Here is a 137201-nt window from a genome sequence, read left to right as displayed (position 1 = left end):
TTTAAGTCACCGTGGATGGCTAGAGTTGTTTCCGCTTTTTGCAACGGTGCATGAGATTTGCATTGGTCATCTTCCACCATCAGCCATAGTCGAACATAGTGAGCGCAGAGCCAGATTGTCTCTACTAGATGGCTCTGCCACCCAATACTGCTGACTGTACGTTGTATTCAACAATATATTTCACAAACAGAATTTATAACAGAAGTTTTGTTCAGTTATACATCAAGCTCGAAAGGGGGTGAAACTTGAACAAGCTAAAAGATTATGCCGGGGCAACAAAAGGCTTCACTGTTTCAGTTTGGGATCAGAATGTCAAGGAGCTTCAGGCTGTTTCCATTGAAGAGTAGAATTAACCACTTCCAAATTTTCTATCATGTACTTTTCTTTTCTTTTTTGTTCCACTGTCTGGTACACGTGAATTGTACTGATTATATGTCATGCAGAATGTGTTGTCACGAAATGTCAAATTCCTCAATGGTATACCATACAAATCATACAATAACACAAGTGGGATTAATTTGCTTTCTTGATTAAGCTCCAACATTTTAGTGAATAGGTGAATCTTATTAACCAATTCAGGGTATTTTTTGACCAAGTTCACTGACCTGACAGGGAAATTGCGCCAAGTGAAGCACGAATGGAATAAATAGAGGTTTTGGAAGCGCCCGTTGAGGGGGAATTAAGGGAGGTTGGTGCGTTGGGACAAGGAAGCTGTGACCCCAAAAACTGATTTGATAAAGAGAAATTATATTTACAGTAGTGTGTAAGCACTGTTTAATTTTTTTGAAAAAAATGAATACAAGACCCATATGAAAAAAAAAAATTAATTTTTTAATAATAAACCCTACTATTTTTTAAAATGATTATGTGAAGCTTTCACACTTCATGACTTAGCCTTAATCAGAAGAAAGCTCTTGCTGGTTGTTCCGGCTTAGCCTTGAGAGCCACGATATGCAATTTCTTGGAGATCTTATAGAAAGTTGGAAATCCTGCTTTTAGGCATATTTTATGAGTCGTACTATTTTACAAGTCAATGTATAAACAAATCAGATCCAAGACAGGCTTCCATGTGTTTGGACTTTGGCGTATCAATAAGTAGGCTAGCAAATGGATATTCTTTTGACATTATGGGTACGATTGACTGAAGGAAAATCTATGCTAAAATGGTTGGTATAATGACTGAAAAAAATGAAGAGTAAGGAAAATAGAGGTACTGAACTACTCACTAGGTAATTAAAAAACAGAATTCCATTGTAACACCATACCCATTCTCATTTTCATACCATAGTTATATAGAACTGCCATAAGCCAAGCTACACAGCTGTAAAACCATGCTTTTAGAGAAAGAAAAACCCAAATAAATCCCCCACAATACCAAACCCGTGAATGAATTTTACAACTGGTTTATATGAAAAATCATCCAGTTCGTATTCTATCCAGCCGATCAACACTCTTTCGTGCTCTTTCCAGCTGGTGGTCGATGCTTTTTCGAGACTTCTCGTGGCAATCGACACTTCTCCTAGACCTTTCCACATGGTCAAATGAGATTCTTAATTTTTCTAGCTTATCAACATTGGTGGACAGATTTTTCATTTTTTCAGGCCTATCAGTGCTCTTCCTTGGTTTCTCTCTCCGATCAGTGCTCTTCCTTGAAACTTCATAAAAATCAGTACTCTTCCTAGGCTGCTCAAACTGGTCTGTGCTTCTCCTGGAACTGTATCTTTGGGAAGGAGACTTCTCAACAGTTGAGATAAATTTCTTGAGATGCCTAATATATTCAGGATAGAGCTCCAAATCGCAGTGGTTTCCTCCTTTAAGCCACAGTGGTTCATACTTCTCCTTGCACAGTTCCCAGAGTTGCTTACCATGGGAGCAATCAACAACTTCATCTGAAGTACCCTACAAAAGAATACAAAACAGTCAGATTATGAAGGAAGTAATCTGTACCAGCATGTGGTAAAATTCTCACTTATTTTTCTTAGGAGCATCTGGCAAACCAGACTTTTAACGACGAAAAATATATTACTACTTTCCCCTCTCACTGATGGTGACTTCTTACTTATTTGACCATCGCTAATAAACTATGTCCAACTTGCCAATCTTCCAAAACTGGCAATTTGTACTCACCAACATGACAACTATCTTCTTGTTTAACTTTGAATTGAACCTCTTTACTGGGGCTTCAAGACATGCAGCACCACTTTAATCAGACTTGATTGATAAAAAAAAAAAAAAAACAACCATAGGACGACACAAAAGTTGTAATTGGTGATAAACTAAGATTGTATATATTCACTCGGCAGTAAAAATTTTAAAAAGGAAATAATATCAAAATGCCTCAAGCACAAGCAAACAAGATTTCCCCAATTTATGTTAACTTCCACCGTATCAAATTATATTTTGATGTGACAATAGGCAGCATATTAAAGAAGAAATAAAATCCAGTCTCATACATCTAAAATTAATATGATGATGATATTTAGCATGTGCGATTATAAAACAGAAAAATTTAGATTAGCATACTTACATGAATGATAAGAACAGGACAATTGACCAGTGGGATTTTGTCAATATTCTGCACTCAAACAACAGAAAGCAGTATCCTATTAAATTAAACAATTCATTAATGTATTGATCAAGCCTAATAAATATGAAAGGAAATCCAAACATAATTATATTACCTTATAAATGTCAAACCAGTATGTGCGCTTTACAGGATACATGACCCTTAAGCCAGAGAGTATGGGACTATGCAGAACAACAGCTCTTAATTGGGGCAATCGAGCTGCAAGGTCCAAAGTGGGGCCACTACCAACAGATTGCCCATAAAGGATGATATCTTCCTGCTTAGTACCATAGCTTTCCTCAAGACACTTGTATGCAGCTTCAATATCAGCATATGTATTCTGCTCACTAGGCTGCAAGGCGGAAAGAGATGCTTTAAGATGATACTTTCAATATTGACCACTATTGCCACATTAGTTACAGAACAAGGTAGTTTTGTAAGAAAAATTTTCAAATTTCCAACAAACCTTTCCAGATGATTGCCCATATCCAGAATAGTCATACCTGCACAGAATTACCCATCTGTATGAGAAAGCTGCTATTTTTATGCTTTGTCAGACACTTCGTCTCCAGATAAGACATTCTTACAAAGTATAACTCATCAACAAGAATATCATAAATACATCTAATAAGAAACCCATACTTAGAAACTCGTGGACCAATCACACCATAATGTACTCAATATTGGGCATGGGGCTTGCCTATCCACACCAGACAACAAGCACGAGGTAGTATTTATGCAGTAACACATAATTATCTAGTTAACATGCGTGAGTCCAAAATGGGAGGTTTAGTGTGAGTTCACAAAAGGGGAGTGAGTTTACTGTTCATCACGGTCACAATTTACAAAGCTCTGCCTCCCATGCACCACCCACCATTCTGTTCCCCCCACCTTTTGTTCAACTTATCAAAAAGAGCCAGAACCCACTCCCCAATTCTGGCCGTGATCAATTGATCAGCCTACAATGCAAACCGCACGATCGCTACACAGAATTATTGCGGAATTCACAAAGAGATGGCACGTGTTCACTTTCGATGAGGGCAAAGGTAGATCAAACGAAGAAAATACAACACCAAAACTACTAATTGATTTATATATCAACAACGCAACTCAAGTTATACGAAATTTTAATTCCAATCAAATCTTGAAGCTAAATTTTTTTTTGATAGATTTGAAGCTAAATCAATCACTCTAGAACTCGAACTAACCAACTGAATCTCAATTTTTAGCTAATTGTCAACAATCCAAGCTTAACGTACAGAATTTGCACTTATGAAACCAAAGCAGGATACAACCAAAATCACCCACAAAGTTCCTAGCAAACCACATCTTAAACCTAGAACTAGCAAAAAAACCAATTAGCCAAACTCGAAAATCAGTAAGAACAAAGCAAGGAGAGCCCAAAATTTTACGGCACCCAGATGCCAAAACTAACCAAACAACGAGAAAAAATACTAAGAAGTTCAAATCTTGCTTGAATAGACAGAGGGAAAAAAAGACAGCAGCGAAATTCAGAGTACCCCATGAGATTGACGCGGAGGTGGATGCTCAATTCAATGAAGAGTTCGTACATCTGGCCCAGATCGGCAGCGTTGCCGTGAGAGTAAAGCAGAGTAGAGGTGGCCATGGGGTGCCGAATGTAGATGGCGACAATCTCGGTGCCCCGGCGAGTCGGCAATTTGAGAACCTCGACGTTTTCGCGGTGGGGAAACGGGCTGAGAAGCAGGAGACCCGTGAGGTCGTCCTTGACCAGCTTGTACGAAGGTGGGTTCGGAGGGAAGAAGGCAAACTTGGCCGCCATGGACGACGTCACCCCACCCATCTGTGTGTGTGTGTCTCTCTCTCTCTCTCTGTCTCTTGTCTCTCTCTCTGTCTCTCAGTTCTGTCTCTGCCTTGAAGTTTCTAATCTTCGTTTTTCTTTTGTTAATACACTAAGACTGAAGCGGTTCAGATCGACATTCTATTTTGCATCTCTTTTTGTTTTCTCCTCTTTTACAGAAGATGGAACTTTTTACAATAAGAAAAAGATAGAGAAGGAAGAAAAAGCTTCTTGTTTCTACGGTGGCTGTTTGAGAGGAAGATGAGAAAAGAGACTAAAAGAGTCCACACTCACAGTCAGAGAGAGAGAGAGAGAGAGAGATACCTCTTTGCTTGCTTGATAGCTTTTACTCTTTCTTGCCTTTCCTTTTTTTGTTTTTCTTTATTAATTTTTGTTGCACTTTGGGTCACACTAAGCATGGAATGATGATGGAAGTAGGGTCGGACTCAAAACTCGTAACATACATTACAATAATACACCAAGTTTGCTTCTTTCTTAATTCTTATTTTGGTACCGTTAAACCCGTCATGTGCATAAAGCAAGTTGTCTATTTTGGACTCTTACACGTGGACTTTTATACTTTGAGGATTAGTTCCCCCCCCCCCCCCCCCCCCCCCCCCCCCTCGCCCCTTTCTTCTTTGTTTTACAATTGATGTTGATAATTCGATCCGAATTCATTTGATTTTTGAAAAGACATTCAAATGTTATGGTGTAGGAAGTGTTGAGCTGAACAGGGAAGGGGCATGGGCATGTTAGCAAAAGGATTGAGAGGGATATAAGAGAGAGAACTTTTAGTGGAATGATATGATGGTAACAAGCCTTGTTCCTCCCAAGAACAGCATTCCAAGGAAGTTATTTATTTGGAGATGTACCATTGTAACACATCTCTTTATTTATTTTTAAAGTCCTAGTGAAGTGACTGTAAGCCAGCTGGAATGTATGCAAACGAGGACACATCCATCGACCTTTGAGATATGGTTTATAGCAATCCTTTGACGTTTCCTTTAATTTCTCACAATTAAACAAAAAATGTAATCGGGTTCTAAGTGGCGAGACTCTTCTTGACATTCCATCCAGCTTGGCTTCATTACCAATGCGACACGTAGTCATTAGGAAACAGAGATCCAGCTTGCAAGGTAGCACTACTGATGCTTCCAAGGGAACGCAAAAGGGATGATAGACAATAATAGGCCATTTCTGAGGTGCCAGAATATAAATCTAAAATCACAAGTTGAAAATGTAATACGACACTCTTTCCTTCACTTCAATCCTCCCGTACCCTTTACTTACGAATGATGGCAAAAACAAAAACATTCTTAAAATATGGACATAAACATGAACACATGCACACCAACATGATTGGGATCTTATTCGAAGAACTCCTAACCAGACATGCTGCAGATAACAAAAGATTGATCCAATGAAAATAGCACCACCGATCTTAACGAATACTTCGAATCCCAAGACAGTACCAGAGCAAAAAGTTTCGCAGAGAGATGTATAAAATAAGATTTGAACATACTGATATTATATTGTGGTTTAGTCAAAACTAATCACTTTGATTTTCTGGTCTACCAATATCAGGTAGGACCCCTATACATATGTATATGTGCACAGAGAGAGAGAGAGAGAGAAAGGCAACAAACCATTATAATAGCCACACCTCATGGACCCTATTTTAAGGACTGTGCTTAGAATCAAGGTCACAAGACAAGCACTAATCTTGTAGGTAAAATGACTTAATAACAGCTGATGCAGAATTAAAGGTGACTGAATAATGGGATGCCTGTGTCTTCATGTGGTCCATAAAATTTAATCAAATGAAAGAGAAAGTCAGAAAGATGCCGTGGGTCTCACTCACCTTAACTCTATCTTCTTGTTTTGGGATTGGAGGAGGATGAGACATGTCTGTTGGCCGCAGAACTGTTTGAAAATGACTCACATGATATATATATATATATATATATATGGGTGGTTCCTATGGTTCTACTTTCTGAAAACAAATGACAGAACTATGTCTAACCCACCTAAGGAAACCCGTGAGAAAGTTTTATTAGTTATCTGGGGTGATCAGCACCAGACTAACATTTCAGAAACCTGCACCGTCATTGTTCCCAATTACACGTATTGTGTGAATCTACTATGGTGCCCTATATGCCAAAGGACCCTCTTGCAAATATTTAATGTTTAGCACGGCAAATGGGGGTGCCCTATAACACAAGGGAAAAAAGGTCAAAACCTTTCTGGGCCCAGTTTAATATGGAAGCGCGCCCAATAATATTAGGCAGACGCACTTGGTGCTGCGGTACTTGTCGGCACTGAGCAGATCTAATTTGACTGGGTCCCGTCAGTAACGAGGAGGGGTTGTCCCTTCTATCAAAGATCGGTGGTGCCAAGATCGTGGGAAACGTGAGCAAACGAGCGCTCTGAAGAAAAGTTTTAATTTTTTTTTAATTTTTGGTGATGTTCACGTGAAACAAAGTTTCTAAAAAGAAAAACTCAAATGCAGCATACGGGAGAAGGCAGCGTGCTCGACATCATGCAGTCCATAGATTAACTCATTTCCCTTGCAACATGCAGTCCATAGATTAAGTAGTCTTCTATATCTGAAAAATAGAATTAAAACACAAAATTAGACTTCTGTTACTCAATAAACAAGTCATTTCCAAGATGAAAAGTCACAAACAAATACCAATCAAAGAAAAAATGGCACTACCAAGGCCACTTTTCTTCCCAGCAACATTGATCTTCATTTTCCCAACCTGAACTGACTAAATAGCCCTTAGAATCACAGCCATGAATCAACATATTTCACATAGAACAAAGAGCTATGTTCATACCCTGATATAAGTGACAGAAATTCCAAGAGTTCCAAATCAGAACAATTGTCCCAAAATCCTACTCAGTGACCTGCCTTCTCGCTAGATGCAAGGTATCATGGCCGTTTTCACCCTTCTTTTCCTAGACAGGCATCAAATAACTCTTCAAAGTATCTTACTGTTGACATTCTAAGATTCAACATCTTTTTCTCAGCCTTACTTTTTTTTTTTTTATTGGTTACATCTCTTTTCCAAACTTACTAAAGAAGCAATTGTATCTTTCTACACTTCCCACTGTAATCTTCAAATTGGTAAAATTATAACAAATCTTACAATTATGTTCACTTTTATGAAATTGGCTGCGTGGCCCAACTAGAGTAGGGGGCACGGCTGAATATAAAAATCCTACCTTTTTCTTTTCCTCTCTTGGCTGATCTACAATCTACCTTACTTACTATAATCTTCATTCTGAATAATCCTTCAGGACTACAATATTACAACTGTTTGGCTGATCTTAATTCACAACAAATCTTTTGAACTGTCACAACCTTGATTCAATGTCTTCTAAGTGTTTTATGCAAAAGACGTGTACATTTAGATATATAGATGCCTTATGACACACATATATGTTCCATCACTATCTCCATGGACAGACACACCCAATAAATGCATATGAAAACCCAGTTTTTGTCATCCCCTCTCAGTTAATTATAAATTACTCATTTGCAAAACAGAGAACCACAATTTCAATAATTAATAATGGGAGAGAGGTTAAAGACTAGAAAATAAGCGAAAATCTTTGATCTTAGAATGTCACAAAATAATCAACAGTCCACATCAAAAGGCAAACAGAAAAGTGTAACAAATAAAGGAGATGACTTTTTCATAGAAAACAAGGCTTCTCAAACATAAATACTCAGATTCCTGCCATTAGCGTTCAAAACTACACCTAAGCCAGCAGAAATAATTCCACGGTCACATTATGCAATACTCACATCCCAATATATTATCCTAGTCGTGCACTTGTTATTGACAAATAAATCACGTCCATGCTAAAAGCAGAAAAAATTAACAGTTCACCATAAGCAGACATGCTAAAGTGCAGCATACAGGACGAGAAATGCAAGGGTCTCTACCCCTAAAGGTCTAGTTCTAATCTACAACAAAATCAGCCTTTAGATCAACTGATCAGTAAAGCCAAGTTCATAATTTCCAAACAAACATATGCTACAATCCAAAAGCCCCATGCATATACATTCATACATACATCAATATAAACCCGGATAGATGTATCCTATTCCACAATAAAAAAAAATAGCAATATACTTCAAAACAGCTTAAAATTAGACAGGTTATATTACCAGAAAGCCTGCGCAAGGATGACACGCACATATCGAGAAATGGTCCAAATTTCTCATATTTTACCGATCAAAAAAAGAAAAATGTAAGAATACAAAATCAACCAATCTCTTCCAATATTTAGCCTAAAAGAAGGACAAAGTAGTCGTTTTCAGCATCAAAACACTAAATTTCAAATTAAACAAGTTAGCGAATCTGATACTGTCCGCAAAACATCATCAAGTCTCACCTAAAAATGGCACCTAAGTCTGCCTCCCGAGACGCTTCCTCAGTTTCTGGTACTTGTGCTTGTTCATCTTTCTCTTCCTCTTCTTCTTCACACTATCTGCCCAGACGGTCCCGCAATCACCAAGCGCCGCGTCCTCTGCCTCAGACGGGACCGACAAAGTTGAGCAAAACGGGTTTAAGTAAAACGCAAATGGGAAGCTTGGGTAAATCCTTGAAAACTCGGAATGGGTCAAGTTCTCTGCTTTGTGTGAACCCAGAAACGGAGTTGGATCGGTGGGTTCGATGAGACAGGTCTGGGAAAATATAAGAGATGCTGTAGGATTCGGGGCTTGTGGATTTTGCAAAGCGGCGATGAATCTTGCGGCTGGCGATTTTCTGAGGAGCTTGAGGAACCCTGAAGCCATTGAAGTCGAGGCAGGAATGCCGCCGAGGGGTCACCCCCAGTGGGGGTGGGGGGTTGAAGGTGAATTGAGATGTGATGTTCCGATCAGGGGATGCCGTCGCTTTAAGGAGATGTTTGTTAATAGGGATCTGATTATCCTTTTCTATGATCATAAAAAAATATTCGAGGAACTTGGCTTTTACCTAATTTTAAACAAACAAACAAACAAAAGGAAACTACAAACTAGACTGTAATTTGTCAAACACAGAATCGCCCGCCCCCCCCCCCCCCCCGCGCTGCAGGATCCAACTATAGACCAAAATCATAAGACCGACGATCCACCACTGAGGAAAAGCCGCTAGCTCCTAAGTTCCAATTTTACGAGAAAGATAAAAGGGTTTGGAATTGTGGTAGAAAAATATTGTTTTTTTTTTTTTTTTTTTTTTTTTTTTTTTTTTTTTAAGTAAAGTTTAAATCTCTATATTTTAAATGGGCTTTGTTACGTATAGTCGGTAAATGCAGTCGGCGTGCAGTCGGTTGTACGGAATGAATAAAAAAAAATTATAAAAAATTTTTCTATATTCAATGGGACCTACATGAATAAAAAAAAGTTATAAAAATAATTTTTTTTTCATATAGGTCCCGTATTAATTTATTTTTTTATAGCCGACTGCACGCCGACTACATCTGCCGACTGTAAAAAGTATTTCTCATTTTAAATATTTGTTTAGATAAACATGCACCGAAAATTCTTTTAAAGTTAGTTGCTGTTGTAAAATAACATTGTTGTAAAATAAATTGTATAACCACTTTGAACTAACCATCAAATGCATAGTGCATAGTGCTAGCATAGTGCTAACATAGTGAATTGGCCGACATATGCATAGTGCATAGTGCTAGCATAGTGAGTTGACCGACATATGCATAATGCATAGTGCTAGCATAGTTCCCTTTGTACGCCTATATATATCGTTGAATTCTTTAAGAAATTCATAAGTTTCATAACTTCTCTGAACTCTATCTCTCTCTCATTTCGATAGTTTTATAACACGTTATCAGCACGAAAGTTCTGACGATTTTGAAGCTAGTAGTCCTTTACTTCAAGTATGTCTTTCAATATATTTTTGTAGTTTTCAAAATGAATATGAAATATTAAACATACTTATGTTCCTGATTTATATATATAGAAAATGTCAAATCTTACAAAATTGAAATTCGTTGCTCTTGACATTTCTGGGAAAAATTATTTATCTTGGATCCTTGATGCTGAGATCCATCTGGATGCAATGAACCTGGGAGATACAATTAAAGAAGGAAATCAAGGGTCCCTGCAGGACCGTGCTAAGGCAATGATTTTCCTTCGACACCATCTTCATGAAGAATTAAAAACTGAGTATCTAACGATGAAAGATCCATTTATTTTGTGGAATGATTTAAGGGAGAAATATGAACACCAGAAAACTGTAATCCTCCCAAAAGCTCATCATGATTGAATGCACCTGAGGTTGCAAGACTTCAAGAGTGTTAGTGAGTATAACTCTGCACTCTTTAAAATTAACTCGCTATTGAAATTATGTGGTGAAAAAGTCACTGATGATGACTTGTTAGTGAAGACATATACTACTTTTCATGCCTCGAATGTGCTCCTGTAGCAGCAGTATCGAGAGCGAAAGTTCAAGAAATATTCTGAACTTATATCTTGTCTTCTATTAGCTGAGCAAAATAATGAGCTTTTATTAAGGAATCATCAATCACGTCCTACTAGTTCTATATCATTCCCTGAAGTGAATGGTACTAGATTTACATCATTCCCAGAAGTGAATGGTGCATCTTTTCAAAGAAAAAAGGGGCGTGGACGTGGTAAGAAAAACTATAGAAGTGGAGGTCCTAGAAGTGACCACACTAAAAGGGAAAATAATAGATATACACCGTACCACCAGAAGTGGTTCAACTCAGAGAATGGCAAAGGTCCTCAAAATAAATTTGTAAAGAAATTTGAAGATGGATGCCATAGATGTGGTATGACTGGACATTGGTCTCGTACCTGTCCTACAGCTAAGCACTTGGTTGACTTATACCAATCTTCTATAAAAGAAAAAATAAAGAAATTTGAAACAAATTTTGCTGAACCATCATATGCTTTAGATTCTATAGATGAAGAAGATATTACAAGCCTTGATGTTTCTGATTTCTTTGAGGATTCTAGTGGTAGAGTTAATCATGGAAGTGTTCCTTTTTAATTAATGTATTTCCTTCACATTATTGTAAAATATTTTTATTCTGCAATGTTTTGTAGTAATGAAAGTTTTATATATTTTGTAGAATCATGAGTCTTATTGATGAACTTTCTATTTCCGAGATGAATAATAAAGATGTATGTCTGGCTGACAGTGCTACAACTCACACAATTCTTAAGGATAAAAAATATTTTCAAAATCTAACATTGATTAAAGCCTATATTCATACCATTTCTGGTTCGTCGAATCTAATTGAAGGCTCCGGAAGAGCTTATATTGTGTTGCCTAATGGCACCAAATTTTGTATTGATGATGCTCTATTTTCTTCATAATCCAGAAGAAATTTATTGAGTTTTAAAGATATACATCGTAATGGTTGTCATATTGAAACCATTAACGAAGACAAGAAAGAGCATCTTCTCATTACTAAAATAATTTCGAGCCAGAAGCTCGTATTAGAAAAACTGTCTGCCCTCTCATCTGGATTGTATTATACAGAAATGAGAACAATTGAATCACATGTTGTAATGCACCAGAAGTGCATTGATCCCAAAATATTTATGACTTGGCATGATCACCTTGGACATCCGGGATCAATAATGATGAGGCGAATAATTGATAATTCGTATGGGCATCCCCTAAAGAATCAGAAGATTATCTTACCCAATGAATATCCATGCTCTGCATGTTCTCAAGGTAAATTGATTATTAAACCATCTATCTCAAAGATTGTTTTTGAATCTCCATCTTTTTTACAAAGGATTCACGGAAATATATGTGGGCCTATTCAACCATCAAGTGGACCGTTCAGATATTTTATGGTTTTAATTGATGCATCAAGTCGATGGTCACATGTTTGTCTACTTTCCACTAGAAATGCTGCATTTGCTAAACTTCTTGCACAAATAATTAAGCTACGAGCACAATTCCCTGACTATCCAATTAAAACTATTCGATTGGATAATGCAGGAGAATTTACATCTCAAACTTTTGATAATTATTGCATGTCAATAGGAATAGATGCTGAACATCCAGTTGCCCACACACACACTCAAAATGGTTTAGCTGAATCATTGATTAAAAGGCTTCAGCTAATCGCTAGACCTTTACTCATGAAATCAAATCTTCCTATTTCTACTTGGGGACATGCTATAATTCATGCAGCATCATTAATTCGAGTTAGACCATCAGCATATCACAAATATTCACCATTACAGCTTGCATTTGGTCAGCAACCAAATATTTCTCATCTTCGTATTTTTGGATGTACTGTATATGTTCCAATTGCACTCCCACAACGTACAAAGATGGGCCCTCAACGTAGACTTGGGATATATGTTGGGTTTGATTCTCCATCTATTATCAGATACCTTGAGCCTCTTACAGGGGATATGTTTAAGGCACATTTTGAGGATTGTCATTTTGACGAATCCATTTTTCCAACATTGGGTAATGAGAAGTCAGTGGCTGAAGCACGACAGGAAATTACTTGGAAAAATAAAGCTCTTTCCCAATTTGATCCTCGTACAAAAGAATGTAATCTAAAGGTTCAAAAGATTATTCATTTGCAAAGTGTTGCAAACCAATTACCGGATGTATTTACTGACACTAAAGGTGTGGTAAAATCATATATTCCTGCTGTTAATGTTCCAGCAAGGACTGCAGTCCCTGAAGGACAAGTTGCCAAAATAGTAATAGGCGAGTCTAAGATACGCCTGAAGCGTGGACGGCCTATTGGTGCTAAGGACAAAATTCCTCGGAGGAGGAAAATACAAAATGAATTTGGTACTCCTGAAGAGTCCATACCAACACAGGCCATAAGAGTAATTGATGCTCCTGAAGAGAGTAAATTTCATGAGAAAGAACCTCCTGAAAAGGTATTTCATGAAATGTCTTCCCTTGAAGAGGGACAGGTACCTAAAAATAACGAGACTTCGATACATTTCATGAGTACATGAGAAATTTTGAATAGAAATAAAACTGTTGTCGACAACATATTTTCATATAAAATGACTCTTGACATTACCAGAAGTAATGAAGAAATTGAGTCAAGAACTGTCGAAGAATGTCGACGTAAAGATGACTGGCCAAAATGGAAATCAGCTATTGAAGCTGAATTAAACTCGCTAGCAAAGCGAGAGGTCTTTGGACCAATTATACAAACACCAAAGGGTGTAATGCCCGTTGGATATAAATGGGTATTTATACGTAAGCGTAATGAAAGCAATGAAATTGTGCGATATAAAGCACGACTTATTGCACAAGGTTTCCTGCAGAAACCGGGGATTGATTATGAGGAAACATACTCTCCTGTTATGGATGCGATCACATTCAGATATTTGATTAGTTTGGCAGTTATAAAAAGATTGAATATGCAATTGATGGATGTGGTCACTGCATGTTTATATGGATCATTAGATCATGACATATATATGAAAATCCCTGAAGGATATAAAATGCCTGAAGCTTCTAATCTGAGTACATCCATAAGTATGTATTCTATTAAACTTCAAAAATCTTTATATGGGTTAAAGCAATCCGGACGCATGTGGTATAAACGCCTTAGCGAATATTTATTGAAAGAAGGATTTGAGAATAATCCAATATGCCCATGTGTTTTTATTAAGAAATCAGACTCCGAATTTGTTATTATTGCGGTTTATGTTGATGATCTAAATCTTGTTGGAACTCCTGAAGAGATCAGAAGAACCGCTACATATTTAAAGAATGAATTTGAAATGAAGGATCTTGGCAAAACGAAATTTTGTCTCGGCCTGCAGCTCGAGCATTTGCCAAATGGAATTCTCATTCATCAGTCAAATTATACAGAGAAAGTCTTGAAACACTTTTACATGGACAAATCACATCTCCTGAGTACTCCAATGGTTGTTCGATCACTTGATGTGCAGAAGGATCCATTTCGTCCTTGTGAAGACAATGAAGAAATTCTTGGTTCTGAAATACCTTATCTCAGTGTAATTGGAGCCCTGATGTATCTTGCAAATTGCACTCGGCCTGATATTGCATTTTCAGTTAATTTACTTGCAAGATATAGTTCCGCACCAACTTGAAGACATTGGAATGACATTAAACATATCCTTCGATACCTTCGAGGTACGGTTGATATGAGATTATTTTATCAACATGGTTCAAGTCCACAATTAGTTGGATATGCAGATGCAGATTATCTTTCAGATCCACATAGAGGTAGATCTCAAATTGGATATGTATTTACTTATGGAGATTCTGCTATATCATAGAGATCTGTCAAACAAACACTATCTGCTACCTCTTCAAATTACTCAGAGATCATTACAATTCATGAAGCAAGTCGAGAATGTATTTGGCTAAGATCAATGATCCAACATATTCAAGAAAAGTGTGGCCTTCCAGTGATTAATGATAGTCCAACAACTTTATACGAAGATAATGCTGTTTGTATTACTCAAATTAGAGGAGGATATATCAAAGGTGATAGAACCAAACATATTTCACCTAAATTCTTTTATACTCATGAACTTCAAGAGAAATGTGAAATTAAAATCAAGCAGATACGATCAAGTGATAATCTGGCAGATTTATTCACAAAAGCATTACCAACTGCAATATTTAAGAAGATTGTGCCTAATATTGGAATGCGGAGACTTGAAGACCTTTTATCATGCACTTTTCAGGGGGAGTAATGTCTTGAAGACTTATACTGATTGTACTCTTTTTCCTTCGCTAAGGTTTTTTCCCACTGGGTTTTCCTTTGCAAGGTTTTAATGAAGCAATCTTAAAGCATTTTACGGTACACATGAATATTGTACTCTTTTTCCTTCACCATTGGTTTTTTCCCACAGGGTTTTTCCTTGGCAAGGTTTTAACGAGGCATATTCATTATATGTGGTCATTCAAAGGGGGAGTGTTGTAAAATAACATTGTTGTAAAATAAATTATATGACCACCTTGAACTAGCCATCAAATGCATAGTGCATAGTGCTAGCATAGTGAGTTGGCCGACATATGCATAGTGCATAGTGCTAGCATAGTACTAGCATAATAAGCTAGCATAGTCTTCTTTGTACGCCTATATATATCGTTGAATTCTTTAAGAAATTCATAAATTTCATAACTTCTCTGAACTCTATCTCTCTCTCTCTCCTTTCGATAGTTTTATAACAGTTGCGATATTCTTTAAAAAAATTTAGTTTATTTGTTGAAACCTTTTTCGATTTTGCTTCTTGGCTTTACAACTGTCTAAAGTTAAATTAAATATTATTAAAATATAATTTTTAATTTAAATTTTAAAATATAAAATTATTTATTATATTTTATATAAAAATTTAAGAAGTCTATAATAGTTAGGAGTATAATCAATTCGATTTTAAATATATTTTAGAACTAAAATAATATACACTAGTTTTGAGATTTAAATAACTAATATCATATCGGTTACATCTTTAAATTAGTACTTTCGATTTTACCAATTCTAGTTTAATTTTTCTGATTTTAGTATTAGATTATATAGTTAGTATAACTATACAATATTGATATAATGATATACAATGGATTATATAGTGATATAGTATTAATATAACTAGTAACTACTAATACTATAATGATTTATATAGTTGTTTATATCTAATAGATTACTAATAATATTGGTGTTAGTATTAGTATATTTATAATAGTATCATATAGTGTATAGCATTTGATTATGTATGTTAGTGTCTAACTTATTTATATATTTGATTATATATGTTAGTGATAATATAAGGGTTTTTATATGAGTGTATATGATCAAATGTATTTATCAAAAAGAACATATATTATAACTTATTATGCTATAAAATGTATTTATCTTTAATATATATATATAGTTTATATTAATAATATATAATCAAATGTTCATGTTTAAGATTAAAATTTTATATTATTAGATTATTATTATTATTATACATGAATAATAAGATTTTAAAATTTAATGTTATATTAATTAACAATTTAGCATATAATATAAGTTATTTTACATATGATTATATAAATTATATATAAATATTTTATATAATATAAAAAATTATATATATATATATATATATATATGAACTAGTCCAGTCTAGTATTAGAAAAGGAAAATCAGAACAGACCAATTTCGACTAGTTTTGAGAAAAATCAAACAGGTACCGAATCAAACCGAATTAAATTCACTGATTTGGTTTGGTTTGCCAGTTTATCGATTTTGTTTTTTTTTTTATGCCCCTAATAATGATTATATGAGAAATCTCATCTCATTTTAGTAACTAAACGAGGCAATATTTTTTTAAAAAACAGACTTTCATTTTTTTATGTACTTAAAAGCATTATAAATAAATTTATCAAACATACCATTTTTTGAACAGAGCTTTTTAGACTTTCAAAATCAAACTTAAACAAGCACTTGACATCAAACAGTTAGGAATGGGAAAGGAACTTTGAAGTCAAGAAAAATAGGTAGGGATGGGAAAGGAAAATATAAAGCAACAGTGCATATATTTTATATAAATTTCAATTAAAGGCTGATTACATCACACAATATTACAAACTTTTATTCATACATAGCATCAAACCGAGAATATGAGTGGACAGAAAGTGGCCACTGAGATCACTCTGAAATCATATTACGTACATATAGCAGAAAGGATTAAAATAATATGGAAAAAAAGGTGTCATTCTTATTGTGAGCTAGCAGCAGCAGCAGCAGCAGCAGCAGCAGCATCTTGCATGCATGGTTGAGATGTAGCTGGAAGGAAATGCAGAGGCACTACTGCAGTCGGCTTAGAATGCCCTCATCATGGCAGCAGAGGAAAGTAGTGTGTTTCTCCATGTTGCGGTGACACTCGGGGCATTTCATGCTTTCCGGAATCCTTCCGGCAACATGCGAGAACTCAAAGCGAGAGCAGGGGTGAGAAATACTACGAAGCATGTCATGGTGGTTCTTGAAAGCCAAATCAAAGCCATGCAGGGAAACATTCTGCTTCCATGAATCATACTCCAACAAAGTGGGCAGCATTGTGTTCCCATGCCCATTTACCACCACGCTAGACCCTTTGCTGAGCACAGCCCAACCGCCTTCTCTGTCGTAGGTAAGCAGCTTCTTGATCTCTTGCATCATGGGATCGATGTCGTCAGCCTTGCCTAGTTGAATCTTGGAGAACAACATGCTTTCAAGGCGGGTCCAGAAGAACCATATCATGGTTAGGTCTTGCCAGCAGGTACTCAGCTTCTCTACTGTGATGGTAGCTATTGCTCGCCGGACTTTTTCCCTTTTGCTACCTTTTCCAACGTAGACCATCTCTATGGGTATGTGTGCTGCCACCGAAACAGCGCGTGCTGCGTTTGTAAATTTTCGAATCCATTCAATGTCATCCCCTCCATACAAGAAAATGTATTTTCCATCTTTAACCTATTAAATCAAAACAGAATTACACAAATTAACCTCAAGTATTAATTAAAATAACTAAGTAGGTATATGGATTTGATCAGCGTTTAGCTGTAATTTAGTGCATGCATATATACTTACCCAGTTCAGCGTTGTTTGGTCAATGCCATCCACTAACAGCTCAAGCCTCCAAGTCTCATCCCTCCAGAGAGCTTCTTCTCTCAAGCTAGTGAAAGGAAAGGCATTACTTCCCCAAATCCACATCATGTGGATTGCATTAGGAGACACCACTCTTCCTTGAGGGTCTAGCACCACAAGGATTGGCTTATTCCTGAAGTGCCACTTTTCCCTGATGAACCTCATCACCGCCTTCCCTATCAGGGAAGGGTGGTATACCGTGTACCATGGCATGCTAGACTGTAGCTCCTCAAACTTTTTTTGCAAGGGATCAGTCCACTGGACAGAACGATCCACAATCGGGATCCACACAACCTCATACTGAATGTCTAGCCTCGTTGGGTGGAGCCTGGACTCATTGTAAATTTGTTCGAGAACCGCGAGCTCATCTTGGGAGATGTCAAGGGTCGAAATGAGCAACAGCACATTCTTCCTCCTAAGAACCTCTATGTTAACCTGCTTTACAAAAAAAATTACTTCAAATAATATTTTAAATACATAATATAGTAGTAATAAATGATAGGGATCGATGTGTTTAGAAGAGCCCACCCTTTTCTTGGAGGAACCATCTACAAGAGGCTGCAGATCATCCTTAGGGTAAATCAACGCCTTCAAAGGCTTTATGTTGTCAATGTGCATCATCTCAAAAAGACTGACAAGCGTTTGAAAATCTTCAATATCCCTTTTCTCCTCTGCATTTAATTTTAAATGTTTCATATGCAGTTCTTTAATGGCATACTTTCATGATCCACATTTGGTACAAAAAGTTAAAAAAAGAAGGCTTACCTATGTATTGGTAGCATATTTCCAGCTGCTTCCTGAGATGGTCTCGTATGGTTTTGAGCTTGTGAGCTAGGGTGGATAGCTCCCATGATTCTGTGCCGGATGTCGCAAACCTGAAATCAATAGCGCCATTTAGCAGGGAGGATTGCAACGACTATTTTTTCACTAGTTTTTATGAAGTAATATTAACAATTTCTCAATTGTCAATATATTACTTACCAAGTCATGTCAGGAAATATACAATATCTAATTAATTTCAAGGATTAGAGGACGGTATATTGAGATGGATAGTAAAACATACTCGTAACCCAAGCTAGTGAAGCTACTAATTTGAGCTGCGCAAGCCACAACACTCCTTATGGTCCAGTAGACAGCTGTTGGAACATGTGCCCAGGCTGAGGATAATGCAGGTACATCTTGGGTGATATACATGGATGGTAGTTCTTTAAACTCAACCACACAACGGCTCACTTCCACTATCGCCTGAATTAGATCATTAAGTGCATCCAATCGGGGTTTTAGTATGCCTGCATGCTCAACGAGGCTAGGTACCTGCTTCAGGAGCGCCATTGATTTGGCAAGGTTGTTTGTTGAGTAAATCTGGGCAAGGAGCCAGAATTCTCCATAGTTCAAAGCAAAAGCCGCTACGGCCAGCACTAGCTTAGCATCCCATGCAAAGGGAGATACCATGTTAAAGATTGAGAGTGTCGTTTGGTGTGCTTCGCTGCCACTGAAAGCCTTATAAGCTATCTGAAAATTCATAGATTATTTGCAAATATTAAAGTAGATATATGCAAATTACTGATTTGTACGTGGAGAAGGAAGTATATGTCATGGTTCATGAATGATGCTGTATTTGCTAATTTGTGAGAAAATATGCTGATATATATATCATATGTGACTTGAAAGTGTCGTAATCATAAATTTGTATGACCTCGGAAGCAATTCGATCAATTGTATAAGACAGAGCATCAAGCATGACAAGGAAATTGGCTTGGTGGGTCTTGTCCTCCATGTTTTCAATTTGTGCTTGCGTACCCTGCAATAAAATACAAGCATCTAGGACTTAGATATGAAAATAACAAAGATAGAATGTTATAAACTGATTCATTCATTCAAATAAATTAGATATATATACATCTGTTGCATCAAGTTTTTTGGTGCTTCTTTCTTTTATTTTTCCTGAAACATTTGTGTGAAGGATTAGTATATTTACCGTAGTAGGCATAGTAGGCATAGTGGCACGATTAAGAATGTCCTCAACAATATAAAGAAGGGGTCTGACATCAATTTCTCGTCCATCGGGATTATGGGTTTCCAAAATTTGCTTCACCATGAAACTGTCATCGGACAATGTTATCATGCTTCGATCACCTTTGATCAGTTGCTGCATGGAACTAGGTGCGAACTTGCTGGCCAGGCCTTGTTGCAGCAAAGAACCCGGTTGTTGGGTGGGCTGGAAAGAACCCAGCTTGCTGGCGGGCAGGAAACTACTCAATTGGCTTGGTTGTTGCAATGAACCTTGTAAAACATTGCCGGTCAGCCGGGGTTGCTGTAAAGCACCAAGTTGTGTGGGTTGCTGCACAGAACCAAGCTGGGTGGGTTGCTGCAAAGAACCCAATTGTGGGTTGGGTTGCTGATATGAGCCCTGCTGCTGGGTGGGTTGCTGCAAAGAACCCAGTTGTGGGTTGGGTTGCGGATATGAACCCAGCTGCTGGGTGGGTTGCTGAAACGGAACCTGCAAGGGATTGCTAGCTCGAGTGGGTTGCTGTGCAGAACTAGCAACGTTGGATTGCTGCGAAGAACCAGTTGGCACCTTGCTCTCCATGTTGTGCAAGATACAAGAAGATTTAAAAACTGAAGGTTTAGAGGAAGAGGAAGAGGAAGAGGATATGGCTTGTGAGTTTGTTGCAATTTTGACGCTCTTTATATAACCATCCGAAAGGGAATAAAGTTCATTTGTATTAACTTCCTTGCTTCCATTGTAGTTTACCATTTGTATGTGAAGGGGAAGCCTAGCTTTGGATGGTGGTCCCCATGTCTCATGGCTAGCTTAGTATATGGGCAAAAGTTATTCGCTTAAAATTTGATAAAGAATAAACATGCATTGGATCGTAGAAACCTATTTATTTTTATCTGAAGATTAATGTCTAGACCATTGGCAACAACGGTCCCTAGAGCTAGAATATGCAGTATCATTGGGTTCAATGGATCATGGCCTTCAATTGTAACCAATGAGAAACATATTGAAGGCCAATCTTGTCGTTCGCTTCCTTACTAGATTCTTTTTTTTGCTTGTCCGTACAGTAAAGCTTTAAAGGGAAGGAGATTTGATTCCCTGCCTTTGTTCGTTTTGTTTTTGGTATATGTAAATTTGAAGATTTGGTTAGCCAATAAAGCAAGATCATGGAGGAGCAAATCAAACTTACATATACTCCCCAGCTTGCATTATGTACTTCCAAAAGAAACTATGGGGCCAAATTGATATCCTTTTTGGTCATAGGCAATCATGGTTTTAGAAACTCTAATAACATTCTTTTGGTGTCAAAACCTTCCTTAATAACTCCAAAAAATTGTGTGAAGGCTTCAAATTAGTCCCATGCCTTTTGTTTGGCTTGCATGCTTTTCTTCATTCTGCAAACAAAAATTGAACGTCACGTATTATATGCATGTCCTTTCTTTGTACTTTATAACACCTTAACAAATAGAGTCCATATTACAGTCAAATCCAGTTTGGGTTTGGATCTAATAAAACAACGCCAAAAGAATCCTTTGGAATGACTCCTTGATGTGGTATGAGCCGGTAGTCATTATGATTTGCCAATTGATTGGGTAGGCTTATTGGGGAAATATGGCATCTACTTTTTGTTCATTATTCTTTTTCACATTCTTGAAATCATTTCAACCTTCCTAAGAGTTTGCCACGAAAATTGCTTAAAAATCATCAAATATTCTCGAGCTTTTTCATAAGCCAAGTTGATTCTAAGCTTTGTAAGTAGGGATGTTGTGTTGATAATTGCAAGCAGTATGGTAATCAGGTTTGTTCTAAATAAAGATGTCTTAGCCTGTGTTAATATGTACTTTGTCCAAGGAGGCAGAGCATCCTTCTTCTCCCTCAGTGCTCTCACTCATGTGCTCAAGAGGAACATCCATTAGGTGATGATAGGCGAAAGTGAAAGCCGCGAAACAATACAAAGTAAATAAAGGGAGGGGAGTACATCTTTTAGACTAGAAAGCTTGCTATCTACATCATATAAGAAAATGTTTAAATAGTAATCCTAATAAGGATTGATCAAGATGAGAAAGACTTGGTCATCAAGTGTGTTGCTGCTTCTGTTGTTATCTGAATTATGAGATGAAAGGCTATGAGATTTGTTATATTCTTCTATACAAGCAACAAGAGGAACTGATTTGCCAAATTGTTAAATTAAACTTCTCTTCTTTGATTGCTTCATGCGATTATCCTTGGTAGGTAATTTGAATTTGTATTATAAACGATAAGCAAACACAGCAAGGAAAAATCTGTGAACACTTGCAGTTTTTAGTATAAAAACATGTTTTCTTGAATCTTTAACAAAATCTACAACATGTCTGCAATAAGAAGAATCATGCCATGTTAGTATAATGGTAAATGTGTAATACAAGTGTATGTGCCTGTTTATTCGTTGCAACATTGATACATGATAAACTTCTCCATCGTACGTCCACACTCTGAACATACCACTCTTTCCGGTGTCCTCCCAGCAGTACCTGGTAGCACGATGCGGTTGCAGCGATGTGGCGTTTGAAGCTTCGTAAGGTGGTCTCTAATTGCTGGCACAATACCCTTTAGTTGTGCTTGCTCTTTCCACACATCATACTGCATTAAGCAATTTAAAAATGTGCTCCCCTTTGCTCTAACAATCTCAGCCGATCCTCTGCTGAGCAAGGCCCATCCACCCTCACTGCCATCAAAGCTAAGCAATGTCATAATCTCTTGCATTATACTATCGTTCTCTACATTTATTCCTAGTTGCATCTTAGATTGCCACATGCTTTCTATCCTAACCCAGAAATACATAACAGAAGTCATGTCCTTCCAGTAGTGACCGAGTTCTTCTACACTGATGGTTTCAGTGTTTATTCTCACACGCTCTTTGGGGTTACTCTTTCCAACATAAACCATCCCCAATGAAATGCCAGTAGCTTGTGCCATGCCACGTGTGGTTGTCGTAAGCTTTCGGATCCATTCTATATCTTCTCCACCATAGATACATATGTATCTTCCTTCTGATATCTGATGGAGCAAGGAATTTAGCATTTTAACTTTGGGGGTAAAAAGCACAATGCACACTAAGATGTGAGTACCATAATTATTCAGCCAAAAAATAAAGATAGGAAATATCTCATACATGCATGTACATGTGAATCAGTCATGAATATGCAGACATGAATGATGATGGCATGCACGGTCGTATCTGTAACAGCATTTTGACTGCTAACGATTCATTGTTATAAAGTAAGTACCCAGTTCAAAATTGTTGGATCAATGTCATTCACCAATAATTCAAGTCTCCAAGTCTCTTTCTTCCATAGAGCATCCTCCCAAGTGCTAGTGAAAGGGAAGGCCATACTCCCCCAAATCCACAACATGTGGAGCGCATTTGTATTTGCAAGTCGTCCCTGTGGGTCTATCACCACAAGCATTGGCTTCTTCCTGAAATTCCAGACCACCTTTATGAACTTGATCACTGCTTGCTCGATCAAGGAAGGATGGTGCACGCTGTACCATGGCATTGTTGCTTGCAGATTCTCAAATTGCTTTTGCCTAGTCTCAGTCCAAGGGAAATCTGGGTCTAAAATCGGGAGCCACACAACTTCGTATTGACTCTCCTGCTTTATTGGAGTTTGTGAAACCTCCTTGTATATCCGTTCAAGAGTAGTAGGTTCTTCTTGCAACATGTCAAGGTCTGATATGAGCAGTAAAACATTTTTTCGCCTTAGAACATCAATGTTAACCTGATTTGGTCATACATATTGTTAGGAATTGTAAGCTGAGGATATATGATATACCTTCTTAATTTGTATCAGGGAGTATTTTATGTTCGAGCAATTCTAGATGCAGAACTAGGGTGTGCAAGCTCGTATGGACCCTTTGAATAAAAAGTGAGATCAAGTATGAAAAAGTATCCCGCTTTTTTTCAAATGGCCTACACAGGGCTTGCACACCCAAAACCTATGCAATTCATTTTCCTTTCTTTTCATTTCATATCCCTGATTCCTATGGATTCTTGCTTATGACTAATTCATAATTACAACATTATTGAGAAAAGAGCTGCATTTCATTACATACCTTGACATAGGACATATGAAATTATACGAACTATTGACTGCAAAATTATGAGTGCCATTTAAGAAGCTTCTTGGCTTTTGTATAATAAGAAAAAACTTTGAAAATATTATTTGCACCTCATAGGATTTACGATAGGTCATTACTTAACATATGTGTTTGTATCTGGCCAATAATATGATTGTTCTGGTATAACATATGAGATGAAAAGATGAGATACCCTTCTTTTGGTGGCTCCATGAACAAGTGGTTGTTGGTCATCCCTTGGATAAATCAATTCCCTGAGAATCCTCATGTTGTCATCATGGGTCATGTCGAACAAATTTTTTAGGTTCTGAAAAGCTTCAATTTGCTTTCTTTCATCTGCGCCAAATTGTGACATTGCAACATCCACCATTCAATTTATGAGGCTTATTTGCTTAGTTAAGTACGTGCATATGTAACATCACAATGGATCTAAACTCACCTATATGCTTGTTGCACATAGCCAATTGAGTTGCTAGGTTACTATGCATGTTGCCGATCTTATGAGTCAGGGTTGATAGGGTCGATAGCTCCAAAGCCTCTGTAGTTAAAACTGTGTGCCTGAAAAAATCTATTCTAAATAAGAACTAATAACAATTTCAAAATTGGATAAAAGTTTTAGTTTACTACAGCTGCAATGATATATTTACAAAATAATCACCAGGAAAGAGTATGAATAAAGTTTATTGACTAATATAATAGCCGTGACAAAAGGAAAAGCTTTTATATGCTCACTAACAGGGATGCTTTGAGAGCACTTACAGCATGCTGCCAAAAATCTCAATTGAGAGGAAATAAATCTATCTATACACCATATTGGACAAGTTCTAAAGGCTGCCTGTTAAAATTAACATAACCTATTAAGTTCAATACTTGGTAATGGACTAACAGGCTTATATCCTGTAAACCAGCATTTAAATGTAAGTGTATATTGCGGTTGGTTATTCTTTAAAAAAATGCATAGAAATGCAGGATTGCAATGACAACACTTGGAAGGATTTAGAATGTAATGGAAACAGAAAACATACGCATGTCCCAATCCCGTAAGGCCAACAATCTGGGATGCACAAGCCACGACACTTCTGGTGGTCCAGTAGACAGCAATTGGTATATGTTCCAAGGCCATGGACAGTGCAGCAATATCAGTTGTCTTGTACTTAGCTGTTAGCTCCCTAAACTCCACAATGCATCTTGTAATGTCCAGCATCACTTTGATAAGGTTATTTATTGCATCAAAGTTGGGTTTTAGGATGTTAGAATGCTCCAAGATCTCAAGTAGTTGTCTAAGGATTGCCATTGATTTGGCAAGTTGGTTTGAGGTGTAGTTCTGAGCAACTAGCCAGAATTCACCATAGTTCAATGCAAAAGCTGATAAGGCTAGCACCAACTTTGCATCCCATGAATAATTACCTAGCATATTCATTATTGAGATTGTATTTGCATGTGCACCCCCGCTACCCGAACATTTGCAGGTTAACTGTCCAATTGTCGATATTCACACAAGTTAACGATGAATGTAAAGTGTGTGTGTATGTGTGTGTGTGTGTGTGTGTGTGTGTGTGTGTGTGTGTATATATATATATAGAGAGAGAGAGAGAGAGAGAGAGAGATCTTTTTAATGGTTTATACTAACATGGCAGGAAATTTGATCCAGGGCCAAAGCTTCTGGAATGCTGATGAAGCTCGCTTGATAGGTCTTGTCCTCTAAAGCTTTTGTACGTGGTTGAATACCCTACAAAGTTAAATTGGGTTAGCAAAAGAGCCAAAGAGGGGTAAATACTAAGTACAGGGCTATATGCTATCTTGGACTGAGAGCATCTGCAAAAATCAACTGCTTCGATACAAAAAAAATATAGAATTCTGCATTAGATCATCACCAGGGCAGCAATGGTATTAATGCTTGGCGTGGTACGTTTGATTATGTCCTCAACAATACGAAGAAGAGATCTGACATCAACCTCACGCCCATCAGGAGAATGGGTTCCCTGAATCTGCTCCAACATCACATTGTCATCGGAGGATGACAACATGAGTCGGTCACCTCTCATCAGTTGCTGCACATTGGCTGGTGTTTGTGTCATGGTTTGTGTTGGCTACTCAAAGAAGGAGAGGACACGGTAAACATGAGTCGATAAACTTTAATGCTCGTCCCTTTATAGAACCTTCTCGGAATGGAATAAAGTTCATTTGAATAATCGTCTTTGCTTCCAGTGAGGTTCAAATTCCCGCAACGTTAAGACAATGACCTGATCATGATTGTGGCAATATGCATTCCCTTTTTTTTAAATAACTTTTTCGATTGGCCTCCAAATTAATCTATATCAGTAGTTTGTATGAACCTCTAGTTTCTAGATTACGACCCTAGAAAATCTTTAACGAGTTGGATTCTGAAAACGAAAAAAGAAAACCAAGATATGAATGGTTCAAGCAGATTACCATACAGCAACATAGCAGTAGAATCTCAAACACACGATTCGTGAAGTGGTCTATACTCCTGGTGAAATAAAGTAGAATCCCCTTGCTTCATAGATTTTTTTTCTACATGATAAAAGTTTGAATTGGTCAAAGTGTAAAATAAAAAAGAAAAAAGAAAAAAAAAATTGTTCTCTTCTTTCTCTTTTTGCCATGAAAAAGGGTCTTAAAAACCACAAATTTGACTTCAATTAAAAAAAAAAATACAGAGTTCTCCAGAAAACAAACTTGTCGATTAGGTTAGAAGAGGCCTATTCATTTGATAACGCTTAGAAGAGACCAATCCATTCCTTCTGCATATATGTCGAAGAAGATTCATATCACAATGTGGCATTTCAAAATATAATCGTTGAAGGCAGTCACGATCGTACAACCTGCCTCTTAAATTCACAAATTCCAATATACTTCACTTAAGCATAACTCAGCCCTGAGTCCCTGACTGGGTTAGGAAGAAAAAGTAAAGGCCAGATTCTTTTCCTTAGACATCAACAACAGCATGAGCAGACTGCACGAATCTATTTTTTCTCTTTTTCTTTTTCCTTTTTCCCAAGCAGCTGCCTTTATCTCATTTACGTCTTTTTCCCCGGATGGACGGGCCATGCCATTCTTCATGATGTGAAGAACGACTCTTCTATCTCGGACTCCGACTACCCACAACTTCCGCACAAAGCGGACGTCTCTCCGGTACCTGTGCCGTATTGGTTGTGCAGTAGGGTCCAGGGTCTAACTTTTTGAGATGATCAGTATTAGAACAACAATGACGGCCTTGTTTGTATTTTACTATTTGTTGTTTGGGACAATTATGATTTCTCCTATTGAACACGGCTTGGCTGACGAGCAAAACATAACTGTTTGAGTTCCTTTGCCATAGCCATTGATCCTCCAGCTCATCTTCTAATAAGTTTTTCTCAATTATTTCCAAATTTTGAGAAAGATATTCCTAGGCTTCTCCTTTATCAGATATATTATTAACCTTTGATAAATATTTAAGTCCTTACAAATAAGTCTTGAGGTAGATTTTTTATGGACATAAAACCAAAAAAAATCACATATACTTAAAATTGATTTGGCAAACTTTGTGGATAAAGTCTTATTAGATATAATGTAAATAATCTATTTTGTGATAAAAATATGCCTTACTACAAACACAAGATTTATCAATTTAACTTCACTCAGAACAGAGAAACTCCAAACTCCTAATATAGAACTTTCCTATCACTACTATATTTGAAAAAAGGGGAAGGGGAACGGGGAGGGGGATGGGGGAAGAGAACAAACCAAACTGGAAGAGTTAATGTGAAGTCTTTAATAACAATCTTCTTAAAAAGAAAATGATCCACGCCTTCGTCGTTCTTCAGCAACATTTACCCTTATAGCTCTGCCGTCCAAATTCTGCACCATCAATGCAAGACAGAACCAGGTTGTTTGTCAAAATAAAAGAAACTGTAGCAAAAATCTGAGTTTTGCCACAATAGAGACGTAGAAAAGCATGCTTTAGAGAAATAGTAATGATAACACAAGCTTGGTGATCATACAGTTTTAATTGCAAGAGGGTTTTGAAAACATAATTATGACGACTAAGGGAGCAATGCTACCTTATTTACACACACTAATAGTTTTCTTTGTCATATCCAATTTTGATGGGTAGCTAACCGCAATACCCATGAGTACTCAAAGAGGTTCACGCGAGGCATAAAAAGAAAAATTACAACGTTAGATGGATTGCCTGAATGATATCTTTAAGATAACCAGCATAGATTCTGATATAAGCACCTATTGACCTAAAATCCATTGCTTAACAGGATTTTCTCTTGCATGATTTGCAATTGAATTCAATATCAATAGAATATATTCTTACTTATAAAAAAAAATGAAACGCAATGAAAATGGAATCCAAACTTCTAAATGAAACAGGGTATAGAAGTAACCTGTCCATCAAGAGCAGCAATGGCATCATTCAATTCTGTCTCACTGGACATTGTAACAAAACCAAACCCTCGTGAACGGCCTGTTTCCTGGTCGCAAATAACCCTGGCATTAATTACCTTCCCATGTTCACTGAAAACCTGCTCCAGACGAGCATCATCCACTTGCCATGACAGGTTACCAACATATATTCTGAAAGAAGGTTCATTCACTCGGGGTCGTTCTGATCGTGACCCTCTAGGAGCAGCCTTGTTTACCGTTAAAAGCCTTCCATTTAAATCCTGTTTAGCAATACATAAAGATCTCAGGTACTTGGAGATTACAATTATAACCATTTTATATTCAACAAACATGGATATAACGAAAAGCTTTTCTATCCTACAGGCCTACTAATAAACCAATAATTATAAAAATCAAAAAATAAACCAATGATTGGGTGTCTCCAGTTTTTCACAAGCCAACACAATTGCAGCTTTGGTCACCTATTGGTTTCCGTACAGCTATTACATTGCTCTTACATGACTCAATAATGTTTGCTTGGTATTATTTCCATTGAGACAGATGCAAAGGGATGAGTGTGATGTATTAGATCACTAATATTTAGTTAAATCGCGTACTGATAAAAAAACAAATTTAGTGAAACGGTGTGGCGAGTAGCAGAGAAGGAAACCCATGAAATGTGATAAACGGCATCATATCAAACCAGGCTGCACAATGACCTAACGAATGCAGCATGCTTGCGTTTGCGATATTCTTGTTCTGAGTTATTGTCCAAAGATAACATAGTTCATACAAGAAATTAGATTTGAACACAAAAGAGAAGAGCAACTCACATAACGGTGTAACATGTCCACAGCCTTCTCGGCTTCTTCAACAGTACTCATAGTTACAAACCCGAACCCTCTACTCCGATCCGTTTCCCTATTGTAAATTACCTATAACAAAATCAACAAAATAACATTATCCATATCACAAAATTTACCATCTTCCAGTTTAGCTCTCTCTCTAAAAAAATGCAAACTTTACCTCAGAAATCTCAACAATCCCAGCTTGATTAAAGACCTCAGCCAGTTTCTCACTATCAATATCATAGGGCAAATTACCCACAAAGAGTTTCGCCTCTTCAGGTGGCTCAGGATAAAATTCTTCCCTCTCTTCCAAAACCCCTTCTCCAGAGCTCTCTTCTCCACCCCCAACCTCACCTTCCCAACCATCAGAAGCAGAAGTAGCCAAGGTTCCCTCCAACAGTTGGCTCTTCCAACTCGAGCTCTCTTCTCCTTCCTCTTCTTCCTCTTGTTGAGCCCAATCTGAGGTCTGAGCCACTAGCGGGACTACACGGAAGGTTGAAGACTTGTGCTTGAGGGAGACCCATGAATGGAAAGACGGACATGAAGATAAGAATGACAGGTGTGAGAGCTTGATGGGTTTTGAGGGAAGTGAGAGAAATGGGTATTGGTTTTTGGTGGTAAATAGTGTTGGTGTAGAAATTAAACAACTTTCAGCCATTGCGATACCTTTAAAGAGCGGGATGGATACAGGAGAGGGAGAGGAAGAGGGAGAGAGAGGATAAGGGGTCGGGAGAAAGGAGAGGGAAAGACTTGCTCGGGGGACGATGTCCCATTCACCTCAGGATAGTCCAAAGACTCCAAACTTTTGCCTCGGATTTGCAGAAGAAAATAAATATTTTTTAGATGACCTCATATCTGCTAAGTTCATTATTCTTGGGCCTAGGCATAGACTGTAGCTACTGAACTAGATTTGCCGATTGGTGGGCTTAATTCTATCTTCTAATGGATGATTCACCCAACTTATAGATAGGCTCAATCATAGCCACAGGCCCACGTTTCCATCTTCCTGCGATTGGAGTAACTCTATCCATCAATTGGGCCGGAAGTAAATTTATTTATTTATTATAATTTATTATATAATTATATTTTAAATGAAGAATATTTTTATAAAATAAAATCATTTTATATAAATATTCTCATTTTAAAATATAATATATAAAGAATGGTAGAAAAGTATTACTTATATAGTTATTATTTTGTTTTCTCAAGCGTCTCTCTACCTACAGTGTCGTCTCCTGCCCCTTTCTCGGCTTTTGGAAAACAAAAGCAATACATGCCTTGATTACTATGTAATAGGTTTTACTTTGTAACCAAAGGAAATCAGTCATTTTGTCCCTCTAGGGATTGATTTGTAGCTCAAACTTCGCCAGGCCAAACTAAAAGACAAGACTAATCATGATTTGTCTGCTCAAACGTGCAATTGGTTCTCATAAAAAAACTCAAGAAAGTCGATCTTTTCTAAGGGTTGTCTATAATTATATCAGAGAGAGAGAGAGAGAGAGAGAGAGAGAGAGAGAGAGAGAGAGTGTGTGTGAGAGAGAGAGAGGTACACAAAAAGGGTGTTTGCCAAATGCCAAGGATAAGACAGGACTCTGTTTTGTCACAAGTGAGAAACAAGACTATGACTTTTCTATACCGGATTTCAAAATTGTGGTTCGAATTTTACCAGGCAGGTGACAATAAGTACTGCAAACATTATTTTTAATTTAATAAAGATTATCTAAGACATGATAATATTTTACTAACTGGGGTTTTCTTTATGTTTAGAGGATGATCATAAACAACTTCTTTTTCTTTTTTAGCATTATGAATGTTTATACACTCTCTCTCTCCCTCTCTCTCTCTCTCTCTCATTAGTAAGAAAAAAATAAGTGTAGGGTCATGGTGGTCCAAGGTCTTGCATGCATCCATTCAATTAATACAAGATGGAATAAAGAGGTATGAAAATGTTTCCCACAGATGAGTTAGAGGTGATACATCTTCACCAGATTGTGCATGCCATCTACTGTGTGAACATTCATTATAAACATTTGACTGAATATTCGTTCAGTGGAAAGTGTATAGCATTAACCTGGACGTATATATATACTGAGAAATTCAAAATTTGGAAAAATCATGATTGCAGTATGAATTGATATCCAGCTAATTAGAAGTTCTAGATGAACTGAGGGGGGTCCCAAATCCATTGCACGTGCACCATGCACAGGGATAAAAGTACAGACAGAAGGACCCACTTTCCTTTTCCTTGCCTCCCTTACTTCTCATTGCCTCTGCAGATGTCTGCATCACCTTTTGTTCTCTTTAAAATCTCACAAGAAGCCCAAAGATGGGTTTCATCATGCAAAACTAAAGCAGTAAGAAAATTTGGGGTTGGGTTTGCATTACAAATTTAAACGTCCACATCAAAACCCACATAAAAGGAAAAGCAACTCATCACATCTGTTCTCTAAGTGGTAGAATTTCACCGAGTATGCCCCCTCTCTGCTCTCCTTTTTGGGAACATACTCGCATTTTTTATGTACGTGCTCAAGCCTCTCACTACAACGTCCGCTAGCGTTTGTAACAAGCGCACATAAACATTGAAAAATATTGTTGGAGATAGAGAGCAGCATGGAGAAGGCTTTTTTGGTGTGAGTAGGGTAAGCTAGAATTATGTTTGACATTGAAAGCAAATTAGTAAGGCTTTTTTGGTCTTTGCTAGGGTTAGGTGAGCCCCCTTGCTTTACTGTTTTCATATTTCGTATTCATATTTTGGCAGAGACTATGATGATCATTGCACCTTTCTGACTTTTTCTTCTTTTATCTCCATGTATATGAGAAAGCATTATCACTATAAAATTGAATTTCTTAAATTCGGTCAATGGTCATCCAAACTTAAAAAAACAAAAAAAAAAAAAAATCCCCAACTGCTAAAGATCCAGCTATCTTACCAAAAAAGACCATTATTTAATTACGTATGTATGACATATGTAAATTCCAGTTCATTTTTCCAGTCTGTCCCTCCCCTTTTCCTTGGAGCCAAACTCGCTCATCCAATATAACTTACCCTTATTATTTTTTCCTCTTTAGTAAAAAAATGTCAAGGCATAATCTACAATAAGTATTCCAGAGATGGTCTGAGAATGTGTGTGTGAGTATATATATATTTGCAAGCATAGGGAAACAAACCAGCTGAGAGCTTTGCAAGGGTTCGAGAGTCATCAAACAAGACAAGCTTCTTGAGTTTCTTCAGCAAGAGAGATGTTTTTGCCTATAATATTAGCTCTCTGGTTAGGACTAGCTTTGGCTTTTCTTCTCCTACACTTTTTTGGGAAACAAGAGCTTCCAAACTTACCTCCTGGTAACATGGGATGGCCCATTTTGGGGGAGACCATTGGCTTCCTCAAACCCCATAAATCAAACTCTATAGGGAGCTTCTTACAAGAACATTGCTCTAGGTGATTTACCAATTTTCTGTACTTTATGCTTCTTTTTTCCTTTTCCTTTTTATTTTTTTAATGAATTTAAACATCAACAATATTATTTGTATGTAGATGTTCGTATCTCGCCAACTTTAATTAATCAATGCATTGTCAGGGCTTAGTTATTACATTACATAATGGTTATTTTCTATTGTTTTCATGCAGGTATGGGAGGATTTTCAAGTCCCATCTATTTGGTTCACCAACCATAGTTTCCTGCGACCATGAACTAAACATGTTTATTCTTCAGAATGAAGAGAAGCTATTTCAAGCCAGCTACCCCAAGCCCATGCATGACATTCTTGGCAAGCATTCTTTGCTTATGGTGTCCGGAGACATTCACAAGAAGATTAGGAGCTTTGCTGTAAGCTTTGTCGGCATTTCCAAGTCATCACCAGAATTCCTTCATTCTGTAGAGACTCTGACAATCTCAATGATGGATTCATGGAGAAACTGTAAAGCAGTCTCATTTTACAAAGAAGCTAAAGTGGTATGGTATTTACTTTCACCATCTTTCAGAATATAATGGTATACTTGAATTCATCTTGGACTTCATTTTTTTTTATTCACAGTTTGCACTCAATACTATGATGAAGCATCTTTTGAGTATTAAACCAGAGGAGCCAATTGCCTCGACCATATTAGAAGACTTTGAAACTTTCATGACAGGTTTTGTGTCTTTGCCTCTAAAAATCCCTGGGAGCGCTTATGCCAAAGCTGTGAAGGTAATATATAACTAAATTATGATTATGCTAAGCTACTTCTCAAAGCTAACTTAATTTAGTTCTCCATTTTACTGGTTTTCTTTAGGCTAGAGCAAGACTTTCTTCCACCGTGAAAGGAATCATAACAGAGAGGGAGCAAAGGAATGTGGGGGTTACAGGAGGAGACTTCTTAGATGGGATTTTGTCAAATCCAAGCCTAAGCTATGACGAGAAAATAAGCATTGTATTGGACCTCTTGCTAGCTGGCTACGAGACAACGGCAACACTTATGGCCTTGATTGTCTACTTTCTGGGGCATGCACCAAATGCATTAGAAAAATTGAAGGTCTCTCTCTCTCTCTCTACATGCTGTAAAAATACTACATGTGCTATGCTAAAGAGGAGTTTACTCAACATTTATGCAGGAAGAACACCAAGGGATAAGGAAATGCAAGGAGGAAGGGGAAACCTTGAACTGGGCAGACTATAAGAAGATGGAGTTCACTTCCAATGTATAACATCATTTCAGAAATTAATTTTTCACACAATCTACTTTTCTTTGAGGGATAAACTTCTCCATACAGAACTAATTATATGCTCGAGTTTGTCGTAGGTTATATGTGAAGCTATGAGATGTGGGAATGTGGTCAAGTTTGTTCACAGGAAAGCTCTTCAAGACATTAGATTTAAAGGTTCTTACATCATGTACTGATGTTTTACAGTTGATGTTACATGTCTGTATTTCCTTGATGATGGCTGCTTCTTACTTAAACAGAGATCATGATTTCAACTTTTGCAGAGTTTGTCATACCCTCAGGATGGAAGGTTTTCCCCATATTGACTGCAGTGAATTTTGATGCAACTCTCCATGAAAATCCCTTAGAATTCAATCCTTGGAGATGGTTTGTAAGTATCAATGACTCCTCTAGCCCATTAACCAAGGCACCTCAGTTGCACGTATACGGTATACATTTTTTTTATATAAAAAATATCACATTTATCACAAAAAGTCCACCTTCCTTGAGTAATCTGTAAGTACATTAAAAGATACACTTTACACTCTTAATTTTCAAGGCTCCTGTATTTTGCATCCTAAACTATCAAAACTAATGCGTTACACCTTCTAACTATCAAAAACTTACATTTTGCACCCTCATCCAATTTTAACAATTAAGATGGATAAAAAAAAGTCAGTGACATAGCACAATCTTAACAGTCGGATTTTAATAATTAGCTTTGATATACTTGCGGGAAACTCCTTGCCGGGGGCCTGTGCACTCTGGGAATTAGTCGGAATGTTGTTCCTGGATACCCGGTGCCAATATTAAAAAAAAAAAAAAAACAATTACCTTTTGATATTTTGAGATATAAAGTTCAAAACTCTTAATAATTTGAGGATGCACATTGTATTTCCCCCCATAATTATGATAATAAACCTTCTAAGATCATTATAGATATTGAATAAAATCAGGAAGTATTACATTTTTTTAGCCACCTCCCTCCAAGTCCACTTTATCTCCCTACTTTTCGGCACTTGCTATAAATGTCTTCTTCTTTTTTTGTCTCTCTGTGTTGTCCATAGGTGACTAGGAATCTTTCTCCCCATGGTTTATGATAAAAATCAATAGTTATCTACATCTTTCTCACCAAATTAATAATTTGCAAGTGTATTTTATTTCATTAATAAATTCACATGCATCTCATGTGCACCTCAACTAACATATATGTTAGCTAGATATGCATATTAGTTGAGATACACATGAAATGCACGCTTATATATATATATATATATATATATATAAGTAAAACAAAGGAAACTTGTGCAGGGGATAAGATAATTAGGGTACATTTTGAAAAGGAAATGGCTTGGATGCTCACATAGATACAAACAGATCTTTCAATATCATGCATTTTTGCATGTATGTGACATTTTCCTGACCTTGTATAATCCAATTTCGATCTTTGCCCCCCGCATTGTCAGGATGAATCAACCAGCAAAAAAGTATCACCGTTTGGAGGTGGGCCAAGGCTCTGTCCAGGTGCTGAACTTGCAAAAGTAGAGATTGCATACTTCCTTCACCATCTTGTCCTTAATTATAGGTAAAGTGCCCCCACTAGATGACAGCATGCATGGATTAAGGATGGAAACGTGCTGGTTAATCTAGCAGTAACCTGCTGAATCCCATTCAGGAATCTATATAATTGGGTTTGCTGCATTTTCAGCAGCAACCATTTTAATATTGGCATTATTAATCATAGCAGTTCTCATCATAGCATTTTCTACAGAGACAAGCATTAATGTTAATGTTAGTCATGATTAAGGTGGAATTAGCACTCAAAATTCATGGGATCAATTGGTACTTTCATTTGAAGCTATCCTTTTTGTGCTTTTGCTTGCATCAGGTGGAAAACTAAAGCAGATGACTATCCACTTGCTCACCCTTATGTGCAGTTCCGGAGAGGATTGCTGCTGGAGATTGACCCAATAGAATGAATGATATTGGGAAGGGGATCTTCATTGTGTTTCCACCTCAATCATGTCCTTAAACTCCAAGACTCTGAGCTTATGAGCAATATTATAAGCACTAAACAAGTTGTGGGTCAATGGCATGAGAAGGGGCTTGAACTAAAGGAACCTCCTCTGACTGATTGAAATTGAAGCCAACCATGAATATTAAACAGTATTTAGGTAGGCTTATTGTAGATCTTGATGATTTGCTTACCAGGAAAGAGAGAGAAGAAAAATAGATGAAGCTGCAAATGTATTCAAATAATATTTTTTTTTTTTTGTTTAATGTAAAAACAGCATTTCCTGTAAAGAAAAAGAATGCCCTAAGTTTACAATGCTTATGACTTTTTGGAGCCATCCAGGATTTGAAAAATATATGGATGGAAAGAGTCAATTGCTATTTTTTTTTAGAGACAATGACACCCAATTGTCAGATCACAGATGTGAAATGCAATCCAGTGTGACATTTGAATAAAAAGGAAACAAACAGTAAAAAAAAAACCATTCCAATCCAAATTTTCAGAATAATCTTAGGAAATATAATTTTTATACTTTGGTACCCAATCAAAGAACAGGAATCTTCATTCTCATCCTCAATTAATGTAAAAAATGTGTTAGCTTTGTACCCAAGGTTCCTTCCACTCTCATTTATTTATTTAACAAAGGCAAGCAGATTTAATTATTTAAGGTCAAGCAAGTTGCTCTTGAATCAAAGTCCAACTCTTCAGCCTAAAGGAATTTGAAAACACATTCTTATTCTTTAAGAATTTTATTAGATTTTTATAAGATTACATTTTATCAATTAGTAAACAATAATCTAGATGAAGATCCAATATTTTTTTTTCTATATCTTTTTATTTAATGAAAAATTCTATAGCCACAAAAGGAATAATCTTACAAATTGATGTTGGTTGGTGGAGTTCATTAGATTATAAATTTATTTTTATTATAAAATAAATCTAACGAATCAAATAAAATCACATTAATTTATAAAATTATTTTGTACAATTCATTCATTTGTTGCTGGAGTCTTAAGATAATTAGAAAGATTCAAAGATCTAAAACTTAAAAACTTAAAAAATAAAAAAATCATATCAGCAGCAAGGTAGAACCGTAAATGGGTCGAACTTGACTTCCTCTCTCTTTTCTGCCCAGTTTGGATTGGTGGTGTTGACTGTTGCTTTTGCTCTACTATTGGTTTCCCGCGGAATTTCAAGCCCTGGTAATCTTATTCCTCTTCGTCCCCATACTTGATCTTCTTCTTCAGCATACATTTCGAGACTTCGATATTTTCGATTCTAGTGTGGTTTTTTTTTCCCTGGTTCACCTTCTAAAAATACCGATGAATCGCAAAATAGAGCTGTACGAATATCAGAATATCGCCCACTGAACTGGTTATTGGGAATTTGTTCCTTCCAGATGACTAACTTCTAATTGCTTAGTTTGCGTTTGAACTTCTAGCTGAGCGGGAGAAATTAAAAAATGTGGCTTTTGATCTGGGAAATTGGAGGGCTTGATTTTGATAGATAGTCCTTGATCTGGGCTTGTTAAAGCACATGGTTTCTGAAAATTAGAGTCTGATAAGACCCCATTGGTTGCTCAGGAGATTTAGGACGTAGATTTAAGGGTTCTCGTTATTTTGGGTGAAATGCTACAAAAAACTCATACTCAATTTAACTCATTACAATTATTTTGAATTGGTTGGGCGGATTTTTTTGTCGATGAGTAAAACATGCATATATATAAAAAAAACGGAGAGAAAAATTTTGATTCTGTTTTAGTTATTAGTTTTTTGCAGTGCAATGAGTGTTATCAGTATTTTTTGCTTTCCAAGTGCAGGTTGAGTTGAAGTTTTAACATGCCTAACTTGTAAGCTATAGAACGATGCATAATACGGAATAAACAATTAAAATCAATCGTAAAATCGAAATATACAATTAAAGCATATCTCCGGCCATTGATACTATTATCTATTTCTCACTGTTTTCTTCCTCGTTTGGCACTTTCAAACCCTACTCACTCTATTTAGATGGTGTAAGATTGAAAGGGATTGAGTTAAACGAGTTTGGGGACCAAATGGTTGTATTTATAGCCAAAGCTTCCATCAAGCTTTGGCTACACGTGTCTCATGTTCTCAGATTATCATGGAGGCGGTTCCAACGTTCTGAAACGTGGAGTAGACTATTTCAAAGCTCCTGAGGTGAAGGGGAGTTGGAGACCCATTCTCTTAACCACTTCCGAGAGAAACGGTCAACATTCTCCCACTTGGTACACATTTCACATCTTAAATCCATCAATAATCTGTATTAAGTAATAAGTACATGAATCATGGTGATAAGTCCTCTTATGATGAGTATTATCTTCCATGTATTACTATATATTTATTTCTTAAATATCATAATTTATGTGGCAAAAATTTCTTAAAGAATAAACCCTATGTTTATTCTTGGTCTAACACAGATGAATTTTCTCAAAATTAAATTAAGGTGCACATCAATATGAGAAAAACATCAGAATAATTAAGAATTTCATTAAAATAATATTGTTCATACAATGAAGAATTACATAATGGAACCAAGTCCCATATTCACTACATGATCCTTGAATTTCAACGGTGGCATGCCCTTAGTCAAAGGATCAGCTATCATTAACTCAGTGCTTACATGCTCAATGACAACTTTCTCTTTTTTAACACGTTCCCTTATGGCTAAATACTTAATGTCGATGTGTTTACTTCAACTCCCACTATTATTGTTCTCGGCCATAAAAACAGCAGCTGAATTGTCGCAATACATTCTCAATGGCTTAGAGATAGAATCCATAATACACCATGTGAAGTAGCCTCAAAACAGGAGACGAACTTGGCTTCCATAGTGGAAGTGACAATCAAACTTTGTTTGGCACTCCTTCATGATATAGCTCCATCGGCCATCGAAAAAATGTATCCTGATGTTGATTTTCGTAAATCAATACAACCAGCAAAGTCAAAATTTGAGTAGCCAATTACTTGCAGGTTATCGATGGGTTTAAGATGTGAAGTGTGGACCAAGTGGGAGAATGTTGATCGATTCTCTCGAAAGTGGTTAAGAGAATAGGTCTCCAGCTCCCTTTCATCTTAGGAGCTTTGAAGTGGTTCACTCCACGTTTCAGAACGTTGGAACTACCTCCATGATAATCTGAGAACGTGGGACACGTGTTGCAAAGCTTGATGGAAGCTTGGACCATAAATACCACTGTTTGATCCCCAAACTTACTTAACTCAATCCCCTTCAGTCTTACACCATCTAAATAGAGTGAGAAGAGTTTGGAAGTGCCAAACGAGGAAGAAAACAATGAGAAACAGAGAATAGCATCAATGACCGTATGTATGCTTTAATTGTATATTTCGGTTTTACGATTCATTTTAATTGTTTATTTCGTATTATAAACCGTTCTATAGCTTACATTTGATATCAGAGTCAGGTTTCATCTCTGCCTTGGTGTTTTATCACTCTCTCTGTTTATCTCTATTTTTTGCCGAAACTTTTTAAGAAATTGAGTTTTGTTTTTGGGTTTTATTCAAAACAACATTTCTGAGTTTTCTGAGATGAAAATAATAATTTTTGACGTAAAAAACGTGGTTTTTGGTTGGCCAACATTCATTCCATGTAGGAGAAAAATGACAGGTCGTTTTTCATTTTGGAAAAATGACATGTCCTTTAGATCAGTTTTGTTTTTGTTTTTTTTTTTTATTTGTTTTAAAAAAGGATGATGAAAAACGACTTTTAGTTTCCACTTTTGTAGATGGTCTAGAAAGTGGGTTGTTGGGCCGACGCCCTTTGTGCTAATAACTGTTGTGTCATATTATTGTATTTATAATATGTCTAACATGTTTATTTGGTTCGGTTTGGCCATGTTATAAGTTTTACTCAAGTTTTGCATATATTTGTGTGCAATTTAGATAATTATTGTGCAAATTTAATAATTATGCTCATATTTAGTTTGCATAAATTGATTATTTTCTGCTCTAAATTAATACGTGCAATTTTTGAATGAGTATATATATATAGTTAAAAGCATGAAATTAAATATTATGCATAATATTATAGTTTTAATTATGCAATGTTTATGCTTAAATTGTGAGAATATTCTGTGCATAATAATAACATGTTAATTTTAGTTAAAATTATGCAATTTATAATTATTCTCATATTTAGTTAATCCTTATGCATAAAAGGTATAATGTCTAGTGATCAATATAATTTTTAATTAATTAGAGAATAGCCACAGTATCTTTAATTAAATAAAAATTATATATTATGATTGATTGGGATCACATAAATAATATTTAGACATTAATTGTAATTAATCATACTTAATATAATAAATTTTATCCCACAAGAATTTTTATTATATTTATATGATTAGTTAGGGTAAAATATCAAATTATTCATAACCTACCCACAAGAATTATGAATTGATTTAATAATTTGATAGTTTTATCATAAAGTTTAATATTAGATAGAATATATATCAAATTATAATCATTAATGGATTATTTGCTGTGGCAGTATGAATGTGTACATCTAAGGAAGTTTTGTTTAGGAGACTAAATTTTAAGCGGGACCATTGTGACGCCTCCAATCTTTCTTGGGAATCTTGAAGTTCTATCTAGGAAAGAAAGATCTTTCCTGGGAACTTACTTAGTAGTACTATTTGTTTCTACGGTAAAATATGCCTTATACATGATTATTAAGTAAACAATTTGATAAATTCTATCATAAAGAATAATTAAATCTGCCTGAATTAAAAATTTAGCTCACAAGCAATTTTTATGTCATTAGATTCAATTTTTAAACATGATTTACATTGGTAAACAATGAAATTTTATTTAGGCTTCAGTTTTAACATAACTTGGCTTTAGATGTTCCTCCCAAGGGTGGATTTAGTTTTGATCTCTGCAGAAGAAATGATATGCTTGCTGAGAAGGGAGTTCAGGCACCGTCTTTTCTGAAGACAGGAACTAGTATTGTTGGTTTAATTTTCCAGGTACGACTGTTCGATGTACTATTACTATTGCTGGAAAAAGTAGGTAATGGTTTGCGGACTGAGTCATATTATTATTTTTTGATCGGTAAGCAGACTTAGTCATATTATTGACATAGAACTACTTCCAAACTAACCATACCAATGCTTGCTCCACAAAGTAAAAGTTCACGAATTGATATTTATTGATTGGCAACTTGGGGCATGTGATTAAAGAACTGGATCGGTGATAACAACTATATTGTTAAATATATTGATCACAAGCATATCCAGAACAAATTATTTAAAATTAATCTCTATTCTATAAGGGCCCTATAACTGCATGTTTCATCATTATCTAATTTGCATGTTAAAACAACTGTTGAGTTGCAAAGGTCTTGCTCCAATGGTACCTATCAAAATATCCTCCACCCTTTTTAGGCTATAGAGAACACATTAAACTGCATGCAGATGGCATATAAGAAGTTTGATACATTTGAACTCATTCATTTTCTAGAACCGCTGGAATAACAACTGTGCTTGTTTCTTGCTTTCAATCATTGAGAATTAGTTAGAGCGGGTACTGTAGAAAAACTATTAAAAACTATGAAGTGACTTGAACTTGAGAGACCTTTTAAAGTTTCTATGGTCTTGCAGGTATTGTGCTCCACCCGTAACCCCTTGGCAGGATTAGTGGACACCCATCAGCCATGTTCATTTATTCCAGCTTTGCTATATATGAGTTCCTTTCAAGATTCATTTACTGAATATTTTACTCCTTTTCAACTTCTATTCAGGATGGTGTCATTCTTGGAGCAGATACAAGAGCCACTGAAGGACCAATAGTTGCTGATAAGAACTGTGAAAAGATTCATTATATGGCACCAAACATATATTGTTGTGGAGCAGGAACTGCTGCCAATACAGAAGCAATAACAGGTATTTGTTAGGTCTGCGTTTAATATGATGATGTTGCGCCCTTTTGTTGGTATTTGTTAGGTCTGAGTTTAATGTGATGATGTTGTGTTGCACTCTTTTGTTCTTTATGACCTCATATGCCGATATAAAATTGTTTTATCATCTTCCTATGAGCATGACTAATGCACTGTTTTGATGTTTGCCTTCTTTAGACATGGTTAGCTGACAGCTACAACTGCATCGCTTCCATACTGGTCGAGAATCAAGGGTTGTCACGGCACTGACCCTCTGAAGAAACACCTTTTCAAGTTAAGTTTCATTTGTTACTTACCAATAAAATAAAAAGTTCACCATATAATTTTAACTGCTCAATATCTTCTCCAGCTACCAAGGTTATGTGCAAGCAGCTTTGGTTCTTGGTGAAGTTGATGTTACCGGACCTTATCTGCATACTGTGAGTTTGCTTTCGAGAATTAAATTGGAAAACAACTGTTTTTCATGGCTTGCATAATTAGTTTCTTTCTCACATTACAGTGACTGTTTTTTACAGATACATCCCCATGGATCAACTGACATACTGCCATTTGCAACAATGGGATCTGGTTCACTTGCTGCTATGGCCATTTTCGAGTCCAAGTACAGAGAAGGCCTGACTGTGAGTTAAGCATTTATTACTTTTAAAGTTGGTTATAAGTTGACTAACAGCCTAGCACTATGACTGCAGTATTAGTACATAAACAACTTCCATACATCTTACACATCTTAGACATCTATTAAGATGATTAGTGATTATCTTTTCATATTCAAATTGAAGTTATGTATTTAGAAGTTTGTATGTGACTGTCAATATGTTAACGTTGTATATCGAGCTACTAGTAAATTGTGCCGAGAGAGGGGAAAAAAAACCCAGTAACTTGTAGAGGACAGAAACGGTTTTATCAAGACCTGCTATCTGCTTCAACATTCCTAATTGAATCTGAATTTATTTTTCTCTTAGTTCGTTTTTTATTCTTCCTGTGGTGCAGAGGGAGGAAGGAGTAAATCTTGTTGTTGAAGCTATATTCTCTGGTATATTTAATGACTTGGGAAGTGGAAGCAATGTTGATGTTTGTGTAATAACCAAGGGTTGTTGTTCCGTGCAAGTTTACACCTCTTTTTTAGGAGGAAAATGTAATTCTTTGGCTAATTTTGATGCAAGTTTCACATCTGGCACAGGGGCACAAGGAGTACCTTAGAAATCATCTGTTGCCAAATCCCCGTACCTTTGTCAATCCAAAAGGCTTTTCTTTCCCTAAGAAGACGGGTCAGTGAAATACTCCACTAATCTTTTGCTCAATTTTATGGCTGGCTTGGTCTTGAAGTCTTGGCTAGGAAGCTTTATTTCTAATCTTTAATTATCTTTTTATTTGCATTCCCATGTTGCAACAAAGAAAGAAGTTGATGTTTTGTGTCTGTTCCAGATGCTTTCTCTTGGTGAAATTGTTTGTAGATTGTCTGACCATGTCGTGTTTATGTGGTTACAGAGGTTCTCATAACAAAGATTACTCCATATTAGGAGAAGGTTGAAGTGATTGAAGGAGGAGATGCAATGGAAGAGTGAAAATGTACGTAAAAATGACTACACATAGAATTATTATTAGAACAATGGACTTAAAAGTATGATCATGGTGCTTCTACCATCATAATTATCATTAATAATAATTAAGTTAATTGATAAAAAATAGAATTCTACAAGTTAATAAGGTATTGATAATATTGATACGCATTAAAAAAAAACAAAATTTTTCAACAAATAATGTGGAAATATTTTGTTTGAACTTATAATTGATGATAATATTATCCAATATATAAGATATCTTTGTGCAGGCAATGAATCTCTCAACTCAATCAATGGATACGAAGAAAAGGGTAAAGAATAAGATATGGAATTTGATCGTATTTAAATAGAATAATACTACATATTATTGTAGAGTGCATAAAAACAGAGTAATGCCACATACAATCGTGGAGTGAGTAAATATCGTATTATCGTTTTGAAAAAAAAAATAAAATTTATTTTTAAAAAATTATCGTTTTTATATAAATATTATATTTATTTATTTTTTAAAAATAATTATATATCATTTACGCACTCATTATTGTAACTATAATTTCTCATTTGTTCGTATCTAAAAATATGTACAGAGATATTTTATTTAATCATAATAATAATAATAATAATAATAATAATAATAATAATAGATTTCCTCGTCGCATCGATCCAAAGAGAAGCTGGCTGAAGGCTGAAGGCTGAAGAAAGCTTTAATGTGTCGACGTATGTAAACGAAACGTCACCGTGTCGGCTCCAGCTCTATCCTTAATTACAATTTATAAATAAAAGTTAAAACAGACATAAAATTTCCGTTGTTTTCCATTCCTTTTCTTCTCCTTCTTTCCTTATTCTTCAAGTGACTCTCAAACCATATACTCTTTTTCTTTCCCATACTTGGAAGAAACGCGCGCGCGCACAAGCAATCAAACAAAATCGAAGTTCTTAATCTCTCCACTACTTCGTATCCGCTATGTCTTACGACTACCTCTTCAAGTACATCATCATCGGCGACACAGGTTTTCTTTTTTTTTTTTCATTTTGTTTTTCTGTGGTTGGTGATAATTTGGGGGTGGGGGCATAATTAGATGTGTTATTTTAGGTGTAGGGAAGTCGTGCCTGCTCTTGCAATTCACGGACAAAAGATTCCAGCCCGTTCATGATCTCACCATCGGTGTTGAGTTCGGAGCTCGAATGGTCACCATCGACGGCCGTCCCATCAAGCTTCAGATTTGGGATACTGTAAGTCTGTTTTTGTTTCTTATGCAAAAAATGAATAATGATAATCCATAACCTTAAATTCATAATCTTAGAATGCCGAAACCCACGTTTGGCTGAGCCTAATACTAATACCACTAAGCGTTAATTTTATTTATTTATTTATTTATTTTCCATTTGTTTGTTTTTATGTATCGAAGAGAGGGTATCCTAATGTGTTTATTTCCGTCGCCGGCATAACTGAAACTTAGAATATTGTCAGAAATGAACTTAGCCGTAATTAGAAAGTCTTTCTCGGTACAATATGGGCAAATTGAAGTTGGAAAAATATAGGTTTTAAGATTGGAGATACTATTTTGAGAGGTTATTTCTTTTAATTAAGTATGCTAGGCTATTTTTCTCTCTATTTATTTTACAACTTGTAACTACCAACTAAATAATTTCCTATGCTATGCTGTCATGTGCTTCGCAAAATTTAGCTAAATAATGTAATTTTCCTATATGATTAGGTTATTTGCTCGGCCCTTGCACGTCTGGTTGCGGACGGGGATGAAACAGGCATTGATTGAACAAGCTGTGCTCCTTGAAAAATAAAACATTTGAAGGATGAAAAAATAGTGTAACGTAGAAATTTAACACATTCTCTTATCACAAAAAATTTAACTGATTTTAGATAGGCGTTATTAAGTTTTAGTTGTTATGTCTTTTTTTAAGTAATAAAAATTGCATTGAAAAGCACAAAAGGCCCACTCCAACTAACTATACAGGTTGTATGCAAGAGAGAGGCCTAACTAGAAGAGAAATAGATAGAAGAAAATCATGTCCATGGATCCCACCAAAGATTCAAGAGTAAACATCATATTATGTTATGTTGTCGGTTTGTAACATCTTCTTATCATAATTTTTTGTATGAGATCATCAAGTTGTAAGTCCATATGTTCAACCTAACCACCTAATCTTCTCCCACTGATCCCTTGACCTTAGTGGTGTACTGATTATGGTCATAAACCAAGGAACTTGTTTTCTTTCAGGCTGGGCAAGAATCTTTCCGGTCCATCACTAGATCTTACTACAGAGGAGCAGCTGGAGCACTTTTGGTATATGACATAACCAGGTGTGTGCGCATGTTCATGTGTGTGCGTGTCACAGAGAGAGAGAGAGAGAGAGAGAGAGAGAGAGAGAGAGAGATGCCTATATGGGCTCCAATAGTAGTACATGGTTGGGTAGACTCCTAAGTATTCCTTTATCTAGATATATAATCATTTGTGCGAGTACTCTGAGAGTTAGCTCACAAGTCATGTGGTTATGTTAGGTTTGGAGGTGTAGTACTTCTATATTTGTCCAATTTTCCTGCCTCCAATCCCCCGTTCTTGCACAAGTTTGATTACCTTACAACTAAACCATTAATTTGTTTTCTTGTCCAGGAGAGAGACATTTAATCATCTGGCAAGCTGGCTAGAGGATGCTCGGCAGCATGCAAATCCCAACATGACAATCATGCTCGTAGGGAATAAGAGCGATCTTGGACATCGGAGGGCTGTTAGCAAGGAGGAAGGAGAACAATTTGCAAAGGAAAATGGACTTTTATTCTTGGAGGCATCTGCAAGAACAGCTCAAAATGTTGAAGAGGTGATGTATAGCTCTACCAAATTCAAAAAAGGCCTTTCTTCTATACTCCTGTACTTTTATTTATATCCTTACAAGTCAAACCTTCCACTTTTTTTGTACAACTTAAATGAAATAATATAGGATGAATCTTACAGGCTTTCATAAGGACTGCTGCAAAAATCCTTCAGAATATTCAGGAAGGTGTATTTGATGTATCCAACGAGGTAACGCTTTAAGTCATTATGCTGGAGAGAAACTTTGGGATATTGGGAGTTGGGACATGATCTTGAGTTGTTTTTGTCAACTATAATTCTACATACTAGTATTGTGGTTTCTATCACTGCATGACAAATAATTGAAAAGATTACAGATGAATAACGGAGATCTGGTTGGCTAAAATCACTTTGTTAGACTAATCGGCTATTTAAGTTCGATCTCTTGTGGCTTTGTGTTGGTAGAGGCGTCAGGAATTCAAGAATTGTGAAGACATGATTAGATGGTTTGGACTCTCTGTTCAGGACTAGGAAAATTTAGAATCACCCAAAATCTAGTTATTATGGACTTCATTGACTCAAGTATAAAGTCAGCATTAAGGAGAATCTAGAAATTATCTTTTTATTTTTATTTTTATTTCTAAATTGCAATTAGATATTTTAATTTATTGACAACCACCCTTTTGTTAATAACTGCAGTCATCTGGCATCAAGGTTGGGTATGGGCGTTCCCAAGGTCCATCGGGGGCGAGAGATGGAACAGTGGCTGAGAGAGGTGGATGTTGCGCTAATTGAAACCCAAGCAGCGGCTTCTGTATTTGAGATCCCTCTGTGCAATTAATTTCTTCTTCTTTATCCTCTCTATAAGCGTGCCACGTGACTTGTTGAGAATATTAAGATGTATAGATTTGATTTCAGCTGTTCTTGGGACAGACTTGTTTGTTCTGTTAGTGAGTCAACTCTTTACGAAAATCAGTTGTACCATGAGTCCATGACAACATTGGTTAATGCGATGGGGTTAAGTCTTCTTTTTTTAGTAAATTTTTTTAAAGATTTTGCTATACGCACTAATCTGTATACCAATACTGATTTATTCATACTTAAAATTTAAATTAACATTATTTTCAATAAAATCTATTTTTTGATCAATCACATCATATTGGTGCACAGATTAATGCACAATTATGTTGACAACTATATTTTTCCTTATTTTAAAATGGTGTGATTGCTTGATGTTGATGTTCCCCTCTTCCCCCACAACCCCCCCCCCCCCTCCCTTTTTTTTACTGTTCAAATATGGAGGTCAGTCCCACAAATTCCTCCTAATCCTAAAATTAGGTTTTGATATAGGATGGTAAGGTTGGATCGGTATCAGAACATCAAAGCCTGACCCCATGTGTTGAAAATCAAAATCCTCAACTGACCACTTTCCTATCAAGTCATGTCCGGTGCAGCGTAAAATGCATTCCAACGAATGACATTATATGCTTTGGATTACATCTATTTTTTTACTACCCATGAGTGGGAAAGGTAGAGCCTTGTTCTAGAGTATTGTTGATCTTCTCTCTCCAAAAGGTCCAACGGTATTGATCAAAAGAGCACAACCAAGCCAACAATGGCCGTTGATTCATTACAATTTTCAGGAACTCAAAACTACAAACACAAGGTGCACTCAGAAAAGGTGCACAGTACCTTCGTATTCTAGTATTCGACTTGAGGAATGTGAAGTAGATTTTTTTAACTTTATCACGTGCGTGAGTATTCACAGCTAAGAGCCACCAAATACCTGCAAAGTCAATTGTCAATTATATGAGAAAACTTAAACGAGAAGATCATCATATTTATGAATTTGCTGTATATTAACAGACTGCACTCACCCCACCCAGGATGTCTTTAGAAAGTTGGGGTTTGGCTCGTCCACCATTATCTGCAACCGGTTGCTTTTGTGGGAAGTGGCGAATCACCTTTGCTACCCGCTGGCTAACAGGGAGCTCAGAGTTCATTCCCACCCCTTGTTTGAGCTTTTGCTTCTGTAAATGCCAGATAACAAAGATCATGTCAACTACATAATCTGGATGTCAACTTCAAACCAACTTTCTGTCTAATTTATTATGCAGAATAAGTGAAAAAAATTATATTTGCAAGCCAATTTAGAAGATAAACTGACCACTGTTGATATGCCAAGAATAGATTTGTAATAGAAATTACTTTTAAACTTCTCTCACAAATCAAGTTTTGCAACTTTAGTGGCATAGAGGGGATGTCCTTCACACCGGCTTACAAGTTAAGATAAAGCAAAAATGTACAAGTCGAAATCAATTGAGGAATCCCATACAAGAAAATATGTGCTGCCACAAAGTGCATTAAATACAAAATTCATAAACTCCCATTAGATTTTTAAAAAGTACCGCCCTTAAATGAAAATCACACTCATTTTTCATTTAAGGATGCAAGATGCTACGATGAGAAGTTATATAGCTTAATTGAAGTCAAATATTTCAATGGTACCAAAGCTTATTGAATAGTTCCAAAATAGATTACAATGTTGGATTTTTGCAAAGTTAGTGATAAATGTCATCCTTTTTTTTTTTTTTTTGAATAAGAAACACAACTCCATAACCGTTGACCTCCCATCCTTTGTTTTATTGGAGAGGATGCCATTTCGTTAGAAGACCACACCTTGGGGAAATTTCCCTTTAGAGTGACTCATTTAAAAAAAAAAAAAATAGCAATAATGCATAAATGTGTACAAGATTTAGATATCAAAAAATCTAAGGCATCCAAAGTTGAATGAACATTAACCATGTCAATCTACTCATAATTTGGAACAAAATATTTCAGTAACAAAATGATCAAATGATATTAACATTTTACAAAAGAAAATATCTACCTTCTCCAATCGTCGTTCTATAGAATTCAAAGCACGGGACTTATCAACTTTAGAAAGATAAAAATCCCGTTCCTTTTTGGCAGCAGAAATTTCTAGAGCTAGTTTCTGCTCCCGAACAGCACTCTTGTAAGCTGCAACAGAAACGGCTCAACTTAGGTAAATTGCTTAAGCACTGTGATAGATATATATATATATATATATATATCACAAGACAATTTATAGAGGTGAATACCGATCTCTGCAGTAAGATCGTCCCACTTGAATTTACTTAAATACTTGATATTCCAAAGATCATAATAGAATGACGACCTCTTTCTCCCACCTAAACAAGAACCAAAGAAGTAGACAATTGTTATCAATTCCAAGAGAAAGGGAATGCTACTAGGAAGTGCGTATATAACTATATGTGCGTGTGCGTGTGCGTGTGTGTGCCTGTGTATGTGTGTGGTGAAGCTAAACAAAGCCTCTGAAACCATACCAATTTGTTCACCATTTAACATATTGGCAACCCTCTTGGCAACCCTTTTATCCGTAAATTCTACCCATCTAAGCAGCGAAAAAAATGAGTATCAAATAATCGGACGCTGCCAATAACAATGCACTAGAGCTTTGTTATGCCAAAATGAGAGATATTGAGAAGTGTACCAATCACACGTACCCTTCTGAAAATACTTGCTGTTGAAACTTCCCAGCTCGCTTACGATGTGCTTGAGCAGTAGGATCTGTTATAAAATCAAAATTCAAACATGTATGGAAAACTTGGAAATTAAAAAAAAAAAAATAACAAGAAGAAGAAGCAAACAACAAAAACCATCCTAAAAATTTAAATGACTACGTACTTTCAGGCGTGAGATAAATCCGTTGCAACTCTCCAAACTGAGAGAGAATCTGACGAAGCGTAACGTGATCCATGTGCGGAGGAATCCGACTCAAATAGCAAACACCGCGCCTGTTAGCCGCCGCGATTTCCTTCAATAATCTCTTCTTCCTTTTATTTTTCCGGCTACTTGCCCTCTCAATGTCCGATTCCGAATTTTCCTCGACCGGCAAACCAATTCCATTAACCTCGTGTTCTTCCTCCTCCTTTGTAAGACTCTCTCCGTTAACCTCCTGTCCATCTTCAGCCTTCCCGGCTTCTACCAAAAAACGCTTTTTCTTCTTCTTCTTATTTGTTCTTGCGCTTACATCATTGCAAACCTCTTCTGCTTCATTGAATAACCGCTTCTTCTTTTTATTTTTCTGCACATTGGGACTTCCGTCTGAGTGTGGAGAATCAAAATCGCGTTCTTTGTCATCCATTAAAGCTACAGAAAAGAAAGCTAACAATCACACTTCACAAAGGTAACATATAAAGCAACCAAACAATACAAGCAGATATAAGAGAAATAGAGAAACGGATTTATAAGAATAAGGAATCACCAGAATCAGATGTCGGTCTTGGCTGCCGAGAATTGGTGGAGGCCGAGGAAACGGCGGCACGAGCCTCTTGGAGTGGCAGAAGAAGAGATGAGAGTCGAGGAGTTCTGAGACTAGTCGTTTTTGAGAGGCAACCTAATGGAACTCAACCTATACGCACCGTTTTGATTTCTGTTGCCCCCAAAAATAAAAGCCCGACTCAGTTCCACATATATTTTTACAATTAATATAAAAATATATTTATATTTTCAATTGTTTTTATTAATAGAATAAGACACTTCAATTCTGAATTAATATGCTCTAACATATGGAAATGATCGGTGAATAAAAGTAAATAATTTTGTTGGGAGTTCAGCAAGGTCCGGGTGGGAAGTGAATTTTTACAAGCCAGCCAATCAAAGGCTGTCACATAGGTGTCTCTACATATTTCTATTTGCACCCTCAAACAGGTGATAAAAAGAATTTATTTGGTTCCTCATCCTTGCACATGACCTACTCTCCTCACTCTCACTCTCACCTCATCTATCTCTCTCTGGACCAAAACCCACCTTCAAAACATAAACACAAAATCAATCTGATTATTCAGCAAAGTTATTTCGTAATATCCCAAAACTGACATTTATAATCGAATACCTATTTGAAAAAACTCATGGACAACTGAAAACTAGCCTAAGAATCCGAATGGAGGGGGAGAACTATTCAGAAAAGGGGCTGCAAATGGAATGGGAGAAGGACTCTAAAGAGTCAGATGTAGGTGTTTGGAGGCTGCAACTTCTACGTGTCTAATATCAGAAATGATTTGTACAGTCGGGAAATGCAGTCGGCGTGCAGTCGGCTGTAAAAAAAAAATTAATACGGGACTTACATGAAAAAAAAAAATTATTTTTATAACTTTTTATAATTCATGTAGGTCCCCCTGAATATAAAATAATTTTTTTATAATTTTTTTTTATTCATTCCGTACAGCCGACTGCACGCCGACTGCGTTTCCCGACTGTATGTAGCAAAGCCCGGCTAATATTATTGGTTGGTGTGAAAATGAATTTTATACCAACCGGTCTTGAGTTTTTTGAAAATAATAAATATTAACTTGTTTGGTTACACAGTTTAAATGAGATAAGATAAGATTTTTTTTAATTGAATAAAATATTATTATAATTTAATTTTTTATTATTGATTTTGTTTTAAGATTGAAAAATGTTAAATCATTTATTATATTTTGTAAAAAAATTTGAAAAAATTGTGATGATAGAATGAAATAATTTAATTTTGTATAACAAAACTATCAAGCCAGAGTATTGCTTTTGTGGCAATTTTTGTATTGGAATGAGCAAGCGCACACTTATTTTATGCATGCACCTATTTTCTTATAAATTTTACAAATCAAATCTTACTATTTAAGTTATGTGAATTATATACACCGACTTGATAATAGAATAACTCAAGAATCGAGCTCAGGCCGTCAAAACAAGTTCCTCTTTTAAATTTGCAGATCAGAGCATGAAGCTGAGAACACTTTCAGAGAGCATTATGAATCTCACATGCCTACCAATTCAACATGATCTTTATTACACACAAGATTAGGCCAGTACTAATCTTCGAAACCAAATATCCCGCTTCAATACCTAATAATGTAACGTACAAAAAAAAAGAAAAAATCCATGCAAAATCTTTCCTTATCATCCAACTAAGGTCTTCCGGGTCCCGTTCCAAATCTCGCCCGAAGGTTGTCATAAGTCCGAGAAACCAGTAACAGTCGTGGATCATCTTCTGGTATCTCGCGGTCCTGAAAACCAGGAACAGTTAATGATATGTACATAACACATATATGTTTAGAGATATTCAGCTATAAGAGGACCAGCAAAGTGAGGCTTAGAAACAATTCCCAGAATTTTCATGCATTCTTAAGACCAAGGGACGAATTTAGGCACCTCAAACGATATAAAGGTCAATTGGAAAGCCCACCAAAATACTCTATAATGAACAGTTTTGGCTTCTGATTATGCTGTTTTGAAAGCAATCGGCTGTTTGTTTTCACAACTCTTATTAACTCATCTCATCTAATCATTACAATTTTTTCAAATTCTCACACATAATAAAATAAACAATTCAACTTTTTCAAATCCTAAAACAAAAAATAATATTAGAAAAATATATTCTAATAATATTTTATTCAATTTTCATCTCAACTCTTCTCCTCTCATATGCGAAAACAAACGAGGCCTTAACTTCATTTTACTCATGTTGGATCTATGAAAAATGCCTCACAAAGAGCCAAGAAAGGATGCCCATGTCCTCTTCCAGCTTACTGCAGTGCCCAAGTGATACTTTATACTGAATATCCTAGGCGTGGCATAATTAATGTAACCCAATGTTCCCCTCCAACTCAAACAACAGTTTTTAACCCGTATGATTTAAAGATTTCAAATCCTTTCCAAACAATATTCAATTCTAATGATTTCCAAATTGACACATCCATAGTAATTTGCAGTCCACCAACCAAGTCTGATTTCTTTGAAACTTGGGAGTCATATATGCAGTTTAAATCGAAGAAACAAGAAAAAACACGGTTAAGAAATATGCTTTCTAGGCAAGAAACTCACTTTCAAGCCCTTGTAATACGCTTCCACAGCAGGAAGTGAGGGAGTCACTTTGCGAGCTTGCATCAGATCCCATATATAGTTGGCGGTAGTATATCCGCCAGTCTGCAAGGAAATATTTAATAGTTCAGTTGAAAAACAGCAAAAACCAATATATATTGACAGCATAAACGGTGAAGAAACCAAGAAATTAAATTACATATTTGCATACCTTTTCTCCAGATGCTAAAAGGAGGAGATCACTCCCAATTTTTGGGCTCAGGAAGAAGCCCCTGGAATTCATATTTACCTGCATTATAGCACGGACACCAGATCGATTAATGAAGATCACAACATCATAATCACGAACACAATCGAGAAGCTGTGCATTGAGTCAATCATACCAGAGTGTCTTGAGCAAGTTGCATTCCCTTGGGAGTATGCCCAACCATGGCTCCCTCCACAAGTGTCTACAACCACACAAATTACAGTAGTTTAACATCCATAGGTTAGTCCAATGCTTAGATGCAGTATCAACAGCAAAGTGATGTCTTCGTATATTTGTCAAAAACTGACCACATATAGTTCCACTGCCGGAGGCTTCCCTGAATTCATGTAGTCCTCAAACGTTTTAAGACCGCGATCAATGTCCCCTGAATGTAAATAGCACCTGCATATATATGGTAGATGAAGACAATATAAATACAATTGTAGTGAGAAGGCCAAAAGAAAGGACCAGTACGATATGACAGACAATAAGAGTAAAATAATATTACATCAAGAGCCCCCTCTGCTTCATGCGCACACAGACTACGGAAAAAAAACCGCCCACAAAGTAAAAACAAAATGTATCGAACATCACATGATATCAAGAGAAAAACCCAGCAATAGAAAAAGTATTCCAGAACACAGAGGCATGCACAAATATGAAGATAAGAAAGCTGTCAGAACATAACATAAGAAGTAAAGTCTAGCAGATAGAGATAACATTCCAGACAGATCGCACACACCTGAACCAAAGTATAGAACAAAAGAAAATGGAAAAGCTAGCTTACAAAGATAAAAACCAGTGGAAATGTTAAGGATAAACCCAAAGGAAGCTAAAGAGTGCTAAGAATTGAAACTTAAGCCATAATCTTAATATCTTTTTTTTTTTAAATAAGTAACAACAATGAAGATTTTGATATCTATTTACTCATACATGCATATAATCATTTCCTGCAACTAAGGAAGTCCACAGCTCATTTTGTAATATTACTTTGAAATTAGTGGTCGAAAACCACTTACCTCATAGTTTGTATAATGATGAAGACATCAGGAGTTTTTCCATTGTTCTTTAGCATTTCCAACAAAGTTTCCATCACCTATCACGATCATTAATAACTACCTTATAGAGCATTCAACAATAAATTTTCTAAAAGCTTAAGTATTAATAGACAAAATAGAAAAAATGAAAATCCATGGTTTCATGGTATCATAAATCACTATACTCTTTACTTATAAAAAAATAATAATAAATCACCATACTCCGAAATAACAAAGAAAATTTATGGTCAACATGTAAGGGTATCCATCTTAGGGTTTCAAACCTACAATGTTTGTTTTGGCTGGAAATGTTTTCTCATAGCTTTCTGTTGCATATTGCATTATTTGAACCATGAGGACAAAATCTTTCAAAAACATGTTAAGGTTTTCTTTTTTGTTTTATGATGAAAGATAAGATATGTATGAAAGGGAAAAATAAACAAAGCAACAAGAGCGTCAACTAAGCTGATGGTGGAAACAAGTTTTTGAACCATGTCTAGGTAAGAAACATGACAACTGTGAAGTTTCAGCCTAATTTCACGACTAGATTTTCCTGAGCAAAGATTCCAGTACCAGGGGTAAAGCAACAACTTCCACTAGAAATCAAGGACCAACCATTGTCTATTCATCAATACAACACCATCCACCTTGTCATATTTTAGATTACTATTGTTTTTGTAAGAACAGACGAACAAACAGAGACCCAACAGAGCTCAAAGCTTGGCTTAACATCTGAAATCAAGACATAATCAAAGATGTCAGCTAGTACCTCTACATTCCTGAGGTCTGCACAGCCATGAAGTGCAACATGATAAACAGTCAGTTGCCTATTTAAAAAAGCTCCACGCCTGTTAACATATTCGGCAGTGGGTAGATTATACAGCTCTTCTTCTGAAACACCCATCATCAAATTTTCAGCAGTTACACTTGTTGTATCAACTGGTAGAAACTCTTTGGACCTATCAACAAACTCAATGACCTTCCCATAAAAGCATAATATTAGAGATAACTATGCAAAATGAAAGAAAATAGAATGATTACGGCAGAGAAGCATATTTGATAATTACTTTGGTGGCAAAATCATCTGCTACAGGCATCTTGTTCTTGTGTGCAGCTATAAGTCCCGCATAGCAAAACTTGTTCAACCCAACACCAGCAGCAGTCATATCACGAACAATTGCATACCTGTCACATCAAAGTGTGGATCATTGTTCAGAACATTTTTATGCTGAAATGCACCTCAATCGGACAAGTTATGGCAAGAAATAACATACACTCGATCTAAACGGCCTGCTGCTGCACATGCATTGAGTAGACAGACAAAAGTTTGAGCATTAGGCTTCACTTCAGATTTCTTCATTTCTTCCAAAATCTTTTATTCAAGGAGCAAACATTATCAAGGAAAAAAATTGGCTGCAATAAGCTGATAGAGGCCTAAAAAGCCTAAAAATGAAATAAGGTGTTGAGTACCAATTAATCCTAAAATCTACCTGGATTGCCTGGTCAGAGTTTTTGCATTTCCCGCTTAATGAGATCAAAATGTTGAATAAATTAACCTGTGACATACACGAAAACATTCACCTCCGTTACAAATAACAAATTGATTAATAACTTACAGATAATAAATATTTTCTTTTGATAATTCGGATAAGAAATCTTCAGACAAAGACATAAAATACAAAGCACAAACACAAACTTTGGATAAACTTAATTACTGGAATAACGGATGTCACACAGTTGAAACAATTAAATTTTTTTTCTCACCGTTAATAGACCATAACAGCAATAAATTTCCGAACTAGCAGGAAAAACAAACTTACGGAATATAAAACATCAAATCACGTACACAACCTCAAGTACCCAATTAATCTAAAAGGCATATGTACCATACATGCATATACAGATTCATACTAAATCACCGGGATTATAGCAAAGAAGAAAGAAATGTAAACATACATCAGGAAGCAAACCCATGACTTTCATTTGGTCCTTGAAGTAAAAGCCATCCTGCAAGCGGGCGCCTTTCATGGTCCCCACTATCAGTGAATGGAACACGTCCCTAGTGGGCTGCACTCCATCCAGCATCATATCATCGTAAACATCCCTCAACAAGAAATGCCTATCACAAGATTAACAACACGCCCAGAGAGATACAAAACGAAGTCACATGCTATTGAAAAAAAAAAATCAGTTTTACAAGAATAAGATGTTTATGGAAATGGGAGGGTGCTTAAAAAAAGGTGACCTTCTTTGGGCAGTGAGGGAGCCGACGACGGTGTTGTACTCGGAAACATTATTTGCGTAGTTTCGCTTGGCGTATTCTTCTGTGGACGCCGCGAAGTACCGACGTCCCAGTTCTCGAGCCACTGACCTATGCTGCCCTGAAAAGAGAAGCCCCATTCTATGAAAATCTTAAAAAAATTAAAAAATTAAAAATTGGAGGTACTCAAGATAGGGAAACGCAGTTGAGTACCAGTGATAGATCGGAGGAGGAGCTTCATTTGGACTGAACCACTGAGGAAAATGGATCACAGTGTCTAACTTTCTCTCAATTTCTCAATCGGGGTTTCTGATTACCCCAGTAAAACCCTTCGCTCCGGGATTGTTTCCCACTACGCTGTTGGGTTTCAGCGCTCGATTTTCTAGGCTGGGCTACTCATTCAGGCCCAATAATTAGGTTCTGTTAGGCCTCAATGTCATTAGCGTAATTGTTTTGGATCAGTCATCCATTGGGCCCTCTTATCTCTATTTCTCTCTCGTCGACGTTAGATAATAGACGGAGATCTTGAGTCTTCACCCAATTTTAATTTCATCCCAAAGATCGATTCAGGGGAAGTTGATTTGATCTTATCATTTCTAATATACTTTTAGGTCAAAGATTTTGTATTGTGATCACTACATGTAAAAATAAATTTTGTAAGCTGTTAATAAGTGAGTTCATCGTGGTTGCACTTGTTGAGAAATTCTTTATCGATATTATGCAGTCTCGAGATTAGTCGGAATAAGAAAAAAATTATTAAAGACACTAATTTCACGTCCAAAAGTTATACTCCCCACAAAATAAAGAAACATTAGATTAGAGTGAGTGAGTCCCACGTCAATTCACCTATAAAAGGCGAGGCGTAGCTACATTGATGATCCACGTTCCTACATTGCAAGGATATATATTTGCCGGTGAAATATCATATGGTTATGAGAACACTCCTATAAAATAACATGGAAAAAAGGTGCCATTCTATTGTGAGCTAGCAGCAGCAACATCTTGCATATATATATATATATATATATATATATGCATGGCTACAATGTAGCTGGAAGGAAATGCAGAGGCGCTACTGCAATATGCTTAGAATGCCCTTATCATGGCAGCAGGGGAAAGTAGTGTATTTCTCCATGCTGCGTTGACACTCGGGGCATCTCATGCCTCCCGGGATATTTCCAGCAACATGCGAGAAGTCAAAGCGAGAAATACCACGAAGCATGTCATGGTGGTTCTTGAAAGCCAAATCAAAGCCATGCAAGGAAACATTTTGCTTCCATGAATCAAACTCCAACAAAGTGGGCAGTATTGTGTTCCCATGCCCATTTACCACCACGCTAGACCCTTTGCTGAGCACAGCCCAGCCGCCTTCTCTGTCGTAGGTAAGCAGCTTCTTGATCTCTTGCATCGTGGGAGAGATGTGATCGTCAACCTTGCCTACTTGAATCTTGGAGAACAACATGCTTTCAAGGCGGGTCCAGAAGAACCATATCATGGTTAGGTCTTGCCAGCAGGTACTCAGCTTCTCTATTGTGATGGTCGCTATGGCTCGCTGGACTTTTTCCCTTTTGCTACCTTTTCCAACGTAGACCATCTCTATGGGTATGTGTGCTGCCACCGAAACAGCGCGTGCCGCGTTTGTAAATTTTCGAATCCATTCAATGCCATCCCCTCCATACAGAAATTGTATTTTCCTTCTTTAACCTATTCAATCAAAAGAAAATTGCACAAACCTCAAGTATTAATTAAAATACCTAAGTAGGTACCTGGATTTTCTCAGCATTTAGCTGTAATTTAGTGCATGCATATATATTACTTACCCAGTTCAGCATTGTTTGGTCGATGCCATCCACTAACAGCTCAAGCCTCCAAGTCTCATCCCTCCAGGGAGCTTCTTCTCTCAACCTATTGAAAGGGAAGGCATTACTTCCCTAAATGCACATCATGTGGATTGCATTAGGAGACACCGCTCTTCCATGGGGTCTAGCACCACAAGGATTGGCTTATTCCTGAAGTGCCACCTTTCCCTGATGAACTTCATCACCACCTTCCTTATCAAGGAAGGGTGGTACATCGTGTACCATGGCATGCCAGACTGTAGCTCCTCAAACCGTTTTTGCATGGAATCAACCCACTGGACAGAACTATTCACAATCGGGATCCACACAACCTCATACTGAACGTATTGCTTCGTTGGGTGGAGCCTGGACTCATTGTAAATTTGTTCAAGAATCAAGAGCTCGTCTTGGGAGATGCCAAGGGTCGAAATGAGCAATAACACATTCTTCCTCCTAAGAACCTCTATGTCAACCTGTTTTATAAAAACAATTACTTCAACTAATATTTTAAATACATAATATAGTAGTAATAAATGATAGGGATCGATGTGTTTAGAAGAGCCCACCCTTTTCTTGGAGGAACCATCTACATGAGAGGCTGCAGATCATCCCTAGTGTAAATCAACTCCTTGGGAGGCTTTATGTTGTCAATGTGCATCATCTGAAAAAGATTGACAAGCGTCTGAAAATCTTCATTGTCTCTCCTCCTCTACATTTAATTTTAAAGTTTTCATATGCAGTTCTTTAATGACATACTTTCATGATCCACATTTGGTACAAAAAGTTCAAAAAAGAAGGCTTCCCTATGTATTGGTAGCATGTTTCCAGCTGCTTCTTGAGATGGTCTCGTATGGTTTTGAGCTTGTGAGCTAGGGTGGATAGCTCCCATGATTCTGTGCCGGATGTCACAAACCTGAAATCAATAGCGCCATTTAGCAGTGAGGATTGCAGAGACCATTTTTTCACTAGTTTTTATGAAGTAATATTAATAATTTCTCATTATATTACTTACCAAGTCATGTCAGGAAATGTAAAATATCTAATTAATTTCAAGGATTTGAGGACGGCATATTGAGATGGATGGTAAAACATACTCGTGACCCCAGCTAGTGAAGCTACTAATTTGAGCTGTGCAAGCCACAATACTCCTTATGGTCCAGTAGACAGCTGTGCAGGTACATCTTGGGTGATATACATGGATGGTAGTTCTTTAAGCTAAACCACACAACGGCTCACTTCTACTATCGCCTTAATTAGATCATTAAGTGCATCCAATTAATCGGGGTTTGTTGAGGAGCGCCATTGATTTGTCAAGGTAGTTTGTTGAGTTAATATGGGCAAGCAGCCAGGATTCTTTATTGTTCAAAGCAAAAGCCGCTACGGCCAGCACTGGCTTAGCATCCCATGCAAAGGAAGATATATACCAAGTCAAACATTGAGAGTGTCGTTTGGCGTGCATCCGTGCCACTGGAAGCCTTATGTTCTATCTGAAATTCATAGATTATTTGCAAATATTAAAGTTGATATATGCAAATTACTGATTTGTACGTGGAGAAGGAAGTATATGTCATGTTTCATGAATGATGCTGTATTTGCTTATAATTTGTGAGAAACATATGCTGATCTATATATCATATGTGACTTGAAAGTGTCGTGATAAAAAATTTGTATGACCTCGGAAGCAATTCGATCAATTGTATAAGACAGAGCATCAAGCATGACAAGGAAATTGGCTTGGTGGGTCTTGTCCTCCATGTTTTCAATTTGTGCTTGCGTACCCTACAATAAAATACAAGCAGCTAGTACTTAGATATGAAGATAACGAAGATACAAAGTTATAAACTGATTCGTTCATTCAAATAAATTATATGTATATACATATGTTGCATCAAATTTATTGATGCTTAGAGGAGCCAAAAAAACCCATCTCTCAACGGTTTTTTTTTTCCCCTTCAGTTTAGAGGAAGGCGAAAGGCTAATTTGTTGCTCTCCGGTGTCCAGTGACTACCATGTGCCCCACCACAAGATTCTCAAGGTGTCGATCCATCAAACAAGCGAAGAAGTTCACCCAAAAGAACGGTGCATGAGCCACATGTGCAATTCAAAGTTGGAGCATGAATCACACGCGCTTATGCCAAGGGTGTTTTTTTGCCGCCACATGTTGTTGTTTTGGGTCTAGGGTCACCAGCTACTTCATATCTGACTGATCGCCATGCTTCAAGGATGGCGTGTGTCTCTTAAGCGCTATGACAGTCATTTTTTTGTTTTCCTCCAAGGTTGAAAATGCGGATCTACAGCTTTTCAAGCTATAATTCATTATTTTCCCAATTTCTATGTATTCTGTCTTTTATTTCTGTCTATGTAAAGAAAAAAAATAATAAATAATAAAAATATTGTCTCTAGGACCAAGAGTCTGTAGAGTATGTCCTCCACTCTAGATGAGTGTGGGGTTTGTTATTGTCTTAGACAGTATTCTAAGACAAAATGCTGTCTCTCTGACAATTTGTCTGTAAAAATTAGAACAATGGATAAGACTATGCCAGTTACATATGTGACTGGAGAGCTTGAAAAGTACATATTTTGCAAACAAAAAATGAATATCACTTATTCCTTTTCACATTCTTGAAATCATTTCAACCTTCCTAAGAGTTTGACACGAAAATTGCTTAAAAATCATCAAATATTCTCTAGTTTTTTCGTAAGCAAAGATGATTCTAAGCTTTGTAAGCAGGGATGGTGCGTTGATGATTGCAAGCAGTATGGTAATCAGGTTTGTTCTAAATAAAGATGTCTTAGCCTGTGTTATTATGTACTTTGTCTAAGGAGGCAGAGCATCCTCCTCCTTCTCTTTCAATGCTCTCACTCATATGCTCAAAAGGACATCCATTAGGTGATGATAGGCAAAATAATAAAAAGTAAATAGAGGGAGGTGAGTACATCTTTTAGAGTCGTGCCTATGTATTTTTCAATGAGATCTAGGCTATGTTTGGGATGAGATTGATTTCAAAACTTTTCATAATTTCCTTCCTAAATATCATTCAAATATAAAACATTTTTTCAATTTCAAATTTTCAACTTTTTTATCTATTATTACCCAATCATTATAACTTTCTCAAACTTCTAAACAAAACATAAAAAATAATCATCATATTAAAAGATTATATTTAAATAATATTTTAACTTTATAATATTTTTCGCTAATTTTTTATCTCTCATTTTTTAAAATTCAATAAAATATTTTAATTCAAATCATTTCATTACTATTTATAAATTATTTTATTACTATTCGTAGAATTTTCATCTTTTATCGTTACCCCTCAAGTATGTTTTAAGCATAGTTTGGATATAATGAGTATTTCATTTCATTTCATCTTATCATTATAAATTTTTTTAATTTTCATATTAAATATAATAAATAATTCAATTTTTATAAATTTTAAAATAATAAAAATATTAAAATATAACATTCCACGTGTTATTGTCCCCCTCAGTCGGTTTGTACTGCAATAAATTGGTCCAGCTTTCAGCCCCACTTTCATGCCAAGACGGTATTGATTTAGATAGCTACCAGCCAGTTGCTGGAAACACTCAGAAGTCGGAAACACTTCCCACAAGTGTGATTTTTCACAACTTTTTTTTTTTTTAATGAAAACTTCAAATCATCTCCACGTTTTACATAATTTTTTATTTATTTTTCTTATTTAAATATGTGCCGTATAAATGATAAGTAAAAAAATTTAATTAATTCTAAAAAAAAAATTAAAAAGAAAAATTAAAAATTATATTAGTGCTTGATTCAGATCATTTTTCTTTCGTGTTCCACACCGATTGCATATGGCATTTCCAAAACCGCGTTCAAATACTGTAGTCTAGTGGTAGTTTCACCTCTCATTGAACTTTTTTTCAACAGATTAATGTCACCAACAGGAATTGTATTTATGGTATTGACAAATTTACCATAATATGTTGTGTTTCTCCCAAGTAACTTTCATTTTCCCCAACATTGAAGAAGTTCTTTCGAGTCTGCAGGTATTCCTATGTTGGAAAAGTGCAAAGACGGTGTGCAGATGCAATACCCAACACTTCTATCAACCCCTTTTTGTCTCAGGTATTATTTGGAAAGGAAGAGATATAATAAATAGCAAGAAACATAAACCCAGAAAGCAAGAGCATTCGAATCTTACGTACATAAGAGCCTAAAATACATTACAGGTGCTAATATGATCACCATGATCATGAAAATCCGTTAAGCAACTCTTGGAAGGGAGTACCTAGAGGACAAGCCATTAAGGTCGTTGTCCTTCTTGAGGCACTTCAATGAGGAAGGGTTGATTTGAATGAACAGGTAGTTTCCTGCAAAAAGATCACCAAAATGAGCCTGACTCTCCTTCAATCTCCTCGCCACCTTTGCCCAAGACCATGACACTCTGACTGCAGATAAAAGTCTGACTTTCCTCCTCAAGAACCTTCTCAAGTTTGGAACCCTGAGCCTGAATCTCCTCCTTATGGACATCCTTTTGAACCTGTACCACCCTCTCGGTCTCATAACCACTCTCTCTCTTTCTTCATCATGATCGTCAAACCCAACTCCGTGTCCAAGTCTTTGGTAAGGGAACTTGGCAGTCAAAGACATGGCCATTTTTCTCAAATCGAAACAAAGGCAACAAAGAAAACTTTGGAAGGAAGATAGCCAACCTTTATTCTCTGCAGAGACTCGAGTGGTTGGTTTTCTTGTGTAATAACATTACAAATGGGGTTTTCAGAAGCTGTTGGGGACATTAAATGATGATGGGTGGCTGGGTAAGTTGGTACAGATAACCATCAATATACTTTGTCTACTTATGATTTGACGACAAAGGAGGTGACAATTGAACAACCTCTAAACTTCGTGTATACGTTCAGTATTGTTGAAGCATGCAAGTAAATACATGCGTGCTCGGTGCTCATTCTCTAACAGCGAAGAAAACAAAACCAAAAAAAAAAAAAAAAAATTGATATTTCTAGCTGTAAGTGTAATAATTATTTTGAAAAAATTAAATAAATACATTATTCACATAAAAATAAATTAAATTTTTAATAGTAGATCCTACTCTTTTTCAAAACGATTACACGATATTTACGCACTCCATAACTATATATACCATTACTCAACAATCAATACCAATCGAATTATTAATAGACAAACATCTTAAATAGACCAGAAGACACAAGATTTAGGCCACGTTTGATTACACATGAGAAGAAATGAGATGAGATATTTTGAATAATAATGAATAAAATATTATTATAATATAATTTTTTAATATTAATTTTGTATTAAAATTTAAAAAAATTAAATTATTTATTATATTTTATATGAAAATTTAAAAAGTTGTAATTACACCAACTGTTGACTAGTGGGCAGGATGAGGATGACATGGGCCAAGGGTCCAATAAAGTACAAACCCATAAGATTTCCATAGTCAACCAATTCGTTGGATCACTGAGTTTTGAACACTGGATCTTGACATATTTCAGGAACAGCTGCATAAAACCGACCTGACTTTACAGAAGCCGTCCACTTTTTGTGCATTTATCAACGGACAACGGCATGTGTTCATTCTGATAAAGAAAATACACAATCCATCATCTTTATAAGATGATGGGGGCATTTGAAATTACAGAAAGCAGGCCACCAAGGCACCAAAGAAACCGTATCGTTTAAGAAATGTAGAATTTTATGGCTTAAAATAAGTCTCCACTCTACTTGGAAGAGATATTTGGACCTTTGCCGTGGATAAGAATCTGACAGCAATAGGAGAGATTTGCTCGATGGTTTGAAGCCCACATGTTTTGTAAATTTGTCACGTTGAATCGGGAAAGAGACATCATAAGAGAATCCTAAACAAGACGAGGATACACACAAAGAAAATTAACAAGTCTCACCAGCAAAACATCATTTATAATAATAACTGACAAGAGGCTGTTTCATATGTGCAGCAAATACAGATCAGATGTGCCCAAACTACACCTACAAACAGCATATCCATCGTTCTAAACTGTAAACCTAAAATCCAATTCGAATAATTACAGGGTTAATGAAATCACCTTCCATGCAAGATTCACAAGAACCTAACTACAAATAATTTTGAACAAACAAATTGGAAAATTCCAAATGAGAAAGAATGTAGCTAGTAGAGTTTTATTCTGGTCTGAATTGGGCTCCGACATATTGGGCATGACTGGAGGTCTCTTCCACATTCGCAACACGTCTGCCATATAAAGATATAAGAATGTTGATAACTTCCTTAAATAATTGATAATACCTTAAATAAAGAAGAAAATCTACCTGATGCCCACAGCCAAAGGCCATGTCCTTGGAATTACTGAGGCAAATGGGGCAAAGCTGTCCAATACCATGCAAAATGTCAATCTCAACTTGAAACCTCCAGATCAAAATTGTTGTTATAATGAATTGTGTCACCTTTAATTGGGCCACAATTTTCCATGACCAAAACAATTGAACTGGCAAGCAAGCAAGCCAAGCAGGGATAGACTAAGTTCAAATGCTCCACTAGAACATGATAAGCCGTTTCTAAACAAAATGGTAGTTTTCAACGAACAGGAGTCTTGCTTATGACACTATTTTCATTTATAACAGCGGTTCCCCATCCTAGAGGAATGGGTGACCTGGCAATGCCATCAATTTTTAACTTGGTCTCGTATTGACAAGATAGATTTCCTGTTAACTACATGCTAGACAAAATAAATCGTAGAAAGAGTTCTCTCTCTGTTCATAATTCACTTAAGAAATGGAATTCTTCTTCCCTCTTTTTTTAACAGCAGCTTGTCATAAGAGAGATTACGAATGATGAAAAATAATGCATACCGTTTTAAAAGCCTAAATACCTGGTTATCATGGGTGGAACTACTAGCAGGTGGAGCTGAGCTGACAGGCCTGCTGTCTGCATGATAATGAGGGACACTGGGTTCAAAACTTGAAGGATGAGAAGGTTTCAAGCTGCTGGAAGATGCTGCACCATAGAGAGGCGCGGGGAGGGGAACCCGTTGGGGAGAAAAGCCCTTCCTACCACTATTCCAAAAGTAAAAAGAAATGTTAGAAAAAGGAATTGAAAAGGCGTCAAAGAATGACAAATAGAGATATTTATTGATTTACCCCAGTATGTTAAGCTCTATAGTTGCCTTGTACTGGGAAGGAATTTCCATCAAGGCTGCTAGAGCAAATTCTGCCTCCTTTCGGGGTGGAGCCACATTCTTCGACATTATTTCCGTAAAATTCACAAACTGAAGAAGAAAAAGAACAAAATAACATTTTCAATCAAACCTTTTCCAATAATGACACAGGAAAGGGAGAAAACACTGGAAAATTGGAACTTCCAAATGCCTGCCAGAACTTACTTGAAAATTGTCAAAGTCCCTAGAAGGGATATTGTCATCAAATTTCTTCATCATATCCCAAGGTCCATCTCCAACCCCAACTAATACAATTGACAGAGGGAACTTGCTGTACCCAAATAAACATATCAGACAAAAAACCATGGGACAAACAAAAAAGTTTGGAGGAAACAAATTAGTCTATACTTACCTTGCTTTAACAATAGCATCAACAGTATTCTGCTCCTGCGGGCTTAGCTTGCCATGCTCAGTATCAACACTTCTAGTTACCTGAGGCAACCATCGCTTTAATGAGATCACTTCAACTATATAGAGCAATATAACGAAATCACCAACTCCCTCACCTCTCCTTCCCAACCCCAAGTGGGTAAAACCCGAAAATAAATGATTGATTATGGACATCTAGTACAGTGATGCAGAGCAAGCTTAACTGTAGCATTCACAATAACAAGAATTATTGTTACTCTTTCTGTAAGAGTATTATATATTTTCAATACAGATTACAGTCTGGTGTACTCAAAACTTCATCCATGCAATACCTAGGCCTATGCCAAAAAACTGGACTACAGAGATGGTAAGGTTAGGTAGGTAGCAATATGGCCACCAACTAAAGAGGTGCATAAATGCCAAAATTCCAGAGTGGCTGGTTCCTCTGCATATGTTCGTAAAGCTACCATATAATGCCCAAACAATGTGTTATAAGCGAGGAAATTACCTAATCACTATAATTTGAAATCATAAACTCACCAATCAAAAACAAAATTGCAATCATAAACTCCACGCAAGCTATATATACTAGTTTCTTTTTTCTTTTTTCTTTTTTAAAGTAAAACTACGATATACTTTTGGAAAAACCAATTTACAGATACCACCTGCATTTTTCTGCCCTGCCTTTGTAATTTCAGCTCACTGAAACTTGCCGTATATTGATGTTTCAATTGACATTTTTGCAGGTCTTACCATATAACTAGTCTCATACGCGTAGACTCAGTTCAACTATTTTAGCTTGATTTCAATTTAAAAGTTGCAATTGTGATGACAAACTAGTTCTTTATTCTTTTCAGGATGAAGGCCATCTCCCATTGTACAAAATTGTGGTATGAGCAACATGTCTACCTCTGATCAGCTTGCTCAAAAAAAGTTATATCTAGCATGGAGGCAGAATACCTGTCCATCTGCAATTATTAATAAAACATGGTATTGGCCACCACTCTCCTCCACGATGGTCATAGCCATCTCAATTATTGGTGCAAATGAAGTTGGTCCTGCAACAAGTAACAGTTGCATAAAGAGTAAAAACCAAGTTTGTAGATATAAGAAGTATCTCAAACTAGAACAACGCATTGGTGAAGTAAAAAAAAATTTTATCAGTAAATAAGAATTTTATTAAAACAGGTTGATGAAGTAAAATTCAAACCTGCAAGTCGTAAGTGGGGGACAATTTCCTTATAGCGACTCAACACTTCCTCAAAGCCATTACAAAATCTCTCGTCTGAATAGAAACTGAAGACATCTTTATCGTGTGTTGACGCTGCCAAGGCATGAATGTGGTGCTTATCACTCCCATATCTCAGTGATGCAATGATAATTAGAACAATCATAATGGAAAAATAATAATTAATGATAATAATTATAAAAATTATAACAAAAATGAACTAACTGATTCAAATGAAAATACCATCTCCAAATCCAAAACATGGAATCAAGTTGTCCTCATCAAATGCAGCCAGGGTCTTCCCAATAATGGATATTGCTTGTTGATAGGGATTTAGACCATCTCCTATGTGATGCAAACTCCGCCTGTTAAATGACTTTGCACCTATTCACGAAATGAAGTTCAGAACGCTCAACAAGAAGAACCGGCATATCTATGGCATTAGAGTACAAACAAGACTTAACCTGTCCACTCGTTGCTCTTTGTGAAATCAATACCAACAATAAGATTGGAAGACTCAAGGCCAGCACGTGCAAGAGCTTCAGTCACCTGCAAGGAAGAAACGTTGTGTTAACCTTGTTGTTACAGTAACCAAGTGTTCAGAGGCAATGCCATTCAAACATGCATCACTTACAGGTAAGTCTTATAAAGACCTATACAATATCATCACTATGCTGTCCGTGATGTAACAGATCAGCATCAAGTGACCATATTCAAATACTGTAGTCTTTCTGTTATATTATCAATAAGTGATTCTTCTGCCTTAGACTATTAGTTGGACCTTAGGAGTTCGGCATTCCCCCACAAATCTCCAATTACTTGCATATCTAAATGAAAGCGGTAAGGTATTAAACAAGATTACAATGTTTTTCACATATGATTCATTTTCTAGAACGTCTTTGGTGCCATAAAGTCAAGCTCAAAACCTACCAGTACTGTGAAAAGTGAAACCAGCCCAAGGTAAGATTACTGGGGTCACAAAATTTTATAGTGACAACAAAGGCATGCAGTAGGAATAATGTCTTCCTAAAAAATGAGGTATTTCTTTTCTTTTAATTTTTTGCAAAGCACTCAAAAAAATGAGGCTACCACTCCATACAGCATTAGGAAACATAACACAGCTTCATGCTTCATAAATTAAAAATAAACTAATCAGAGCTTGTATCCATAGACCAATTTCTGCGTGACATTGAGCATATCCTAATATTAATAAATCCATATCAATAGGAAAAATAAATATTATATTGTTAAAAAGGTGATAATTCATGGTGTGATCTACCTGCTCCAAGGAATTGTAATTATCGGCGATTCTCGAAAACCTACTCTCCTGATTACTGCTATTATTAGAGGCCTGACCACCACCATAGTCTTGTGAGCCATATTCTTGTGAAGGAGGATGGTACTGCTGCGACGAATATGATTGTTGGGGCGAATAGCTCTGACTCTCGTAAGGGAATTGATATCCACTCCGTGAAGAAGAATTCGAACGGAGAGATGAAGCTTGCCTCCAACTTCCCCCTTTTGAACTCCCACCTCCCATCAACCTAATTCCCTACAGAAATTCCCCGAGAGTTCTCAACAATGCAAGACACCGAGACAACCAAAACAATCAAAATCAAGAAACCCAGATTATTTAACAAGACCCACTTCTGTCGTTCACAATGCAAGGCACCCAATCAACTAAACCAACCTATATGAACAACTACAGAACAACCACCACAAACACCAAAGAAATCCTTCTGTAAACCTCGCTAAAAGCTTATAAGCTGGATAAAACACAACCTGGGTGACCCGTTCTGAGGTGAAGTTTCCACGAAAATTCTAGTTTTCTTTGTAACTAAACAAAGAGAGCCGGCTTCTATCTATTACTTGTTCAAGTAAAACGGCTTATCACCGCCTCGAAAAAAGAACGTCTTCCGTAAGCTTTCTAAAAAAAAAACTCTTAGTTGGCAGATAATGAATGCCAAATGGCTTCAGAAACAATCAACAGACAGCACATTGATGGACTTATTCAGTTATTACATTTTTTTTTTCTTAGAAGTATTCAATTATTACATATTACCATGCATGCCGATGATGATCATGATTCAATTTAATCGAAAAAAATAACAATTTCAGGAAAAAAAGAAATAAAAAACCAGTAACGAATAAGACTGCAAAATTTTACTCGTAAACGATCTCTTAAACATTCTTAGCTCCAACAAGATTACGTAGCAGATTTAGCTGAACCGACGAAATATTTCGGCGAAAAACAGTAAGAAATAAACCACGTTGTTAAAGATTTAAAAAAAAGGCTTCAAACTTCGAATACTACTCTAAACTCTAAAACCTATCAGAAATTCCCCCCCCCCCTCCAACCAAAAAAAAGAAAAAACATAACGTAAACGGGCATTTTCAGTGCAACTATTTTACATTGGCTGTAGAGATTTTAGAGAATACCTCGATGCGAAGACGAAGAGAGCCCCTGAAGCATTGTGTTGGAGTTCGAACGTTAATTTGTACGTGACATAAAGCTAGAATGGCGGATCTGATACCTAATGATTTTTGTCAAAAAATAACCTGGAAAAAGTTGTAAAGCTTTTGAATTTTGAATCGACAATTGGTTCCCCCCGGGGCTCTGTTCAAGCGTGATCGCACATGGAAGTTTCCCCGCTGATGCTGCTGCTATTATATAAAGCTGTTCGTACTTTTTTCTGAATGGGATTTCGGGCGTGATTCTTCGGGTAGTGGAGAGTGGGAGACAAATGCATATGCGCATCTCATGGCGGAGTGGTTTAGATCATGGTTTGTTTCAACAAGTGTCGTGACTGTGGATCGGGTAGCTTGGGATACGAACTCATCTTCCGTTATAATTTTATTAAATTTCTATATAAAATATAATAAATAATTTAATTTTTAAAATTTTAAAATAATAATAATATTAATAAATAATATTTTTTTTAATTTTTAATTTTAATCTAAAATCATCCCATCTTACATCAAAATTTCATTTTATTTTACGATCATTTGTACGTTCAATCTTAGGACAATATTATATAATTATTATTTTATTTTATGGAATTAATTTGTAAATTTTTATCATATTAATAATTCACACGTTAACATAAATAATTATGCATATAAAATTATAATATAAACATTTTCTTTTTATTTTTGAATTGACATCATAGAGATCCCGTGACATCCGGCTGTTTTTGTCATTAATGTGCACATCTGCTGGCTAGCTGCCACAATTGCCACGCACCTCTGCTGTCCATTGATGCCATCCCTCGGCTTAAATACAAAGCTTTCACGTGAAAGGCATCATCAACATTGATTATTGCAAACCACAGTCAAAGAAAACAATTATAATTGTCATGTTACATATGTAATTAAATTACTTAGTGCGCTTTCCTTATTCTCTTTTCTATATTACTTTAGGATATTTCTAAGGAAGGGCTCTGAAATTGTCCTGTATTTTGAGATTGCGTACAAGACCTTTTAATTCAAAAAGGTGGTAAAATACCAAATTTTTCATGGAAAAATCGATACACTTCTGTTGGAGTTATCCTCGTACGTGACTCGGCATGCCAGACCGAATCTTGAGCAGATAAAGATCTTTCACAACAGAAATATGATAAACATCAGTATTCAAAATTCAAATGTCATGTGTAGATAAACAACAGTTCAAATGTAAAGTAGATTTAAAAAACCAACGAAATGTGCAAGTTTTTCCGACCTTCGAGGTGAGAACTGAGGTTGGATGTGGCAGAAAGCCATTGACCAAAACATTAATGTTATTTTTGTTTAAATAATACAATAATTATTAGCCTAATTTGGGTTGAAGAGCTTTTTGTTGAATTGGTTCAGGTTGATCAGCTGTCTGCCAAGAAATTTCGACTCTGTTTCCCCTCAGGGAGTAGTTTGTACTTTGGGTATGGTGGTATAAAGGTCTGGTGGCCCTCTAATGGATTGCTTTTAATGACGTGGAGGTGAGGATTTTTCCAGGCTGTGGACCATCGATTGCCTTTACCTGGATTCCTTGCTAACGTTCAAAGCTAGCTCATAATTCTAGGACGGGATTTGCTACATACAGTCGTCAGATATAATTGATGTGCAGTCGACTGTACGGAATGAATAAAAAAAATTATAAAATTTTTTTTTTTATATTCAAAGGGACCTATATGAATTATAAAAAGTTATAAAAATAATTTTTTTTTTCATGTAAGTCCCGTATTAATTTTTTTTACAATCGACTGCACGCTGACTGCATCTGCCGACTGTAAAAAATATTTCTCTTCTTAGACTGGGTATCCAGATTCCAGAGAAATTTCATATGACGCTTCGTAAAAGTTTTTTTTTGCTTTTACATGAATTAGAACTTGAGAGAGAGACCTAACTAGATAGGGTTGAGAAATAATTTCAACTCATTTTATTTTATTTTATTATTATAATTTTTTTAAATTCTTAAATAAAATATAATAAATAATTTAATTTTTTTAAATTACAAAAAAATAATAAATAATATTTTAATAATATTTTATATAACTTTTATCTAAAATCATCCCAATTATTCTCATTATCCAAACAACCTCGACTCTCTTTAGATGCAAGAGTATATCAATATCATCTGTGAATAGTAATAAAATAATTTATAAATAATAATAAAATATTTTGTAAATAATAATAAATTGTTTGTGAATAATAGTCATTAAATAATATGAGAAAGCCTAAAAATAATTATGTTCTCAAACAAAACCAAGTCGTATTGTTCTTATTCCATGTTCCGCTTTTTAATACAAATAAAATCTTGGTGTTAGCCGTCCTGGGATTAGGATTATCATTATCATATATATATATATATATATATATATATATTATTCATCATCCACACATTATACACTACACATTATTTTTTTTCCTCTTATCAAAGATGTGGTGTGTAGATGATAAGTAGAATAATTCTTTTAGTTTAACAATAATAAAGCAAAAATAAAAAATCAAGCGTAATGTATGGTGTAAGGATGATGAGTAGAATGACTATATATATATCATATATGATATTTGCTAATCATCATTTCACACGCCACACCATTTTTTCTATTCTTTCTAAATTAATTGAGTTCTTTTACTCATCATCCATATATCATATACAATATCTCATATTATAAGGATAATGATAGGTGGTATATGGGATCTCACATTACTTGAAAATTAAAAGTTCTTGCTTTTTATAAAATTATAATAGAGTTTTAATTATATCATTGACTAGTCTTTTTAAAACACAGGCTATATAGTTTAAGTTTTCCATTTGGACGTTACATCACTCATTTGATAAGAGAAAAAAACTAAAAATTAAAAAATATCAAAACCGTCTTGAGTTAAGAGTATCAAAACAGTAATTTATGCTCCGTTTGGATATTGAGTTAAGCTAAGATGAATCTAATTATTTAAGAATAGTAGTGAATTGAGATAGTGAAATAAGTTTTTGGAGTCTACTTAAGATGAGTTTAGATGTATTTATGGAAAGTTAAAAAAGGCTATGAGTCACACATATAAAGATATGTTAAGTTAAAAAAGGTTGTGAGTCTCAAATATAAAGAAATTTTGAATTAATATGAATTTGATAATTTGAGAGGTGAATGTTTGGATGTTAAACTTAATTTTAAATTATACTACACTAAATTGATCCTAATTGAGTCCAGGACCCAAACGAACCCTAAAAAAAAAATCAATAGTTTTGTGGATATAAAATGGTGAGTTAGATGTGAATATGAGAACTTTCGACAAACACTGGCCCATCGCAACGACCATAATGCATACAAAATTTATAGTATTAGTAAGGTAGCCAATATCAAATTTAAGAGAGATGAGAATATCAGGTTTGCTTGGATCGCACTCATAATGGGGAAGGCGAGGCGATCCTGCATGAAAGGCATGCACGATATGGTATTGTGCGTAAACCATTTTGTAGCACTTCTTATCGTGACTTGAAAGACAAGCAGGCAGTGAGTTGTATGGGATGGCGTGCAGGAGCGGAATTAGGATTTGATGCTTGGGGCGATTAACAAAGTGTTTTGTACGTAGGGATCATGAATATCAACCGACATTTAAGGTACTAAAGTTTGTCACCGGGATCTAATATTAATCATATAAGGTAGTTATTTAAGGATAACTAAATTATTAAAGTTGTCAATCTAAGCCTCCTACTTGAGCTCCATTAAATTTAAGTGAACGATAAAAATTATAATAGAAACAACTATACGAGACTTAATGAAACAAATGATAAAAATTAATTACGAGGTTTTATCTTTGCATTTACTCCTAATTATTAATTCGATGGTAGTACATATATTCTTACTAACAAAACTAATATAAATTAATAAATTAGTTAGTGAAAGCCTTTCACTGAAAGGTAAAGATAAAATCAAATAACTCAGAGTAAATAAAAAAGAAAAAATGAGATTTTAAATTTACCAAATTGCTTATAAAAAGAGATCAAGATATTTTCTTATATCTTACGAGATGTGAAAAAAACGAGAATGTGAAATTTTATTAATGACAAAAAATAAGTGTGAGTATGAAAAATTGTTGAAAAATTAGAAGAAATCTAGACAACTAAATACTAAGTAAGATTTTTAAAAGTGTTTTGGAGAGATAAATTATGTTTATATTAGAACATCTTTCAAAAACTATATACTAAAATAAGATTTTAAAAGTTTTTGAGGGGGGCTATCTCATCAATGTAGGTCCCCCTGATGCCGAATGTGAGTGTTTAGTCATAGTAAAACAATAGATCAGATTTGAGACAAGCTTGAGGAGCAAAAAGTCAAATTCTGATAAACATGGGGGGAGGACGATCAAATGAGGAAAAAATTGTATATTAAAAACAAAATTAACTTGAAGGGAGATTTTGTGTCAGTCAGGATCGGCCCGACCTACTTCATCAAAACATAAGACTTGTGATTTGACAAAAATAATAAAAAAACTCAAGCCAGCCCAAGGTGGAGGAGCATGCGACACACTCTCTGACATATCATATTAAAGAGTAGGGTAATGATACACTTACCATCCTTTTATCACTATTTTACTACTTGTAGTGTATTTATTTTTTTATCATTTTCTTTTAAGTATTTTTTTAACATCCTTAGCCATTAAGAAAAAATTTTAAAAATATATAATTTTATTAATAGTCACTTGCTTAATCATTAAGTAAAAATAAAAAAATTAAAAAAATTAAAAAATTAAAAAAAGTGGTAAAAGAGTGATAAAATAGTGGTAAACCTATCATTATTCTAAAGAGTAAAAGATCAGTCGGAATGTTCTCCCCAACAAAATTGATCACATTCATTAAATGCGACATTCGAATGATTGGTACCAAAGATTGAGTCCCTGTTGATGATATAAACGACTGAATTAAATGTAATATCACACCGTCTAGAATAATAAGTATATCATTACAATGACATGAATGTCAGACACCCATTAGAAAAACATGGGTATAAATAAAAGGAAACATGCAAAATAGAAGGTTAATTATTATGTGTCGAGGACAGACCAGGCCACTCCACTCGATTCATTTTGCAAGTTCAGGACACGGTTTGAAACTAATGGCTACAAAATACATCTTAAAGTGAAGAAACAATTAGTTTAGATGGTTTTGTTTTTTGGAAGGCAAGAAGGTGTTTTGAGAAAAATGTAGTCAAATAGTTATAAAAAGCTATTGTTCATTGACTTCTTATTGTCTATTTATGATTTCCAGTTACACTAATTAATACAATACAACTTTAATAAAATTTTATATTTATCAATTAAATAAATAAGAACCATTTAAAATATGTATATTACTTGAGTATGATGTTTAATAGCCCAAATCCTTCAGAAAGTTTCTGACAAGCCAACCACGTGCTTTTAAACTGATTCTAATCTGTACTCGGCCGCAGAGGATGATTCATTGAAATAGCCCGAAGGTCAACCAATCACAAAGGCAAACGCAAATCGGCGGTCCATTTAAAACATGTCCCTGCACGGGCGCACACCCAATCTCTCTCCCCCTCTGTCTCCCGCGAAAATCCAACGGAGCATCTATTTTGCTTTCACGGGCTCACACTCGATCTCAGCCTGTCTGTAACTGGATATACTGCATTGCTCCTAGGGCTCTTAGCTTTTCCAAGATTAAAGTTGATTTCGGGTCGGATCTACCGGACTCCGCTTGAGGAAAATGAAGCGCAAGGGCGAGCTGAGTTCCATCTCTAAACTGCTTAAGTATGTCCTTGTAGGTCTCATTGCGCTTCTCGGGTTGGCTTGTTTGTTCTACGGGTCGTCCGTAGCTCCGGGCTCGCGTAGATCTGACGACGAAGCTCACGGCTTCGACGGAAACGACCCCGTTATCGGCGGCTTCGTTCGGAATCACGATCCCGAAGATTTGCTTGAGGACCAAGAGCACAATCCTGAGGTCCCCAAAAGCATTCCTGTGCGTAACGCATTCGTTTTGATTTTGTATCAAGGTCTTTAATTTATTATTCCTTGTTCTTTTAACGTACACAAGTCATAGCTAATTTTGTTGTGAATGATTGGGTGCTTTCACGACAAAGAAGGGGAAAAACACATTCGACTCGTAGCAATAAATGGACTTTTATCAATTATTAGACCTGATGTTATTGTAATGGGCATAAGTAAGGAAGTACGTTTTATTTGGACTCGGCGAAAAGCATACGTTTTTTTCTTTTTTTGATAAGTAAGAGATAAATATTATTGATCTGAATGAAATAGGCATAGCCCGTGTACACAGGAAGCATGCATACGTTAATCAAGACAGTTGCTTTAGTTGTGATTTTTGTTAGTAACCGACTTTTATATTTAGAATGCTGCGAACGATACTCATAAAACTTGGTCATTGAACCTTTTATGTTTTGATATGGGGTCAAAATGATGATCTTGCAGATCTGTGATTTGAGATTCTCGGAGTTGATACCATGTTTAGATAGAAACCTTATCTACCAACTGAAATGGAAGCCCAATTTGATGTTAATGGAGCACTATGAACGTCACTGCCCACCTCAGGAGCGCCGATATAATTGCCTGGTTCCACCGCCAGTTGGTTATAAGGTTTGTGACTGACATTACACATGCAAAAGTTTGTTTTGTTTTGGGTTCATTTAGTTTTGATTCAGACAAAATTGTTACTAGAATTTCAGGTCCCTATAAGATGGCCGGCAAGTAGGGATGAAGTGTGGAAGGCAAATATACCCCACACACATCTTGCACAAGAGAAATCGGACCAGAATTGGATGATTGTTAATGGGGATAAGATAAATTTTCCTGGTGGAGGTACCCATTTCCATTATGGAGCTGACAAGTACATCATTTCCCTTGCTAAGGTATATGCTATTCTCAATGTTGTTTACTTGGGTCCATCAGTGAACTTGTAAAAAAAATCCTAATTTTAAATTTTCTCCCCTAGTTTGTTGTCTTTATTTTTATATCACCTAAATTAGCAATCAATGAGCATTATGTAACAGATTGATTTAAAAAAAAAAAAAACTACTCTTATACTAATTTATCAATATAGATGCTGAAGTTTCCGGGTGATAAACTCCACAACGGTGGAAATATACGAAATGTTTTTGATGTGGGTTGTGGTGTTGCAAGTTTTGGAGCCTATCTTCTTCCCCTCGACATCATAGCTATGTCCCTTGCACCTAATGATGTACATGAGAATCAAATACAATTTGCACTAGAGAGGGGCATTCCAGCAACTCTTGGTGTATTGGCTACCAAAAGACTTCCTTATCCTAGCAGATCATTTGAACTGGCTCATTGTTCACGTTGTCGAATTGATTGGCTTCAAAGAGATGGAATTCTCTTATTAGAACTCGACAGATTACTAAGACCCGGAGGGTACTTCGTATATTCTTCTCCTGAAGCTTATGCGCGTGATCCAGAAAATCGAAGGATCTGGAATGATATGTACAATCTTCTAAAAAGAATGTGCTGGAGAGTTGTTGCAAAGCAAGGCCAGACTGTTATATGGGCAAAGCCACTGACAAATAGCTGTTACTTGAAGAGAGAACCTCAGACATTGCCCGTTTTGTGCAGTTCTGATGATGATCCTGATGCAACTTGGAATGTGTCCATGAAGGCGTGCATCTCCCCCTACTCTGCAAGTATGTAGCACTGATATATACATATAGTTGGAATGAATTTTGCCAATAATCTGATAATACTGATGTTTGTGGTATTTTTGGTGTAATTGATGGCTTTATTCTCAAAATCCGTTTGTATAAACAGGCATAGCACTTAAGTTTTCACTGAAAGCATTGCTTTCATCGACCTAGTGAAAATAGTCCTCGAACTTTGCAAAATAGAGATATAAGTCTTGAATATTTTCATCTGCACCCTGAGAAATGGGATTTCATTGATGAGATTTATCAAGGTCTCTTAGACATTACTCCTGTGCTTGCTGCTCTTTTATGGAAAACAAGATATAACTACTTTTTGATACACCTTGATTGCCCCCGATAATTTTTTTTTTATAAGTAAACGATAGTATTAAAATGAATAGGCATAGCCCAAGTAAAACAAGAAGTTACACAAGAGATAAAACCTATCTAAGATGCTAAAGAAGACAAAAGGAAATCGTGCATATTTTGGCCATTAAAATTTACAGCAATGGCCCAAAAGACAAGAGAGGTGAAGAAAAAAGAGCGAAGCTCCACTAGAGTGCGCTCTTTGTCTTCGAAAGTCCGCTCATTCCGCTCTCGCCATATGCACCACATAACACAGATTGGAACCATTTTCCACACGGCTTTGATCTGTGGTGGTCCACCCGGCATCCCCCAACTGGCCAATAACTCAGTCACCGTAGCAGGCATCACCCAACTTAAACCGATTCTGTTAAACACTTCGCACCACAAAGCTCTAGCTGTCTCACAATGTAACAACAGATGATCGACGGTCTCTCCAGCCTTCTTACACATACAACACCAGTCTGCAATAATTACCCGGCGCTTTCGCAGATTATCTGTCGTCAGAATCTTACCCAGAGCCGCTGACCAAACGAAAAAGAGTGCTTTAGGTGGGGCCTTATTCCTCCACAACTTTTTCCAAGGGAACTGACTATTTGGTGTGGTTACAAGGGATTTATAGAAAGAGCGAACCGAGAAGTGCCCCTTACCCGCAGGTGTCCACCACAATTTATCTTCCCGCAAGTCATTAAGTTTCGTGGAGTATAATAGGCTGAAAAAAGCCTCAAAGCTGTCTATTTCCCAATCTTGAGCTGCTCTACTGAAGGTGACATTCCATTGGGCTTGATGGCCTGAACGAACCAAAAAATCCGCCATTGAAGCTTCTGGATCACATGCCACACGGAACACTGTAGGAAACGCATCTTTTAAAGCCATCTCCCCACACCATATGTCCTTCCAAAATTTTATACCGGTCTCCTCCCCCACCAAGAATCTAGTACGATTAGCAAAAACTCCCCATCCTCGTCTGATGTGTTTCCAAATCCCTACCCCGTAAGGGGCATTCCCCTCTCTAGTACACCAACCCCCCCATGTGCTCCCATGTCTGTAGTCGACGACTAGTTTCCATAATGCTTCTGGTTCTATATTATATCTCCAAAGCCATTTACCAAGAAGTGCTCGATTAAACATCTTCAAGTTCTTTATCCCCAATCCTCCTGATGAGAGTGGTCTGCACACCTTGTCCCACTTGACTAAGTGGAACTTAAATTCATTCCCCATTCCGCTCCATAAGAAATCCCGGTAAAGTTTTTCAATGCGTGAAGCCACAGAGGTTGGGATTGGAAATAAAGACAGGAAATAAGTAGGTAGATTAGAAAGAGTACTCTTGATAAGAGTCACACGACCTCCTTTTGACAAGTACAGTCTCTTCCACCCTGCCAGTCTTTTTTCCACTTTCTCGATAACTGAGTCCCAGATTGATACTGATCGGGAAATAGCCCCCAACGGTAGCCCCAAATAGGTCATGGGGAGAGAAGATACCTTACAACCCAATATGCTAGCCAACTGCTGACTATTATTGATTCTTCCAACTGGCACTAACTCTGATTTATTAAAGTTCACCCTCAAGCCCGACGCTGCTTCAAAGCATAGGAGAAGGGCCTTCAATGCCCTAAGTTGTTCTTTGTCTGCTTCACAGAAAATTAGTGTGTCGTCTGCAAAAAGCAAGTGAGAGATAGAAATAATGCCCCTATTCAACTCACCCACTGAAAAACCTTTCATAAAGCCATTTGTAACCAGTGCCGTCAACATCCGACTCAGGGCCTCCATGATGATAACAAAGAGGAGTGGGGACAAAGGATCTCCCTGTCTTAAACCTCGAGAGCTGTCGAAAAAACCTTCCGGGCTGCCATTGATAAGGACTGAAAATTTTGCCGTTGAGATACACCACCTTATCCACTTGCGCCATTTCTCCCCGAAGCCACATCTCTGCAATAAATATAGGAGAAAGTTCCAGTTTACATGGTCATAAGCTTTTTCCATGTCTAGTTTGCAAATGATCCCTGCAATACCAGATTTTAGTCTACTATCCAGGCATTCATTGGCTATTAACACGGAATCCAGAATTTGACGACTCCTTACAAAAGCATTTTGAGGCTTAGAAATAATTTTTCCTAAAGCCTTCCCTAGTCAGTTCGCCAACACCTTGGCCAGAATTTTGTAGATCCCGTTGATGAGGCTAATGGGCCTAAAGTCCTTCACTTCCGAGGCCCCAGTTTTCTTCGGAATAAGAGCGATAAAAGTAGTATTAAGGCTTTTCTGAAATTTTCCAGCATGGAAAAATTCTTGAAAACACATTCATGATATCTCCTTTTACAACCTCCCAACACGTTTGAAAGAATCCCATCGAAAAGCCATCCGGTCCTGGCGCTTTATCTTTCCCCATTTTCCTAACCACTTCATATACCTCATCTTCTTCAAAAGCTCTTTCTAACCATGAAGCTAGTTGTGGTTCAACCGAATCAAAGTCAAGCCCATCCATTGTTGGCCTCCATCCTTCTTGTTCTGAAAAAAGATTTTCAAAAAAATTCACCACATGTTCCTTAATAGCTGGAGCCTCTGTGCATTCTCTACCATTGATTTTCAGCATCTCAATGGTATTATTTCTTCTATGTGAATTAGCCATGCTATGGAAAAATTTCGTACTTCGATCCCCTTCTTGTAACCAAATGGCTCTTGACTTCTGACGCCATGAGATCTCTTCTAAGGATAATGTCCTCTCTAGTTCTGAAACCAGATCTGTCTTACGTGATAACTCTTCTGAGGTGAGGACTCTGTCTTCAGTGATTCTATCAAGATTCTGTATTTCCTCGATCATGGTTTGTTTTTGTTCTCTCACATCTCCAAAACTTTGAGCATTCCAAAGCTTTAAATCATTCTTTAAAGCTTTTAATTTTCCTGCAAGAATAAAAGAGGGGGTGCCATGAAACTGATAAGAAGACCACCAGAGTCTTACCTTGTCCACAAAGCCTTCACTTTTAAGCCACATGTTTTCAAACTTAAAAGAACGCCGACCACCTTGAATACCACCTCCATCCAGTAAAATGGGGAAATGATCCGAGCAAAAACGTGGTAATCTCTTTTGTGATACCTCTGGATAGTGACACTCCCAATCCGGCGAAATTAGGAATCTATCTAGCCGAGAATACGTTTGGTTGTTAGACCAAGTGAAAAGGCCACCTACAAGTGGGAGGTCCACCAAATTTAGATCAAAAATGCAATCTGGGGTTAAGCGACTATCTCCCGATCTCTCGCTAGGGAATCTTGTGATGTTAAAGTCTCCACCTATGCACCACGGAAGGTCCCACCAGCTCCAAATTCCAGCAATTTCCTCCCATAAGTGTTTTCTGATGTTGTCAGCATTGGGCCCATAAATTCCTACAAATGCCCATGAAAAATTGTCTTCCACCATCTTGAAGGATACTGCCACTGAATATTCCCCTACAAACTCTTCCATTTTCTCCATCACCCTCTTATCCCACATTACAAGGATACCACCTGAGGCCCCATTCGACGCTAAATAAATCCAATCTACATATGGACAATTCCAAACACTTCTCACTAATTTTCTGCTCACCAATTTTAATTTAGTTTCTTGTAAACAAACAACATCCACCCTCCACTCTCGAATTAAATTTACTAATAAATACTGATAATTGCTTCACTAGATACTTTTTTTTGTTTTGTTTTTTTTTTTTTTGGGGGGGGGGGGGGGGGGGGGGGGTTATAAACTTAAGTATATAATTGAAATGGGGATAAAATATTTTGGGATGGGTTTGTGGGTGGCTCAATAATTGCAGCATCTTTCCATTTTGTACAATTTTCATTACGAAATTAGATATCGAGTGTGAGCAAGCCTTTTCTTTGGAAGTGTAACAGAAACATAATAAATAGAAAACCTATATCCATTCCCAAACCACATTTGTTGAAGTTGAGACAGGAGCAATGGCTGTGTGAGTCCATAGTTTAGAGGATCTGTTAGGTGGAGATTGGTATCAGTTTTCTTTTATAAGTTGAGATTGATATCAGTTATCAGCCACAAATTTGAGCCTGTTCTCTCTGGGTTTTCATTGATAGCAAAAGGTGGAAGTGATACAATGGGTCCTCCGTCTTGCTAAAAGTGCAAAAATGTTTTTGCATCTCATGGCATGTGGTGGCATGGAAGGGTTCCTGTTAACAATGTTAGCGCATAACTTTGGACTGGATCCTCGGGCTTTCGCTTCATTAGTTTTGCTGAACATGCTGATTGTTGTCATATCTTTTATGCGGGCCAGTTAATACCCTGTTTTACCCTGCTTTAACAGCTTATTCTTGTCATGGCTGTGATTTTGGGTTTTCATTTACTTTCTCATTAATTTTTTTTTTTTAATCTATCTATCCATTTATTTCTTAATAAAACAGAGATGCACAAACAGAAGGGGAGTGGGCTAGTTCCTTGGCCACAGAGGCTTACTGCAGCACCCCCTCGCCTGGAAGAAATAGGTGTGAGCAGGGAGGAATTCCAAGAGGACATCGTATGTTTTTAAAATTACACGAAAATGCTGCATGATGATGTTATATCCCCCCTTTATGTGATGTTTCAGTTTGCTATCTGCATGAAACGCATTCTTCCTTATGTGAATAAGCAACCTATATAATGCAGAGCATTTGGCGTTTTAGAGTTATTGAATACTGGAAGCAGATGAAATCTGCCACACAGAAGGATTCCATCAGAAATGTTATGGATATGAACTCAAATCTTGGTGGGTTTGCTGCTGCCCTTGGTGACAAAGATGTGTGGGTGATGAATGTTGCCCCTGTCAGTGCATCTGCCAGATTAAAGATTATATATGATCGAGGCTTAATTGGAACTGTTCATGACTGGTATGTATTTAGTCTCCCTGTGGGCATGCAACTATCTTTTATGCCTAATAATGTGTGTAAGTAGCATAACAGTTTTTTTATTTTTAATAAGAAGTAGCATAATATTGAATTTCTGAAGTTGATGCCAACCTCTTTTTGAGATTTGACAAGTTTCACGCATTGTTTTTTTACAGGTGTGAAGCATTTTCTACATATCCACGTACATATGATCTTCTGCATGCCTGGACGGTGTTTTCAGAGATTGATAAACATGGGTGTAGTGCAGAGGATCTACTGATTGAAATGGATCGAATGCTACGACCAGATGGGATTGTCATCATTAGAGACAAACCTTCTGTCATAAACTATATTCGGAAGTTTGTGACTGCCTTAAGGTGGGATGGCTGGGTATCAGAAGTAGAACCGAGGATTGATGCACTCTCCTTGAGCGAAGAAAGAGTTTTGATTGCAAAAAAGAAGTTGTGGGATGAGGCAATTATAACGATATGAATCTGTTTCTGGTCAGGTATGTGCCCTGCACATTTTCTTTCTTAAAGGAAATGACGCTTTAGGCCACAATGTCCAAGTCTTATGGTCATGTCTTTGATATTCCAGTGAAGCTTATATGCCAATTCATTCATCTGCATTACTTGTGTAATTTGGTGGATTGGGCATTTGGATGGTCCCTGGAAATTATATATGGCATATTTTGATGAGTCATTTGATAACAATTTCCCTTTTTTTGAGCAGTCAGATGAAGAAAGACTGCGGGAAATATTATATAGGTAAATTACCCTTTAAAACTGGTTTCACTTATGATTGGTGAACTTAGAAGAAAATGATGATCTTCATAATTGTGGGAGGAAATTAATAAGAAGTTGGTTTCTTTTTCAAGGCATGCGAGCTGCACTTCTGGGACTCTCTTCAGTCTCAGCCACCATGGAAAACGAAGTATGAGGTGACAAGAGTCAGGAAGCTGATTTCAGTCGCTACTTGGGACCAAGATTTGAATTTCCCAATGTCTACAAGTATGCGACAGACGGATAGAATCCTTCTCTGTGGAATGAGTAACTATGCAGAAATACAGTGAACGCTGATAACCATTACCATTCATGACAAGTACAGACATACATTCATAAGTAGATTGTTTTTGTATTCATTGGCATGTTATTTAAAAAAAAAAAAAAATTAAATTAACGCATAATTAATCTGAAAATTGTTACCTAAGCCTACAGAATCGCAAATACTTTCATGTTACTTTTAACCTTGATTTATTCGTTCAAATATCCTGTGAGAGACCACTTGACCATATAATGTCTGGCTCCAACTACTCAACATAAATTGTTATACTATTCAGAAATGATGTATGGCTCCTGCTAGAGGCACTATGGAACAAAGCATCTTTTGATTAAGTTAAAAATAGTTGATGCTGAACTTTGAGTTCTAAGAGGTGGTTTGGACAGTGAGATGCGATGATTTTAAATTATAATTGAATGTTGAATAAAATATTGTTAGAATATTAATTTTTAATATTATTATTGTTTTAGAATTTAAAAATGTTGAATTTTTTATTATATTTTGTATATATAGATTAGTTGTAATGATGAGATAAAATTAATTGAGAGTATTTTTTAATCCAAATGGCCTCTAACTATTCTAAAAAAAATATTTAGATTCCATGTAATGTATGACTAAAATATGGCTAGTTTGGATTGTAAAGTATTCGAAGAATATTTCACTGTTATTTATTATTTTATCATTATTTTTTATTTATTTTTTATTATTTTGTATTACTATTCACTATTATTCATAAGAGTATCTGTGATCACCTCACTATTCAAATATAACCTAATCTCTTTCATTCAACCCTATCTAAGGCCTAATTATCAATCCCCACCTCTACATGGGTCTTATAAAAGACAAAAAATAGAATTAAAAACCCAAAATTGGATTGAAAGCATAGCATCAAAAAATAGCCTCTATTTGTCTCCATACATCCTACTGAACATCGTAAATTGAGTGCAAAGGAGAAACCTCAAAACTTCATTTTACAACAAATTCCTCGCTATAAATTCTGTCCAGCAAATTAAAATTAATTTGTGTTTTTCTTACTCTTCTTCCTTGAAGCAAAACTGCTAGGTCCAATTTCAATGGACGTCCTTTTTGTCCTGCATTGCATAAAAGCAGACAAGTTTTCAGCTGCGATGACCATTGCATGTCAATCGAAACTAAATGATTTTTTTATCGGTCTATCGAAACTAAATGATTGAGATACGGGATGAGGAAGAATCATACTGCTTGGGTAGCTCTTCTGTCTCCTTGCTGCCTTCTTCAGCTGGACCATCCGATGATAATAATTTACCATCAAGTTCAGTACCTGTGGGGAGGAGCAAGGGAGAGAACAATATTCTAACAATCAATGGACTACCAGTTGAAAAAGAAAATTGGATTAATTAAAAAAAAAGTCCTCCTGTGATTCTGCTACCAGTGAAACAACACATGCAACAATTTTATTTTACAAGTACATATGCAACAAATTTATCCAGGAGGAGATAATCAAACCGAGCAAACTTAAACATTCATCCTTGTGACTTTTCCAGAGTCACTAAATCTAATAATTCACTTTCAGAATTCCCGATCAAACATTTGGTTTCAACTTATAAAAGTATGTCTGGATGAAAAAATTTAAATTGAGGAATGAAAAAAGTGCGGCTTTCATGGAATAGTTTGTTGAAGAAATCACTATTTTTTCCTTGGTCCTAATTTACCAATAACTTAGTTCGAAATAATGATCAATTCACCATAAGGCTATTTGCACAAGATCCATCTTTAACAGAATAAATGAGTGATTCATAAATGACAAAGGAACATGATTTGAGTTTGACTGAGGCAAAACATACCCATTGCATTAACCTCGTCACTTTCCTGCCCCGACTCTGAACCAGAACACCATCGATCTCCACCATCATCAAAATCCCAGCGTTCTCCCGCAGGAGGCATCCAGAAATCTGCTTCTTCTGAATCAATCTCCTCCTCATCAGACAAATTCCTCACTCCGGAGATGATATCATCAACTTGTTTGGCTTTATCCTCATTTTTGTCATTCTTCTTCTTTTTCTTCTTCTTCTTCTTCTTCTTCTTCTTCAAACCATCTGCGGATGGCTTTGATGCTTTTTGTGGCTTCTGCTCACCCTGCTCTTCTACTAGTCCGTCCGAGGATAGCTTTTCTGCTTCCTTTACCTCTGCTTATAGAAAGCCACTATATTTGTTAGAAATTTAATAATCACAAACATCTTAGACGCCCTTGCTGCATGTAATTCTAAGAAAACTCAGAAACCCATAGGCGATGTCAAGATTCACTATGATATTTAATGGATTGTCAAGATTGGCTGATTATTAACAGAAAAGTATAAGAAATGAAGAATAAACACAAACCTAATTTGTTGAGGAATCGTTTGCCATTGATGTGCTTCCATATATGTTCCTCAGACTTATTTATGGTGTCTCCTGTCAGCTTACATATCAACTTCGAACTGGAAAAGGATCGAATGGATATTCTATCAGCATATATAACCACCGTTTAATCGCTGAGGAAAACAAAGAAACATCTTGAATCCGAGAGTTTGTAAGCATATGGGCCGAAAGCAAACACAACCACCCACTCAACAGCAACAAAACCAAAATCATCTGCCTTACTCCAGGTGAAAAGATATTCACCTTCACGAATCACATCAAACATAAACCTGAATTTCACGCATTAGCATTTTTCTTCTTGACCTCAGTGTGCTGATAAAAACACCAACACTTTGAACACAATCAGGTTAAAATTCACTACTAGGGTTCCCGGAACACCAAACCAAATAGACAACATAACTATATAAGAACATGGCTTCCAAATACGTTTTTCACAAAATAGAGCACTAAAAAGCCAAAATGCGACTTGAGACACATAAATAAGGAAATTTCTGGTACCGGGAGAGAGGGTCTTGCTTGAATATATTGAGAGGAGGCTTGTTTTGGGACAAAGCGAAGCCGATGAGACCCGAACGGCAGCGTTTGGAATGAGAGTAGGATTCCCTGTCTTTGGCGAGCACTTCGTGGCCGGTCTCCACGCACTTGAACCGTCCATTATCGAGCTCCGTGAAGGTAGGCGCGCCCAGCAAGTTGGTCCCTTCCTTCTTCGACGACTTCTCTTCGATCTTCGCCATTGCTACAGTACCTGGAAACCCTAGCGTATGGGCGAGAGTGGGAGAGAGAACACTTTTGTTTGTCCCGTCTTTAAAACGTCATCGTATCACCAATTATAAAATAACATGCTATTACCCTTAAACAATTATAAAAAAAGGGCAGTGTTAGGGCCACCGCTGGGGCTCCCGCTGGGAGCTCCAGCTAGGCCAAAAGTTTTTTCTTTTTTTTTGTTTTTTTTTTTATATCATTTTTTTAATATTTTTAAATATTTAAAAAATATAAAAAATTTATAATAATATTAAACAATTTTTACTTAATCACTAAGAAAAAAAAAAAAAAAAAAAAACTGGGAGCGGTAGCTCCCAGCGGGAGATCTAACATTTTCCATAAAAAAAATATACGAATTGAGAAGGTTTTGACAATATAAGTTGTATTTATTTTATAATAATAATTATTTTACAACATGAATTATAATATTAAATTATGTAAGTTTATAAAATATATTTTTTCCTTCAATTATAGTCAAACATTTCTTTGATTAACTTCAATTAATAATTCTAATAAAGGAAAATAAAATAATTTCCTAGAACATCTAGTTATGATTCAAGGTCTAATTAAAAAATAAATAAATAAACTAAGATCTAGAAAAATCGTAAAATTTAAATTTTAAAATTTATTTTTTAAATCAAATTACAATATATGTCCATTAAAAAAAATATTATATTGCATAAATAGTATATAGTGTAAAAATCTTCAATTATAATAATTCTTAATTATAAACCTAAAACAAAGCACTAAGCATGAGTAAAAAGAAAAAGTTAAGACATGATGAAAGTACAAATCATGGAGTAGGTCATGAGTATTTTATCACAAGTATTTATTTTTAAAAATAAATGATCGACGCGTGCATGTGTAGCAACTTTTAACGCTCGTTTGACTTTAATGCCTTGTCGCCTCCGGACAAAATAACTTGTTGAAATGCAGGTCGATATCTTTGACTGCATGCATGTGGGTAAAGAAGATTTGGAATCAATTCTTTTAAGTGCTACCTATAAAGATCTTGTTGAAACTGTAACATGTCACGAAACCAAGCACTTATAGCTTAGGCCCTTAATTAAACCTATTAATTTGCACCTATTTTGTCACTATATCTATATATATATTAGCTATTTAAGTTGCGTTTAGATATTGAATTGATCTGAGTTAAATTGAATTATTTATAAATAATAGTAAGTTAAATTAGTTGAGTGAGTTATGTTGAGCAAATCTAATATGAGTTTAGATGTATTTAGATGTTAAGATGAGTTTAGATATATTAATAGGAAGTTAAAAAAAATTGTAAGTCTCGCGTATAAAAAGATGATGAGTTGAAAAAAATCGTAAGTCTCATGTGTAAATAAATTTTGAATTGAGATAAATTTAATAATTTAAAAATTAAGTATTTAAATGTTAAATTTAATTAAAAATTAAACTAAATGTCAGCTCAGTATAACAACCAAACCAGCACTTATTCTCTCAACATGCTCAGAGAAAAACAAAAAAACGAAAATCAATTGGTTTTATTACCACAATCCTACAAAGGACTTAACTGCTCATTCTCGGCCTCATGACTACAGTATATTGGCGTGAGGGGATCGAGAAGATTCATGATGTTTGGACTGGACATCATGTGATATGACTGCACTTTGGGTAAAAGAATGTACGTTAATAGGATAAAACCTGATAATGCAATTTGTTTTATCTCGTGTCTTTATGTTCATTCTAGGTGAATGTTAGCTTGGACTATATGGTCCATTGTGTGAATGCTTGAACAATGATACCTTGGACTGTTCCACAATGCAATGCGCAGTGCATTTACATTGTGCCCCAGTACGTGATCTTGCATTGATTTTCTGACAACAAAAAAAAACTCGTGACTCTCATGTTGAATGTATCTTTTGCGACATCCAATGCGTAATATTAACGGTACTGCTAAAGAAGACATGACTTCGATTATTTTTCTTGTAGTTTTCGGCAAGATCCCCACAAATGATCCCTCCCAGCAGCTAGCTAGGACACTAAACATATTTCCATTTTTCTTAGATCGATCATGCACTGGGCCTCGAAAAAATAGAGTGAAAATCACAAAATTAGTAAACAGTGACATCAAAGGATGTCATGTCATCTGCAAGACAAGAAATGCCAAAATTAAGGACATAGCTAACGTCGATAAAATTAGATACAACAGTGACATCAAAGGATGTCATGATCTGCAAGACAAGACAACTTGCTTCACTGATTTGGGAGAGTCGGATAACATTAAGGGGATGCAGCATATATATGGTTGAGATATTAGCTGGACATGTTCTAAACTCCAAGGCTGGACTAGGCAACGTACTGCAGACACAGTGTAGAGAATGAGGAATATCGAAGTAAGAGCTAGGAAAGTAGAAAAACAAACGCAAGCAGTAAGAAGATATGAAAAAAATTAACCAATTAATTAAGGAAGATATATATAGTGGGAGATTAAAGACGCCAGATTCTCATGAATACATATTTTTATATGGTTCCACTTGCTTGGAAAGCACACAGTTCTCGTGAATACATACTTTATAAAGATAGCTGTGGCTGGCCAAGCATGCGCGTGCCTATATAAGGAAAGTTTTAATTATATAGCATATGAGTCACAGTTTTTGGACCTTTTGGGGCTTCGAGAATGGAAGTTGTAAGAGTGCTTTTTGGTGTTTGGATTTTAGTTTCATGGGTTTTGAGTGTGTTAGGTGAGGGAGTGAGAGGTGCATTACCTTGTGATTTTCCTGCTATCTACAATTTTGGTGACTCAAATTCAGATACTGGTGGGATATTTGCAGCATTTTACCCAGCAGGGCCGCCATCCGGCGAGACTTTTTTCCATCAGCCGGCCGGAAGAGGTTCCGATGGACGGCTCATCATAGATTTTATTGGTAATATACATATCAAATTGTCCTCTGTCTGGAAAGCATATATTTTGAATGGCTGTTTATCAAGTTCATGGAAAAGGTTATAAGAGGGGGGTTTTTTTTGTGTGTATTTTTATGCAGCCAAAGGCCTTGGATTGCCATACTTGAGTGCATATCTAGATTCAGTTGGAACAAGTTTCAGGCACGGTGCAAATTTTGCCACAGGGGGCTCAACCATCAGGCGGCTTAACGAATCGTTCTTTGTGACTGGCGTAAGTCCATTCTCTCTTGATGTTCAGATTGTGCAATTTAGCCAGTTCAGGGCACGCACCAGCAATCTCTACAATCAAGGTACAATTAAATATATCTCCTGAAAAAGAGATTAATTCTCTCCCATTTTCTACTCCTTTTTTATTGTACTTATGTTTTGCAGCCAAGAAAGAGTCCCAGAGAATAAATCTCCCAAGACCTGAGGACTTCTCAAAGGCTCTTTATACATTTGACATTGGGCAAAATGATATTGCTGCTGGTTTTCGAACAATGAGCAATGAGCAATTTAAAGCAGTAATCCCTGACATCATCGGCCAGTTTGCTGCAGCAGTCCAAGTAAGTTGTACAGGAAAAAGGGTTGTAAGTACTCTCGTGTCAATTGGAATTAATAACAAGATATTGGATTCTTGAGTCTAAATTAATCAATGTTTTATCGGGTGTGATGACTCGAAATCAACATATCTTTTTCAGCATCTGTACCAAGAAGGGGCAAGAGCATTTTGGATACATAATACAGGCCCCTTTGGCTGCTTGCCAGTGACCCTACACTACTACCACCGCCCACTTCCTGGCATTCTTGACCAACATGGGTGCGTCATAGCTCAAAATAACATGGCTAAACAGTTCAACAGGCAGCTTAAAAAGAGTATCATCAGCCTAAGGGAACAGCTACCTGATGCTACCTTAACATATGTGGATGTCTTTGCAGCGAAGTATAAACTAATCAGAAGTGCAACGAAGGAAGGTAATACTGAAACTCAAAACATTCTTTTTGCTGTTGCATTGTGGAGGAATAAATCCCACCTGTAGACAAGGTCTTGAGCATGTTTATAAGTATTGAATAATCATCTCTTGTTGAATTGATTTTATGAGATGAGTTAGATCCATGAATTTCATTAGACATATATATTTACCTATGCCTAACCAATATGATATCTACCACTCTTCACATGAAATGAAGTGCCACCAAATATCTATAAACAATATAAAGCACATAACGGATGGTGTTTTTGCAGGATTTCTTGACGCAAGAAACATTTGCTGTGGTTATCACGAGGACGGCAGCCATGTGTGGTGTGGGAACAAGGCACAGATAAATGGCAGTGAAGTGTATGCTGGTTCTTGTGAAGATCCTTCCAGGTATATTAGCTGGGATGGTATTCACTACACCGAGGCCGCAAATTATTGGGTTGCAAATCATATAATCGACGGTTCATTCTCGGACCCACCATTGTCAATCACAAATGCATGTCAGAAGGGCCGATCTTTGTGATCAAGATTTGCATTTCTTTCCCAATTTTTGCATTGATTTATGTGAGAAACAGTGCGGTTAACATCAGTTCATATTGACAAAATGTCAAAAATGGCCAAGAAAGATATTGAGTTCATATATGGAGTGAGAATCGTCGACAGAGTAGCCTGTATTCGAAAAGCTTGAGTTTCATTGATTGATTGCCAAATTAATGACCTCTTTAAAAGCTTTCCTAGGTTTTACTGCCAACCAACCCGAAAAAACATGAACCATTTGCAAGTTAAGACAATTTAAGATCAGATCCTAATCCCATAAGTCCTTGAAACTTGTGGACCTGAGGGCTACGTATCTTTGATTGGGCTGGCTATTGGCTAATGAGAACCACCCTTACATCTGGAGCTTAACAAGACTCGACGACAAGTAATCGAGTAAAATTGTTTCAAGTCGATGCTGTTTGTTCTGGGCTTAGGCTACAACCCAAAATGCAAACGACTTTTATGACCATCTCTCTCTCTGTCTCTCGCCCCACCGACTGCTCAAAACAAGATCTTTTTTCATCATTTTCTTGTCCGCTCTACTGCACATACCGACAACCATTGCCCACTTTAATGATGCATCGAACACAAAGACATTCAGATCCGTCACCGACTTCTCTACGAAGGAACTTCTTCACAGCCACAAGATCACAATGAACCTGTCTCAATCCCCGTTCTTTAATTACGCGTGTTGTACTGTTTATCCACAAATCTCTGTCACCCTTTCGCCCTAATCCAAGGATCCCACAACGTATCGTTAATGAGAATCCACGACATACTGATGGCATATAAATTATATATTGGGTCGGTAAAGTTTTAAGGCCTCTGCTGTAGCTTGAATAAAATAGTCAATCGAGATGTTTTATGATGGGAATTTTTTATATTTACTTAAGAAAAAAGTTACCATCATAAAACATTATTTTTCTATAAATTTAACCGCTTTATAAATTTTTTTATTTAATAATTAAATAAATAATTTTAAGTGTATTGATATATATATATTTTTATTTTTTAAAAATATTTAAATATATTAAAAAAATTAAAAAATAACTAGTGGTCAAATAAAATAATGTTATTCTTACTCTGCTCGTTTCCTTAATATCTATATCGAGTATTTGAAATTATTATATATATTCTTTCTATGTAAGCTCTGTCTTGTGCATAGAGTCGCACATTTTCTTAGGTTGTATTTGGTTATTAAATCCATCTCAATTTATTTGAAAAGTAGAGGAATGAGTTGTATAAATCTTAAATAGATAATCTTTATATAATCTTTTTATTAAAAGTGAATACTTTTATTAAAAATGATGGCTGAAAAGTAAAACAAAACAAAAACTCAATCACACGACACAAAAATTTAAGTAGTTCGATAAAGTGCCTACATATATAGATCTACAAATGATTTTATTCTCTTGAGAAATGTTAAAAGTACATTGCAAAGCAAAATTAGAATGCTTAGAATTAACCATATTGTTCATAATAAACATATATATAAGATTATACAACAGAAGTTCTGATTATTTAATTATCACATCATTTGCTAAAGCGACGCGTTTAGTGAGTGTCAACGAACTCTGCCTAAAATTCTCTCACACGAGCTTATGTATGATATTTCTCGAGTTTTATTACATATAAGTAAAGTCGCGTACTAATTTGCGTATCAGTACTGATTTATTTATATTTAAAATTTAAATTAATATTATTTTTAATAAAATTTACTTTTTAACTAATCACATTAAATTAATGTGTAGATTAATATATAATTATACTTGAAACTATATTTTTCCATAATTTTCAACCCAAGTCCCATTGAAATTCTACCAACAAATGGTGACTATTCATCGTCCGATCAAGTCATCAAATCCAGAAGTCACAAAGAATAAATCAGACTCTTACAAATCTAATAAACTGTACCACAAAAAGTGTTAAAAAAAATCTATTATTTTTAATAGGACTTACTTCTTTGCAAAAGTTTTGCTTTGAGCTTAAATTAACATGATTGTATAAACTGTAGAGTAATATAAAACAATATAGTCTATCACTGTAAATATATATGTATATATATATATTTTTATGAATGAGTAATATTATATACAGTTATTTTTGTATATTTTTTATGCATTTCATTGATATGATTAATTGGATTAATTTTTTTTTAATACACAATCAATCATATCACTGAAATGTATAAAAAAATTCATAAAATGATTACACATAAAATTTTTCTTTATCAATATAGTCTGAGACATGACATTGGAAATTTTTTATTATAATATTATTGTTTAGTAATATGATAGTGTAGAAAAGAAGAGAAAGATAAGGAAGACGAGGAAGTGGTGGTGGATAACAGCTTTTCAACAGGTGAAAAGGTGCAAAGTTATGGCCAGAAAATTTAACTGCTAAGTTAATAAAAGTTAATGGTAAATCTGAGAGCACATGATTATCAAGAATATCTGTCTCATTTTTTTGTCGGATGGTGCTTCAGCCACCGCTTCCAGTTATCATTGTGAGTTATTATTAGTATAAAATTATATTTTTATTTTTTTATATTTATTTATTAAACACTTTTAAATTTTTTTTACTATATAATTAAAAATTAAAAATTAAAAAAATATTTTTTTTTTGGGCAGCAGTAGCTCCAGCGGGAGTGGAGACTTTAGCATTTTCCTTTTTTGTCCTGTTAAGGTTAGTAGGTTAATGATGACAACAAGTGTCCTTAAAACCTAGGTCACTGCCTCACTGGTCCTCATAAATGAGAGAGGTCCAGCCTGAGCTACAGTCGAGCTGAACTCAGAATGGAGTTTCGGAGACAATTGGAGAGTCTGTTATTGGTTTTTTGTTTTCTGGGTGTGGGAGGTGAGGGTCTGAAAGGCCAACAACCTTGCGAGTTTCCAGCAATCTACAACTTTGGCGACTCAAATTCAGACACTGGCGGCATATCAGCAGCATTCGAACCCATTCCTGCACCATATGGCGAGGGATTCTTTCATAAACCCTATGGAAGGGACTCAGATGGCCGCCTCCTCATAGATTTCATTGGTACAAACGTTTCCACTTACTCAAAGCATAGATTCAGAACACTTTTCTATTTCGATTGAGCATACTAATTGAGTTTTCTTAACATCTATATATATATGTATGTATGTATGCAGCCGAGCACCTAAGCTTGCCTTACTTGAGTGCATACTTGAATTCACTAGCAACAAATTACCGACACGGAGCAAATTTTGCCACCGGAGGATCGACCATTAGAAGGCAAAACGAAACCATATTTGAATATGGCATCAGTCCCTTCTCTCTCGACATTCAGATCATTCAATTTAGTCAGTTCAAAACACGCACCAATGATCTGTACAATCAAGGTAATTCCCATTAACTAACTGCCTCTCAACTTCGATCTTTCTTGGTACTATCGTTATTTGTTTGTGATTTCCAGCCAAGACTCCCCTGGAAAGAAGCAACCTTCCCAGACCCCAGGACTACGCCAAGGCTCTTTACACATTCGATATCGGTCAGAACGATCTCTCCGTCGGTTTTCGAAAGATGAGCTTCGACCAACTTCGTGCAGCAATGCCAGACATTGTCAACCAGTTAGCTACAGCAGTCCAGGTGAGTTGCAATATTACAAGGATGTCTAAAACAAGAAGATCGAGAGCTTAGTTAAAATACGTTCTTTTAACATATAGTGGTTGTAATTTGACTTGTGTTCAGCGCATATATCAACAAGGGGGGAGGGCATTTTGGATACACAACACAGGACCAATTGGATGCTTGCCAGTGAACCTGTTTTACATACAAAATCCACCGGCCGGTTTTCTTGACCAGTATGGCTGTGTGAAGGCTCAAAATGACATGGCTGTAGAGTTCAACAGGCACCTCAAGGACAGAGTGATCAAACTAAGGGCAGAGCTGCCACAAGCAGCAATAACATATGTCGATGTCTATGCTGCAAAGTATGGACTAATCAGCAATGCAAAGAATCAAGGTATTTTTCACCATCATAATCATTGCACATGTCTGTATTCCTCTCAATTCTCAAGGTTTATCATGACATTGTTTTGAGCTCGCAATTTTTTCTACTTCTTGTACAGGATTTGCCGATCCCCTAAAGGTCTGCTGTGGATATCACGTAAATTACAGCCACGTCTGGTGTGGATCTAGAGCAACTATAGATGGAAGTGAAGTATATGGTGCTTCTTGTGGAAATCCTTCACAGTATATTAGCTGGGATGGTGTACACTACTCCCAGGCAGCTAGTCAATGGTTCGCAAATCATATCCTCAATGGTTCCCTCTCAGATCCACCAGTTCCAATCACCCAAGCATGTCAAAGGCGTTAAGAGTGATCACAATAAAAAGGTATAAAGCTTAAAAGCATCTGGAACGAGTACTGTAGGAGTATCACAAAAATAACATTCGAGTTTTTAGAAATTCAATCCAGGAGATAAAAGCCAGAATCTTAAGCTCATGGATAAATGAGTTCTTAAAACGTGATGTTTGCCTCAGTTGCTGAGCAGAAAAGTGAAAGAAACAAAAAGTGATCGCTAATATATGCATATGGTCACAACTAATTTAGTTATTATGATGTCTGCTGTGCAACTTTCTTTTTTACCATTCTCGTGCTTGGGATAAACTAAAAGCCGAAATTAGTATGAAACCTGCATTATTTTCATTCATTATGACAGTGTTGAGCTGTCAAGTGGCATCGTGTTTATTGGAACTGGAAAGACTAGAAGTTGTAGTCATTACCATGTGCATTGTGCCTCAATATCATGGGAAGCCTGCTGGGGTTTTCTGAAGTGCACAATGATGACAATAATCGGGAGATTTTTAAGATGCCATTAACCAGAGGTAGCGCATGCAGTACTGCAAATGTAAACCTTCGACAAAAATTCCTGGCACCGACTCATTTTTCATCAAATCTCAAGAGAAGGTTAGTCGATCCAACCACAAATATGGACTGCATTAAGGTTGCCAAACTATGGAAACCCTTCACCGGCCATCATCTTATTCACAACTTGAATGTTGCAAACTATTCTACTCGTAATGGCCTTTAATATGGCTTAATTTATAACGAGCCAATTGCTCTATCACGGTCGTTCCCTAGTAATTTTATGTCATAGCTCCCTGCCACAGCACCTGTTCCCCAAGCAGGCAAGCACTACCTCATAGGCATGGGACGCTGACTTGCACCAAAACTGATGTTCTAATTGTCATTTTAACTCTATGATGGCAACTAGCACTACCCCTTCGCAGGTCACAACTCGTAGGTTCTGTTAACTTTCAGATGCATCCGAGATGCAGAATACATGCTCCATTGAGGTGTTGCCTAATCTCAAACTTATACATATCTTGGCCAGTCCCAAAGGGAAGTACATTACATACACATAAATTAAAACCAAAATAGAACTACATACCAACAAATACATAAATGTAACAAAAAATCCACCCGGGAAACCTGATTCTTGATTGGGTAAACTTATGCGGGGCAATACGCAGAACAGCTAAAGAAGTGAAGGCTCGATTTATGCCAAAGATCAAAAATTACAAGTTGATAACATGAAAGAGATCCTCCACTAGCTAGACAGTTCTGTAGTCTCATTTGCATTTGATAAACTAAACTACTTCAAATCCCCAACGCCTTTATCGTGTAACGGCTGCAAACTCATGCAGCAGGGTCTCTAATCCATAACTTCTGCAAAATTTCTTAAAAAAGGCTTCACGTTAAAGGCTTATTTTGCACAACGGCGCACCAAGATTTATGACACATGAAATATGAAGAAAAAAAGGTTGAATTCAACTCGCTCATTCTATAATGGACTGGATGACACCAGCCCCGACAGTCTTGCCACCTTCTCTAATCGCAAACCTCATCCCTTGCTCACAAGCCACTGGCATTATAAGCTCCACCACCATCTTAATACGGTCTCCCGGCATAACCATCTTTGACTTCTCATCCTTATCGTTCATGATCTCAGTCACCTTCCCAGTCACATCCGTAGTCCTCATGTAAAACTGAGGCCGGTACCCCGCGAAAAACGGCGAGTGCCTCCCACCCTCCTCCTTCTTCAACACATAAACTAGAGCCCGGAACTTCGTGTGCGGCGTGATCGTCCCGGGCTTCGCAATCACCATCCCTCTCTGGATATCGGTCTTCTGAATCCCCCTAAGCAAGAGCCCAACATTGTCCCCCGCAAGCGCCACGTCTAGAGTTTTCTGGAACATCTCGACCCCCGTCACCGTCGTGGTCCGAGTCTCTCTAAGCCCAACAATTTCCACTGTCTCCCCAACCTTCACCGTGCCCCTCTCGATCCGACCCGTGGCCACCGTACCTCGCCCCGTGATCGAGAACACGTCCTCCACTGCTGACAAGAACGGCAAGTCGGTCTGCCTCTGCGGAATGGGAATGTAATCGTCCACGGCGTCCATGAGTTCGTATATCTTGTCCACCCATTGGTTCTCGCCTCGGGTAATCTTCGGGTTCGCCATTAGAGCCTCCAATGCCAGCAGAGCCGAGCCCGAGACGATGGGTACATCATCGCCCGGGAACTCGTAGGAGCTCAGGAGCTCTCTCACCTCCAACTCCACAAGCTGCAAGAGTTCCTCGTCGTCGACTTGATCCTGCTTGTTCAGGAACACCACCATATTCGGCACGCCCACCTGCTTCGCGAGCAGGACGTGCTCCTTAGTCTGCGGCATCGGGCCGTCGGCGCCGGAGACAACTAGGATCGCGCCATCCATCTGGGCGGCGCCGGTGATCATGTTCTTGACGTAGTCGGCGTGGCCAGGGCAGTCGACGTGGGCGTAGTGTCGATTGGCAGTTTCGTATTCGACTGTGGCGGTGTTGATGGTGATGCCGCGGGCGCGTTCCTCTGGGGCAGCGTCGATCTCGTCGTACTTCTTGGGCGCGCTGTTGCCCATGGAGGCCAGGGCCATGGTGAGGGCAGCAGTGAGGGTGGTCTTGCCGTGGTCTACGTGACCGATGGTCCCGATGTTCACGTGGGGCTTCTTGCGCTCGTACTTCCCCTTTGCGGCTTTGATCGTGACCAAAGACGATCTTTTGCAGTGGGATTTGGAGGGTCGGGCAAGGGAATGAAAGAAGGTGATGGAGGGGTCAGTGAAAGAGGAGGAGAGTTTCGAGGTTAGGGTTCTGGGTTTTGGGTTAGAGGTAAGAGAGAGGTGGATTGGGAGAGAGACAGGTGGAGGTGTTGGTGGTGGCGGGAGAAGGAGTTTTGAGGATTTGGGTGAAATAGAGGAGGCCATGGCCGCCATGGATTGAGATCGAATTGGGGGAGTATGATGAGAGAGAGTGTGGGTGGGAATGAGAATGGCGGAGGCGACAAGAAGAAATGAAGAGGACGACTATAACCTTGGGAAGGGTTTTTGGGGGCAGAAAACTAATGATTATTATTATACGTGTAAATAAAAAGAAAAAAACTGATAATCGTGATTAAGGTTCAATCAAACGGTCTGCAAATGCTGCTGGAAATTGGGAGGCAATGAAGTCTGCTCTAAGCACCGGAGATGTGGAAATTGGGATGCATCCAATCTCCACCCATCTCTGTCCTTTTTTTGGTTTCTTTTGATGACGACAAAAATGTGGCTTTAGAAGCAGTTCTGTTTTGTATGCTTTCTTTCTCTCTTCTTTCTTTTGCCCGTCACTATCTATTTTCTGCCAAATTGTATTTTCCTGTGAAAAAGAGTCATCTTCTTCATTGATCCGATACCATTTTGCATCTAATATGGAATTTTGATCAGAGCAATCAGAAGTACATGAACCATGGGAAGTTTATTCCCTACAATATTTTATAAGGTACGAAAGTAATCTTGAGGAAACATAAATTATGGATAGTTTTTCTCCAAAATCCTCCAATCTAGCCTACCAAGTTACAGAGAGAGAGAGAGAGAGGAAGCAGAGGTAAATATGCTATATAACGTGAGAAGGGAAGATATTACAATGTCATCTCGAAATGGTCAAAAGAGAAACATAGCCAGCCACATAGGGAAGGCATGTTAAGGGTCAGGTTAACAATCCTATATAAGAGCTTTTAGAATTATATACGGCTATAAACAGCATGAATTCATTGACGATGTCCTTCAGGCAAAGGAACCACCTTGTGGAATGGTACACCCCTTTGAGGCAAGGATCCATCTTCCTCGTCATCGTCGAATTCAAGTAAATACCTGCCCAAACAAAACATGAATATGCACATGACAATAATGAAGAAGAATGGAAAAATACTCCCCGTTTCCATTAACAGAAAACCAAGACTTCAGCGTCACATGCCAATCTCTTCTACTTCAGTTTCCAGATTTAAATAAATGACTTCTCCAAAGAATTCAGTCCATTTGTTTCCTTAAAAATGTTCAGAAAATGGTTTATTTTGTCATATGTTTACCATTTTGATGACTGCTGGTAAATCAAATTAGTAATTACCTCAGAAGCTGGTGCAAATACTGTGAGACTCATGACCTACCCTAAAAGAGAATAAGAGTGGAAAAAATACTCCATTTTGATTTGCAGTAGATCATTTTGTGTTTATTTGGTCCCCAAAGTCCATTCAAGAATGCAATTTTTTCCCAAAACTCGGGATGCTAAGGATGAAACACATAGATGGATATTACTTACTCATCTGTCTTCCTCTGAAAATATTTTGAATGGTTGAGAGTACCACAAACATGCACAATACAATTATTAGTTAGTTCATGATAAACTTTGTTTGTCAAAGGGCAAGAACCTACAGAAGAATGGAATTCATATTAAATGAACAATAATTTCTGTTATAGCAGACCAAGGGGGAAGGAAAGCGTTACCTTGCGGTTGTTATTGACAACAGTTGCCTTATAAAGTGCAGTTGTTCCTGGATAGACAGCCAACACTTGTCTTCCAGGAGGGAAATCCTGGGCAGTAGCAGGGTCATTTCTCTTGGGGAAAGGAATAATACTCGACATGGGCAGCTTGTACTTTCTGAGCGCAGCAAGAAAAAGGGAAAAAAATGTCACTCTCAGATGAATTATTCAATCGTGCAGAAAACTGAAATATATGAAAAGGGGTAGAATAAATTTTCCACCCTCAACCATAAGGTATTTTATACATTGTACCCTCAGACCAGAAGTTAACATCCAGCAGTCAAATAGAAGTCAATAAAAGATAGTTACCGTTGGCCACCACCCTCATCATCATCACCCGGTTCCTCATCTAGTACTTCAAATCTGCACATAGAATTGCTTCTTCATAAGCAAGGAATAAAGTGTAAGTGACCTAGAAGAGTAGCATTCTTTTTACCACTTCTGTTAATAATTACTGGTGACACAAAATCATTGCAAGAATCCACAGAAAAAACAAACCAAGTGGCTCACAAGCAGCTGCTGCACAAGCTCATTCGAGTTTATACATTAACCGAATCTAGCCTATCCCTAATTTCCTCCCTCCAATGAGTCCCCAGGCACGCTCAAGTCCTATTAGAAATGCGGTTATGGAGCACACGTCTCTGATCTAGAAGCTTCAATATGTTTGGCATGCTTTTAATTGGTTACAAATTCTACTTCATCACTACAAAAGCTATCTCCACACATCAGGCCTTCATTTCAAAATAAGTTCGTGACTTGAACTTTAAATTGACCTTGAGCCAGGTATTTATCAACAAGCAATTGAATTGGGACCCAAATCAAACTTGGTGGATAACTGTCCTTAAGTTAATTCCATGAGCTTGGATTTTTTTTTTTTTTTTTTAATCTTTTGGGCTAGGCTCTTGCTCAAACAATACGATATTCATTTGATAAGCTGGCTCGAACAGGCCAAACAGTTAAAGATAAAATCGAAACATGAACGAAAGATAATCAGGAAAGTTGCCATTATAAACTAGAACAGCTGCCCTAATTCCTAAAAGTTTAAATCATGGAGCATGATGTCTTACTTACGGGAACTATACTTACAATTTTGTCTCCTTATCAAAATGAATAACTTTTACAACAAACCACTCGTCCTTTTCAGATTCATCTGGTGTGACTCTTGCTGCTACCTGAAATAATTGTAGACAATAAAAAAATAAATAAGTAAAAAAGAATCACAAAATTTATCTTCCGCATGAAAGATTTTTTTTTAATAAAACCAGGAATGTAGGTATAGGTGCTATCTAAAAAGAAATCTGGAGGATGACTATCATGGTACATGCATACCTGTTCACCCTTTAAACTAGCCCAAGCCTCAAGTTGGCTTCGCGCATTAGGGGAAATCCTTGAAATATCTGAATCAGTCTTCATTTTTCTCCTTTTCTGATCGCTGCCTTCTGGAATTTATGTAAAGTCAGCTAAATAAAACATTGTAGAGTTTCCATAACAATAAAACACTTCTTGGGATCGGCCATCAAAATATTTTGGCCTTGCATGTCATCTGTCAAAACTTGATATCATGCCATGCCCCATGTTGTTAATGCAGCTATCCATTACAGTGTATTAGCTATAGTCAGCAGATTCCAGGATTAGCAACAACACTTGAAAATGCTGTTGAAAGTTTAGTTCTACGCTCCAATTAACAACTTATCAAAAAAATCAACCAATTAACACACCTTAGTTATTAGCTTCTCATGATAGGATGGGATTCCAGTCCCTCCTAGGGAAGGACCAAACAAAAATCTAAAAGGAATTAAGAATATAAGAAAAACTTGCTTTAAATTCAAAGTTCAAATGAAAATTGGAAAGTTCCTCCAATGAACCAACAGAATTTCAATCTGATATGAACATAAATCTATTTATCTCATCAATATGCATAGCTTTATGTGGCTAGTAGAATATGTATTGGAATGTATACAAAGAAAACACTAACGACAGAAAAGATCCCTATATTTACGAAAAGATCCCTATATTTACAAAAAGGGTATTCATAAAACTTAAAAGAATGAAAGATCTATTAAAGGTTAAAAATATATGGCTCATAATGGATAGTACAATATGTAATATACAAAAGTAAATGACTAACTAAAGAAAATCTAGGATACATTCGCAATATGGCTATTATCATTGAAAGCTTAAAAAGATGAAAGCTTAATTTCTTTTTTTATGAAAGCTTAATCGAAAGGTCACAGCGTTCAGTCATGTTTTTGAAAGAACAAATACTATCATATACCTATCCTTCTTCGTTGTTGCCCTGAAGGTCCAGAAGGCAGTAGAGTATCAAGTTGACCCATCAACGAGTTGGAAATGCTGCAGCCAAGTACAGTATCGAGTTATATATGCTGAACAATGTGTTTCTTACCATAATAACATAAAAATAAAAGGAAAGAAGAAAACAAAGTGGCAGTTATCGAGTTCATAAAAGCTATAGAACGAATCTACGTACGTTACTTCATTCTCTGACAGTTCTTTTGCATGAGTATACAAAGCTTTCAACTTTGATAACGAACTGTCACCAGGCTTTTCAACCACCTCAGGAGCTGCATCAGGGTAAAAGAAAGATAAACCAGCTAGAAAACAAAGCAGAACTAGACTGTAAAGATCACATTATACCACAGTGATGGAGGCATTGAGATAGTAGTGGTGGTAAGCAGGTGCAGAGCAGGCAACAACAATCGCAATGGTGGAATAGGTAAATGGTTTGGCTTGAAGCCACACTAGTGGCATACTGTGGTCAACCTACTAATGCCAGTGGGTTAGGGGTGGTGGGAACAGTAATGTTGAGGGCTACCTATGTGATGGTGGAATGGTTGCCCTCCACACACTGAGAGTAACTGTGTGATAATTGAGGAGATGGTACCTGCAGTGATAGACAATTCTAGTGGCGGCATTGGTGTTGAAGATTATTGCCCGAAAAATTCATTCATGAAAAACCATAAGAAATAGCACTCATATTCATGTAAAGCTACAACTTCGGACCTATTTTTCCATCAACTGACCAGTTAGGTAGTATGTAGACCTATCATCTGGAAGGAAGGGGGAGGCAAGGGATAGTGGTAAGGGAAAAGGGATGGAAACAAGCGGCTATTCTTTCTGTAACTGAATGGAGAAGGGAAAGAAGGAAGGGAGTTCTCATCCTCCAGGGCCCACCATTTTCTTTCCCCCAAATTGGAAGGCAATGGAGAAATAGGCAAGAGAAAGGATGCATTTCAAATCTTTAATTTCTATAGGGCACATTACATGTTTTCCTTGTATACAATTTTTTTCCTAGACAACATAACACCTAAAAGGAAGGTAAACTTCCCTTCTCTAAGTTACTCCCGTCCCATCCCATAATGCAACCAAATACAGCCCAATGGAGCAAAAGCTATCAGTCTAGATAATGCAATGATACTGGTGTGGGTGGTCACCATAAGTACCATCATCAATATGTTTAATAGAGTAAGTTTGTGATATTTGGGGAACAATTTTTGGTAATAACATATTCTTTACACAGTTACTGAGACATAAAGGGATGGGGATGGGCACTTTTGGAATTTATTTACTGATAAAAAAGATAAAGGGAAGGGCACCAATAGAAAGAGACCTCTGAATCATATCAAAGCCTCCTTTCTTTATGTTATTGACTAGTTTTTCTTAATGAAACTCAGAATCCAAAGAGATCTTCATATTTCACAAAGATATTCACAAAATTTCTAATGATACCAGCACAGATGAACTAATATAAGCATATTCCACTCACCATTTCTCAAAGTACCATAACAAGTTTTGAAATTTTCCTAATTAAATTATTTACCAAATATTCTGATCTGGCCTGCAGAACAAAAAATGATGCCTGCCACCTTTTCTATATTCGATATATCCTATAATGTTGACACTTCTACTCTTGTTTTAAACAATAAGAACTGAAAAAAAAATAATCCATCTTTAATTTCTTAGCCATGACTCTAGTTTGCCACCTATGTATGCTTTTTACATATAGACATGTCTAGAGTTATACAGTGTTTTAGTCTACTAAACATTGTGAATATTTCATCCTTTCCTAGTACCATAAAATCATGCCTTTTGTTTTCATTTTCCTTCTCCTTCTTGCCTCTGGGCCACGTCTCAACTTCCTAATCAACTAACTGCACTTGAGTACAAATCATAAAGCCCTAATGTTAAATCCTCAGGTTGGGCAGCATGTCACCAATTAGCTCAATCAGAACGCTTCAACTTCTTACAAACAACAATGTTAAATGATAAAGCTAGGCCATGCTGTCAGAAACTTAGCCAACTTCACAATGGCTTGAATCCCAACCAGATAATCCAACATCAAAATTTACTTACTAAGACCATCAGTTTGTAAGATGTGGGAAGCCTTGGTTTTGGAACTGTTAATTGTCCATATGATGGAAATGTATAAACAGACAAAAAAAATTACCAATCAAATAAAAACAAAGAACAAACACCAAATGCATGACAAGGACACTCTTCTGCAATAATTCATACGATCCAAGGTTGAGTTAGCCTTTTGTAGCTCTTCTCAAACCAATCACCTCCCCTCTGTTTTTTCCATTTAAGTTTCAGATTGGATTCCCAAACTCAATCCACCCACGGTTTTTGTTTCTCTCTATCCCCTTACAAATCCCTATGAAATAACTCATTAATTGAATTTGAGCATTGAAAGACACTAAAAACAAAAGACAACGCAGTAATTTTGATATCTTTCATACCAAATTTTTAATATAGACGATATTCTTTTTCTTGCCAAGTTATACAGACGATATTCTTATCAAGCATCCTCAATGAGCTAGGCGTTCATATGTCCATAACAAATATAACATCAACAACATAGTGATCCATGTTATCTACATAAACCCACATTTATGTATCAATTATGGAATCCCAGCAAAGACAAGCATCTAGAGTCCATGGAATTGGTCTACTGTGATCTCTTCTCACCGAAATTATTATTTTCAACTACAGAGTGTCGATAAGCTACAAGGTGAACCCCTCATTGATCAAGCTCTGGTGACCAATTTCATGTCCAGTCTACACATTTTCAATCCGATGTTCAAATAACTCTTATTTGGACTTTCTTAAGAAATGAACACCTAAATGGTAATTTACACTTCCCAGACTCAATTTGATTGGGAAATAAAAAAAAACAGTGATCCCTCGAGAGCATCTTCACATTCAAGGATGTTAAAACCAGTGATTCAACAAAGCTCGTAACGGAAGTAAAACTCAGCACATCTCAAATAGCAACAACTTTAAAACAGATCGATCCTTAAATAAAACGAAGAACAAAAACTAAAAGGAAATGGACCCAAAACGCCCATGAGTACAAAAATCAAAACAAGAAGACCAGCACTTACTAATCAGACACAAACCCACTAATCCAGGATAATCAAAATCTTATTTTTAGAAGAACAAAAAAAGACCATCAAAACGCATTTTTTTCGTTTTCCAGTTTTGGGTTAAACGCGTTAAATGGAGGGACTCACCGGCTTGGAGCCTCTTGTGCATCTTGTTGATCTCGACGAGCACATCCTCTTGCTCTTTCCTCAACCGATCGAGCTCCTTGGAGTGCTCCAATATAGCGGGAATGTCAGGCGACGACATCGTTCGTTGTCAACGAGTTCGAGTCTGAGCTCGATTTCACGCTACGATTTCAGTTCGATCATCTCCAACTTTAAAAGCTATTTCATCTGAGTTTGTTAGAAAAAATATCAGTGCATTATTTATTACTACAATTTGGGAATTGTTAGATCAAAGAAATCTGTGTGTTAAAATACTAATTGGAATGATTATTTATTAGAAGAGGAAAGAAAATTCTTCAAAGCGACGTCGCATTCACATTTCTAGTGGTAGTTTTTTCCTGTTTCCACCCGAAAAAAACAAACAAAAAACAAAACCGTGGACAAGGCGGTTTTGTTATCGGAACCGTGTCTAAAGTATTGCCACGTGGACAACAGACAGCAGTACTTAATGTATAACAAAAAATTAATTAACTAATAACCCCCGGTTTTTTTTTTTGTTTTTTTAAATTTATATCAATGCATTTATTTTTTTAACATGGGCTCTGTTCCTACGTCTGCCTCGAAACTAGGCCCGTCGAGTTCATTGGATCAACATGGTCTCCCAATTAAACCCAAACTTTCCACCGCCCAAACCACAAATATAAAAGAAAAATAATATTTATAATCATAAAATAAATAAGTATTATATAATTTTTTTTAAAAAAATTAATAAATATAAAATTTATATAAAAAAATTAATTTTTTAATAATAAATATTGTTATTTTTTAAAATAATTATATTATCCTTATACACTTTATTGCTATACGTTACATTACTCAAAATAAAAAAATAATACTGGCGAAAATCTTGTAATTTATTTTCCAATTCATCAACACACAATGCATCTTGGAGGAATATAAAATGGATTCAACTAACTTAGGCTAAAACTTTGGTTGTATTTTTTTAGCCTATAATTATCTTTTCTACTTTATATAATTTTATAAGTTTGGCTTTGTTCTTTTTTTTTTAACTCATAATATATTTTGTAAAATAATATTTCTCGTGGGCTATTAATAAATTTTGAATACCGTCATCTTAACAACAATTTTATTAATACAATAGAACCAAACTAAGTAACTATTTTAGATGTTTTTATCTTATTTGTTTGTAGTTATTGTATTATTTTTTTTTTCTTTTTTCTATCTATTGCCATTTGAAGATGAGGATTTAATTATTAAATTATCTTATTATATTTTTCAATACACAAATCATGATGCTCAAAACTTTGGATAACTAGTTAGTCGTGTGAGAGAACAAACTAGAGCAAAGTCTATCCATATTAAATAGGAGACTTATCATTTAGACTAAGTTTGGATTGAAAAATATTCTCAGTTTATTTTATTTAATCATTACAATTTTTATAAATTTTTATATAAAATATAATATTCAATTTAATTTTTTCAAATCTCAAAATAATAATAATATTAAAAAATAATATTTTATTTAATTTTAAATTTTCATCTGAACTCACTATCCAAACTTAACCTTAGATCATACATAGGATGAATTAAATAGTATAGTTGAATATATTTTTAAGAAAATATTTTAACTATAAAAGGTTTATATAAAAATAAATTATAAATTGATGTAATTTAATATAATACGTCAGATTATAAAATTATTTTTATCATAAAATAAATAAATGAATATATAAAATTACGTCAATTAGAAATTTATATTTTTATATAAGTCGCACCTCACTTTCTGAAAATATAATCAACTACACCTTAAAGCACGAGAGGTGTAAAAGTGATGTATAGATGTTAGATAATATTTCGGATTAAAGTATTAAAAAGAGGCCGGCAATCAAATTTTGGACTGCAAATTACATCATCTCAGCATCGATTTTTGAACTAAAAAAAGAAAAAGAAAAAAGAAATATTCCATCTGTCAGCTTTTACATCAATATCGTGCCGTACACGTGGATTCCAAATGCCAAACAAAGAGCTATCAACAGCTATTCGAGGGTACCGCGCGATAACGACACCGTTCGATTCCAGCGTTTTATGTCCGAGCCAATACACGTAAGAACATCTCCTCAGAGAGAGAGAGAGAGAGCGTGGCTCTTCAGAAATTCAATTTCAAATCTCACGGCTTGTTCTGATTCACTTCTGAATTCACGGACTTGTTTCCGAAAGCCAAGGCCCTCGTTTGGCAGCTGACACTTCCGAAATTGCGAAGCGGTGGCTGCTGCTCAAGGCTTTCTCTGCAAAGAGTAATAATCCTACGATTCGAACGCTTGTACGTTAATCTCTTGTTACAGAATTTCGTTTCATTTTCTGGCTATCTGATTCAGATAAAATTCCATCAATGTTTCCCATTTCATTTCTTGGGATGATGAACATTGACCAACCTACTCTTTCTTGCGTTTTAGAATTCGAGCTAAGCTATTGCGGTTCTTCCAAGAAAGAACCGTTTCTTACAGTCAAGTGGATCCAAGGAAACTTGAGTTGGGGTTTCGGAAATCTGTTTGGATATTTAGTAAGTAATACAGTCCCAGGTTGTTGGTTGGTTGGGTGGTTTATACATTGGGTTGCTTCCGCTTTTCATTATCCAGGATTTGAATGATTGGATCCTCTTCTTCAAGTACCATAACCACCGTTGGATTGCTTGTAGCCCCATTTATAAAGTGTGTCCCAGTTCTCACTCGACCGCAGGTGGTGGTTTTTCTAAAAATCAAACCACACCGTGCCGCCGGACGTCCCGAAACCTACCAAGGTCGGTTGGCGGGATGCGGTCCTGTCGGTTTTGTTATATGTCTACCTAGATGCTGTGTCCATTCTCCATAATTTAGGTTTAGAACATAGTACCACAGTTCCATGATCGGGTTTATACTCATTCCCTGAACATAAGGTTGCTAACGTAACCTTGGGTTTCCCGCCTTTGTTGTGGGGTGGGTAATTTCCACTGCAGCATGAAATTGACGCATTTTCGTTTTGTAGTATATACGTGTAATTTGTATTGGATTTGATTCATGCAGCCAGTTTCCATGCTATGTTTTTTATTCTGTCAGTGTTGGGTATTTCGCCATGAGGGGTTCCGTGTCACGTTTGAAGCCCTGAAACCCACTAACTTGATGAGTGCTTGGAAAGGCTCTTGCTTGCTGGATTTCAGTTTCTACTTTTCGTGATTGTAGAATCGGAAGATTTTGACTAACATGGGAACTCCCTTCCGCAGGTATAAAATTACTAACTGCCATTCTTCTGTTTCTTCTGATGTTGGAAAAAATGTTCTTTTCTTTTTTCTGCCTCCCTTCATTGGACAATTAGTTCATAATAATTTGATGACAATGAAAGTGTCATTAGAACGTGTAATATGGACCTCTTTTTGGGCTGCAGTGGAATTCTAAGAAAACCGAATGAGACAATGAGGCTTATTGTAACAACTTTGGTTGGAGTTATATTCGGCTTCTTTATGGGAATATCATTTCCAACACTCTCATTAACCAAGGTGCCAAATTTATATTTATATAGTTATGTTTGTCATTTGTTAGGTTCTAAGAATGTCAACTAAGAGTACAAGAACTAATTTTATTATGCTCAAATTTGGTAGATGAATCTTCCAACCAGCCTTTTTCCTTCCATTGATCTCGCATATATTGAAGGCAAGTACTCAGGGCTTTCAACTGGAGCATTGTTGCATGCTTGGTCTTCTTTGAAGGGTAATGGAGTCCGCTCCACTCGGCTTTACAAGTTTAATGATACAAAGGTAGCTTATCTCTATTTAGATTTAGCCTTCTTCCAGGCTACCTTTTCCTGAAATTGTGATGTTTCAGTTGTGCTTTATTGCCTCCTTATATTGTGCTATGCCTTCTTCAAATATATTTTGGTGTTAACGGCCCATAACTGTTCCAAGAAGGTCCATCTTAAGGAGTGGTAAATTGAAAGTATTTTCCCAATTAAAGACGATAATTAATACACCTTTTTGTTCAAACAGGGCATTGCATCAATCTGATTAATTTCTGTTCCAGAACATTAATGAAAGTAACATGTGAGACTGCTAATTTCAGTAGCTAATGTTGTAATTGTTGTAGGAGGCTCACCAGCGTTTGAACTTTCTGATGTTATGTTCTAGTATAGTTACTAATCCTCTTATTGTAATACAGATTTGGGTTCCGACAAATCCTCGAGGGGCCGAAAGACTACCTCCTGGTATTGTTGCATCTGAGTCTGATTTTTTTCTCCGCCGACTTTGGGGTCAGCCTAGCGAGGTATCTGCTCCTAGCATATATTTTTAAGGGAAGTTAAAAATAACACCTTGTGCTTTCCTTAAAAGGAAAATGTTTTGGCGGAATAAGAACAAACCATATCAATTGCACTTTAAATAGGTTTCAGCGGGATCAAGAAATTAAAGTAAATCTGAACGCCTTAAAAGGAAAATGTTGTGAATATAAAATTACTAAGCATTGATACAGAATCTCCATTTCACCTAATGATTAATTTTTTGAGATTTATTCTCTTATCTGAATATTTTGTTGGTGGAGTTGGTTTTCGCAGGACTTAACCATCAAGCCAAAGTATCTTGTTACCTTCACTGTTGGTTATGATCAGAGAAACAATATTGATGCGGCGGTTAAAAAGGTCCAGACTGATTTTGCACTCGCTCAATTTTATTTTTATTTTCAAAGTTCGTCTTCTCTCCATCTCCTTCTAAATTGCTATTTACAGTTCTCTGAGAACTTCACCATTCTCTTGTTTCACTATGATGGTCGGACAAGTGAATGGGAGGAGTTTGAATGGTCAAGGAGAGCTATCCATGTGAGTGCTCGGAAACAAACCAAATGGTTAGCAATTAGCTCTTTCACCAAATTGAAATTATTGAACAATTTGCTCATACTTTTGCTAAGGCATATTTAGTCATGTTTTGACATAAGTTCTCTGAAATTCGTCCTAGGTGGTATGCCAAACGTTTTCTGCATCCTGACATTGTTGCTGCCTACGACTACATTTTTATGTGGGATGAGGATCTTGGAGTGGAGCATTTTGATGCGGAGGAGTGAGTGTTCAGCATGATAAAATCTTAAAAAGAGGGCTGTTAGGATGGAAAAGGATTGTTAAAGTTTCAGATTCTGTCACTGCAGATATATAAAATTGGTGAGGAAGCATGGTTTGGAGATTTCACAGCCTGGTTTAGAACCAAATCAGGGATTAACATGGCAGATGACAAAGAGGAGAGGCAATGGCGAAGTTCACAAGTAAGAGTAGCGGTACCTTTTTAATCTCTCTTCATTTACTGCTTATCGAAGATGTCTCACTTGTGGTTTGACTTAACTCCAATGATTCTACTTTCAGCTTGACCATGATCTTTTTCTCCCTTTTACAGGGACACTGAGGAGAAACCTGGATGGTGTACTGATCCACATTTGCCACCCTGTGCTGCGTATGCACACATAGCTGACCCTGACCATTGACTTTCATCTTCTGCTCAGGAATTCTTAGAACTGGTATTAATGAGTTTTACTGTAAATCTTAAATGGGCAGGTTTGTTGAGATCATGGCAACTGTATTTTCGCGGGATGCATGGCGTTGTGTTTGGTACATGATTCAGGCATGGATTATATTGTTCTGTTGTATCTGTTATGATTCCTTAATTAATCCTACTAATTAAAAAAGTGATTCATTAATTAATCCCCTCTATCTAGTTTAAAAATTTTGTCCCAATGCTGCAGAACGATCTGGTTCATGGATGGGGTCTAGATTTTGCTCTTAGGAAATGTGTAGAGGTTTGTGACCCCTTCTCCCCCCCCCCCCCCCCCCCCCCCCCTCTCTCTCTCTCTCTCTCTCTCTCTCTCTCTCAAGCATCATACTTGCTGTTGTTTATAATATAATTGGGTTTTTGTAACTTTGTTCCATTGCATTGAAAACAGCCTGCACACGAGAAAATAGGAGTTGTAGATGCTCAATGGATTGTTCATCAAAGTGTTCCTTCACTCGGGAACCAGGTAAAGTTAGAGCTTTTCTACTAGTAATTCATCTTCTGTGGAAGAAATCATAGTCACTGCTTTCTTCGTTTTCATCAGGGACAAGCAGAGAGTGGGAGGGCACCTTGGGAAGGGGTATGTAACGTTTAATGATTTCTCTATGCATAATTTGTCTGTATGTACTTGCTGGTGGACTAATTTCCATGTACTTGTGGGGGATTTGGTGGTTTCCTTTGTGGCAGGTTAGAGAGAGGTGTAGGAGAGAATGGAAAATGTTCCAAGAGCGAATGGTTAATGCGGAAAAAGAACATTTTATGGCGATGGGAAAGGATGCACCAAATTCCACAGCTCGTTAGATTAGAAAACAATGGGTTGGGAGGGAAACTCTGTAAATTTGCCACTTCATTGTGCTTGGAGTTGCTGATGAAGACACTACACTACTTCCACTCGTACTGTTTTTAATTTTAATATAAACTATTTCCTATATATGTTGGTTAATTCAAACTGACACGTCATAAATTTATAAATTTTAAGTTTCTATGTACAATTTAATAAAAATTCTATCTTTTTAAGAATATAAGCCCCTATTCAAACCTGCTCAGTTTCTATTCAAAAATTACTTTCGACAAAGAAAATAATAGTTACACAATTATTTTTATAAAATAATTTATAAAAAATAATATTGTTTTTATATAAATATCTTAATTTTAAAATATAGTAATAAAAAAATATTAAATTGGGTCCCACTCTGTCAGAATTATTATTATAAGTCTGACAGAGACGCTTGCGCGCGTTCTCGCTCTTTTAATTTTTCGATGGAAAATTACTGCGATTTTTTTCAAATTCAAATTTCTATTAATATGATTTTTATTTATTTAATTTTTTAATAAATATGTAATATAGAAATAAAGGTGAAATAATTTAATTAATTTAGTAAAAATAAAATAATAAATAAATAAAAAATGTGATGATGTATGGAATGAGGAGTTTGTAAAGCCGTTTCAAAATATATTGAATTTCCATTTTTGGGCACTCGTCTTTTCACTTCTACGGAGTATATTGTCAATTCGCGCTCTCGGGAAATGAACTCGGCGACCACTTCTTGTGAAGCCGACGAATGGGAGCTTTATAACGACGATGGCTTCGTCTACAAGCGTAAGAAGCGCCGCCTCGACCCAGCGGCCGCTGCACAGACCCCGTCGAATACGGATCCCGAGGCGGAGGAGAGGAATCAGAGGGAGCGTAAGAGAGCGACGCTGCTGAAACTGAAGGCACGGTACCAGAGTGAGATCGACCGGTGGGAGCTTTTATCGGACGCCTTGCGTGCAATGGAGGAGAAATACCGTCACTGTCAGAGTCAGAGTTCGGTCAGACAGCAACAATTAAGCGAACGAGAGGAAAAAGAGCCCACGGCGTCGTTCAGTGCTTCGTCTTTGCATTTGCCTGAATTTGTTAATGGGTCACTCGTGGATGAGCTTCTCTTACAGGTCGGATTCTTTCTCTTTTTCTTTTTTTCTTTTTTGGGGGGGGGGGGGGGGGGGGTGGCGCGTTTGGTTGGCGGGAAACTCTGGGAAAAAAATAAAATAAAGGAATTGAAAATTTGGGTCTCTTAGGTTTCCCGATAAGACAGAAAACTCACTCTAATTCGGCTAATTGACACTATTTGGCTAGATTTTTTTGGGTAAAAACAAAAGGATTAAATCATTTGGCTTGATTGAGCTGAATTCTTTGTTGTCCCTGGGGAAACTGCACAAAGCTGAGTAGAGAATTGAAAGTCTCATTTTTTCCTTCTTTCTTCAGTTTCCGAGCAACCAAATATTAGGGTTCTGCTCAGTTTCGCTTATGGTTTCTCATTCATGTTGAAGAATTGCTGCGCAAGATTCTATTCCAATTTCCTTCACCATTAGAGCTCTTACTAGCATCAAGGCTTTTTCTTACTATTTTTTCTTTTATAAAACCCCCAGTTCCCCTAAATTTTGAAGTTTCGTAGATGTTGGTCGTACGGTAATTTTGGATCTTCCATTCAATGTATGCCTTCTGTTTCCCTTTACGGTGGCTTGTAATTGCGGTACATCGAATTTTAGTATACGTACTAAAGTTCAAAAGTTTTAATTTCTTCTATGTTCTTTATACGATCTTAGCCACAGAACAGAGAAAAAGGTTGGGCAAAGAGATATTTATCCTCTATGAAACAGAAAGAGGGGGGCTCTTTTAGGCTTTCAAATTGTACAACTCTAAAACTGGGGCTTAGGTTGAACTCCATTTCTGGCAGTATCCTTATTCCTAAAAGCCTCGACCATGCAGGTGGAAGCCGAGGAAGCGGTAATTCATGATGTCTCACATCTATGTGATGTAGCAGAAGCTATGTGCAGTGCACAAGAGGAACGGTTGAAGCAATCTTTAATCGATCTTCCAATATGGGCTTCACCACATGAGCTCATTGCATCATTGTGTGATAATTGAGTTTTATCAGGATGTGGAGGGAAAACAGTTGAAGCCAGTGGTATGTTTGAAAACTTCATCTGTAAGCTGTAACAGTAATTTTAGTGCTTCAAGAAGAAGGCCTTGCTATTGTAATCCGTTGTCATGTAGAACTCTCTACTTTCAGACAGATGGGAAAAAGTTACTAGAGTTTAGTGTTTTTTAATTTTAGATCATGCGATTTATTAGGGGCTGTTGTAATTGAACTAACCATCTAATGAATGGAGAGAAGATGGGGGAATACCTGAAGTAACTTCCGAGTTTCTGATCAAACTGTGTGGCATGATGCATATGTGTTTATTATTTCTATTAAAGTTTCTCATCAAGTTTTTAGGCACATTGACTTTTGAAAAAATCTACTTATCATCCTGTAATATAGCAGTAAATAAAAGGTTCACTAATAAAATATAATAAAATCTTCAGCCACCTCATGAGATGATGATAAGATAATAAGAAAAGAAATGATGAATGACATTATTCTTTACTTTGTATGGTGTGCTCATTTTTGGGTCATAAATCTTAAGAGCAATACTATATACAGTCGTGAAATTGCAAATGCCGTGCAATTGCTTTGAAAAAGAGTGGAGTTCACGATTAAAATGTTAGTTTTTTTTTTCATGTGGGTTCAATATTAATTTATTTTTTTCAAAGCGACTATACGCCGCTTGCACAACCACGACTGCAAATATCATTTCTCAAATCTTAAAAGTAAATTGTAATTTTATTTTTGTCATCTTCAATCGGTACGTGGATTATACTTCAAATAATCTTTTATGTCCAAGATTTAAATGAAAATTAATTCAAATACATTGGGATTACAATGACAAGATTTATGATCAAAATGATTATCAACAGTTTCCTTCATTGCTCCCACTGAAAAATACTGACTGCCATTATATGAATATGAGGCCAACCGCACACGATCTACTCGAGTGCAACCAGAAAGTTTGGCATCCATACATTCGAATTTTGTGCTTCTTACCATTCTAAAAGGAGTTTAGAAGTACAATGTGCTCCATCATTGGATATGGTAAAATCAAACAGAAGCAATAAGAATAAATAAATTGAAGGTTTTAAACGAATGGGATCGTATGATCTCTTCTGGTTTATGGGAGAAAGAGGGAAGCAGGGGGGGGAGTGATTCCAACACACTATATTTTCAGGGTTTGAAGCTCATCGGCATTTAGACAAGAGGGAACAACTTCCACTGGCACAACAATAAAACCAGCTTTCCGACATTCATCCTCCAGAAGCTTTACTTGTGGAGGCCCATCGGGGCAGAATGCAACTACAGCTCCTCCACTACCTGTGAATTTTGATGCAGCACCCACCTTTCTTGCAACCTCCACCATTTTTATATTTAAAGCACCAAGCGCATCGTCGCCAAACATGCTCCTGTAAAATATTTAAACAACGCTACTCAATAGCTATAAAGGTACAAGCAGGCTCTTGTTGCGAGATTAGGAAAGGGAAGGTCATTTTTCAGGAGTTGTGCATCTCAGACAACCATCATCCTTCCCAGACAAAGGCAATCTTTCTATACAGATGGAAAACAGAAATAGCCACCTTAGGGTGTAGTTGGGGAGCTCATGACAGAATTGTTACAATCAATGACTTCTCATATGCGTTTTGAACTGTCAAGTGAGATGAATCTCTTACCTCCGAAGATCAAAATTATGATTCATGAGCTTTGCAAGTTCTGAATAGTCTTTTTCTAGTAATGTTTTCCTTCCTTCTTTTGCTATATTTGCAACTTTTATCATTGATGATATTATAAACTCATCACCACTGAGCCACCTTTGGCGTACGGTACTGTGAACCTGCATTTACAAGTAATTTATAAAATAGAATTCTTCCATTACAAAAGCAGGATGGTCACCTGAGCCTGTGTGGGTGCTAGTAGCTAACAAACTAATAAAAATTAAACAATTGAAACAAAAGGTAGTTAAAATGTGAATGTCGTAGAGCATGTTGGTTTGATAAAATTTCTCCTTGTTAAAAAAGAAATCGATGGTAAGACCATCAGATCAACTTTAAAAACAGAATTACTGCTCCCATCCAATCAGATACAATTTACTTCTACTATAGTGAGTGCTCCTTTGTCTGCTAAAAACTATTGCATGCCCTTTCATCACATAAGAAGTACCTAACGTGCTTTTAAAATCATGCATAACTAAACCAGATGAGAATGGTAGCCCATAATAAATAAATAAAAATATCACTACAAGTTAGGAGGGAAAATTTAGTTCAAAACTAACCTTCCCTGAATCACTAGGATTCTCCGCATAGATGAGATAAAGAGGTGGGAGAAGACTAATATCCATGGGTGTATAGATGCCATGCCCCAGGTCATCCATGTATTCCTTGCTAAAATCCTGCATAAGGAATTTCATTATCTGCTTCATAGCATTTTTATCCATTAACTGTGACTTACATGAAAAATTTAAAAACATGTACCATGTACACAAGACCCCCATAAACCTGTGCCACCCTGTCTTGGAGACCAGCAACAATACCAAGTTCCTTCTCGGCAGCAAGGACAAGTTTAGGTCTGACCTCGACTTTAATCAAATGCCTAACTCTGTAGAAGTCAAGAAGGCAGCTTAGGGCAGCACAGACAATAGCACTAGAACCTGAAAGTCCTGTCTGAAATGTCAAAATTATAACTTAGTGTCATGTTGTGATATAAAAACAGTCAAACGTGAAGCCCTATACAACTATTACTCCTATTTAAAATTTTTTTTTAATAAAAAGCAACAACTAAAGGACAGTGCAAAAGTCTACAAACTTTGCAACAAAAACCATGCTTGCAATTAGTATTTGTCCACAACCAAAATGGATAATATCAAACATAGTTGTTGCGGTGTGGATGGTATCTTTCTCAATGTTATGGCCACTTTCATTGGTGTCTAAAAAGATTTAGAAAACATAACCTTTAAAAGTCAATGTGAATAAGAGTTTGACCAAAGAACAAAAAAATTCAAATGTTAATGTGTCAAACTAAACATCAAATTCAAGCTATATTGGAAGACATGAATAACTGTCATTGATCATTATAGATACAGTAATGAACAACTACATATTAGAGTTAAAAAAAAGACAAGAAATGAATATCATGCTTTGTCATTTATTCATATTGCAGGCTCGATTCCTCCCAAAGAAAGAAAAGTTAACCATGAGTCATAACTAATTCACAATTCTAAACCTTAAAGGTGGAATTTGATTAGAGTCATATTTAATATTGCCATGAATCCTTGAGAGATTCCCAGGCATCCTCTTATTTGTTGTGAATAGCTCAAGAGAATCTAAGGGCACGCAAGCATTCAGCTCATTTAAGAATCTAGGATTCCTCCAAAACTTTGGTTTATGGGACTATGGACTCCATTCAAAACTAATTTGTATAAACCCCTATGCAACAAAATGGCTGAGAAATGGTGAGTTTTACATTGGAATCCTGGAAGAAAATCATAGAATGGTGCATCATAATTGACGTAACGATGATCAAACAATTGAGATATTGATGAGCACACAAAGAAGTAAGTAATATCTGGTAGGACTAAGTTGAAGGTCTACCTGGCGAGGGATATTAGTGTCATAGGATAGAGTGAACTTTTTCCCATGAATGTCAATCTTGTTATCTTTGCAATAATTATGAAACACTTTACAAATTGCCATAAGTAATCGTACACCCCCATAATAACCTTCATTATTCAATCGATTCACCTGTAAACAATAGGAAGATCATCTTTTTAATCCTCAAGAAATCCGGAATCATTTCTGTCACATACAAGGACTAAGACAAATATAGACTTGATGAGCTAAAATATGTAAATGATTATTTCAGTTAATTGAAAAGGTCATTTTGAGGGCATAATGGTTAAATGAAAAAATAACAATATAGGAACACCAATACCTACAGCAATCAATCAAATGAATATTCATACAGAACTCCAAATACATAATAACATAACAAACAGCAATAACTTTGCCATACGAATGGTAACCTCCCAATCTGTTAAAAGGGAGGCATAACTACTTAAATGGAGAATACATATTCTACTGTGGAATATATCATCTATTGCTGTAGAACCAGCAAAGGAGTTGTTAGCCAATTTAGCTCTTAATACAGGATCATTCAAGCCCATACAAAAAAGTACCCCTAATATCTAACCATCTGAAACCTAGAGCAGACTCAGAAAAGCTACAATGGTGAGGAAAGACCCAAAGGCCTAAATCATTAGGGGCAGGGCTACGTTGGTTTTATCCATACAAGAAAAGAGAACACTATTTTTGTTGCATCATCACCCGTTTATAATTATAACTACAAAAAGCCACCAAATATTGATGCATCAAAACTTTTATTTTGTGATTAAAAACGAGCTACTGAGGTTTTTTTTGTTCACGTCATACCAAATAGGAAATTATAGACGTGCAACATTTGTGGAAAATTATGACAGACTTATTTCGGAATTCGATTTAAGAGTTTTTCCTTCTATTTTATATAAATGCAGGCAAGTACGAGGTCCCCCTCCCCCTCCCCTAACAAACACCAAAAATTCTACTTCCGTCTCTGCCAGAGCTGTGTCCCTCCCATAGTTGATCTACAGGGGCTTCAATTTTATTTTATTTTTTGAACTGCGCAAGGGATTCAATTATATCATCCTTTAATAATAAGGATGATATAAAACTGTACCTCTAATGCCATCGTTTCAAATCCCGCACGTCAATATCTAATTTAAAAATCGATCACAATCTAAGTTCTAGAATAATGATAATAAATACGAGCTACACGTCAGTCTAAATCACTGTCGAATTTAAACCAAAAAATAAGCAAGATTCTCCCAAAAATCGAAACTTTGATTAAGCTAAATGCCAAATTAAATAAAATACCAGAACCCGGATCTTCGATTTCCAGATCAAGCACACCAAAACAAAGACCCACCCATGCATAGTCATGCAAATGTATATATAATTTGAGAGAGATGGAGAGGAAGGAAGGACCAGGTGATCTAGGGAGCGAAACTGGACGAGATCGTGGGTGGGGTGGGGCTGGATGACGAGCTCCTCCGACGGCTGCAAACGGACGGAAGCCCAGAAGTTGCCGAGCGTGAAAGAGATCGTCCGGCCGTAGTATACGTCGCTCGGGTTTCCAAGCAGTCCTACCCTGGCAAAGGCCTTGTGCTCGATAGCACACGAAGCTGAATCCAAAGAAGTTCCTTGTGTATCCATTGGAACTCAACTCCTGATCTCTCTGTATGTAACCACCTTGTTTGTGCTCTTATTCCTCAGTAAATATAGTAATATATACATTTGCACGCAACTACCTCTAGCCCGATCAGTGCCACGTCAGCAAAGATCACATCGGAAATTTTGCTGAGCTGGAATTAAAGGATAATCACTGAAAAAAATATTAATTATGTATTGCGCCAACTTTTCATTCTTATGGGACATTTTCTATATATAAATTATTAATTTAAAAGATAATTAATGAAGTAATTAATGGATAAAATCATACAATAAGATAATAATGAAAAAAGAATTTAATATAAAATCATGACTCTATAAATAGAAGTAGATGTGTTTCGATGAACATCTTATTACGAATAATACGACATTTAGTAATTAATTGATCCTTATCCATAGTAGACAAACTAAGGAAAGAATTGCCTTGCAATTTTTTTGCAACGTGTTTAGGAAGAAATACATGCGTGTATGTTCGCAGAGAGATGAAGAAATTCTATTTTACTTGCTCGTTTCCTCTCTCTCTCTCTCTCTCTCTCTCTCTCTCTCTCTCTCTCTCTCTCTCGTTATTATCCTTTCTTTCTAGTTTTTTTTTCCTATATTTTATCTTGTTTAAAATATAAAAAATACTACATACAGTCGTAGAATATATTAACGTTCCACAATCATTTTAAAAAAAATTGACATTAACAATAAAAAAATTATTATTTTGTTCATATAAATCTCTATTTATTTATTTTTTTAAATAATTACATAATATTTGTGCACTTTAAAATTATAAATATTTTTTTTCTTTTGTTGTCTTTCTTCAGCCTTCATCTGCGTGCTCATTTTGGATAGACCGCTGCAAATGAACCAAGCTGACACTCCATAGCTAGGAGCATGAGAGCATGAGACAAGCCAAATTTATTTGGAGTCGTTTCTTCTTGTGTTTTATTTTTTGCTCTTTATTAACTAAATTTGAAATATCTGTTGGGATTTTCCTCCACCATTGTTTGTACTATAATTTTATTCAATATGATTTTCGTATTGCCCGTAAATTTTTTATTTTTTTTAAAAAGCCCAACTTAACACACACCCAAACAATTCCTGAAGATCAAATAATTAACCTCAGTCAACATTAATTTACACATTAAGAGACGGTGGTCTTGTTAATGGTTCAAGGAGGAATTACAATTAAACAAAGGGAAAACATAAGCAAACCTAAATAAAAAAAGACAACAATGAACGTGTGAGGTGGGTTATTCCCGGAGCCAAGCCAGCTGCCCGGCCCATGGAGCCTAGGAGGCAAGAAGGCCTTGAGTCTGAGGGCGAGTAAGATGCCAGGCCAGACCGACCCAAGAGGCCCGGTAGTAGGAGTGACTGGAAGGCACTTGCCTATCGGAAACTACCTGACATCCCTACTAGTTGACAGGCTCCTGACTGAGGAATGGGGCTGATTGGAAACCAAGAAGCCCCGGAGGCTAAACATGTCCAGGAATGGGGCGCGCCTGACTGAGGACATGCCGCATTAAATGGGACACACAGGAGGGCACGCCACAACCAGGGACCATAATGAGAATCACCCACTGACTTTAGCATCAGGCTGCAGAACACGACATCAACAAAGAGACTAAGGCAGATTTTTTAGGAAGCTTGGGGGTGGAAGAAAATTGAAATGACAATATATATATAGAACCAATCTTCCTCCTCTTCAACATCTTCGGGCAGTCCGCTTTCATCCCCAATACCTTCAAGCAGTTTGTCAACGTCCTTTCCCAACTCCAGCAACCTTGCACTTAATTTGTCAACCTTGCTCTGTTCTTGCCCAAGGCACACAAGCAAATCATTCAGTTCTGCCTCACTCTCCTTTGGGCTTCTTCCCTTGCCTCAGCCCTTATCGCCTCAACATCTGGAAATGTTGACGGCTCTCCACTCTTCATAGCTCTCACCTCCTTTTCCAGATGAAAGTTGGCCTGTTCAAGACTGTCATAAGCATCAGATAGGCTCTTCAGATCGGATTCCATCTTCCCAGCTAAATTTTGATACATGCATGCCTCAGATTCGATATTGGCTTTCTCTGCTTTGAGCATCTCCAACCGTTGAGATGCTTCTTGAAGATCTCTTCGGAGAGTCCCCACCTGGACTCTATCCAAGGCACCATTTGCTCTCTGCTCAGGTTGTGCATTCCAACTAAGAAGGTCCTGAAAAACAAGAGAAGGGCAGATAAAAACCAAGTCCATATTTGTTTTGTACTAGTTAAATATGCATACTAAAGTGAAATTCTATGGAATCATTCTATAATCATTCCAGGAGCCTGTAATCACCGGCTCTTCTTGTATACCAAACGCAACAAGTCATTTGTGTTGACTGCAAAGATTAATTTGGTTGAAGATGCAGTGGCGTAATATTACAATTTTTGCCTATAAAGATGTTGAAATTGTTAGCAGCAGTACAACATATTAATTTTGAAGACCAATAACACCTTTTGTGACTCCAAGAAGGGACATACACATATTTTTTTTTTATATAGATAAGAAGGGACATATACATCAGTGCTATACTAGGGAAATGATATCACATCTAGTCATCCATCCGTGATGCTTTTGAAAAGAAAAATATCGAGGAATATAATATCATGTCAACCATACCTGTATCTCGGAGCACTGTTTCTCCACAAATGCTTTCAGCCGCTTGATATACTCCCCATCACTTTCCCCACTTCTCTGCTCCAATTCTGCTGGCACCTCTGCCACCTTGCTCTTTGGGTGACTATAGACCTCAACAACGCTTTCTCTGATATCTGCTTCCAAACTCTTAACAAGGTTCGCAAATTGAGCATCAAAGATTGCTGACAGAATTGGATGGTCCTCATCTTTCTGATCAGACAAATCCCTCTCATCAACAATCTCTGCCATACTAGAAGCAGTAGATCATGTCAAAGGTTTGTGAGGCTGGGCTGCTTTGCAGATGTAAAAAGGAAGCTTTTCTGCATCTCATCGAACTTCATGAAGTATGATGTAAGCCCAAGTTTCAGGCCTATGGTATCAACTACTGCGCATGCATCCTTTCCTTTATCAATGGATTTATTGTAAATTACACATTCTCCCAAGAGACATTCTGCCAAACCCCTTGTGCATACCGTAGCAGAGGAATTTGACACCAACTCGAGCAGATATGTAAGGTGGGGACGTGAATCTAAGAAGCAATGCACTGCACTAGGGCATTCAGCTAGGCAGATGACCAACAATTTCAAGATAATTGGTTGAACATACAGATTTCCTGATGTACTTGATATTCCATCTTTACTTTTCATGGAGGAGTTGAGTACCATGCATTTCACCATCCGGTGCATTAGTGGCTCAGAAGCTCCTATGGATGGCATGGGTGCCTCAATTTCGATGCATAAAACCTGCAAATTCTCTAATAAGATCAGATAGATAAGAAAGAGTCATTTTCCCCATCCAAGAAGTTCCAACTAAGAAAACCAAGTTTTTCCTCCTTACTTTAGGCTTCTCTTTTTCAATGGCCTAAAAAATAAAAAGGAAATACATCCCAGTACATTTTACATGAAACATTGTCCACTCTTGGGATTAATCTGTCCAGTCTAATGCAATCATTCTCCATATAACTTTTAACTCGATCATTATAATTTCTATGAGCAACCCATATACATGGGGAGAATTTAAAAGTTACATCTGTTGGTCATACTAGTACTAGATGCAAGGTAAGATAGAAAGGACTGAGAAATTCAATTGCTTACCCTTTCCTTGCCCTGGATATTATCTTTTAGTATATGAGAGAGATCGCTAGCAGCTCTGCAACAAGCCTGTATTTCAAAATATCAGCTAGGAAGTTTTCAAAAAGCAAGCTCCCAAATTAGAAATTTAAGTTCCATCGGCAAACATCAAAAGATCAAAATCTTCTTACGTAAAGATGACATGATCCAACACTTTCAGCCAGTACTACTGTTTTACTTGAAACTTGTGTTAAAATTAATAAAGTTTCACATTACCTCAAGATCACCATACTTTTCACTCACGGTAAGACCGCGCAATATTATGCTGCAGGAGAAAAACACTTTAGGTTATTGATCAAAAGTAGCTTTTTCCACCTAAAAAAGGAAAAGAATGTGATGATTTAGTTTTAATTCATTGGATGTAATTCTATTTCCCGACCTGCTCAGAGTGAACTATTCAATAGTAAAATGCAGTCCTCAATGCACATAGAATATACAAACCTTCCAAATGACATGTTCACATCCTCCTCAAGGGGAGCATGAGTCATTGAATGTGGTTGAGGAATCAATGTGAATGCTAACATTGTTTGGCCATCGGCATTTTTCTGATTCAAATGTGGTGGAACAAGAAGCAAATTAAAATAAATCTTAAACATACAAGGCCAAGTGGCAATAATTCACATTATCAAACAATTTAGTCTATAAAATACACATTGAACATTCCCAAAATGAATAAAAAACAGAAAACGGAAAAAAATAGAGCAGATACACATCATCAACCTCACAAAAGTTCTTAAAAACATAATCAGCCGCAACAAACTCTTGCATACTAGACGTCTGCAAAAGGATTCGAAGAATTGAATTCATAGCAGGTTCTACTTGAGGTTCCTCTCCTAGAACTTTGCTTGCAAGGATATCAATATTCTTGGGATGTCCAGCAATCAGATCACCAATGCATCGTAATGCCTGAAAAAGAGAATAAACTATGAAAAGCAACTTAACCAAATATACCTTCAAGTTCCCTTGTAATCAGGCATAGCCTATCAAAGTTACAATTGTATGTTAAAGGCAAGAAAAAAACAAAACAGATTCGCGGAGGTGAATACATAATCCACCTAACAAAGAAAAAAACAAAACGGATTTGCGGAGGTGAATACATAATCCACCTAACAAAGAAATATTTGACACTATGCTACTGAAACTGCAGAACAAAGGCCCATTGGATGCACATCCTCTCCAATATTCTTCCATTTATTTTTTGATGACAAGGAAAATTGGAGACAAGCTATCCAATTTTCGGCGCGCTTTTTTTATAAGACCCTTACCCAAGAGCCATCTATCCAATTTCCATGGAGAAAGCTCTATAGACATAAGGCACCACCCAAAGCAGCGTTCTTTGTGTGGACTGCTTCCTTGGGTAAGATTCTCACAACTGATAATTTGAGGAAAAGTAGAGTGATCATTGCAGATTGGTGTTGCATGTGTAGGAAGAGGGGTGAATCTGTGAACCACCTCTTAATACACTGTGAGATAGCGAGAGGGTTATGGAATGAAGTCCTTGGTAGAGTTGACTTGGCTTGGGTTATGCCTGAGACAACGGTAGCGGTTTTGGCTAGTTGGACAAATTTGAGAGGCATTCAATAGATAAAAGTAGTGTGGAAGATGATCCATATATGAATCATGTGGTGTTTGTGGTAAGAGCGCAACGAAAGGATGTTCGAGGATAAAAAGAGATCGATGGAGGAATTGAAAGCTTTCTTTACTAGAACTCTTTGTACTTGGGCCATTGCGGTTGATTTCAATGGCTTAGACTTTCATGATTTTCTTATTTCCATTGCTCCTACTTAGATAGGACAATTATACATTGTACTAGGCTTTTGCCTATTCTTTGATTAATATATTATATTTTACTTATAAAATAAAATTAAAAAAAAAACTTGGAGACAATGCAAATGCAATATGTCTTTTACCAAGCTAAACCCCGGCTCGTATAACGTGCCCACATCACACGGATTGGGTAAATTATCGGTGAAGGGATATGGCCCCTAGAAATTGTTTGCACCCAAAAGTTTGAACCTTTGACTTGGAAGGAGAATACCCAAAGACCAAGGCCCTAACCAATTGAGCCAACCCCTAGGGGTTGCACCTCATCAAAAAGAAAAAACAGACACTTGGCAAAAGAATTTGAAAGATTAGCATAGAGCATTGAGACTTTAAAATAGGATTCTTAAGCGTTTACTTAATGTAATTATCTTACCAAGCAATGGATAGCTACTGGTGCCCACTGGCTTTCAACACTCAACATCAGAAGATGATTCAATGTTTTTTTTCTATAAACAATGCACAACATACAGTGTATGATAGCACCAAAGCAATAATTCTAATGCTTCAATTAATAGCAGATGCAAAATTAGTAAGGAACCTGAACCAGAGTGGTTTTATTTGTCAGCATATTCGCATATTTTCTAGGATCAGCCTCCGGACCTACCACCATTAACAAATCAATGGTCCCTAATGCACTGAGGAGAATAATTGTCTACCGGCATGGCGTTTGTTCCCAGGACAAGAAAAAATAACATTAAGGCTTCTGTGACAGCATGCTCAAAGGCCTATGGTATAGATTTTACAATTATTTAAGTATCTAACCTTTTGTTGAGGGAAACTGTAAGTACTTCCCTGTAGCTTCAAAATTGATAATAAGGGTCAAATCCCATAGTTTCCCTCAATAGTATCTGAAGCACATTGACCGATCAAAAAGTATCTGAAGCACATTTAAAATTAGCAGCAGGAAAGAACCTCATGCATTAAATTTTTGGATGCATAAATTATAATATGACCAAGGCTGCAAACCTGATTAGATGCATTATTGCAGAAAAGATTGTTCAACAATTCAAGAGAGTCCTGCACAGTTATACATATAAAATTTTTGTGAACAAGATATTCATATAATTCTCAAATGTTTGTAAAGAAAAATAAAACATTTTTTTTTATCGGTGTAAAGAAAAATAGAACTGAATGGAGGAATATCTAGACACATAGGGATATCTAGAAGGAGGCTGTGATACATGACAATAACTTTGTCTTCCAAGTTCTGATAAAGACAAAAAGCCTCAGAAACAGGTCTCAAGACAAACACGTGAGAACACTGCTCTTTTATTCTGACAGATTCTATACAAAGAATAAACTTCCTTCACAATGTTTAAGTGTGTATTTGGGCAAGTAGAACCACACAAAGCAAAATCATGATGATGGATCAACAATATTTCTCGCTGTAGTTTTCCCCTCGCCTAAATGTTTCACTGGTACAGGGCAGATGGGCACCATTATTCATAAGGGGGCCACAAAAATTTAATACAAAGCATGTGGGTGTCAATATAAAAAAACAGTGGTGAATTACAATTGTCCTTAACTTAGGCTACAAGTAGAATTGTAACTATACATTCAACAATGAAAAAAAATGTACAAAACTAAAGCTTCCATTGATGCATATGTCCAATTAGTTTTATAGTATAGAGTGGTCTCATTTAGCTGGAAAATTAGTGATGCAAAGAGGCATTAAAGCTCTGTTGTAACTTCATTTCTGAAACTCTCTTAGAAATCCAAGGGCAAAAAGAAAAAGAACTTTAATAGTAGAAGCCCAATCAATAAAATTCATTTGTATTTAATGCCCCTGTCTGCAAACAATCTAGAACAAGTAGATTAAACTTTCATTACAGGATGAGTAACAACGAATCACCTGCACAACGACACCACCCTCTGAACCTCCTTCCTCTTTGATGATGCTGAAAATCTTCTAAAATGCACATTCGAAGACCACAATTTTTTGAATCTCCTAAAATCACAAAACCATATTACTTAGCAAGGAAAATAAAAAATAATATTTTGCAAATGCATATTCACAAGAAAAATGAAATGAATAAGTGAAAGTGTTAAATCTTACCTCAGCTTCACGGGTTAAATAAGCAAGCAACAATAAGGCCTCGTTTCGAATAACCTAGAATAGCCACAATCATTATCAATAAGAGAACAAGAAGATTACCGGAACATTAAGTATAAGTTGGAGTTCCCTTCTCACAAATTCTTACGAAAGCCAAAAGTTCAAAAGGCTTTCAACAATATTTTTTAATTATTATGTGAAAGATTAACGAACCACAATCCCCATGGAGAGGCTACAGAATTCCATTTTTCTAATAAAACGAGATCACATTTAAAAGCTTCTGTTGTAGAGAAATATGCCCATGATAAAGTAAGTTGTAAAATTAAGAAAAAATAGAAGCAAGATGTCACAAACACGCTTGTACCTCATGATCCATTAGCATATCCATCAGCCGAGTTATACCGCGTGGAATGGTAAGAATGGCTTCCTGTAGCCTGAAAAGGAAATCAGAACAGATTATTCCCAGCAAAAATTAAAAGAATTAAAAAAAACAAAAATTAGGCACAAAAGTAAGATAGTAACTACAAAACTGATACCTATTGGTAGAATTGGTGAGGAGTGCTGTCAAAAGTTGAAGAGTATAATATCGCACATAAAATCCTCCTGTGACTGCCAAAACACCAAGAGAAAAAGAGAAATGAAAAAGATCATGCAGCTTTATGCATAAACCAAGCAAAAAATAACATAAACAGAGAAGGATATTAACCACAAATTCATGATGATCCAACATGTAAGTGAAGAGATCTCACCAACAAACTTAGGAGAAGAGAAATGCTATCCGCTTCTCTGGACAGCAAATCAGTATTCATTAAAGCTGGTTGAACCTCATTCTTTGCCCCTTTTGCATACTCAATAGGAGTCAGGGCACCTACAAGAGTTTCTAGAGCACCTCGAACCTGCACAAATGGAATGGGTGAAGTCATTGTCATATTCAATATTTTTGGCAAGTCATTTTCATACTCAGTTTTTAGACATAATAAAACTAAATATCATTTTGTTATATAGTGTTTTTCAGAATGATATGTTCATAAAACCAATGGAAGAGAGAATACAGTATAACAATCAATCTTGCAGAACAAGTAGGTAAACATTGGGGTAAAAGTGAACTAGACCCCGTTCCCTCTACGTCTATTCAAGCTGAATCTTGCTGCATGAATGCACTGTAATAATAGTGAATTATTTGTCATCAAAAGTAACAAAAAAAGGTACTCCGAATCTGCTTGGAGCTATTTTAAATTGAGTTTTGTTACATATAAGCACAGTCGTGCACTAATCTATGTACTAATACTGATTTATTCATATTTAAAATTTAAATTAAGACTGTTTTCAATAAAATTTACTTTTTGACTAATCACATCTCATTGATGCACAAATTAGTACACAATTGTGCTTGCAATTATATTTTTCCTTTTTTAAGTTTTCAATCCGAGATGTTGGTTTTGCCTTTGGGTTTGTACACATCCCGTGTGCTAGGATCGCATCCCTTATTGCCCATTTTTTAAAAATTTCTTACATGTAAAAAATAACAAATAAGATTTTCGTCCCCACTTAATCAGTTTCCAATACGCGCATAAAAGAACCTTAGCATAGCAGAAAATCTGGTTCTCCATCACAACATCTGGAGAACCATCTCCATGACCTAAACACACTTTGGATCCTCAATTCTTTTATGGTAAGTAGACTGTGGAGTCCTTCAAAAAGAGATTCTGAAATTATGGTAAAGTCTATTTTCAGCAAAACCAGCATCCAAGGCCAGAACCAAATCTGTGCGATTACTCCATCATGGTTATGAGCAGTATGTCACGGACTTAGAATTTCTTCACTCGACCCGTGCGGCCTTAGGAGGCTTTCTCTCCCACAAGGCTCCTAAGTAAGCCTTCTAAAGGACTCAAGACAATAGAGAACAAACTAGAGAGAGAAGATAGAGAGAGATGCTCTAGAGAACTTGTTTCTCTTATTGCTTGGTGATTTACACAAATGAGAGCCCCTCTATTTATAGGGAACTCTTGGTACAAAGAATGGTTAGGATTGTGACACTTGTCATCAATCCAAGGGTAAAGAACTTTCTAGATTCCTACTCTAGAATTGTCTATAACGCCCCTTTCTAGAACACTACTCTAAATTGTCTATAACGCCCCTTCTAGATGACTCCACACAATTCCACAAGATTACAAAGGACTTGGAGGCATCTAGAAGGTTAGGAATTTCTCTAGAAAAATCTAGGTGGTGACATTCTCCCCCACCAAGCTTCGCGACGTCCTCGACGCGGTGTCTTCATGGAACCTTCGGATGTGATTTTTAAATTGCCACCACGACTCCTTTGGTTCCCAAGTTGGAACAACACTGGTGCCCCATATGGTGCCTTTGAGGGTTGGATGAATCCGGCATCAAGTAGCTCCTTCAGTTGCCTCCTTGGTTCTTCAAGCTCTGGAGGTGACATGCGATAAGGTGCTTTGGCCGGTGGCTTGGCGCCAGGTTCCAACTCAATCTGATGGTCCACCTTTCTCCTAGGTGGTAGTTGCTTGGGCAACTTTGGAGGCATGACATCCTCATAGTCCCTAAGGACTTTTTGGCTCTCCTTAGGTGGAGGGGAGGAAATCTTCACTTCACCTTCCTCCATCGATGCTAAGTAAGACACCTCGCCCTTCTTCCATCCTTTCTTGAATTGCATGGCGGATAGAAGCTGGGTGGTGTTTGGCTTGGACACGGTGGGTATCATGCATGGACCCCCTTCCAAGATGCACACCGAGTTATAGTGGGGAAGAGACACTACATTGAACTGTCTCAAGAATTCCATCCCCAATACGATGTTGAAGTCATCCATAGGAGCGACCGAGAAATCCACCGTTCCTTTCCACGTGCCAAGTTGTAGCTCCACCCCGTTAGCTACGCCATCTAGGGGTTTGGCTTCAGAATTCACAGTCTTCAGCCATCCTTGACCCTTCTTAAGAGGAATCCCTAGTCGTGTGGTCTCTTCCTTCTTAATGAAGTTATGCGATGCTCCTGAGTCGACCATGGCGTGACTCTTCTTCCCATTGACGAGCACCTCTACAAACATCAAAGACCTATCCTTAGTGGTTGTCTTTGTGCTTGCCTTTAGGGAGTTGAGAAGTTGTAGACACCCCAGGTGCGACTTCTCTTGAACTTCCTTCTCCTCCAACATAGCGTTGAGGGCCTTCCTCTTGGGACAATCTCTAGTCCAATGTGGTCCGTTACAAAGGAAGCAAGCATCCTTTGGCTTCTTATCTTTGGAGTTGTCCTTCTTGCCCTCCTTTGATGTTGAAGGCTTGTCTCCACGGTCTTTGTACTGTGGCTTGAACCCCTTCGCTCCCCCACCCTTACGGTGATCATCCTTTGGAGATTTGGGCCTTGAAGAGTTGTCACTCTTATGGTACTCAAATTCTTCTAAGGTTTCCGCCACGGTCAGGGCGGTGGAGATGTCGTTGACTCCACGACGCTTGAGTTCTTGAGCCACCCAAGATTTGAGACCGTCGATGAAGTTGAAGAGGAGATCTTCTTCACTCATGTTTGTAATTTGAAGCATGAGGGCAGAAAATTCCTCAACATAGTTGCGGATAGAAGAAGTGTGCTTCAACTCCTTCATTCTCTTCCGCGCATGAATAGCCACATTCTCGGGATAGAATTGCCTCTTGAGTTCACGCTTGAACTCTTCCCAAGAATCAATGGAGCAAGTACCCTTCTCTATCTCGCTATGCTTACGACGCCACCAAGTACCAGCAAGATTAGTAAGATAGAGGGAAGCAGTACGTACCTTGACACGCTCGTCTTGCATGTTCAAAGCTTCAAAGTAGCGCTCCATGTGCCACATGTAGTTGTCAAGTTCTTTGGCATCCCGCTTGCCATCGAACTCTTTTGGTTTGGGGGTATCCACCCTTGGTGTCGCCATCATCCCAGCTCCGACGACGCCCCCATTGGCCACTGCTCGCTTGCATATAGCCCAATCCGCCTTGGTCTCCTCTAGACCGACGCGGTATTCCTCCATTTGCCCATGGAGTTTCGTTAGCTCCCCCAAGACCCGGTCTTGGAAAGCAACGTTCTCAACACGTTGTGCTTCGATGGTAGGGTGGATGGTGCTCAGAATGGACTCCTTGAGCGATTCGGATTGTCCCTCCAATCCTAGCTCCTCCATACCTTGCTCCACGATGTCAAGCCGGTCCCTGACATCTGCTACCGCCACCTCCATCCTGGTCACTGTGTTGTCGAGGGTGCTCACCTCCCTGTGAGACTGATCCCATTCCTCGATCTTGGCCAATATCTTGGCCATGGCCCTCTCGATCCCATCGAGACGAGACTCCATAGATGAGCTTGAGTCCTTCGACCTCTTGCTCTTTCTTGTCTCCTGGACCTCCATGGTGATCTCACTTGGATCCGCCATCCTAACTTGGTTGGCTCTGATACCAACTGTCACGGACTTAGAATTTCTTCACTCGACCCGTGCGGCCTTAGGAGGCTTTCTCTCCCACAAGGCTCCTAAGTAAGCCTTCTAAAGGACTCAAGACAATAGAGAACAAACTAGAGAGAGAAGATAGAGAGAGATGCTCTAGAGAACTTGTTTCTCTTATTGCTTGGTGATTTACACAAATGAGAGCCCCTCTATTTATAGGGAACTCTTGGTACAAAGAATGGTTAGGATTGTGACACTTGTCATCAATCCAAGGGTAAAGAACTTTCTAGATTCCTACTCTAGAATTGTCTATAACGCCCCTTTCTAGAACACTACTCTAAATTGTCTATAACGCCCCTTCTAGATGACTCCACACAATTCCACAAGATTACAAAGGACTTGGAGGCATCTAGAAGGTTAGGAATTTCTCTAGAAAAATCTAGGTGGTGACAAGTAGCTCCAATTAAATAATAGAATTTAGGGTTCCAACTCCAGAAAAACGGCTTAGCCTAAATAAAGGAAATAGAATCTACAAAAATAAATATGGATTAGACCAAGAACCAATGTGTTTACATAACTGTTGAATGTAACCAATAAAACATAAAATGTTTAAGCTAATAGGACTGCCGATACTTAAGAAAATGTCATAACTGTTTTTCCAGTACCTTTTTTTTTTTTTTGATAAATAAACAATTTCATTGATCAAAAAATGGCAAAACCTGAATTACAACTCTGATGCCCCACCTAGGTAGGCACATTAGAGGCAAGAAAATCTTGAAGGGTCATGCCATTAAAATCTACAGCTATAGCCCATCTACAAAGAGTTCTAAAAAATAAAAGTTTAAGCTCCTCCAACGATCTTTCCTGGTCTTCGAAAGTCCACTCATTACGCTTCCGCCACAAACACCACATAATGCAAAGAAGGATTATCTTCCACATAGCTTTAATTTGTTGCCTGTCTCTTATGCTTGGCCAACTAGCCAAAGCTACCTCCACGGTTTTTGGAATCACCCAGGCCATCGCCAAACGAGTGAAGACCTCATTCCACTACCTAAAAACCCTTACTCGAATCATCAAGCTGCAGACAACTGGAAGTCATAATCAGTTCATTCTCTCTCTTAAACGGAGAACTTGGTAATTACCTTTTTCTTTTTCTTTTTCTTTTTCTTTTTGGATAGATAACTTGGTAATGACTTTTTTAAGTGATGAAATCGGACTGAGAACAGGCAAAACATGACACAAAGGAAAGAAAGGTCTGTCACCATTTCAACATCGTTGCATTCTTCCTTTAAAAGACTGCCATAATTACAGGGAAGCCTGAAAAGGTAAACAAAATACATTATACAGTGAAATCATTATACAAAGACTAATTCACTTCGTCAAAAAAGAGAATCATTCACCCATTGCACCAAATACTAGCTAAGCAGCTGAACTTTCTGCTACAACAGACTGAACCTCGGTCATAGCACTCCTCCTGTCCTCTGCCAGTTTACCATTGCTTATACGGTTGAGCAAGTGCTCAACATAGCTATCAATACAAAGCAAACAGCAGATTGATTACATGAATTAAATACTTCTCCAGAACATAATATTGCATGTTGATGACAAAAGGATACACAGTCCAAATTCTTTATTTATCGGCACCCGGTGTTTGAGAACAAAGACCCGACTAATCCCGGGGGTGCACATGCCCTCAGCAAGGAGTTTTCTGCATGTTCACCTTGGGTTATTCAAAGGGAAACTCCCCCAGTCCGATGGCCCCTAGAAATTATTTGCACACAAGAGGATTCAAATCTTAGACCTGGATGGAGCATACCACCAAGACCAAGGCCCCTACAACTTGAGCTGACCCATAGGAGTTATGGAAAATAAAAGATGACTTGTAACTAAGGAAGCAAATAGCATTGTCAAATATTCAAAATGTAAAAAATGCGATTGAAAGAAAGGCTAAAGGTGGCAACTACAGAACAAGACAGTCAATATTTCTAGAAAATTACTAACCAAAACCAACGTATTTCTACATTAATCACCTATTCCAATGAGATAATACATTAGTTACCAACATCTATCACATTACACAGACCATATCTCCACCAACTCTAATAAAGCACCAACAGAAATACAAGAGTATAATTTTATCTGCGGTCTTTTTTGAGAAGGCAAATCATAACTGAGTCAAATACAATAAGCTTGAACTCATAAATATCATCCTCGCGGAAGGGAAACTTACCCGTCTTCATTTGAAGCAGAATTCTCATTGCCAGAAACAAGCCCAACAACCCCTGCACAACAATTGTTGCTTAATTACATATGAGTGTATAGAATAAAAGCATGACTACCATTGACATACAAATATCATCATAAAAGAAAAATCCAGCTAAGAACCAAAAAACCTATTCTTTGCATGAACTGAGATACCATAAATCCTACAATTGAGAGAGCAACTCAACAACCAATTAACTTGTTACATCTCTCGGAGGGAAAATGAAAAGCATGCTGCTCGTGATTGCCAGAGAAATTCAGTCACGCTATGTGACCAGTAATCATGGTATGAAACCACGAGCTTCCAATTCACATTCACATTTTACATTAACTTTGAATATGCACTATTGGAGATTCTAAAATCTCATAAAAAAATGTGATAGGGCCTAAAATACAGTAGCACAAAGGAAAATACGAAAATGTATAGTCAACACACCTAATTGGCAATAAGTACTTGGTCGATATATTAACATGTACAGCTATGAGAGCATGCATTACAAATTTAGGCATAGAAATTCGATAATGCACAGATTACAAAAAATTTAAATATATATATATATATGGAAAATGATAGGGCCACCGCTGGTGGCTCCCGCTGGGGGCCACCGTTGGCCCTATTTTATTTTTTTTTTAATTTTTTCTTTTTCTTAATGATTAAGTAATTTTTTTATAATATTATTATAATTTTTTTATATTTTTTTAAAATGTTTAAAAATATTAAAAGATAATTTAAAAAAAAAATCAAAAAGGCAAAAAAATTTTTTTACCTAACGGTGACTCCCAGCGGAAGCCACCAACGGTGCCTGTAGCACCGTCCTATATATATAAAGAGAGCGAGAGAGTGAGAAATGACCTTGTAACCAGAGACCAAATCCATCTTCCTCGGTCACCAAATTGCAATAAATCCTGAAATAACGCCAAGAAGAATTTCATCAATCTAGCAAAACTGAAATTAAGAAAACAATCACGGATTATTGAAATTTCGAATTATCTGGAAAAATGCTCCCGAAACACAAATTAACGAAGAGTGACCCTAAATTGAGAGTTCCATTGAAATAAGGAGGAGTTATGACGCGAAAATACTTGATTGGGATGGCGAGATTTAAATTGATCAAAAGCAGCGTACCGGTCTCGCTGTGCCCTTATTTTCGGTTTCGAATGAAGAGTTTTATTTCAGTTGGTAAATTGAGTATTAACCCCAAAGACGAATCTATGATTCTATGGAGCTCAAGAAAATTATCAAAATAAAATTAAAATCAAAAAATTAACGTGGCGATCACTGGCAAGGAACCGCGAACCCTAACCAAGAGATGGAAAACCTTCGGTCCTTCGGCACGAGGAATGGATCTCCGAGCCCAACCAATCTTTGGGTAGATCCAGATGGTCCAAAATGAGTGTGGGCTGCTCTACATATTCATCGAGCCATTTGGAGTGAAAAAAGCCTGATTACATTTAGGGCTGGGCAAAATGAAAAGTACAGAAGAAGCCCAACCACTCTCGTGGAAGCCCATCCCAAAATACGGGAAATTCTTAGTACCATACTTCCATTCTATTTATGGGAAATGCTTGAACCGATGATTTACTGATGGTTTGACCGATTTTATATTTTTTTTGTTAATAATTAAGAAAGTGAATATTATTAAATTTTTGTATTTTTTGTAATAAAAAAAATTATTTGAAATTTTTAAAAAAATATTTGAAAGAAAAGAAAAGAAAAAAAAAAAAAACACACCGCATAGGTTGACCAATGTTCCCAATAGCATTATCTTTCTATTTATATCTCACTATAATAAGATATTACTACCCATCAGTATATCAATTTTTCTTTAAAAATAATAAAGGACAATTCAAGAGTTATAAAAATTTTTTTAAAAAAAAAAGTCATATTTTGTACATTAGGATAATGTTTTGTCCATTAACTTTTATTTCTCTTTAAAGACCTAATCGAAGAAAAAATCTATTTGCAAGTCCATATTTTGACATACCAAGATTTCATTTATGTGGAGAATGTGTAGATTTGCTACTCAATTAATAAATAGTATTTTGATTTTTTTTTTAATTATTGTAATGGGTCTTACAACAAGCCATGTGTTACATTATATATATATATATATATATATATATATTTTTTGATAAAGTGATATGGGGTTTTCAATCCAGATTTTCTATTTAGAAAATCGAGTCATATGCTATCAGACCATTAACCTTTGGCAATTGCACTCTATATTAAATTCCAACAGTTAACTTCTTTTGAATTCAAATAGACTTGCAGTAGACGGCAATGGTGAACTCCTTTTTCGGTGCAAGCTATTGACCATGAAAGGGATCAAAACAATGTACGACAAAGGGAAAAGAAAAACGTTAATTCATCTTATTTATTTACAAAGTTGAAAAAGAAAACGAAAGCTTTCTTCTTGTCCCTTGAGCATTGTGTTATCGTAATACATACCCCTTTAAGACATGCACTTAATTTATTCTTTATGGCTTTTAGCCTAGTTTAGATTGTTTTAAGTTGCAGCTTAGGAGATGGAGATGGTGTTCAATAATAGGACAGGGTGACCGTTGCTGTCGTCCCGTTGGGCGATTATGCTAAAGAGGCATCGTCAGTTATGATTGTTACAGAGCTTAGTGTACGTTTGAGATGGGTAATATAGTTCAGAGTTTAATAAGTGTTAATGTTAAAAAATGGCCTAATTTGTAACAGCCCGCTAGAAATTTAATTGTGAAATTTCTATTAGCTTTAGGAATCTCGTGAAGACCCCATAAGTTTTCACGAATCCATTAATCGTATAAGTTTTAGTCTAACTACATAGTTAGTGTTATTATTTACTATAGTATTCGAAGTGTGTTTTTGATTATTGGAGATATTTAGAAATGTCAAAATGTATGATTTGTGCCATTAGACTCGGAGAGTTATTTAAGGTCTTATAGCGCAATAATACTTTTTCATATTTTCGGACGAAACGTCTGTTCAAAACTGTAGATATTATTGGATACAAATATCTTGAGCTAATTTTTGTAAATATTATTGGATAAAAATATTTTAAACTAATTTTGTGGATATTATTGGATAAAAATATTTTAAACTAATTTCGTGGATATTATTGGGTAAAAGAGTCCTACACTTAACTCTCACTTCGGGTAAGAGAGTCTCACACTTAACTCTCACTTCGGGTAAGAGAGTCCTACACTTAACTCTCACTCCAGCTTCATCTCTTCCATATCTCATCCATAAGTATCTCCAACCAACCCTCCCCACGAAATTATATTCATTTACACTT

General features: G+C 36.7%; 20 protein-coding genes, 1 long non-coding RNA gene and 2 pseudogenes across 35 annotated transcripts in view; 9 read left to right on the top strand and 14 right to left on the bottom strand.

Moving 5' to 3' along the window:
* Positions 1–460, top strand: part of LOC122302677 (glycerol-3-phosphate dehydrogenase [NAD(+)]-like) — a 3132-nt gene extending 2672 nt beyond the window's left edge. Inside the window, exon 11 of the mRNA XM_043114063.1 lies at positions 1–460. This exon is cut by the window's left edge and continues 32 nt beyond it. Within this exon, the coding sequence (XP_042969997.1) occupies positions 1–154 (154 nt within the window). The 3' untranslated portion in view covers positions 155–460.
* A 770-nt stretch (positions 461–1230) lies between these two features.
* Positions 1231–4775, bottom strand: LOC122302678 (alpha/beta hydrolase domain-containing protein 17B-like). The gene is made up of 5 exons (XM_043114064.1): positions 4087–4775; positions 3033–3069; positions 2682–2918; positions 2528–2575; positions 1231–1899 (listed from the first exon to the last, which is right to left on the bottom strand). Exons 1-5 carry the CDS (start codon positions 4386–4388, stop codon positions 1417–1419), a joined length of 1107 nt encoding a protein of 368 aa, XP_042969998.1. The 5' UTR covers positions 4389–4775; the 3' UTR covers positions 1231–1416.
* Positions 4776–6413: 1638 nt separating this feature from the next.
* On the bottom strand, positions 6414–9562 carry LOC122302676. 2 transcript variants are annotated; one of them, XR_006240499.1, is made up of 3 exons: positions 8793–9475; positions 6900–6991; positions 6414–6811 (listed from the first exon to the last, which is right to left on the bottom strand). It is a non-coding gene; the product is annotated as an uncharacterized LOC122302676 (long non-coding RNA). The 2 variants fall into 2 exon arrangements; XR_006240498.1 differs by lacking the exon at positions 6414–6811 and having other exon boundaries at positions 6813–6991; positions 8793–9562.
* Positions 9563–16904: 7342 nt separating this feature from the next.
* LOC122302673 (protein SIEVE ELEMENT OCCLUSION B-like) lies at positions 16905–20688 on the bottom strand. The gene is made up of 7 exons (XM_043114057.1): positions 19987–20688; positions 19705–19809; positions 19072–19520; positions 18774–18883; positions 18537–18679; positions 17952–18443; positions 16905–17834 (listed from the first exon to the last, which is right to left on the bottom strand). Exons 1-7 carry the CDS (start codon positions 20596–20598, stop codon positions 17193–17195), a joined length of 2553 nt encoding a protein of 850 aa, XP_042969991.1. The 5' UTR covers positions 20599–20688; the 3' UTR covers positions 16905–17192.
* A 1603-nt stretch (positions 20689–22291) lies between these two features.
* Positions 22292–27556, bottom strand: LOC122302674 (protein SIEVE ELEMENT OCCLUSION B-like). 3 transcript variants are annotated; one of them, XM_043114060.1, is made up of 9 exons: positions 26824–27556; positions 26560–26661; positions 26001–26369; positions 25757–25855; positions 25152–25600; positions 24566–24684; positions 24320–24462; positions 23277–23768; positions 22292–23046 (listed from the first exon to the last, which is right to left on the bottom strand). In XM_043114060.1, exons 3-9 carry the CDS (start codon positions 26202–26204, stop codon positions 22429–22431), a joined length of 2124 nt encoding a protein of 707 aa, XP_042969994.1. In that variant the 5' UTR covers positions 26205–26369; positions 26560–26661; positions 26824–27556; the 3' UTR covers positions 22292–22428. The 3 variants fall into 3 exon arrangements, with proteins under 3 accessions (XP_042969994.1, XP_042969995.1, XP_042969992.1); XM_043114061.1 differs by having other exon boundaries at positions 26001–26661; positions 26824–26888; positions 26970–27556; XM_043114058.1 differs by having other exon boundaries at positions 26001–27556.
* A 155-nt stretch (positions 27557–27711) lies between these two features.
* On the bottom strand, positions 27712–30194 carry LOC122302675 (28 kDa ribonucleoprotein, chloroplastic-like). Its single transcript, XM_043114062.1, has 4 exons — positions 29548–30194; positions 29355–29456; positions 28524–28802; positions 27712–27987 (listed from the first exon to the last, which is right to left on the bottom strand). Exons 1-4 carry the CDS (start codon positions 30025–30027, stop codon positions 27916–27918), a joined length of 933 nt encoding a protein of 310 aa, XP_042969996.1. The 5' UTR covers positions 30028–30194; the 3' UTR covers positions 27712–27915.
* A 2275-nt stretch (positions 30195–32469) lies between these two features.
* On the top strand, positions 32470–36483 carry LOC122303891 (cytochrome P450 724B1). The gene is made up of 9 exons (XM_043115886.1): positions 32470–32806; positions 32996–33320; positions 33403–33555; positions 33641–33880; positions 33960–34046; positions 34148–34226; positions 34334–34440; positions 35516–35634; positions 35938–36483. The coding sequence occupies exons 1-9, from the start codon at positions 32610–32612 to the stop codon at positions 36026–36028; spliced, it is 1398 nt and encodes a 465-aa protein (XP_042971820.1). The 5' UTR covers positions 32470–32609; the 3' UTR covers positions 36029–36483.
* Positions 36484–40953: 4470 nt separating this feature from the next.
* Positions 40954–44517, top strand: LOC122302670 (annotated as a pseudogene).
* On the top strand, positions 44458–47413 carry LOC122302672 (ras-related protein RABB1b-like). Its single transcript, XM_043114056.1, has 6 exons — positions 44458–44572; positions 44656–44795; positions 45803–45885; positions 46196–46400; positions 46535–46603; positions 47072–47413. Exons 1-6 carry the CDS (start codon positions 44527–44529, stop codon positions 47165–47167), a joined length of 639 nt encoding a protein of 212 aa, XP_042969990.1. The 5' UTR covers positions 44458–44526; the 3' UTR covers positions 47168–47413.
* A 408-nt stretch (positions 47414–47821) lies between these two features.
* LOC122302669 (pre-rRNA-processing protein ESF2) lies at positions 47822–50844 on the bottom strand. Of its 2 annotated transcripts, none has more exons than XM_043114054.1 (8): positions 50682–50844; positions 50102–50566; positions 49921–49984; positions 49741–49808; positions 49495–49584; positions 49263–49393; positions 48250–48402; positions 47822–48158 (listed from the first exon to the last, which is right to left on the bottom strand). In XM_043114054.1, the coding sequence occupies exons 2-8, from the start codon at positions 50559–50561 to the stop codon at positions 48141–48143; spliced, it is 984 nt and encodes a 327-aa protein (XP_042969988.1). In that variant the 5' UTR covers positions 50562–50566; positions 50682–50844; the 3' UTR covers positions 47822–48140. The 2 variants fall into 2 exon arrangements, with proteins under 2 accessions (XP_042969988.1, XP_042969989.1); XM_043114055.1 differs by having other exon boundaries at positions 50102–50581; positions 50682–50838.
* A 1288-nt stretch (positions 50845–52132) lies between these two features.
* Positions 52133–57194, bottom strand: LOC122302668 (pentatricopeptide repeat-containing protein At4g35850, mitochondrial). Its single transcript, XM_043114053.1, has 13 exons — positions 57036–57194; positions 56808–56943; positions 56519–56681; positions 56053–56118; positions 55837–55934; positions 55630–55747; positions 55332–55541; positions 54545–54621; positions 53834–53927; positions 53662–53727; positions 53490–53567; positions 53282–53383; positions 52133–52464 (listed from the first exon to the last, which is right to left on the bottom strand). Exons 1-13 carry the CDS (start codon positions 57061–57063, stop codon positions 52366–52368), a joined length of 1335 nt encoding a protein of 444 aa, XP_042969987.1. The 5' UTR covers positions 57064–57194; the 3' UTR covers positions 52133–52365.
* Positions 57195–57894: 700 nt separating this feature from the next.
* LOC122302208 (protein SIEVE ELEMENT OCCLUSION B) lies at positions 57895–63299 on the bottom strand. Its single transcript, XM_043113342.1, is given in 12 exon segments — positions 57895–58526; positions 58639–58800; positions 58803–59133; positions 59227–59250; positions 59253–59367; positions 59460–59564; positions 59743–59833; positions 59836–59938; positions 59940–60083; positions 60085–60147; positions 60335–60439; positions 62916–63299. Coding segments are annotated over 12 exon segments (2259 nt in total).
* A 1272-nt stretch (positions 63300–64571) lies between these two features.
* Positions 64572–70317, bottom strand: LOC122302666 (E3 ubiquitin-protein ligase RGLG2). Its single transcript, XM_043114051.1, has 12 exons — positions 69930–70317; positions 68770–69042; positions 67955–68039; positions 67734–67874; positions 67473–67586; positions 67223–67320; positions 66246–66325; positions 66059–66164; positions 65817–65944; positions 65549–65732; positions 64989–65045; positions 64572–64911 (listed from the first exon to the last, which is right to left on the bottom strand). The coding sequence occupies exons 2-12, from the start codon at positions 69028–69030 to the stop codon at positions 64831–64833; spliced, it is 1335 nt and encodes a 444-aa protein (XP_042969985.1). The 5' UTR covers positions 69031–69042; positions 69930–70317; the 3' UTR covers positions 64572–64830.
* A 5205-nt stretch (positions 70318–75522) lies between these two features.
* On the top strand, positions 75523–84064 carry LOC122302665 (probable methyltransferase PMT9). 2 transcript variants are annotated; one of them, XR_006240497.1, is made up of 9 exons: positions 75524–75942; positions 76413–76577; positions 76667–76849; positions 77041–77635; positions 82397–82509; positions 82638–82858; positions 83032–83363; positions 83588–83622; positions 83733–84064. XR_006240497.1 is itself a non-coding variant. In XM_043114050.1 (8 exons), the coding sequence occupies exons 1-7, from the start codon at positions 75691–75693 to the stop codon at positions 83345–83347; spliced, it is 1845 nt and encodes a 614-aa protein (XP_042969984.1). In that variant the 5' UTR covers positions 75523–75690; the 3' UTR covers positions 83348–83363; positions 83453–83584. The 2 variants fall into 2 exon arrangements, 1 of the variants encoding a protein (XP_042969984.1); XM_043114050.1 differs by lacking the exons at positions 83588–83622; positions 83733–84064 and adding an exon at positions 83453–83584 and having other exon boundaries at positions 75523–75942.
* A 700-nt stretch (positions 84065–84764) lies between these two features.
* On the bottom strand, positions 84765–87142 carry LOC122302664 (serrate RNA effector molecule homolog). Of its 2 annotated transcripts, none has more exons than XM_043114048.1 (5): positions 86828–87142; positions 86273–86370; positions 85738–86079; positions 85133–85214; positions 84765–85005 (listed from the first exon to the last, which is right to left on the bottom strand). In XM_043114048.1, exons 1-5 carry the CDS (start codon positions 87043–87045, stop codon positions 84930–84932), a joined length of 816 nt encoding a protein of 271 aa, XP_042969982.1. In that variant the 5' UTR covers positions 87046–87142; the 3' UTR covers positions 84765–84929. The 2 variants fall into 2 exon arrangements, with proteins under 2 accessions (XP_042969982.1, XP_042969981.1); XM_043114047.1 differs by having other exon boundaries at positions 86810–87140.
* A 2421-nt stretch (positions 87143–89563) lies between these two features.
* On the top strand, positions 89564–91673 carry LOC122303382 (GDSL esterase/lipase At5g14450-like). 2 transcript variants are annotated; one of them, XM_043115152.1, is made up of 5 exons: positions 89564–89967; positions 90085–90294; positions 90377–90573; positions 90685–90958; positions 91230–91673. In XM_043115152.1, the coding sequence occupies exons 1-5, from the start codon at positions 89721–89723 to the stop codon at positions 91484–91486; spliced, it is 1185 nt and encodes a 394-aa protein (XP_042971086.1). In that variant the 5' UTR covers positions 89564–89720; the 3' UTR covers positions 91487–91673. The 2 variants fall into 2 exon arrangements, with proteins under 2 accessions (XP_042971086.1, XP_042971087.1); XM_043115153.1 differs by having other exon boundaries at positions 89585–89967; positions 90377–90549.
* Positions 91674–94234: 2561 nt separating this feature from the next.
* LOC122302661 (GDSL esterase/lipase At5g14450-like) lies at positions 94235–96078 on the top strand. The gene is made up of 5 exons (XM_043114043.1): positions 94235–94539; positions 94653–94862; positions 94937–95109; positions 95212–95485; positions 95592–96078. The coding sequence occupies exons 1-5, from the start codon at positions 94296–94298 to the stop codon at positions 95837–95839; spliced, it is 1149 nt and encodes a 382-aa protein (XP_042969977.1). The 5' UTR covers positions 94235–94295; the 3' UTR covers positions 95840–96078.
* Positions 96079–96822: 744 nt separating this feature from the next.
* On the bottom strand, positions 96823–99109 carry LOC122302660 (elongation factor Tu, chloroplastic-like). The gene has a single exon (XM_043114042.1). It carries the CDS (start codon positions 98769–98771, stop codon positions 97305–97307), a length of 1467 nt encoding a protein of 488 aa, XP_042969976.1. The 5' UTR covers positions 98772–99109; the 3' UTR covers positions 96823–97304.
* A 160-nt stretch (positions 99110–99269) lies between these two features.
* On the bottom strand, positions 99270–106160 carry LOC122302662 (SAGA-associated factor 29 homolog A). 3 transcript variants are annotated; one of them, XM_043114045.1, is made up of 9 exons: positions 105881–106158; positions 102838–102931; positions 102625–102701; positions 101679–101785; positions 101436–101521; positions 100659–100712; positions 100314–100467; positions 100129–100142; positions 99270–99683 (listed from the first exon to the last, which is right to left on the bottom strand). In XM_043114045.1, the coding sequence occupies exons 1-9, from the start codon at positions 105996–105998 to the stop codon at positions 99581–99583; spliced, it is 807 nt and encodes a 268-aa protein (XP_042969979.1). In that variant the 5' UTR covers positions 105999–106158; the 3' UTR covers positions 99270–99580. The 3 variants fall into 3 exon arrangements, with proteins under 3 accessions (XP_042969979.1, XP_042969978.1, XP_042969980.1); XM_043114044.1 differs by having other exon boundaries at positions 101679–101788; positions 105881–106157; XM_043114046.1 differs by lacking the exon at positions 100129–100142 and having other exon boundaries at positions 99471–99683; positions 101679–101788; positions 105881–106160.
* Positions 106161–107984: 1824 nt separating this feature from the next.
* LOC122302657 lies at positions 107985–114630 on the top strand. 5 transcript variants are annotated; one of them, XM_043114036.1, is made up of 17 exons: positions 107985–108197; positions 108331–108437; positions 108970–109133; positions 109295–109406; positions 109509–109664; positions 110062–110166; positions 110453–110536; positions 110624–110739; positions 110850–110951; positions 111037–111150; positions 111279–111335; positions 111437–111503; positions 111625–111678; positions 111823–111897; positions 111976–112011; positions 112119–113363; positions 114181–114630. In XM_043114036.1, exons 3-16 carry the CDS (start codon positions 109114–109116, stop codon positions 112230–112232), a joined length of 1212 nt encoding a protein of 403 aa, XP_042969970.1. In that variant the 5' UTR covers positions 107985–108197; positions 108331–108437; positions 108970–109113; the 3' UTR covers positions 112233–113363; positions 114181–114630. The 5 variants fall into 5 exon arrangements, with proteins under 5 accessions (XP_042969970.1, XP_042969972.1, XP_042969973.1 ...); XM_043114038.1 differs by having other exon boundaries at positions 108937–109133; XM_043114039.1 differs by lacking the exon at positions 108331–108437 and having other exon boundaries at positions 107985–108171.
* Positions 112959–114339, top strand: LOC122302204. The gene is made up of 2 exons (XM_043113340.1): positions 112959–113363; positions 114181–114339. The coding sequence occupies exons 1-2, from the start codon at positions 112959–112961 to the stop codon at positions 114337–114339; spliced, it is 564 nt and encodes a 187-aa protein (XP_042969274.1).
* A 556-nt stretch (positions 114631–115186) lies between the features above and the next one.
* LOC122302659 (glucuronokinase 1-like) lies at positions 115187–119637 on the bottom strand. Of its 2 annotated transcripts, none has more exons than XM_043114040.1 (6): positions 119248–119637; positions 117931–118080; positions 116815–117003; positions 116616–116732; positions 116017–116177; positions 115187–115752 (listed from the first exon to the last, which is right to left on the bottom strand). In XM_043114040.1, the coding sequence occupies exons 1-6, from the start codon at positions 119584–119586 to the stop codon at positions 115509–115511; spliced, it is 1200 nt and encodes a 399-aa protein (XP_042969974.1). In that variant the 5' UTR covers positions 119587–119637; the 3' UTR covers positions 115187–115508. The 2 variants fall into 2 exon arrangements, with proteins under 2 accessions (XP_042969974.1, XP_042969975.1); XM_043114041.1 differs by having other exon boundaries at positions 119359–119635.
* A 1047-nt stretch (positions 119638–120684) lies between these two features.
* On the bottom strand, positions 120685–135657 carry LOC122302202 (annotated as a pseudogene).
* Between the last annotated feature and the right edge of the window lie 1544 nt (positions 135658–137201).

The sequence above is a fragment of the Carya illinoinensis genome, chromosome 3, assembly GCF_018687715.1.
Source record: "Carya illinoinensis cultivar Pawnee chromosome 3, C.illinoinensisPawnee_v1, whole genome shotgun sequence".
NCBI lineage: Eukaryota > Viridiplantae > Streptophyta > Magnoliopsida > Fagales > Juglandaceae > Carya > Carya illinoinensis.
This window is presented reverse-complemented; position numbering and strand designations above follow the sequence as displayed.

Bases quoted from the DNA above. Each gene is read 5' to 3' on its own strand.
- LOC122302678 (XM_043114064.1), bottom strand. From the start codon at position 4,388: ATGGGTGGGGTGACGTCGTCCATGGCGGCCAAGTTTGCCTTCTTCCCT. The intron at 3,070-4,086 runs GTACTCTGAATT...AATTCTGTGCAG, and splicing joins CTCCGCGTCAATCTCATGGG to GTATGACTATTCTGGATATG. The intron at 2,919-3,032 runs GTTTGTTGGAAA...TCCGCCTTGCAG, and splicing joins ATGGGCAATCATCTGGAAAG to CCTAGTGAGCAGAATACATA.
- LOC122302673 (XM_043114057.1), bottom strand. From the start codon at position 20,598: ATGGAGAGCAAGGTGCCAACTGGTTCTTCGCAGCAATCCAACGTTGCT. The intron at 18,680-18,773 runs GTAAGCCTTCTT...AATTAAATGCAG, and splicing joins AATATGCTACCAATACATAG to AGGAGAAAAGGGATATTGAA. The intron at 17,835-17,951 runs GTAAGTATATAT...TTGATTTAATAG, and splicing joins ACCAAACAACGCTGAACTGG to GTTAAAGATGGAAAATACAT.
- LOC122302674 (XM_043114058.1), bottom strand. From the start codon at position 26,204: ATGACACAAACACCAGCCAATGTGCAGCAACTGATGAGAGGTGACCGA. The intron at 25,856-26,000 runs GTGATGATCTAA...TTAACTTTGTAG, and splicing joins TTAATACCATTGCTGCCCTG to GGTATTCAACCACGTACAAA. The intron at 24,463-24,565 runs GTGAGTTTAGAT...AATTTGGCGCAG, and splicing joins TATGTGCAACAAGCATATAG to ATGAAAGAAAGCAAATTGAA.
- LOC122302675 (XM_043114062.1), bottom strand. From the start codon at position 30,027: ATGGCTGAAAGTTGTTTAATTTCTACACCAACACTATTTACCACCAAA. The intron at 29,457-29,547 runs GTAAAGTTTGCA...ATTTTGTTATAG, and splicing joins GGATTGTTGAGATTTCTGAG to GTAATTTACAATAGGGAAAC. The intron at 27,988-28,523 runs GTTACTTCTATA...TTGATGGTGCAG, and splicing joins TTGCTGCTCTTGATGGACAG to AATTTGGACGGCAGAGCTAT.
- LOC122303891 (XM_043115886.1), top strand. From the start codon at position 32,610: ATGTTTTTGCCTATAATATTAGCTCTCTGGTTAGGACTAGCTTTGGCT. The intron at 33,556-33,640 runs GTAATATATAAC...GGTTTTCTTTAG, and splicing joins CTTATGCCAAAGCTGTGAAG to GCTAGAGCAAGACTTTCTTC. The intron at 34,227-34,333 runs GTTCTTACATCA...CAACTTTTGCAG, and splicing joins TCAAGACATTAGATTTAAAG to AGTTTGTCATACCCTCAGGA.
- LOC122302672 (XM_043114056.1), top strand. From the start codon at position 44,527: ATGTCTTACGACTACCTCTTCAAGTACATCATCATCGGCGACACAG. The intron at 44,796-45,802 runs GTAAGTCTGTTT...GTTTTCTTTCAG, and splicing joins AGCTTCAGATTTGGGATACT to GCTGGGCAAGAATCTTTCCG. The intron at 45,886-46,195 runs GTGTGTGCGCAT...TTTCTTGTCCAG, and splicing joins TTGGTATATGACATAACCAG to GAGAGAGACATTTAATCATC.
- LOC122302669 (XM_043114054.1), bottom strand. From the start codon at position 50,561: ATGGATGACAAAGAACGCGATTTTGATTCTCCACACTCAGACGGAAGT. The intron at 49,985-50,101 runs GTACGTAGTCAT...ATTTTATAACAG, and splicing joins GATTTATCTCACGCCTGAAA to ATCCTACTGCTCAAGCACAT. The intron at 49,394-49,494 runs GTATTCACCTCT...TTTCTGTTGCAG, and splicing joins CGATCTTACTGCAGAGATCG to CTTACAAGAGTGCTGTTCGG.
- LOC122302668 (XM_043114053.1), bottom strand. From the start codon at position 57,063: ATGAAGCTCCTCCTCCGATCTATCACTG. The intron at 56,682-56,807 runs GTCACCTTTTTT...ATCTTGTGATAG, and splicing joins TCCCTCACTGCCCAAAGAAG to GCATTTCTTGTTGAGGGATG. The intron at 52,465-53,281 runs GTGAGTTTCTTG...CCTGGTTTTCAG, and splicing joins CGTATTACAAGGGCTTGAAA to GACCGCGAGATACCAGAAGA.
- LOC122302666 (XM_043114051.1), bottom strand. From the start codon at position 69,030: ATGGGAGGTGGGAGTTCAAAAGGGGGAAGTTGGAGGCAAGCTTCATCT. The intron at 67,587-67,733 runs GTATTTTCATTT...ATGCCTTGGCAG, and splicing joins ATGTTTTGGATTTGGAGATG to CGTCAACACACGATAAAGAT. The intron at 65,945-66,058 runs GTAAGTTCTGGC...TTTCTTCTTCAG, and splicing joins GGGACTTTGACAATTTTCAA to TTTGTGAATTTTACGGAAAT.
- LOC122302665 (XM_043114050.1), top strand. From the start codon at position 75,691: ATGAAGCGCAAGGGCGAGCTGAGTTCCATCTCTAAACTGCTTAAGTAT. The intron at 77,636-82,396 runs GTATGTAGCACT...TTAATAAAACAG, and splicing joins CATCTCCCCCTACTCTGCAA to AGATGCACAAACAGAAGGGG. The intron at 82,510-82,637 runs GTATGTTTTTAA...TATATAATGCAG, and splicing joins AGGAATTCCAAGAGGACATC to AGCATTTGGCGTTTTAGAGT.
- LOC122302664 (XM_043114047.1), bottom strand. From the start codon at position 87,045: ATGGCGAAGATCGAAGAGAAGTCGTCGAAGAAGGAAGGGACCAACTTG. The intron at 85,215-85,737 runs GTATGTTTTGCC...TCCTCCCCACAG, and splicing joins TGACGAGGTTAATGCAATGG to GTACTGAACTTGATGGTAAA. The intron at 85,006-85,132 runs GTATGATTCTTC...TATGCAATGCAG, and splicing joins ACAGAAGAGCTACCCAAGCA to GACAAAAAGGACGTCCATTG.
- LOC122303382 (XM_043115152.1), top strand. From the start codon at position 89,721: ATGGAAGTTGTAAGAGTGCTTTTTGGTGTTTGGATTTTAGTTTCATGG. The intron at 89,968-90,084 runs GTAATATACATA...ATTTTTATGCAG, and splicing joins GCTCATCATAGATTTTATTG to CCAAAGGCCTTGGATTGCCA. The intron at 90,574-90,684 runs GTAAGTACTCTC...TATCTTTTTCAG, and splicing joins GTTGTACAGGAAAAAGGGTT to CATCTGTACCAAGAAGGGGC.
- LOC122302661 (XM_043114043.1), top strand. From the start codon at position 94,296: ATGGAGTTTCGGAGACAATTGGAGAGTCTGTTATTGGTTTTTTGTTTT. The intron at 94,863-94,936 runs GTAATTCCCATT...TGTGATTTCCAG, and splicing joins CAATGATCTGTACAATCAAG to CCAAGACTCCCCTGGAAAGA. The intron at 95,110-95,211 runs GTGAGTTGCAAT...ACTTGTGTTCAG, and splicing joins AGTTAGCTACAGCAGTCCAG to CGCATATATCAACAAGGGGG.
- LOC122302660 (XM_043114042.1), bottom strand. From the start codon at position 98,771: ATGGCGGCCATGGCCTCCTCTATTTCACCCAAATCCTCAAAACTCCTT.
- LOC122302662 (XM_043114044.1), bottom strand. From the start codon at position 105,998: ATGTCGTCGCCTGACATTCCCGCTATATTGGAGCACTCCAAGGAGCTC. The intron at 102,702-102,837 runs GTACGTAGATTC...ACTTGGCTGCAG, and splicing joins CTGTCAGAGAATGAAGTAAC to CATTTCCAACTCGTTGATGG. The intron at 100,713-101,435 runs GTAAGTATAGTT...TTCTATGTGCAG, and splicing joins TTTGATAAGGAGACAAAATT to ATTTGAAGTACTAGATGAGG.
- LOC122302657 (XM_043114039.1), top strand. From the start codon at position 109,114: ATGGGAACTCCCTTCCGCAG. The intron at 109,407-109,508 runs GTGCCAAATTTA...CAAATTTGGTAG, and splicing joins CAACACTCTCATTAACCAAG to ATGAATCTTCCAACCAGCCT. The intron at 109,665-110,061 runs GTAGCTTATCTC...ATTGTAATACAG, and splicing joins ACAAGTTTAATGATACAAAG to ATTTGGGTTCCGACAAATCC.
- LOC122302204 (XM_043113340.1), top strand. From the start codon at position 112,959: ATGAACTCGGCGACCACTTCTTGTGAAGCCGACGAATGGGAGCTTTAT. The intron at 113,364-114,180 runs GTCGGATTCTTT...TCGACCATGCAG, and splicing joins TGGATGAGCTTCTCTTACAG to GTGGAAGCCGAGGAAGCGGT.
- LOC122302659 (XM_043114040.1), bottom strand. From the start codon at position 119,586: ATGGATACACAAGGAACTTCTTTGGATTCAGCTTCGTGTGCTATCGAG. The intron at 118,081-119,247 runs GTATTTTATTTA...TATTGTTTACAG, and splicing joins AATCGAAGATCCGGGTTCTG to GTGAATCGATTGAATAATGA. The intron at 116,178-116,615 runs GTTAGTTTTGAA...TTGTAAATGCAG, and splicing joins ATCCTAGTGATTCAGGGAAG to GTTCACAGTACCGTACGCCA.